This window comes from Taurulus bubalis (assembly GCF_910589615.1).
Source record: "Taurulus bubalis genome assembly, chromosome: 6".
NCBI classification, from domain to species: domain Eukaryota; kingdom Metazoa; phylum Chordata; class Actinopteri; order Perciformes; family Cottidae; genus Taurulus; species Taurulus bubalis.
The window spans coordinates 14,345,562-14,489,740 of NC_136594.1; the positions used below are offsets into that span (position 1 = coordinate 14,345,562).

Consider the following 144,179-nt stretch of genomic DNA (forward strand, 5'->3'; position numbering starts at 1 on the left):
TTTCTGGTACCTCTACTGGAGAAGAGTGCTACTGGAGTCTACAAGAAGCATACGATAGCATACCTTTGACAGCCGATACAATATCATTGTAAATGATCATTGAAATAACTACACTGCATGAAGACTCTCACAAACACTGACTCTTCTCATTAAGTGCACTGATGATTCAGTTTTAAACCATTCTTCCCTATTGATTTCCATTAATAACCACCACAAAAAAGAAAGAGATGCAGATAAGAAAAGAGGCAGCCATGTGTAATATGTATTTTTAAGGTTTTGAGACATCGGAGATTGTTTAATATTCAATGCACATCCTTTGCTTTATTGCTAAGTTTTTACATTTGACAGTAAGGTTATTCTCACACATATGTAAACAAACTGGTCTTCAGTTTATATTAAAATGTGTCCTTATAGCAGGGTGTTACTATGTGATTGCAACATCAGTTTAAGGCCATCAGTCTGTCACCTGCTGAAGAGTTTACCTTGTGTGTCATCATTGCCGTCAGAAGCACAAAGTAGAGATGCACTATGGAAATCCTATCTTCATTGCAAGTTTCCAAACAAACAAAGCACTTTCACTGAGACTTGGACCCAAAATTAAACCTTTGGACTTGTTCAGCTGTCACAAAGCAGTGTTGTGCCGGCTGGACTGCAGTTGAGTTTTGTTTGGCTGCACTGAAGTATTGTCTAGTAATTTGTCATAAAGAGAACTTCTGCAATACCAAACGAGGTAGAATCCAGCACGTGGCACATTTGAGGGTTGGTTAGCAGAAATATGTTAAGATAAATTTGAAGGTCTTGTCTTACCAGGCTAATTACAATGTTCTTGTTGGATTAAATCCTTTCCCCCACAGCAGCAACAGCTTAAGCGGTTTAAGGAGGTTTGCTAAAAGCCTTAGACTGCCTTTTGTGGCATGAGACAAAATGTTTCCCATCTGATAAATCCACTTTCCTTTCATAAAGACGACTGACTTTCAAAGGTTATGATTTTAATCACTTTCAGATAAGATCTACTTTATAGAGTCCATGGAAACAGTTTGCCAAAAGTACCCACAGCTCTTTTATTATCAGTAACACTTCTACAGATTACAAGAATGTTGTCTATTTAACCACAAACATGGAAAGGGAATTTTCTGTTATTTAATTATGATTAAATACAAAAGACGAAGACTAAAACCCTTTCTCTATGTCATAGTACCATACACCGCAAAAGAATGATCACAAAATGATTTACTGACCATCTTGATTTTTTTATGTATTGAAAAGCTAGCACTCAATTACAGTACAGCTTTTTTTTCCACATAAAGTAAAATATAATAAACAAATATACCATAAAAAAATTTATAAGGAATTCAATTCTATTTCCATCACTACACTGTGCAGGCACTGTTTGCTCCGCCACACCATCCACCTGCCACGGTGCATGAGATCACCAGCACAATACCGCTTTACAAATCCACAGCTGCTTTTAGGAGGTACGATTGCTTGGCCCTGAAAACTCTGGGGAATTCAATATTTTTTCAAAAGGTATAATACACACCAGTATCGAGCAATAAAAGAACAAATAACAAAAGTGTCCATTTTCACTAGAAAAGAGCAAAGCAGGAAGAATATGAGAGAATTGGTCAGAGAGAGAGAGAGAGAGAGAGAGAGAGAGAGGGAGAGAGAGAGAGAGAGAGAGGAGAGGGAGTGAGTGTGTGGGATAATTCTGTGCTTTAATATAATGACACCAGTCTGACCAGGGCCATTACCAGCCTTGTAGACTGCTCCCAACACCGGCAGAGACAGAAAGAAAATGCACCCCCACTTTAATAAAAGGGGCCCTTTTCTGTTGTCTGATTAGAAATATCATTTCCTGGTGCCTGTCCTTTTCCCTCCAGTAAATTGGTCGGCGCTGAGCAGGGATAGACTGTATATAATAAGCTGAAGGGAAGGAGGACTGTACAATAACTGAGCTGATGGACAGGGAAGGGCTGCAGTGCACACACACACACACACACGTGTACACACCGCCACGCACTTGCTAAACCTGGCGAGGTGCAGGCGCTTTAATCTAAATCGTCTGCCTCTGCTTTGATTTGCTTCCATAAGTTTAATCTCCTGCCTCTTCAGCCTGTCCCTCAAAAAAAAGACGAGACGGGACGACACACACACGCACACACACAAACACACACACCAGGTGACCTACATAACAATCCTGATCACCATCATTAACTGCAGTATCTGCTGGTTTTGTGCTTCAGCGTAAATCACAACATTCTTCACACTGTTAATGAGACAATTGTCCTCTCTTCCAGTGTGACATCAAGCAGTTTTCTGTCATTGCCATTCGTGTGATTATTACTATCAATTAGTCTCATCATTATTATAATCATGATTATTCACAAGGCTAATTATCATGTAATTTTTTTCCACATGCATATGTTGGCATCACTGCCCCAGCAAATAAATAACGATTACTATTATTAAACGGTGCGTCTCTGTATATGTGTCTTTGCCCGATTACATTATCATCACAAGGTGAAATGGTCGGTTTGGAATGAAACAGACACTTCTTCCCGGCTGAGTGGGGGAGATGGCCTGATAAGTGGGGAGGTAATAAATAGCCCGATCCTGCCGAGAACAGTATGCAACACCCCCCCACCCCCGCCGCCACACACACACACACACACACACACACACACACACACACAAACACACACACACACTTTCTCTCTCTCGCTCTGTTCGGCCCCTGTGGCCAAAAAGGCATCTGCTGCTCATGCTGATGTCATCTGGAGATAATAACCAGGCCCAGTGTGGCACCGGGCCCAGCTAGCATCTCAGAGCCCCTCCACACTGCATGGGCTTACTACGATCTGGCAACCCGCATCTGGAGGGACTGAGAATCTGGCAACCCGCACCCAGGGAGGGGGTTGGGAGGCTGGGGTTGATGGGCTGGAGGGCACTCTGAGGTACTCTGGGTGTGTTCAGAGTCACAACTGGAGCAGACATACCGTTTTCTCCCCCGCTACGAGCCCGACGGCCTCAGTAACCGTACAGCTGAGGGAACAGCACCGCCTGCAGCTGAGGGGGATACTTTACAAACAACGACTGTAAACCGTTGACAAAGCCAACATGGAAGCAAAGTGCTCCAATGAACACAACATGGGTTGTTGCTCTAGGGAGCAGAATGTGTGCCATGTTGTGGGAGTGTGTTGAGGTGTTGTGTTGGGTAGGCACAGGAGAGGTGATGGTGTGGATATTGCTTTACATTTTCAAATGCTTTAATGGCATGGTGCGGTAATTTAATACACTGCCAAAGATAACAACAACGTCTCAATCAATGTAGAATATAAAAAATATATGAACAAGTCAAAGTGCTGCAGGTATGAGTCCTAGAACTATCAAAAGAGTTTTGTTTCGCATTTCCGGTTCCCTCATCTCAAAGTCAATCTTTTAAAAATAAAAGTTGTTTTGGTGCCTGAAATACTGTGGTTAACACCAGCGATATGATACTAATAACAGTGTGTTCTACGATATAAAATACCGCATTAATGTTTCAAAAACCATAAAGCCCATTTTTCCGAAAAGTAAAAGGTGTTTTTTAAGTAAAAGTATACCCATACTAAAACTGGTTTAACTCCTCAACCTCAAGGGTTATTTCAATAATTTAAAGTGATATAATACAGTAACCCTAGTCAGATTATGTGTATATGTGTAAAAACAAGTGCTATGTGCTACCAAACAAAGCCATGTGGGACATCGTTTTCAGCAAAAAACAAGTCATATTTATTTCTTTCCGCTGGGAAAAAATTGTTTTGATGGATGAAAAATGGCAGGGAAGGAATTTGGTGATATTGGCAGATTCCGTAGGTCGTAATCTATCTAGAAAGGTGTGCTAATTGCGTGTAGCATCAAGCTAATGCTACAAAAATTTATATTTTCTATAACTTGGGAAGTTCTCTCGGAGTCTTTTTTGATACTTATGGTTTGTGCTCATACTTAGTCGAATTATGTTAAACACATGAATAATGTACTGATATGATATTGTAAGCCAAGGACATGCTGGTTAATTAGAGATAAAAAAAATAATAGGTCTGGGATTCATTCACGGTACTTATGACCAGCAGAACACATGTTCAGAGCTCATAAAGAAGCACTCTGAACCCATAGGGGTGCTGGTGCTCAAGAGCTTTTAAAGTGGTATCAATTTAAGAAGATTATCTTGCTGAATAAAATGTGTAAGTATTATAAACAGTTGTTTGCCACAAATCTTATTTTCTGCAATAATCCAAAATGGAAAAATACAACTGGCTTTTTGTTGAGGGAACTTCCAGACTTGGCCGACAAAAATACGTCATCCCTGCAGCACTCTATGTAGATCATTCTGATGAATGATTATGTTCGCGCTCTGTATGCACGCTACGGGACACCGTACTCGGGGAAGTGCACATGCGCAGTGGGGTTCGGGTGCAGTGCGTGCACCTTCCGTCAAGTTAGAATGTTAGCCTGTTGTACTCGGTTGTATTCAAGTTCCCATAGTTTCAACAAGTATACGAAATAAACAACCGGCTTGGATTTAAAGTAAGGACTACTCACTCATTTCAACATGGTGTCAGAAGAGGGCTAAATCTATCGATTTTTTTTCGTGCGGAGCGGACAACTAAGCTAACGTCTCGACGTACGGAAAACATGGCAGACGGATTTCGCAGACCAGACCTCCTTGTTTTTGACGGGAACATCGCCGAGAATTGGCGGATTTTTGAACAAGAGTATGATATCTTCATAGCAGCGGCGCACTCAGACAAGACTGCTCGGACAAATGCATACATCCTCCTCAATCTCGCAGGAGCGGAGGCCATCGAACGGGAGCGTTCATTTGTTTACGCAGCGGAGGTGAGAGCGCCTGGTGAAGATGGAGCCGTCATCGCTCCGGCTGAATCCAGAGAAAACCCAGAGTGCTTGAAACGGAAATTTCGGGAAGTATGCAACCCTCAACACAACAAAACTATGGAGAGACACAAATTCCATTCAAGACATCAAAAACAAGGTGAGACTATTGAATCCTACATCACTGACGTGAGGATCAAAGCTAGAAGTTGTCACTTTGGAGACCTGACAGATGAACTGATTTGTGACAGAATAGTGTGTGGCATCAGAAATGACAGTATAAGAAAGGCTTTGCTACGTGACAGTGAATTAACCCTGAATAAAGCCATTACAATCTGCCGCATCTATGAAATGACTGAGGAGAGTAATAAGGCTCTAGCCCAGCCCCAAACAGCTACTACTGTTGACGCAATTCAGCCAAACTCCAGTGGTTGGTACAACAAGACAAGACCTAAACCTCAAGCAGGCCAACGTGAGGCAAGATCCATTGCAAACTGCAATAACTGTGGAGGCAGCCATGCCGCACAGAGAGACAAATGTCCTGCCTCCGGGCAGCAATGCCATATCTGCAGGAAATTTAACAAGGCTATGAAAAGAAAGTCTACGTAAAGAGAGGGGACTGCGGAAGATCAGTGCACCAGTTAGAGCTACAAGAGCCCGATGACAGTGTCAGTGACGACACTTTCTATGTGGATGGTCTCATAGTGGACACTATCAATCCTCAAACAGAAGGACAAGATGAAGGATTTGTTACACTACATATACACGACCGGCCAATCGAGATGAAGGTTGACACGGGCGCAAGGTGCAATGTAGTGTCAATAGACACTTTCCGACAGCTGGAGAATGGCAAGCGACCAGTGGAACAAAGTAAAGATATCAACCTCGTGGCTTATGGAGGCAGCAAAATAGAGACTATAGGCATAGCCACACTGCTTTGTTGCTTAGATGAACAGCAACACACACTACCTTTTTTCATAGTGGACAGAGACGTAGTGCCACTATTGGGATTTCGCGCGTGTGTGCGACTCGGAATTGTCGCAATGAGCCCACACATTCATCAGGTCAGCACCGAGAGCAATGCTGAATTCACCAAACAGGTCCATGAACAATACAAAGACGTGTTCAGTGACGAGCTTGGAGAACTCCCTATCACATACTCTATGACACTGAATCCAGCTGCACAATCAGTGGTTCGTCCAGCACACCGCATCCCGGTGGCAATGCAAGCACGAGTCAAAGCTGAGCTCAACAGCATGCAGAACAAAGGTGTCATAACCAGAGTCGCTGAACCTACAGACTGGGTTTCGTCCATGGTTGCAGCACATAAAAAGGACAAACAGGAAATCAGACTGTGCATCAATCCAAAGGACCTCAACACAGCCCTGAAGAGACCTCACTATCCAATGCGCAGCGTCGAGGAAGTTGCTACCCAGATGTCAGGTGCTACAGTGTTCTCCGTTCTAGATGCAAAGAGCTCATTCTGGCAAATACGGCTCGACCACAAGTCATCAATGCTGACCACATTCAGTACGCCTTTCGGGCGCTACAGATTCCTCCGCATGCCATTCGGCATAAGCTCAGCAAGCGAGGTGTTCCAGCGCTCAATGGAACAGCTGTTTGCAGGATATCCGTGTGCTATCATAGTCGATGACATCATCATAGGAGGCTGTGATACCGCAGAACACGATGCCAACCTAAAAAAAGTGCTCGACCGGGCACGAGAGATAAACCTTATGCTAAACCCTCTCAAGTGCAAGTTCCTGCTGGAACATGTCTGTTATGTTGGTCACATATTCACAAATGAGGGCCTCAAGGCCGACCCCGCAAAAAAAGTGGCGATCACAAACATGCGAGTCCCTCAGGACGTCCTAGCCATGCAGCGATTCCTTGGCATGGTGAATTACCTTGGGAAGTTTATCCCAAACCTCAGCGATATTGCAGCACCTCTGAGACAGCTCACACACAAAGACGCTGCGTGGTGTTGGTTTCCACAGTATCAGCAGGTGTTCGATCATCTCAAGTCATGCTTATCCAGTTCACCGATTCTATCTTACTACGACGTAAGAAAACCAGTCACACTGACCTGTGATGCGTCATGTTACGGACTTGGTGCTGCATGTCTACAGGATGGGAGGCCAGTTGCCTACGCGTCTCGCACGCTCACGGACACAGAAACACGATATGCCCAAATCGAAAAGGAGCTTTTGGCAGTGGTGTTTGCATGCATCAAATTCAAGGATTACGTGTATGGGAAGCCCACGGTCGTTGAAATTGACCACCAACCCCTTGTCACAATCCTAAAGAAGCCCATCCACACTGCTCCTGCCCGACTGCAAAGAATGTTACTACAGTTACAAGCCTATGACATCACACTGGTTTACAAGAAGGGTAAGCACATGTACCTAGCTGATACCCTATCACGAGCTCCAAACAAAACCATCTCACAGAGTCCAGCTGTAGACGACACGTTTGAGGTGATGTCTGTTAGCTACATCTCGACTAACCGACTGGAGGAGCTCCGGACCCACACAGCACAGGATCAAGTGCTACAGACTCTTAGCACAGTCATCCACCGCGGTTGGCCTGGCAAAGAACACAACGTCCACCCTTCAATTCGTCCATTCTTCCCTCACAGAGACGAGTTGGTAGTGGAAGACGGGATAGTTATTAAGGGCCACAGAACCGTGATTCCAAGTTCTCTACACCGAGAATACATTAACATCATACACAGGGGTCATCCAGGTTTTGAGTCGACCAAGCCGCAGAGCCAGGAGCAGTCTTTTGGCCGACAATGAACAATGACATTGCGGAGGAGCTGCTGTCATGCTCCGTCTGCAATAGCACCAGACCACACCAGCAAAAGGAACCTCTACAACTTCATCCGGTTCCAGTCTTGCCATGGTCCACAGTGGCTGCTGATATGTTCGAGTGGCACGGACAACAATACCAGGTGCTGGTAGACTCTTACCCAGGATGGTATGAAATGGACCTCCTCCGTGACGCAACTTCAGCAGCTGTGGTCACAAAGCTGAAAAGACACTTTTCGGTTCACGGTGCGCCTCACACCCTCATCACAAACAATGCAAGGCAGTACACAAGCCAACGTTTCAAAGATTTCGCCATACAGTGGGACTTTATCCATGTCGCCAGCAGCCCGGAGTATCCACAGTCGAACGGATTGGCAGAAAGGGCGGTCCGCAGTGCCAAACAATCAATGGAGAAATCTCACAGAGACGGGACCGACGTCTTCCTCAATCTGCTGAACATCAGAAATATTCCCCGCGACCAAGCATTGGGCTCACCCGCAGAACGTCTGATGTCACGACAAACGCGCTCAGCTCTTCCTGTCAGCACCAGACCGTGAGAGCCAGCCCCAAAAATCACAAAGCAGATTACTGCCCAACTCCAGAATAAAAGACTCACCCAAAAGCGATACTATGATGCGTCAAGCCGCCCACTACAGCCACTCGCAGAGGGACAAGTCGTCAGGATGCGGACTACCAAGGGACACGACCGTCTGGGCACTGTGAAAGGACGGTGCAAGGAACCACGCTCCTACATCATCGAGTCCGATGGAGGGACCTACAGGAGAAATCGCCGTCATATCCTTCTTGTCGCTGAGCCACCACCAAGACAGGTCGACCCTGCAGACCTCGATCGTCGATATGCCGACTCAGCTGTACCGGACAGTCTCCCCTCCACGCCGCAGACATCTCAACTGACTCCGGTAACACCTCAGTAATCCACCAGTGATCAGCGGAGGCCTGCAGCTCACTCTCCTACAGAGGTCACACTGGATAACTCACTATATGTGACGCGCTCAGGTCGCATTTGCAGGCCAAACCCAAAGTATGAACAATGAACATTGAGTTATTATAAGCTGAGGACGTTAAAAAAAAAAAAAAGAGCTGAATCCGCACTGTACTCTATGGGACGTTTATGTCTAGTTGAAGGGCGATGAATGCTGGAATGTTTTGCAATATGAATGTATAAGTTTGTTAATTACCGTTCAAGTATATTTAAAGATGGTTGTTTGAAACTGTTACTGATTTCTACTCTATATAACAATATCGCAAAATTAAAAACAACAGCTATGTTATTATCTTGTTAGTTAATGCCCAGCCTTCCATTTGTTCTCTATGGAAGGCACGAACTAAAGAAAGGGGATGTAGATCATTCTGATGAATGACTATGTTCGCGCTCTGTATGCACGCTACGGGACACTCGGGGAAGTGCACATGCGCAGTGGGGTTCGGGTGCAGTGCGTGCATCTTTCGTCAAGTTAGAATGTTAGCCTGTTGTACTCGGTTGTATTCAAGTTCCCATAGTTTCAACAAGTATACGAAATAAACAACCGGCTTGGATTTAAAATAAGGACTCCTCACTCATTTCGACACTCTATATACATACTCATTCAATGTACATTTTCTTTAAGTTAAGACAACCGTATATATTTTATCACTGATAATATGTAGACAATACACATATATTTTTAGTACAAGTACATATTGAACGTTTTCATATCAAGGTAACAAATCTGACCTATTTACGGTGCATCTTGCTTTACTTTTCAAAATGTATCTTAATAAGTGTCATATTCATTGATTGTTCCTTATTGACAAAAATATAGTATTTTAATATTGTGTGTTAGAAAGGATTGAAGAAGCCGTGAAATAGAATAGAAGGTAAAAAATACAGTTATTTGATGTATATGCAAAAGTCAGACTATTGCTTAACTACTGTCTAAACTAAACTTTAATCAAGTGTTTATGACTGTGACCACTGCGTAATAAACAAAGGTCTCCTCACCATAAAGTGATAATCTCAAAGATTCAGAACAACACTCAACCACCACTGGAATCTACAAATAGTATAATACTGGTAACATAAAGTGTAGCCTGATCTCTATCGGCAACTGTGCAGAAATACTGGGTTTAAAGAGAATATTCAAATTCATTTAAAAAAGCGTGCAACATTGGAATTGATTTTTAGTTCCATTGTCAATGTTATGAATGAAGCCTCAACCTAAGTCACTATTGCACATGGAATGACATAATAACGGGGATTGAACCTACGGCCCCATGTATTACAAACTGGGTGACATGTGCTCTCTGTTCTCGGTCTCAGGTTGGCTGACGTGATCATTCTTTATCATAATGGCGCCATGGAGAAAAGCATCACAGACAACTGGGTTAGGGGAACATCTCTTAGTGACAGAGAATCTGTAGAACAAAAACTGGCGCTTTGCTCCCGGCTCCAATCAGGAAGTCAATGCTCACACTAATGAAGCAAAAGAAAGAATACATCTTTTATAAATGTCATGATTCTTAACCCCGACGTTACACTGGCAATGTGTACACAATGTGGTTTCATGAATACATTATCTCACACTAACCAGGTTGTTTGTGTGCAGAAAACCAACCAAACTTCAACCACAGCAATGTCACATCATGATTATTTTCATGATTTATCATGGTTTTAGGGAGCCACAAACAAAATAAAGTCACCCTGTCGATGATTTCAGATCATTTCACTAGGATTTAAAATACAGTTCTGTGAATGATGTTTGGCTGCCGAGCACATGTTTGTAATGACCAGTCTGAGGCTTCAGTATGAGCATTCTAATGATGTCAATTAGGCTGGTGGGAGTACGAGTATAGACTTATAAAGATTCACAAATATAATATTAGAAAAGGTTTTTCCTACGCTGTATTGTAATCAGCATAGTGAACCGGCTGGTGCTGTCAAAACTGCGAGGAAGCACGGTTGGTTTTTCGCAGGGCGGCAGCAAAGCAGGAACCAGTCCAATAAACAAGAACCACTGAGTGAGTGATTGATGAAATCGTGCTTTCAAAATGCGCTAGTGTTTTGGCTGGTAAATTTTTTTGCCACCAGAGGAAAAAATGTAAATAAAAAATGTAAGAAAACAAAACATTCCATAATCAATGATACGAAACATAGAAAGTCAATGAGGTCAATATCAGTCTCCTAATCCAATGTTTGAATATAGTTTTATATCGCCAGCTGGGGAGTTTATGTGTGCCCGACAGCGTCTTGTACTGCGACTACAACACGAGTGTGTGACTGTTTACACTGGTGAAATATAAGAAAATAATATTATTTTTTTAATCTTTTTATTTTAAATCAACTTTCACTCTACTTTATCAAATACAAAAGTTCAAACAGACATCTGTAAATCATGATCTTAGTTACATTACATCTGGTAACATGACAAATAAACCTATTAAAACAAATAGTTGATTAAAAAAAAGTAAATAGGCCTCATTTAAATTAGTAAGTAAAATAATCAAAATATTGTATAAAAAAAATTAAGGGCCGTCTTATAAAAGTGTTAAATTACAGTTATCATTTAAATTAAACTTCATAATGCTTCAAATTCAAAGATATTTAGGAAATCAATATTTGTGGTCAAATTATATAGAATCCAATTTTACTGGAGCCACAACAGAAACTTGTACATGTAATATACAGGGATTCGCAGACACTACAATGTAGCACTGACCAGGACCATGAGTACATGTGTGTACATTACCAGGATGTTACCACCTCCGCCTCTTTTTGAGCCAGAAGAAGAATAAATTCCCCTGAAGCAAAGCACACACACACACACACACACACACACACACACACACACACACACACACACACACACACACACACACACACACGGCATCAAATGTATACTGTACACAAACAAACATGGACCTACCTGAAGGCAGACATGCACAAAGCCACATAAACACACCAATCAGGTTTTATTCTTGGCCGTCAACTGTCATCTAGTGTGCGTAGACTTTTGAGTGTGGTTCTATGTCCCTCTGCTTCTCCAACCCCAGAGATGGTGATTTCTTTAGATGCAGAGAAGGCGTTTGACCGCGTTGAGTGGCAGTATCTGTTTACGGTACTACACAAATTTGGTTTTGGCTCCAAACTCATCTCCTGGATTCGCCTATTATACTCTGCACCTGTAGCTAGCGTTAAAACTAACTCTGGAATTTCTTCTCCCTTCTCTCTCACACGTGGCACACGTCAGGGATGCCCCCGGTCACCTTCACTATTTGCATTGGCCATTGAACCCCTGTCCATAGCCCTTAAAAGCTCTTTAGCATTCTCAGGTATAGTCAGAGGAGGCATGGAGCACAGAGTGTCATTGCATGCGGATGACCTATTGCTCTATGTGCAAGATCCTGTGAACTGTGTTGATGAAATAGTGAATCTGCTGAAGATGTTTGGTACTTTTTCAGGGTACAAACTGAATATTGCAAAGAGTCTCTGTTCCCCAATTAATCAACCAGCCAAATTCATTACCCCAGGGACTTTGCCCTTTCACTTTTCCCCCAACGGTTTTAAGTATCTAGGTGTCAATATTTCCCACTCTCTCAAGTACCTGCATAAAGATAATTTCATAAAGCTGACTGAAAATATCAAATCAGACCTTCAAAGATGGCACAAATTACCCCTTTCACTTGTTGGCCGAATTGAAACCATCAAAATGAACGTGTTACCTCGAATCCTATTTCTTTTTCAGACCCTCCCTCTTTTTCTTCCCAAATAATTTTTTAAGTCATTGGACACCGTTATACTGTCTTTCATTTGGACTGGCAAGATCCCAAGAATTCAGAAAAGAAATTTAGAAAGACCCAAAGTAGCAGGGGGTTTTGCCTTACCCAATATGCTGTCGTATTACTGGGCCGCTAACATTCAAATGCTGAAAAAATGGTGCCATCGTCCAAATATTGTCTGGTGTGTCTTGGAAGCTAACTCTTGTAATTCCACCTCACTCTCTGCACTACTCTTTGCACCCCTCCCTCTGCGGCCCTCCCAATACACTAAAAATCCTGTTGTTCTCTCCTCACTAAAAATTTGGAAACAGTTCAGGTACCATTATGGGCTAAAATCCCCCACTGCCCTTACTCCCATATGCAATAATCACCTCTGTTTCTACCGTCAAGCATAGACAAAACCTTTGCACACTGGAAAAATATGGGCCTTGTCTCTTTTAATGACCTTTATGTAGGTGGGACCTTCGGAAACTTCACTGCCCTAACCACAAAATTTGGTATTTCTAATTTCTAATTTTCAGATATTTTCAGTTGCGCAATTTTGCCAAAACACAATTCACTTCATTCCCTGTTTTGCCTGAAAAAACTTTGTTAGAAGACATCATGTCCTCCCCAGATTCACAAAACAGTATCTCTTCAATCCATGGTCTTCTCTCATCTCAAATTCCTCCTCTTGTAGGGCTGATGAATATTTGGGAAAATGAACTAGGTGTTACACTAGATGAATTCTGGTTGAGTGATGTTTTGCTCAGAATTAATTCTACTTGTATTTGTGCACGTATGCGTCTCATCCAATTCAAGGTTGTCTTCAGAATTCACTACACTAGGGCCAGGCTGAAAAAGCTGTTTTCTGAAACAGATGAACTCGGTGTTAGGTGCTCTCAATCTCCAGCAGATCACACACACACTTTTTTCTCCTGCCCTAAACTACACTCTTTCTGGACATCCTTTTTTGATACCCTTTCTGCAGTCTTTAATATTCGTATGTCTCCATGCCCTTTAATTGCTATATTTGGTGTGTCTCCTGTTGTAGGAAGGTTTACTAGTCGTCAGGCTGATGTTATTGCATTTGCTGCTCTGATAGCCAAGCGTCAGATACTGCTACATTGGAAGAACCCAAAGCCGCCTAGCACATACTCCTGGTATGAAGAGGTAATGTCATTTTTACACCTTGAAAAAATCAAACATACTGTCAGAGGATCTCTGAAGAAATTTCATAAAACCTGGGACCCTTTCCTTTCTTATGTAACTAACCAGCCCTCTGCCAACAGCTACTCCCCCCCCCCCTCTCCTTTTCATTTGTTTGCTTGTTGTTTTTGTTATGTTCATTCTATTATTTTGTATAATTTGTTTTATTTTACTATGTAGTTTTATTTCCCTCTGTCTGCCATTTCCTTTGAATTTGTGGGTTTAAAAAAAAAAAAAAGCCTGTCAAACCCTCTTAAATACAATCACAGCTTGTATCACTTTTTTCTGAGGTTTGATCAATAAACATATTAAAAAAAAAAAAAGCCACATAAACACACACAGATAAGACACATCTCCAGTATGTGGTCATCATGACCATAATGCACAAGACCCACAGACACGCACACAACTCAAACTGACATTACGCTACGCTGAGGTCGGCCACTCTCGCCATAATTCACCTTGCCAGAGTCCTCTGTGGGTTAGTAAATCTATCTGTGTGCACGATCATGGCGAGGTAAGAGCACAGTATCTGCTCTCCGCCCTGATGGGCTGAAAGTGGCTGAAACAAGAGAACCGAACCGAGCACCTAAACTGAGGTCCATTACAGGAGCTCTTAAAGGAGCTAACAGGCGTCAATCTGCCCATTTGGACAGCAGCGAGTGGGCGGACTATTAAGTGGCTGCCTGGATGGCTTCTATTGTCTTCCTCCTTTTCGCTCTCCCACTGACAAACTCAACCTTTCCCCTGCGCAGCTTTTTTCTTCTCTGATTTCTTCTTTTCATTGTTATTCCTTTGTTGCGTGAATCTTAATTACCTGCTCCTTCATTTCTTTTGCATTTCTAACTGCCCTCTTTAATTCTACCTCTGTTTTGCCTCTCCAATTCCATTCCATCTTTATCCCGCTTTACCTTCCGCTTCTCTCTCTGTCTGTTTCTATCTGTGTCTCCTTCTCCTCTCAGACTTGCTTGTCTGCTATATGTGAGCATCAAAACCTCGGTGCTGCCTGTGTCGGTGGATGAGTAGGAAGCCTTGAAGACGAGGAAATCAAATTGTCTGCCAGCATCTAATTCTCCTCGACATCCACTTCAACGTGGCTGTCTTTACCCCCTTCCTGGGGGAGGAGAGGGGAGGAGAGGGGAGGAATGGAGGAATCAGGAGGCTGTGGCTGTATAGCAGAGCAGGGAGCAGGGGTGAATGTGTGAATGTATGTTTGTGCGCGTGTAAAAGAGAAAGTGTGTGTGGGGGGCGATTGGCTGGAGGCTGATTCTGACCGCCTGTGCTTCTTGTCAAATCGACCGTGGATCAACCTGAGGCTCAGACCTCACCTCAGCATGAATTTACGACACACACACACGCACACACACACACACACACACACACACACACACACACACACACACACACACACACACACACACACACACACACACACAGTGCATTTCCTCTGTCTTGGTCTGGAAAGCCTTATAAACAAGCACTCAAAGTAAAATCTACTGGAGAAAGATAAGACAGTATTTTTTAACCTAGAAGAATACAATGTTGGAAAAGAAGAAAAGAACCTTTACATTATTTAAAAGACATGCTTTGAGGGTCTGAGTGGAAGTGAATGGGATCATTCTTTTATGTGTAACAAAACATCAGTCTTGTCTGAAGCATTGCTTAACTTTGAAATGAACAGGAAAATTCCAGAAGCCCTTCGACAATTCACTTCTTGAATGATTTCAATGTTAATAATAGTGTGTTTGTAAAAAATGTGTAGCTATGTGTAAACGGGTTTGTGTGGCGGGTGATCCCTGCATTGAAACAAAACCCATGAAATGAGGTAATAACAGGAGACCTCCAGTCTCGTCATTATCTGAGCTTTACTGTGAGTAAATGACATCATTATCAGAGTGTATTGATTGTCTGCTGGCTGGGTGACAGCGGGTCAGCTAATAGACAGTGGTTATTCCAGCCGAGGTTACGTTTATAGACTGGAAGGAGATCAAGACCAACACATTAGCGCTTCAGTGGAGGTACGCAGTAAACTACAAGATGTGATTATTGAACGCAACACTATAGGCCTCATATTTATAAGAAGACTTTCTGAAGGAATGACAACATCTCTGTATGCATCACAGAGAGATCTTTCTGGAACAGCTACAGATTGCATTTGCTCACAAACAAAGACACACTTGTCCTCATGCACACGCTGACTCTGCACTACAGACATATTGTACATACCATACACACAGTACATTTACATGTGGGCCTTCTCTCCCATACATCAGGCTGCTCTAACACAACTCACCTTCCTGTGGCTCCTGCTTGGTGTTGCTGAAGTGGTAAACTGCAACTGTAAATGTACACAACAAGTAATCTATATAAATGACATAATACCAAAAAAAAATTACGTCCTGAAAGTCTCCATGAGATGTGTGTACACATGACATTTGTTTGGATTTCATTCTATCTAAAACAACATTTTCAAAGTCAAGCACACAATCACACGCTATTTTTATAATCCATGAATTGTGCATGTGTTGCATGACCAGCGGATGCATTTCTTCTCAACTGTCCACCTATTATAATATTCCACCTCCTGCTACATACTGTACTTTATTATTCACAAACCTCTCCGCACCTCCTCTCTCATCGTATGTTTAGAAGAGACTTCCACTGAAATTGTATTTCTGCACAACTTCTGTGTTGGTTTGCTTTCTTTTCCCAACTGTGTTTCATCTGGCTGAGCAGGACAGAGCTGCCAAGTGGCCGGGCCATCGCCGCAGTGACTCTGACCCTGGCATTGTGTATCTCTGACTCTTTCTGACCTCGGGGCACAATGGCTCCACTCACTGCCTTCCAGCCAGCCTCAACCCTCACTGTCAGCCAGAGAATAGAGTTGGAGAAAAAAAAATCAGGTGATGTTGGGTGGAGGAGGGGAGAGAGGGACTGGGAGTGTGTGCCTGAGCGTTTGTGTGAACATTTATGATAAGCCAACAAGGTTTGGTGGCAGCATGTTCTATTGCTTCTATTGTAAAATGTACCTCACATGTGATAAATGATCTGTCGGTTAACTATAAGTGGTGTTGAGGAACAGACAACAAACAATCCTGCATCTGTATGTTCTCATTCTCTGTCATTTTATTTTGTTATTTTATTGACCATTGATTCTAAAAGTCTGAGTTGATGAATGAGAGTTGTTTTCTTTCCAAACACACCAATACAATTACAATTTTGTTTGGTAACTACGAAAAGCTGATGGCCTTGTCACGGCATGTCCGAGGTGAAGATGCCAATAAATTATTAACCAAAGGTGCAACACAAACCTGCCGTCTTTGCTGTCAACTTCTCCCGACAGAGGAGATTTTCCATGGGAGTAAATTCAACCTGAAACACTGGCTATATTCACATAACTGCACAAAATGCCCTGAAGTATGCATCATGTTTATGCTCTACGTGTTTTGACCTTACTAAATGAGTATGAGACGGATTCATGTTATACATACATGTAACTGGTTTCCTAATACATTAACTAATTAGTTATTGAAAACAATCTGCAGTCCACTAACTTGTGTCTCTCACTACCAATATTTGTTTGATCAATGCTGGGTTGGAAAATGTTTTGCAGCAGGCTGAAATTCAAACATGGTGTCAGCTTGGCTAATTCATCTGGCTTAAAATACCAAGTGAAAACCTTATTTCTGTAGATTGCATGTAATGCACTGCAGAAGGATTCATATTTTGATTTTGTAATGTTAATTTACTGAGGTGAGTCACACAGATACTGGTATTTCAGATAAAGCTTAATATATTATATCTGACTGTTTATATTGATTAAAAAGTAGCCATGTGCAGTAACCTGTGATGCTAGTTCAGTCTGCTTTTGTTTTTTTTCTTACTGTCATGTCATCTCTCTTCTTTATATTGCTGTTGCTTCTATTGTTTGTCTTTTACCATGTCAAGTGCCTTGAGTACCTTTTAAAGCGCTATACAAATGAAATGTATTATCATTATTAAAAGAGAAACTTTAGGATGCAATACATTGAGATGCATTAAGGATAATTTGACATTCATATCGTTGGTAAATTGTAATCAAATTAAATTGTGAAGCCAGTGGTGATTTACACTGGATTGAAATAATGTGTTTGGAGTCAGGTATCGGTCACTGTAATATTACATTTGACTTTGATCATGTATTAGGGTGAATATAAAATTAGATGCTATCTATCTCATTTATAGCATTCATGCAACGTGAGGAGAGGCTACGTGCGTGTCCTCAGGGTTCATAGCTGTTGATTCTGCAGTTGTGCTGTGAGAACTGTTAAACTGTTGACATAGCAGAGTTCCCATGAGAACTTTAATCTATGCTGGTACACAGAGAGGCAGGGCTGCCCTCAAGGTGAGCTCTGAGTCTGCGTGTGAGCCGGAGACGCATGGTTGCCTGGACAGACTCACACATGGATTTGCAGCTTCTCCTATGTGGTGTGTTCACAACATGCTGGGTCATCGAAGGGTCAGCACTCTGCAAGGGGAGAGACGGAGAAGAAATATATGTATATTTCAATTCTGAGTAAAATTGCTTCAACAAAAACCTTTAAAGCTGCACTAATTCATAGTTTTTAACAATTGAGCAAATTACTTTGTGTGTAGGTCTCTCTCTCGGTGTAAACACCCTAGCATTACTACAAACCCTGCAGTCTCAATTAGATCTTCTGTTTTTTTGGCCTCCTTTGAATCATTGTTTTGGTTCTTCAGCTTATCCAGTGTTTCTGCACACTGTTTTCAATGAAACATATCAGATGGACAAAGTAAGTAAAGTAAGTAAGTAGCTTGAAAAGAAAAAGCCGGAGACCAAAACAGCTAAAAGGAGCGTGAATAGCCAACTGGACTTTTGTCAGGTGGACAGAAAGATAACATTGTTCTTTGTCGGCTGGATGTGGAAATAGGCAATCGTAAAAAACTGAGCAGAGACTTGCACAACTGTAATTTTCACATTTAGAAATTGCACTGAATTGGGAGATTGTTAGAAGACGTGTACGTGTTGTAGAGGTGGTTTGTTCCATTGTGGGAATTTGAGAACGAGGGAGTGACATGAACACAGCATGGGGCCTGTCTCTCAAACTCAGTCTGAACGTAATTAGGCTTAATAAGTGAAAACACCTGCGTAGGTTGACTTTGTGGGCGTGTGTTTAATTAGCATGCACTTTGTCATCATAATTGCAGCGCATTCACTCTCTTGCAGGTTTATTAACGTTACAATGTTCAGTTTCTGATGAAACGGTTTTAGAGAGGTGTCACTTTTTTAGGCTGTAGTTTGTTTTGCTGTAGAACTGTGTTTTATTATTTTTTAGAGGTGTTTCTATTATTCAGTCTACCCTCATTGATCTAAATGAAGTCAATTGTCTTTTTTTGCGACACTGCACATGTACAATTCTACAAGAAAACACATGATAAAATACTCCCCCTCAAACATGAGCACTGCAGAGCAGAGCACTACTGTTTTTAATTAATGTGACAGTTTTACTTTCACGTCAAGGAAGAAGGAATTTGGCAGCGAAAGGCGTTTCTGACCGTAGTATGAAGTCCATCACACCTACAGTACACAAAGACACGACTACCGGCTGTAAATCTCACACAGACAGACAGGAACACCAAAAACACACACTCACATGGACACAGACAGATATGCACACGCCCACACACGCACACACACAGTGATTTAGGGTAATTGAAAATAACAAGCCTACCGCTCTGACATCCAACCTCTATCAATTAAACATCAAATATTCTCCCCAACAGTTTTTCTGCCAAACACATTCTTCATTCCTTTCATCCCAAAAGCTGAAACTCAACCCAGTTAAAATGCCAGTGGAGAGCGAGCAAGCGAGAGGGAGAGAGCGAGAGACAGGGGAATCAAAGCATGTTAATCAAGCCCTAGAGTGCCGTATGCCGTCTGTATGTGTGTGTATGTGTGTTTGAAGGAGACAGTACAAGGAAGCAAAAGAGAGCCGGAGTAGATGTACATGTAATCATTTATATTCTTGAGCCCCCCACCTCTTTATTTCCCCTCTTCCAGCCAAGGTTTCTCCCTCTCCATGTCAGTGTCTATAATGCACTGCGACAACACAGAAATCACTGGAGAGGTTTCCCAGCAACAGGAGGGAGGGTTTAGGGTTTTGGACCCTGATGGAGCCAGAAACGTCTTCCAGGAGAGGAAATTGATTCAGTGGAAGACTTAAAAAAAAAAATCCTTCAGATCCAGTCAATAATCACCACCAGATAAAAAGGGGAAGACAGGGTGTGGGGGTTGGGGGGAGCATTGATTATCCTTGTTTTCTGCCAGCCAGCACACACAGTCAGTAAAATCAAGATCTGGTAAACAGCCAACAACACAGCACGACAGTCGGATTAAAGACAGTGGTGCTTTGGGCTTGTAGTCAGAAATCAAAGTGCCCTCTCATCTCCCCCTGCTCTTCCCTTTCCCAGTAGGAACCATGTTTTCCTCCCCCAACCACTCCGTCCAACCCTCATTCATTCCTCTCTACCTCCCCCCTGTGGCCACGAATGGCCATAGCAGGGTTTATGTTATATTGATTTAAGTGATGACTTGCTGTTAGTTAGTAGTATTCATCTTCATATCAAACAGTACAGTAAGAAGGCTACATGCAAACCGCCCGGCCATTAAACTACATGTACATAATACAGCAGGCTATAATGCAGATATGCTTCAGTTAATTTTACATTCAATGTTGATATTATAAGCTTTCCACCTTTAGCAAACTCAGTGTGAGCCTGTAGCACTTATCAGTTTACACACATGGAAGTGATGCTGCCGTTGTATGTTTGCTGACGGCCGGAGGACAAACTGTCAATCACCCGTCGAGCTGGAGGCGAAACTAAAGGTGTCGGAGGGAAAACGCACTCACATTTTACTGTCAACCAGTTACTGTTAGCTTACACTTTTTATTGTATTTCTTCCTCAAATATACTGGAAACACGTTCGGCCAGTTTACAGAACTAACACCCTAATTAAGCCAGCAAAAGTACCTTTTACCTGCCGCTCTTTTTTAGGCCACGAAGCTCTATCTGCAGCTCCAAATGTCTCAGTGTCCTTTGAATTTATATATATATATATATATATATATATATATATATATATATATATATATATATATATATATACACAAATACTAACTAATATTAACTTAAATTAACATAAATTCAATTAAATTTTTTTAATGTGTACAATGAGACAAATTGGAAACAAATGAACAACAAACAAAACGTTACATAATCTGCCAACAAAACTTCACAGAAAGCCAGAGGGACTTGAAAACCTGACTGAACATTTGGCAGCACCATAAAAAAATTAATGACTGCATTATGAATGAACCCGACACACGCCATACATATCTCTAGCCTCTCAACTGACTATAATCAAAAGCCTTGCAGTTGAGTTAAACTCTGTAACGGTGCAAACTATTGTGCAAGAACATATATGGGACTGATGTCTGCTGACCACTTATTTTCCTCATAAGAATCCTGTTCACACTCAATAAAATCAAATAAAAGCATTCTGATTAAGCACAAGAGACGACACATCCAGAGCTAAAAAAAAATCCTTGATCTACAACAGATTGTATGTATATATATATATATATATATATATATATATATATATATATATATATATATATATATATATATACACAGACAAGTCATTATAGTATATTTTAACGATAAATACTTGTGTTTTTAAGGGATACCTCACACTAGTGTTTGCTTTAAAAAGTATTTGCTTTTGCACAAATGCTTTAAAAAGGGAGGCAACACAGAGAAGAACAAGTTTTCATGTCAGGTTAATGTAAATAATGTTACAGCTTCATCCAATTTGAAAAAATACAATATATATAGCACTTTATAAGAGTTCTATCACCCAGTTACTTATAAGTATCATAGATACATACTCGTGTTTACAAAAGTATTAATTGTAAAGCTACATTTATTCTCAAGATCAGGTTATCAAAAAGCCCTTACAGCAATTCTTATTATTTTAATATTGTATGTGTTTCTTTTCTGCTCCGTCCTCTGCTCTACCACATTTCAGGCTCCATCCAGACAATCTTCTTCTGCTCCTCCCAGATGATGGTGCGCAGGTTGGTCAGCAGGGAGGTCTGGTCGCACCAGGAGTCCGGAGCCACGCTGTGAAACAGGCAGGGCAGCTTGTCCAGCAGCGGCTCCTCGCTCCTCGAGCACGCCAACAGCTGGTCCTCCGACTGGCTGTGGCGCTGCAGCTTTGACCTGAGAGTGGAGGAGGGAGGAACGGAATACATGAAGATAAGATAACGATGATTTCCTGTCTATTTTTTGTTGTTGTCATTTGTTGTTCATAACTGTCCAAATGTGACATCATATGAATATATTTCTTAACAGCTACAGTTACATTCTCCAAAACATCAACATTGAAAACGAGGTTATGATGTCATTCCCTCAGAATGAGAGCGAACAGGTTTCGATGGCAACATAGTGTGAGGTGTCAACTACGGGAAATCCTAATTGAAGAGGTAGACATACCAGTTCTTCCAGAGACAGAACACATAAACATTTTTCTGCTTCTGTATAAAACTAAAAGCTGGTCACAAGAAGTTCACGCCTGTTTGTTCAGAGAGTTAAACATCATCAGGTAAACGTAGTATTGAAATCAATGACAATATAGCTCCTGGAAGACCCTGATATCAAACAGGGCATTCCAAGGCTATGGCAGATGTCAACTCAAGTTGACTCAACATCAAGTTTCACCCAAGGAAACAGTTTTGTGCTTATCGTGATTATCTGAATGTGATATATGAGTCATGAGCAACAAGGTGAGCTCTGTCAGCTTTTGTATGAAGAAGAACAACAACAACAAAAAGAAGGATGGTTTACTTCAGTTTCCGTGCACTACGTGCAGACTGGCCAATGAAGATGATGATAGGGAAGATCTCGGCCCGGTGCAGCCGGCGCACACAGTCCAGCCCCAACGGCAGCACACAATGAATCCCCTGTAGGATGAGGAGAGCAATGCATGTTTAACGCTTGTGTCTCACAGTTCACACAGTTTTTGTGAGAAAAAAAAAAGACTTTCACTGAACAAAAACTATGGTTCTTTGTCAACTAACAAATATTCATTGATTTTCTGAATTTTAACCCTTTAGATGCCAGTTTGTATCTATAAAACCACTGCACGCTTTTCTGTTCAGCACCTAGTATTTATCATCTGGATCTGCGCTGCTGTGAATACTTTTCTACCGTTTTTAAGTCTTGAGTTTGGAATTTTTGCCTTTGCCAGCTTTTTTATTAGCAACCAGAAGTGATGCAGGAAGGTGGAGAGCAAACTGTTACAATTGACCTTCGAGGACCTTAATTTACTAAATGAACAACATGCTGTATTGCAGAAGATGTTTTTGCCTTATGAGTTTGTTGCTGCAGACTTATGAAAGTCATGGATTACAGTCTAAACTAAATTGGTGAAACATTGTGCTTAAAATTACTTCATCCTCATTCTTTCCTTTTTTGAGTTACCAACCTCAAATGAAACTATCCAAATATAACATCACTTTGTGTGTTTCGTGTTCTGACCTTCTTCATGACTTTCTCGACACTCTGCAGGGTGTAGCAGCAGCTTCTCTCCTGCTCACACTCCTCCAGGATCTCGGATCTCTGCTGCCGGGCTGCATGCTCGCTGAAGCTCAGCACCTCTGTAGAGCAGATGGGGAGGGGGTCAGAGAGGTAATGCATAAAGTGATGAGATCTGTCATATGATAAGATCATGAAAGAACTATGTATATTTTGATCAATACATTTCAAACTTTACATGGAGATATCTATTTACCTTTAGAAGTGCCATTATCTGTAAGTCATATTGTACATTATCTGAAATCTTTATCTTTTTCCTCTGCATGTCGTGTCTTTTTGTTCTTTTCAATACACTAGACCTTTTACTGATCATTACATTTTCATTTCACCACATCATTGCAGGAAATACTGGCCTCCGTCTTTTGTATTACGTACTATTTATTCACAAAGTTTATTTCTTTCCGGATTCGCAGTAACGGACGGACAAACATGCGATCTGTCAAGTCAAACAGACCTATCTGTCAGTACAGGAAAGTGCTTCCCTCCTCTGTAGCTACAATCTTCAATGAAAAATGTTCCAGTGGAAACAGATTCTAAAATATAAATGCAGGTTTTGGCATACAACAACACTGCATTTCTTACCAGGCTCACAGAGCTGGAAACCCTGCCAGTCTGCTATCTTCTTGTTTAGGATGTTTCCTAGGATGGTGGGCAGCAGCAGGACCGGCCTGCAGACGGGTGGGAAGTATGGAGTGACCAGGCTGTAAGGCATGAGGGTCAGACAACTTTTGGGTGCAGATGTATCACCTATATACGAAAGAATATAAATAAAAAGGTTAAATGTTTTCATTAAACAATATTTAAAAATGTTCAGCAAAAAGCAGATTCAAGAAGCAGTAAAGCAAGATATTGTACTTTTGTGTCTTTGCTGCTTTTGCAGGCTATTTTACCTGATTCTGCGCTCTTGGTATTTTCATTCTCCACACTGACCCACAGTGGGTTCCTGCCCTGGCGCCTGGTGCCAACAATCCTCACTGCCTTCTGCTTATTTGGGGCAACCATACGCCAAACCTGGTGAGTGAGAGGAATATTCACAAAAGTAAGCACACTGGGAAATTTTGGATGGGAATGCTGGGTGGTAGTATTTGAGATCATTTTTACCTTTGGAGACTTCTTTGTTTGAAAGCTCATGTCTTCAATTGCTCTAATCAGAAGTCGCTGTGCCCTGTGCCATCAGAAAATCATTAAAATGTATTGTTGAAAGCACTGTGAGTGGGAAGTATTCTGATGATTCTGATTCTCTCCCTCCTGCATGTTGACTGACAATAAACTGATCTGATACCGCACCCCTCATTCCCATATTCCACATCAGCGTACCGACCTGTAATAGTTGGGTACGCTTCCACCCTGGAGGTCCAGTAGCTGACAGGGGTGAACTTGGCTGGCGTGCCATGAGTCCTCAGTGCCAGCGGGCCGTGTGTTGGTGACATGAAGGATGTCGTTGCAGCACACAGACAGGGTCCAGTTGGGGCCAGCAGGGAGAGACAGGTTGACACGCACGTAGAAGGAGTCTCCGGATGATGTCTCACTGCTCTGCAGCTGCTGCAGCAGCGCCTCATAGTCTGGACAGGCAGAGGAAAACACTTTAATGAAAGCCACTGTAAATTTGTATACATTATTTACTTTTTATATAATCTATAAAGTTTTTACTTGCTGTACAGTGTGACTTTACACGTAGTGATTTTAGCTCCACTGTCCAACTCAGGATTTAACAATTTACCATGCTGTGACCTTATGTTCCTGTATTGGTTTATTCCAGGCGATTAGTTTTTGATAACAGAGAGGCTCTATTCAAATCAAATGAATGGAGAATACCCCGTTTGGCACTAATGTGAGTTCAGTGACCTAATGACACGTCCTTCATTTCTAGGTTCCTTGGTGGAAACCAGGAAAATAGCATGTATTCAATCCTCAGGCCAAACAAGAGAAAATGTCTCAATCTGGTGGAAAATACAATACTTTTAAAGCCAGGGATCTATATTGAAAGCCTGATATAATGGAATGCATCATTATGATTATTATGATGCAAAAACAAAGACACCCTCATAAATACAGCAGGTTGATCAACAATATATCTGTTTGCTATTTAAACAAGTCACAGCTATGTGTTGCCTCATGTGGCAGCTGGCCGTCTCCTTCCTGAAGGCGTCATAACAGCTGAAGCCATACACTTTTATTTCCAGCTGATCCCAAGATACAGACACTGTGATTTGTTATAAAACAGTCCGGCCTTTTTACTGTGCTCTTGCATGTGTTTACATATGTTTGTGTGCGTGGGAATTTTTTTATTTTTTATTGAAAATTAAAAGTTCAAAGTGAACTTTTGTTGCTGTTTTTATTACGTAATTTCATGATCCTGGAATCACAACATGAACATTAATTGTCACAATGCAAAATGACAATCTTGCTTATTGAGGATTAATTTGTTTGAAGAAAGTCTTCCGTCATGTGAAATCATGGTAAATGTAATCTGATATTAATTATCAGATTAATTAATTATTATATATCCTTTTTTTATTTAATTTTTTATTCAGTCTGTATATTTAATATTCTTCTTTACTGTTTTATTTATTTGTATTACTATTTTACTGTTTATTTATATTACTTGATTTTTATCTTCTATTTACTTGTGAGCAATGCTGCTGTAATCCTGTAATTTCCCCGCTGCGGGACTAATAAAGGATTATTTTATTTTATTATCTTTTGATGAAAAAGTACTATTTTGGCTTAAAGAATGGAGATTGGTGGAATGTGGGACATACCATCTTGCCTGGGCCGGAGGGAGAGGTGACAGAGGCCTGTGACCTGGCCAAGAGCCCACATAGCTTCCTCTAAGGTGGAATCTTCAAGCACCATTCTCAGGGCCTTCTGGTTCTGCTCGTACTCCACCTGCAGACCAACAATATAATGAGAAACGCCTTCACAGCAGGCAGAATGATTAGAATCAGTGTTCAGAAACACATTCGACCCACCTCCACTATCTGTGACCCGGGGCTGATGCCGACAGTATGGGCAGCAGTCCCTTCTGTCACCTGGTGCACAAACACTCCGGTCTTATTGCCTCCCACCACTGCCAGCTGTCCGAGTAATGCCTCCCCCTGGAGGGAGATGCTGAGGACACGGCCGTTGACACGAATTGCTTTCTGACGAGAGCGCATCAGGAATGGAGGCACTGAGGTTCTTGACATGCTGGGGAGAGAGACATGAAGAGAGGAGAAAAGAATAGAATGCTTGATCAAACATTTTGATTCAAAATGGAAAAATGTTGCCTCTCACTGAGAACAAAGAAAATATGTTCACACTATACAGCTTGATCAATGTGGTCTGCATATTAGGCTCATCTAACTTCTCTCTTTTCAAATATTGTTACATCATAAATGAGGAAAATAATTATTATATTCTCATATTTTAAGAGTGAGATCCCACCGCAGCAGAAATAAGATGTGTCTCTTTGATAAACTGTGAGCAATTATACATGAGGCACAGCAGCGTAACTATTAAAAATATATCAAAATCAAGTATTTAAAAAACCCACATGTAGGGGAGCTTTATTCACTTATTTGTCATGAGAATTCATTGCATCCTGTTAGTGACTGCATCTCACAATAGATGAGTATGAACTTATACACGTGGTGTGTAACACTTTTGTGAATTTGCCCCTGATTGCATGGAAGTCTCTACGAAAATGACCCTACTTCTCACATGATTTATTACCTCGTTACACATTGTGAACATGAGCGAATGGTCTCAATCGCTAGTTTCACATCTCCGCTATATATGCACTAGATTAGCTTTTACAGTATATCTCAAATTATAATTGACTATTAAATTTAAGTTTTTAAATGGAGATGTTGTGTTTGATAAATCAGTGCTGATTAATGATTATAAATCTTGAATATCTTCATTGTTAAATCGTCTACTACCTTAAAGGCATGCAAGGGCTTCAATTGACAAAATATTAATTATAGTCAGGCAGAGTCATGTGTCATATTTATAGCTGTGTTGTGGATTGTCTCACCCATCAATGCTGGAACCATTCGAAGAGGAAAGCCTGGGCTTGTGCTCGTCTTCACCCTCCACTGAACAAAAGAGAGGCTGTTTCATGATTTGGCATCAGGGCTGTGAGTTAACGTGTCACCTTACAGCCCTGGCAAAGGTTCAACATTGAACAATAGCTAATGAAAGTACAGCCAAACTACAGAAAACCTCAAACCCCTCCGCCCAAACACACAGGCACTTTGTATCTTTTCTACACACACCACAGGGGATAAACACAAAGTCGTCCAACAGAAATTCAGTCTCCACTGCTTCCAAGCTGCAAAAGAAAAGAAAGACAAACAATACATGAACGCCGCGATCAGATTACTCTGTCTGTTACTTTCTTTCACATACAAAACATGTACATCTACACTGATAATGTTGACTTATGGCCTGCATACTGAGCTTACTTTAATGCTAATGTGAGATGCGTATCTGCTGGTTGGTAGGAATAATTAAAGCCTCATGATGACGAAATTAAATCTTTTGGCAGCACTTTGAACACATAAATACCCAAATACCATGAGCAGAAATAAAAAAATTGAGGAATGTGAGTCTGTACAAAAACGATAAAGTCTATTAACAGTGTGTTCTCCCTGTGCTCCCAACACAGCCTGCAGCTTTTATTTTCTCTAATTATTGATCACATATCTTTCTTGATCTCATAAAATCCTAGTTAAGCCTCTCATTCCTGTTAATTGATAATCCACTTGAAGCTGAATGCCTCCTCGTTAACAGAAAGGAATGCAGAGGTCAATAACACCTTGAAGTCTTCCTTTCTGGGAGGTGTTCTGCCAACAACCTCGGCAGTTGGCACTAATGATGTGAAAAGCATGAACACAACACACAGTAACATCTACTGTGGATGAACAGGGGAACACACACCTGCGGTCTTCATACAGAGCTTTCTTCCTTCTGCGGAGAGACTCTGGACTGGGGGGCTCCACGTTTCGGGATCGGATACTACTTGCATCTTCACACTGTACACATACAGGCAGATTGAGACACATTGCATATCTAAACACAAATATTAATTATTCACTGTGTAAACATTTACAAGTAAAATTTGTCAAAAATGTATTGAATGTCAAAAGCAGATAGAAAATCTAGGCTTGGATATCATTTAAGAAATGTAAATACAACAGCGACATTATATACACCAAAATTATTTTAATAACTTCTATTTTTTATATGAATATTTCTAACTTGTTATTATAATACCGATTAATATTGCTTTAAAGGATTAGACAGGCTTCATTCCATATTTTTCCTTTTCTCAACAAATCTCACAAATAGACCAAATATAAATTTGTACTCTCAATAGTTTTGAACAACTATACTCTGTCTGTCTCACTCAACTCCAAGTCCATTGGTTCCTACTGCAAATGTTAATCTTTAAAAAGGTGTCATAATATATAGTTTGAAAAAGACTAATTATATTTGGTAAAACAGCTTTGTAGCAATTGTTATTCAAACAGGAATAAACAGTTCACAAAGGAATTGTTCAATACCCAGTCCATGTAAAATAAATACGGCAATCACACACACACACACACACACACACACACACACACACACACACACACACACACACACACACACACACACACACACACACACCTCTGAATTGAAGGAACTGAGCATTGATATTGGATTGACTGCATCCATGCGGCAAAGTCTTCGTCTATTGGGCACTTTGGGTGGGGATATCGATGATTCTTCAAAGCTGGAAGTCGGGCTCTCCCAGTCCACCTCCGACTCCTTTGATAAAAACACAAAATAACATTATTATTTCTGTACGTGTTGTGTTCATGCGTATGCTGACATGTGCTTTTGTGACTCACCCCATCACAACTCTGCCGTTGCTCTCTGCTGGAGCTGCGTTTGGCCTGCACGCTGAAGACACGCTCTTGGAGCTCAACCAGCTGGCACCTCAGGGTGTCCTTCTCAGCCAAGATGCGGGCGATCATGGTCTGCGCCTCGTCTCTGGACAGGTACGCCTAGAAAATCATTCATATTTACGTTACATACCTTTTTTACACAAAAAGAACTGCGCACAGTCACACCTTGTTTCTCATGCACGCAGATAAACACAATCAGGCCGAGTTTATGCCTCATGTAGAAATCACAACGTCATGATAACCACAATGGCTTCACTCGACACGCACCACCTGTAACTCAAAACGTGGGTATGTCCATGTCTCATGAAGAAGAATGAATGTATGTGCCAGCTTCACTGCCACAAAGGCATGTGATATGCAGGATGTTGTCAACGTGACGCCTGTCGTTGGTCTGTTTCTATTGTTTCACACATTCTTGTTAGGACAAAAACATAGAACATAGAAACCATGAAGCAGCAACCATGTAGGCCTCTCACTCGCTTGTGTTGTTGGTTACTCACAAGGGATAAAGTGGGTGTTAAAACATTCAGGTGCAAGACAAAAAGTCCTTGTCTGCAGGGGACAAAGGAGGTTTATACATTAGTATGGTCAAAATAAAAAGTTTGTGCATGAGAGAAAATCAGGTATTTCTTGTATAGAGGCAGGAATCATATCAGATTACCTGCTGGCCAACAAACAGCAGGGGAAAACACAACCATATAAGATGGCAATCACAGTAGAAAATAGAAAATCAGGAAATAAAATACAATGTTGAAGGAGCAGTGTGTACAAATCTAGTGGTGAGGTGCAGATTGCAACCAACTAAACACCCCTCCGATCAATTCCCCCCTTCCCAAGAGTATCAAAGAACCAGGGTGGCCTTGAGGTGACGTAAAAACACAAAATGCCCTTACGAGAGCCAGTGTTTTGTTTTATCTCTTCTGACACGGTGAAGAGGACAAGCTCCTGATTTAGACATGAACAGCTTATTCTAAAGGTAGGGAAAACACAATGACTCTTAGTTTCAGGTGATTAAACACTAATGCAAATATAGTTATGCATATTGTATTCCAGTTCAGCTCATGGAGCCCCCTAAATCCTAAAAACTGGTGATTTAATGTGACAGAACATGTAATTACAAGGTGATCATTTGGTCAAAAAGGTTGTAAAAACGTGTCTAGTTGTCAACACATGGATGCAACAGAAGCTTAAATACAAATGTAAATGCAAATCGTCGGCTAATCACAAAACTCCCATCCCATTAGGGAAAAAAGTGTATATATATATATATATATATATATATATATATATATATATATATATATATATCCGAAAATGTACCAGATTCATTACAAATATGCGTAACCTATTGCTAAAATCGGAATTGTCATTTATAGTTTAAACATGGTAGTCACATGGTAAACTCAATCTATCAGAAGAAATGTTTCAAACCAAACATCAAGTGTATACATGTAAAAAGCCTCTATCCTAAAAAGGACACCATCATTTTCACCGTCTTGTCTAGGTGAAGACACATGTTGTTGGTTACTGCACAGCTCCAGTGGAGCAGCTGGCAGCTGTGTGGCCACCTGACAGTTGTCAGGGTGTGGGTGGATTGTTAATTTAATTCCTCTCGGAGGAAAAGCCTCAACGATGTTCAGAAGACAAGTACGAAACATGCTTTAAGTTTAATCATTGCAGCATTGTATCATCGACAGGTTTGTCAGTGTAAAAGGTGTTTATTTTTACTTCAATACCGTTTAATGACAGTAAGAATAATGATTTGAGTAAAGGAGAGATTAATCAATGTCTAAGAAGAGACATACATAGCTACACACCTACACAGGGACAATAAGTGCCAAGAGAACTGGTTGCATTGTTGACACTCTCTACAACAACATTGCTGACACCTGACTGCTTGACATTTCGACAGGAAAAACAAAACACATGATGTGATGGAAGATCAGCTACAAACAAGGCATACAAATATAACCTGAAATAGAAAATGCTGCCTAGAAAACTGAATTAATGTTTTTATGGAAGACAGGAAGGTTTGAGTGGCAATATTTCTCCTTACTTGGTCTCTCTCTGCCTGCAGCTCTTTCATCTGGTTCTGGATCACAGTGCTCTTCTGCTGGTGCATCTTACAGTCCAGGGTCAGCTGCTGCACCTGGAGGCTCAGGCACTCCTTTTGATCCAGGAGCTGAACGCAAAATTACACAAATGTGGCCTCAAATGTTTTAGAGATATATAATAGATGTCCACGGAAACATCTGTGTTGTCTGAAATAGATAAGGGTGCCATATAGTGTTGCCATTTCATAATGTATCTTATCACATTTTACTGTAAAACTGTTCATTTCTTTTTGATTAATAAAATGCACAGATAGTATTTAATTAGAGGTTCTCCTCTGTCTAAAGGCTTGTGTTTTTATCATTTGTAGCAGTGGGTTAAACACAATGAATGACATTTCCTGATCCATGATGACACACACACACACACACACACACACACACACACAAACACACACACACACACACACACACACACACACACACACACACACACATACCGCTTGCTTCTCTCTCAGCAGCTGTTCATTCTCCTCTCTGTAACACCTGAGCTGCTCTGCAAGCTCCACCTGGCTGTCTACGGCCTCGGCCAGGTCTTGGGCCAGGATGTCCTGACGAGCCTGTCAGAAACACAACAGTGACAGCAAATTATATTCAAACCGGAAGACACAACTGGCTACTGACTCTTTCACTCTCTATGTGTTGAAGCTGTTACTATCAGTGAATATCACATAATAATTAAGGGATTATTCTCACTGGGTTCAGTTTTTCCGCCTTCACCAGCTGGCAGCGCAGATTCCTGACTTCTTCTTGCAGCTGCGGAGTCTCAGCAGCGTAGGCACACCTGAGCGAGCGCCGCTTTTGGAACTCATTCTCTGTTTGTGCCTTCTGCAGCTCAGTCTGCAGCTGATAGATCTGCAACAACACAAGAACAGCAGTGTCGATCGGGCTGCAACTATGATTATTTAAACTATCTTTTAGTTTTCTGAATTCATCAGTTGAAAAATACAGTTTTGTCTGTAAAACATTAAACTAATTGTGACCAGAACCCCAAATAATTGTATTGTCTCACCAACTGTCCCAGAATCCCCAGAGGTATCTAACTTATCTCTGCTTGATAAAGTACTTTTAAGTGAGATAATTAATTATAAAAATTCAGTTCTTTAAGCCTGATGTTCCCTTAAGATCCCAGCTTTGTGTTTCAGGAAAGAAACACTGATTCTATGTATTTCTGAGTGTTTGAGTGAGAAGGATCACTGACCTGCAGGTTGAGTTCATGGAGACGCATGCTCACAGCTGATTTCTCCTCGATGGCTGCTGTGTAGCGCATATACAAGTCACACTTCTCATCCTTTAGCTTGGTGACGTCATGTTGCAAAGAACACACGTGTCTCTGCATGCGTTCATTTTCAGACTGAAGACAATTGGACTTATCCGCCACTTCCATTATCTCCCTAATCTCCAACTCCAGGGAAGCACAGCGTGCACTCTTTCTGCTAGCTTCGCAACGCGCCTCCTGGAGCTCCTTCTGCATCCCTGTTACTGCTCTGACCAGATACTCTGTCAGCTCTGAGTATTTTATTAGGCCTGCGAGGAAAATAACGAAAGTTTGACATAAAGCAAGTGACACAAACAGACAATTATTCCCTTAAAATACCTCATCAAAGCCACTGACCACTGAATCTTGAAGGCTCAGTGCTGGGTTTGCATCCAGTGACTTGGGTGTACAGGGTGGGGTAGTGGATCATCAGGCTCTCCAGCAAGGCCACAGCACCATTCCTCGCCTGGGTCCTCAGCAGATCCAGCATATAGCCTGTAAATGGAAGATGGTCATGTAATGTTGTCATCCAAAGAATTCCTCTAGAAAGGTTATTTGGTATTTCAGAAAAAAACAAAACTTTCATTTCCCCAGAGAGAAAGCAAGCTCAAAATAATAACATCCAATAAACACAATATTTACAGTAATTAATAAAGTCATTTGAAAAAATAAAATATATAGGACTAAAAACATATAGCATGCCAATACAGTCTTAAACTCTTTAAAGTAGCATAACATGTTGGTTTTACTTTACATATTAGTTTTTATTACTGTTGCTGTAATTTCCTCTGTCTCTTGGCAATACACTCAACAGTCAAACAAATCTGGTGCCGTAAAAGAGAAGACAGACTTCATCCTCCACAACACCATGGAAATCCAAGAAGCAACAAGTCAAGTCAGAAATCTCACTGGTTCTCATGCTGCGGTTGGTGAGGTTGTGGCAGGAGAGGATCTCATCCTCGTCCATCTCGGTGAGCACCCGGACCTGCCTCAGGTACGGGATCAAGATGCCTGGCCGCACACCCAAAGAGATCCGGTGGCGGTTGTCGTTTATCAGTTCCCACAAATCCTCCTCTCCCATATCTCCAAGTTTTGGACTCTCAGAAACACACTCCCCTGCCATCCTGAGGGTGTTACGTGCGTTGGAAAGAGAGATGGATGTGCGACTAGAGCAAACGGAGTGAGCACACAGCCTTTGCTGCGAAGACACTTGTCACTGACTCATCCCTGGAAGCACACAGAACAGCAGTCTGACTGGAAATGCATTCGAGAACTATAAAAGGGCCAGGATTTCCACGCCCAATTGTTATGTCAAAATATGTGTGTGTGTGTGTGTGTGTGTGTGTGTGTGTGTGTGTGTGTGTGTGTGTGTGTGTGTGTGTGTTTATGTGTGTAGGAAAACCTGTCAGACAAGACCTCTGTGATGCAGCGCAACAAGGGACTGACTCGATTAGTGTTAGCACAAACACACAATGGTTCAAACCAATTTTGAAACACAGGCTTTTACACACTAAAACATTAGTTAACATAGCTCTATTCCATTAACACTCTTGATGTCTTTCTCAGATGTGTTTGCTTTCACCAGCTAATTCAATATCTAATCACATCATAAACCTCTGCCTCATTTCATCAATGAGCAAAGCCAGATTTGTTTGTTGAATGCAGTCAAGCCATAGCATATGGGAAAACGAACAAAGCCTCTCGTCAACACAGAAACATTAGATGAGAGGGGAGTTTGGCTTAATAATTTCTAATCACAGTAAAGTAAACACACATACCTCACCGCCGACAGGAACACTGAGCTATGAAGTGCAAAGTCCTCCGTTGAAGAAGGCTGGGGGCGTAGCTGGAATGGGTTGTCAGCGCAAGGTCAAACGCTTTCTCACACTGTTAGCTAACTTACGCCAACTGTTTACTGTACTGTTAAGGGTTTATGCAAACAAATGAAAGCAGTTAAGGCAACCTACAGTAAATTATATAGCGTTACTGGCACACAGGTGTGCTAGAGGATGTACGTAATCTAATAGATACTCAGGACATATGGACATAAAATAATATGATTTAACTATAGAAATGAGAGGAAATAATACATTTTAAACGCATTTGTTTGAACTTGAACAATCAAAGGACACAAATAATCTCTCTGTCATAGAGCTATTCCTGTATTTCCAACTCATGGTGTGGTTTAAGATCAAAGGAAGTTATTAAAGGAGATTAAGATGCACGTGCCAGTAAAATGCAATAGTCAAAAGTGTGAATAATGAATGAATAATGAATAAATAATGTGTGAGCTCATTAAGACTGTATGTGTAAATGTATGAAACCTACAAACAGCATGACTCTGGTGCTCAGTGCTGCAATGCAGAGCATGTTCCACCAAATTGTTATTAACAACAAAGAGGATTAATAGAATAGGGAGAAAGGAAAGAATCGTTCTTTTCCACCCTGACAGAAAAAGAATGTGAAGAAAGAGAGGAGATAAATGAGAAACACCTGTGAGCTGGGGGAGAATCAACTAACAGAAGCGAACAGAAGAGAGGAGAAGAACAGAGAGAGGAGTAAGATGGGCTAAAGGAGGAGATAATTTAAGTATTATTCAGTGTGTCGAAAAGAAAACAGTTGATGTATTCAAAACTAAACAAAGCAGCAAGTGATCCAAGAACCGGCTGGTGGACTTGCTCGGATGCAACTGTGGGCCTCCTTGCCTTCGTTTGGCCGTTAAGATAAGTTCCCTCTCCTGCAACTCTCCGGGCTTCTCCTTCTTTTTCCTCAAAAACACCTTCATACACTGAACTGAACTGGATTGACATTAACTGCTCTTATTGACACAAACATTGGGTTTGAAATTAATTGCCTTCCTTCAGACCCACAAACCACTAACTAGGCGTTACTGAGATATTGCATTAACGAGAATAGTAAGGCTGCTCCCTCTGAGTTGGTTGGTCAATCAGTTGCTCTGGTCTTGGTTTAAAAAAATATATATTTAGTGTTTTTATTTTTTGGGTCCTTTTGGAGTAATGTTGCAAATGTTTTGCTTTTCACATGCATGCCGCTGCAATTAACACTGAGAGCAAGTGCTCCAGAACTCAGGTGATGCAATAGCAAGATCCAGAAAATACCCTTAAGGTGAATGGAAGGGTCATTTCTGTAACAAACGTCCTCACCCAAATCATATTTTCCCAAACCTAACCAAGTATTTCTGTTTGAACTCACAGTGTGTTTAAAGTTGGGAATGGCAATAAATGACAAAAAAAAGCTTAAGATACAACGAGAACAGGGTGTTAAACAAACATGGCACAAGCTTAAAATGTGCGACATGCAAAATGTCATTAAAATGTCATTATATATACTGCATATATGTGTGTCTTCCCATGGGATCGTGATGGCTGTTAACCTGGCAGTGCAATAAATGTTTTGCTGCTGCATCACTGTACTGGACACTTCACAATTAAGGAGTTCTCCTGCTTTCAACATACGTCATCTGTTATATGAGTAAGAAAGGGATAGTTATGTATTTGTATTGGCTGCTTGTTTGGCCGTACTTCAAGGTCTGTGCTCCCGCGATGCCAGTTCTCGTGACTGTAGGGTGCCTCAGGTGCTGGGGAAAAGCCTACCAGGCACAAGAAAAGATGGCGCTCACAGAGAGCATGCAATCTGAGGAACCGGTTCCACTGCATTGCACGGATAAGGCTTAGTGGCAACCCGCTGCCCTCACATTTGTAAGTGTTGAATTCACTTGACAGTTCCTTTCGCAAAAGCAGCTGATTGGCAAGTGACCAGTTATTGGAAGAGTGGCATATAATGTTGATTTCAATGATTGACAATGCAGACATGGAGTGAAATGTGCAAACACAGTGCCGGTCTATTGTCAACAAACTTAAGTGCCACTGTCAACTAGGACAGGCGTGGTCCGTTTATTTCAATAGCAGAGTATGAAGATACATCTCCACCCATGTTAATTGTACAGGTGCTGTGTTTTACGATAGATTGCCACACAGATGAATAACACTAATTAAAACATATTAGAGATTCCACAAGGAATTGCTTCCTCATTCATAATATTGCCCTACAAGTTAAGCTTACTGTTTGCTCAGAGCAAAATCTTTATCTGCGGCATGCCCATGAGATGTTTGCTCTAGCTTCTGTATACCAACAATAAATTAAAGCTTTGCAGCGGCCACCATAAATAGCTTATGACACTATGACCAAAAGGAAGAAATGCAGAATACCTCAAAATCCCCTTGCTGAGCATGTTCTGAAATTGACTTCAAATGGTGCAGTTACTCCAACAATAACCATAAACACACGAGCCGTGGCATCTAAAATGACACAGAAGCCGCTTCTGAGGCAGAGAGAAATATAATCTTGCCTCGACACAGTGCAGACAGGCTGCACCCAGTTCTTTATGTATAGAATGCACATGCTGTTGCTTATACAAGAGCTCGATTACATTTTTTCAACGGGTGTCACTTCAACACTGTCAGGTGAGACAACTTGTTGATCCTGGTTAGCAAAATGCATCATAGTTAAAAAAAAAATAACAACTAATAAACTTAAGAGAAAGCACAACATATTTCCAAAGATTTTATAATTTTTTGGGGTTTGTAAGATCTTGCTGGAGATGTCACACGACCACCCTCATGTTTGAATGTAATATTTCCTTTGTGCATTTGGCACTTTAGGACATTGGTGTATATCACCATCAGCACACTTAAAAATCAGATGTTTTCAGACGGGGGTATTACAAGACCTTCTTAGAATTTGTGTGGTTTTGAATTGGGATGCAGCAAATAGTACTTTTATTGACCATAACAAATTGTATAAAGTATGTCATGAAGAATCTGTTTCATAACAGTGCATTTTCAGTAATTGTGTTGAATGTTTGTGCACATTAGGATCTTTACTTGGAATTAAGAAGAAAGTAGAAGAGAAGAGAAGAAAATAAGTAATTAAGTGATGGAGATCACACATCTTTGAGCTACAAGGTGCTGTTTCAGCAGCCAGGGCTGTTTATGTAATTATGCAGGCTACAAGCTTTCAGGATTTATAGGAAGTGAAACCTCACAGACCTCAAGACTGTTTCAAATTGCCAAATGAGGCAATGGTTAGGGAATAACGGCATCTGAAATATCATCACATTGAGGTGGCACAAGATATAAATAGCTTTTTAGTAACTGAACAAACAAAAGGTGGATGAGTTAAAAACATGATTATACTGAATGATTAAGAACGGAAGATGTCTTTGGTTGCCTTAATTGTTGGGACAATGTCACTAGAAACAACCGTTATATATGTTACTAACCTTTCATCGTTCAAATATATTTAGTACCAATGAACCACAAATCAAACTGGATTGAGAAAAGCAGTAATGTGTACTACTGTTTCATAAATCTTTATTTTAGAACACTGTGTCACACTAAAGTATTATTGTATTTCAATCAAAGCATGCAATCAGTAAAATAAAATGAGCTCCCATGCTCCGGTCGCCACTTATCTAATCTTTCTCTCTTCTCTTTTACTCCCTTCACATCCTCTGCACTTCCTCCCCTATACTCACTGTCATGTCCATGTCCTTCCCTCACTCTCAGGGATTCCCCTGATGTGGGGACTGAGTGCGTGCTTCCAGCACTAGCGACAGCCTGTGCAGCGCCCTCTGGTGTTGAGGGAACTCCTCACACACGCGGTGCAAGATGGTGCTGGTAGCGTGCATGCGCTCCATCTGGCTCTGCAAAGCGGCGTCAACCGATTCACTGGTGGACAAAGCTTTGTAGTTGCCCTCAAACACCGCCTGCAGCTTCTTGCTGCGACTCTGTAGAGCAACCAGGTGGGCTAGGTTCTAGAGGGTTGGGGGGGAGGGGGGGGGGGGGGGGTACAAATGAGTGTGGATTTGTTTTTGTGCTTTCCCTTGTAAGAACATTTACAACACTGAGCACAGAAGGTGGAAAACCCAGGAGTTGTTATTTCAGGTGTTTATTACTTAGCTAAACTTATATAAACTTATATATATAATACAATATATAGACAGTGTCAAAGCCCATTTACAGTATATTTACATGGTAGCATGTATTCCTGTGTTGTAAGGCAGTACACCGTGCAGTATGTGCCCTTACCCCGTCTTTTGTGTCATGGAGATTTCCAAAGTCGGGATCGAGGACGTAGCTGGTGCCGCAGAGTTCTATCAGCTGCTGCTTCTGCTCTGCTAGCATGTTGCTCAGACTGTCCTGGCTCTTCTGTAGCTCCCTGATCACCTGCTCACACTCTACCACATGCTAGAGACGTACATACTGCGCATGAGATAATTGTGCTACATGCTTTAGGCATACTGTATTTGCAGATATGGAACAATGCACGTCCCCTACCTTGTGTGTGTCCTGGATCTTGCGCTGCAGGCCCTGTGTGATACGGTTCAGCTCACCCTTCATGGTTTGTCTGTTGGAGCTGTGGATGATGGCCTCCCTGCGCAGGACAATGGTCTCCCTTCGGTCCACGGTTGCTTCACTCTCCCTCAACAGTCGCTCCTGCTGCTTCATCAGCTGGTTGAGTCGCACCTGCAGACATGCACGTTTAATGAATTGAGTCCACAGGTATAAACAAGCTGTACACATATGAATAGAAGCATACAAATCATTACCAAGGCTAAGATACCTTATTTATTTTAACTTTTAAGTTACTTAAGAGGCCAACCATTCATTTTTGCTGACTTCACCCAAACCACATACTATGGTATTGTTTGGGATGCGGTTTTACCTTATATGTTGGACAGAAGAGAAACATTTTTTCGACTCCTCTGTATGTTTGTCACACAAATTGACAATAAAGCTGACTTTGACTTTTTGACTTGACCTTAAATACATTGTAATACCTTTAAGATGAGGAAGGTCCTAAAAACAGTGGTGATGAATGAAATAAAAAGATGAATGTATTTTGACATATCTGATATGTTTGCTCTAATTCAACAGTCAGCATTATAACATAAAAAACGTGCTGTAGATTAAAATGGAATACTAACATTACAACCAACTTATTCCTAACTTTCCGAGAGTCAACGAGCAATGAGCAGTTATGAGACCACTTCTGGGGGCCAAACAATTGGCCCAGTCCGAAAAGGCCTTAGGTTCTGAACAGCCTCACGCTAAAAGAGCCTCTCGACAGCGCTGCAACAAGCAATACTGGGAGCTAAGGAATTGCTTCCGAATGGCCACAACCCAAAAGGGCACTGCACTAGTACAGGACAATTGGTCCCAAGACCCAGATCATCTGCTTCCACGGCCACAAAGGCTAAAAAGGTGAATTAGTGATATTTCCATGACATATTTTTATTTTTTTTTAGGTAACATTCCGCTATACCTTTCCTCATCACTTCCTTTCATAAACCCAACAAAGAGATGCTGATTTATATCTAAAGCATGCCATTACTACAGCAGGTAATCAATCTGTAACTTAGCTACTTGATCTGTGTGTGCTGTGTTCCCATTGCTGTTTAATTAACTAGCAAAGCTGCATGATTGGGGAAAACACTAAGATTTTTAAGGAGCTTGAGTCTTTTGTGTATGAAAGGTATACATGTGTGGTATAATATGCAAATGCTTCACCTATAGCATAGAGCCTTTTTCTTTCGGTCAAGACACCCCCCTCTGTCAATAAGCCAGCCCTGAGATTTTACTGCCCTAATATACGTACAATGCGTGTATACTAAGGCAAGCAGCAGACGACAACTCAATATCTCTGTTTACTTTGTGTGCTTATATTGTGTGTAATGGCTTTACCTCCATACGGTGTATCTCAGCCTTCATCATCTGAATGTCTCCCTGGCCCACCTCCGAGGCTACAGTTGAACGGGTCTCTTTTATAAGCTGGGTCTTCTTCTCCCATAGCATAATCTGGCGCCTGATACACGCACGCACGCACACACACGCACACACACACACACACACACACACACACACACACACACACACACACACACACACACACACACACACACACACACACACACACACACACACACACACAGACAAAACAAATCCCCACAACAAAGGATGCATGTAAAAAACAGTACCCAATTTGCATGTTTGGATTTTTGAAGTGCCCCCGTCCACATCAGCACATTTCTTTCTTTCTTGCTCCTGTGCCAGTACGTTTATCTGCATCTCCAAACTGCCATCTACTGTAGGTAATACACTGACTATGAATAACTACCTCAAACAACCCTCCTTAAAAAAACTCCAAACTATGTCTTTAATGTAGAGTGGAATATTACAAAACCAGACTCATGTGAAATGTCATTAACTGAGTAAGTTCATTCCCATACATATTAGGTATTAACTATTGGAAAACATTTGTCGTAATATTTATGAATATACTCAAATACTTGAGGTTTTTATAAGCAGTAATAACAAATGTGCTGCTAACCATAAAAATACACTATCATTTTTCTCTTGCCTAAATCCAATAAGGGGGGAATGCAATTCATCAAGCTGTTTGCCATACAGACATATAAAACAACTCATCAAACAAACACAAAATTAATACGTGACTGACTCAGCCTCCACCAGACTATTGAGGAGTCTCTCTTTTTCCTCCTGGGTGTTCTCGTGTTTCATATGCATCTCGATAGCCTCTCGCTCTGCCTCCTAAACACATGATATCATGGTTAATTATCATTTACGAATACAAATTGAAAAAAATTACGAATTAAAGAATCAATGTCGTGCCTTAAGTCTGTGGAGGAACTCTGCCTCCATCATTGAATGGTTCTGCTGTAGCGCCAGGCTGAGCTCTCCGTTCTTGCTCAGCAGGGTATTGAGCTTCAGCAGGTCTCCTCTCAGTATCTTCACGTTCTTGTCCAGCTCCGTCTCCTCACGGTGCTCTACTTCAATCTGACCTGGTGGGGTTTGAAGTTGGTTTAATAGCAGCTCACGTCCTAGTGCACGGGGAAAGTTACACACACTGTGTATTGTTTTACTATTAAAAAAAAAAGTTTAGTTAGAGATGTCAGTCTGATGTTGTTATATACAGAACACTTCACAAATAGTTACATTATTTCCTGACAACTGACTTTGACTGACTGATAAGGACATGTGTACCTATTTGTTCATGTATGTGCTTCTTTCTAAATATATGACATACTCTCCAAGCATATTTTCTTCTGCTGCATGCCAGTGTACTTTATCTGCAGCTTGAGCATGTCCCTGCTGTTGGTCTCTATCTCCTGGGTGAGTTCGACTAGAGTCCCCTGCCGTTTCATCCAAAGCTGCTGGTCACTCTTGATATTTGCTGCCAGCTCCTGGATCTGAGTCATTAATGCCTCCATCTGGATTTGTAGAGGGCTCAGGTCCTCATGCTAGGAATGAAGACACACAAATCACAAAGGCAGCATGTGATTTTCATACAGTATCTGATTGTTGAGATAGTTTCTGATGAATTTATATTCCACATAAACAACAGAGAACCAGGTATTACTGCTTCCCTCAAAACCTCTCACCCCAGTTCTCGCTGTTATTTGATAGATCTTTCCGTTATAGTTGGCGATGGTAGCATGTTTCTGGCCAATGAGTGTACCAAAGGAAGAAATCTTAGTCTGGTGCGATGTCATTAACTCGTTGTACTTTGCAATCTCCTCATTGAGAGCCTCCTGGTCGAGTGTCAGGCTGTCCAGATGTTGGCTGACTCCGATGCTCTCCAGTTCCACCGTCACTACATCATTCTCCAACTGCCACAACTGAGAGAGCTAAAAGAAGATGAGCAGGTCAAAAATGTAATATCTTTATATATCTTTATTCTTAGCATATTTAATAAAATGTAATATTATTAACGAATTGTTCTATCCTGAGCGCATTATACTTTTTGCATTTTTGTCATCTTCTTTGCCATTCACTTTAGTTCTCTAACTGTATAGAAGTGCATTAATAAATCGCTGGACTCATCCTTTATCAAAGACATGCTCCATTTGAAAAGGAAGATGTAAAATATACTACATATTAAATTATTAATGAAAACATAATTGCGTATGTGTATATGGAAAGACTCTATAAGGGACTTTGATAGAAAGATCTTTGCTGTCAGAGTGTTGTGAACCTGCACCTTTGGATTGAATGATCAACTTTCCTACATGGCTTTCCCATGGCCTTTTTGATATGCTGCGTTAAAAGGCAACATGCACCACAACATTTTCTAAAATCCTTTATCTCGCATAAACAGGATATATACTGTATATGAGATGATATATATGAGAGCACTTTACAGGAAGGCTGGCATCCTTATGAAAGCGTCCACATCTGAGTTGAAATCATTAACCCTACCACCTTCCAATCTTGTTCATCAGTAATAAACGTATCAAATTCAGTGGATCTCATCTTTACCTTCTGCTTCTTGAGTGTGGCTATCCTGCAGGTGAGCCGTTTGGAGTACTTGGCAGCTTTGTTGTGGGTGAGCTCCTGCTGGATGTGGGTTATGATCTTCTCCTCCAACTCCAGATGCAAAGCGCTCTCTTTCTCCAACTGTTTCCTCTGATCATTCACTTCAACATGGTGGTTGCTGATGTCCTAGATGCAGGAAAATAAATGGTGAGCCGAATTGAAAAGTAGATAGAAGGTAGGAAGACATTGTGACGAAACACCTTTCTGAAAATAATCCGGTGAAGAGAAGACTCTCGCTACCTTAGACAGCCTGGCGAGGGTGCGCTCCGTCTCCCTCAGACTGCGGAGGCAGCAGCTGTAGTGGGCCTGCAGAGCCTCTTGCTGGGCCTGCTTCTGACTGATCAGCTTTTTGGATGTGGCACCCTCCATCTGGGACCAGTTCAGCTGCATAGTTAGTGTCTCATTTCGCTCCTGCTCTTCAGTGATGGATCTCTTGAAACCTTCAATCTCGCTGTCCAGCAAAATCACCTGGTGCTCAACGATGCTGATGGAAACAAAAGCAGCAGTAAGGAATGAATAGATGCATGCTTTCATTTTAATGCTGTCCGTTTTAATCTCAGGTTAATACTGTGTGTCCTACAAATATTGAGCTTCATGCAGGAAGTGATATGAGAACAGATGTTCTCTTATTTTTGTTTGTATCATTGATCATATTTTGTTCGTACATATTCATTTTTAGAATCCATCAATGTTTTCTTATTTTCTGCTCTTCTCTTAGGCGAGAGAACAGTTTATGAGAGCATCCTTACAGAGATAAAATAAAAACATCTTGTTTTTGCACAGTCTACAAATTGTTTGTGCAACGTAAGGAAACATAAGTTTTAAATTTAGGAAGAACTCAAAAGAAGAATTCAGGAGGAACATAAAAAAGCACATCAATAGTATATATTCAAATTCAGAGAAAAGCAATTATAGAGATTGAATTTAGATTCTTGGGCTCCAGAATACGAAACTATTGGTCCACTGATCTCAATTACGACTTAAAAACCCTTGTATGATATTGTGTCCAAATGGTTTACAGGCTGCTTTTTGATATTTTTTGATTTACCTGTAACACCAGTACTGACAATCAAAAGAAAAAAGTTTACTATAAGTGTTTGCAATATTTTAAGTATCTCAATGTAACTATTGCTGAGTTTCTTCTTCTTCTTACAACCATCTTTGGGTGGAATCTCTCCAATTCTAGGGCATGGGCATGAATATTTTCACACTGCCCTTTGTTTCGCCGGTGTTACCTAACCTATGCTGATAAAGGCACACGCCTCCATGTTACGATCAAGTGGGACTCATCGTTCAGCACACCTGGGTAATAGGCGATTTGGATGGTAAGTGACTTTTCAATTATTTTCTCTTCACCCAAAATTAAGAGAAAACACAATGAAAATTCAAGAGAATGTTTGCTGCATGAGGCCCATTGTGATTTATTTTCTTCACACATGTGCATATATTCTTGATTTCGCCTGAAAAGCAGATGCTTAGCAGCAGACTGACACCCTCCCCAAGATGCTGTCCATAAAGCATGTCATCTGCAGGGAGTTGTTACTTACATGTATGTTTGGAATGCATTCAGACATCAGTAGTATTTTCATATTCAGCCTTTCTTTGCCCTCATTCTCACCGCATGGCCTCTTGCATCGCGCTGAAGGCCTCATCTCGTCTCTTCATGCCTATGAGGCTGCTGCTCCACTGCTGCAGCAGCTGTTTACGCGCCAACACCAGAGACTCCATTTCCATCTCAGCCTGCACACAAACATGAGTTGTGACTAATATTGTAACTATACTTATATAGATCGACAACACTCACAATATGAAAATATGCATAGTATATCACATTATCTAATTCAACAAATGTAAAAGATTTTCATTTGAAGGGAATTAATATATGGAGACCATATACCCTGCAAATGTTTTTTTGTTGCTTAAATTTCGTTTTGTGAGACGAAGAGGCTTGAGTCCATCAAATCAGGTCAATAAGGCACTGTCATAATAATCACAGATGCTGTGTTGTCTTTGTTGGAATTTTGTATTTTTAAAATGTTTTATAGCTGCACTGTTGGTTCTTCAGACAAAAAGCAGCTCTCTAGCTAACTCTGGCACATTTACATTGAGCTGGAAACTGAAATGTTGATTAACTTTCACTTTCCTTGATAAATACACATCTTAGCTATAACAGATTAAGTAACTATGTGTAATGTGAAAGGTGTGATGATCACAGAAAATGATCAACTGAAATCGCAGCGTACAGAGAATTTCAGCATATTTTAGTTTGGTTTAGACAGTACAACCGAGGTTGTGGCTGGGGTGGGTTTTGTCTTTTAATGTCCCTTTATCTCTTCTCAGGCTCCTGTTCTGACCAATATTACTGATGCTCAGTAGATGGGTGCCAATGATGCTTTGGGCGGATTGTAGAGCCCTCCTGTCCTGGGCCGTGCACATCCCATGCCAGTTTGTAATGTTTGCACTCCGGATGCTTTCTATTGCTCCTCTGTAAAAGCTGACAAGAACTTGGGAATTTTGCCTTCTTAAGTTTCCTTATTAAGAAACACAGACATTTAAGAGCTTTCTTCACCAGGATGTAGATGTGTGATGACCATGTCAGGTTGTTTGTGATACTGAGTCCCAGGAACTTAAAGCTGCTAACTTGCTCCATCCCAGCTCCATTGATGTAGACAGGGTTGTGCGTCTTTGCCTTCCCTTTCCTAAAATTGACAATCAGCTCCTTGGTTTTACTGATGTTGAGCATCAGTACTCTTTATATGAAGTCTCGTTGTTAGTAATCTGGACGATGATGGTAGTTTCATCTGCAAGCTTTACAAGAGAGCTCTCTTCATGTTTGGGGGAGCAGTCGTGGGTGTACAGCGTGAACAGGAGGGGGCTGAGCAAACAACCCTGGGGGCACCGGTGTTCAACACTAGAGTGGAGGAGCTTTGGCTGCCAATCCGAACTGCCTGGGGTCTGTTTGTGAGGAAGTCTAATGACCAGTTGCAGAATGAGGTATTCATGCCCAGAGTGCTAAATTTACCAATCAGTTTCATGGTGGAGATTGTGTTGGAGGCTGAGCTGAAATCAACAATCAGCATTCTGACGTAGGTGTTATTTTCCAGACGAGTGATGGCTGAGTGCAGAGCAGTGGATCTGTTGGCTCTGTATGCAAACTGGTGAGGGTCCAGGCTGGCTGGGATGATGTGTTTGATGTGCTGGAGAACCAGTTTCTCAAAGCACTTCATCAGAATGGGGGTGAGTGCCACAGGGCGATCGTCATTTATACTGCAGACGTTTTAGGTACATAACTGATGGTGGCTGTCTTGAAGCAGGTGGGAACACTCACCAACGTTCAGTCTGTACATGCAAAACAGTCTTGTAAAGCAGCTTGAGCTTCATTTGGCCACACTTTAAAAAACATTTTCTGATGGTTTAGCCCGTTTAATTAAATGGGCTTACGTAGGCAGGAGGTACAGGAAAATATGATCCGATTGTCCAAAGAGGGGACGGGAAGCGCTTTGTAGCTGCCAGGAATATTTGTGTAGACATGGTCCAGTGTATTATCTCCTCTGGTGGATATGTGGACATGCTGGGAGTTGGTAAAACAGATCTCAGGTTTGTTTGATTAAAATCCCCAGCTAAAATAAAAATATCATCTGGTTGTTTTGTCATGTGTCTGCTAATGACCTCATACAACTTCTGTAACACTTACCGTTATCCATTTCTTCAGTGGACTACATTTACTATCAGCTTTGACATCCATACAAAGGGGGACAAGTATTTGTTTTGACCTTTGATGCTTTATTTTTACCATCTTTTCAAACAGGCTTGGACTGTGCTGTGGTTGTAATGTATACATACATTAGGTTATGGGTTATGCTGTGGGTTAGAGGCAAGGAGGGGTTTTTTATTAAAGGGCATTAACATTCCTATATTTCATGTGGTAGATTAGTCCCAAACAGTCGACTGTATCACAGTATTGGCCTTGCAAGATTAGAAGTAATTTAAAACAGTAGATGGCTTTTGGAGTCATTTTCAACCATGAAATACCATTTTTTATAAATTTGGTAAGAAATGTCAATATTAACTGCTGTGTTTCATCACAGTACAGTCATATCATTGTAGTGTATACCTTATGACATAATATGATTACCTCAGAGTGAGCCTCTTTGGCTGCCTGTGTCTCCTCTGCTTGAGCATTGGCCTGGGCCTCATACATGGCTATCTGCTGTGTCAGTCTCTCCATGTCCTTTGTTAGACACTCCACATAGAAATCCTGGTGACACAGGAGTATGTTCAATCATAACAGCAACTTCATCAATGATACTGCTTAATACAGTCAAGGCATTGGAACATATGCAGGAGCCTGCCCACCTGCTTCAATTTCAGATGTTCAGCCTGGTTCTTCTCAACTCCCGCTTTGGATCTGGTATTCTTCATGACTTTGACATTTGAGCGCAGATCTTCACTGACTCCTTGTGTGAAAGTGAGATGCAGCATCAGGTTGTCCGTCTCCGCTTGTAACTGGGACACTATGGAGAAGATACACAGGAGTCAACTATAACACAATGGAGACCTGTACTGAGACTGATGCTGTCTTGCTGTTGAACCAAACTAGAGGCTGCTTTCAATACAAACTGTACAGCTCTACCACTTTAAAAAACAGATTTTCTTTCTTTATATTTTCTATTGTACATTTTACTATTTTTATTATGTCACTTCAATTTTGCATCGGTGATGTTAATGCACCAAATTGACAAGACAAATTTGGTGCATTAGGAACTGACAAATCTTTTGCAAAAAAATATCAATTTCAAATCTAGACCTAATTTGATTTAAGATAGTTAATAGTTTAAGACCATCAGTCTCACCATTGGCTTTGGCTTTGCTGTTTTGGCTGCTAATCCTGGAATACTGGCTCTTCATTGCCTCCAGCTGATCTTGCACCTGTTGATGTTTGGCTTCAGCCTGTGCCTTAGTATGATGATGGTCATCCAGTTTGGTCTGGAGTCGGGCCAGCTGCTCCTGAACCCTGAACATCTCAACACCTATCTCCTGCTTGTCGTTGGCAGCTGCCTTCTGCATTGCCAGCTGGAACAGAGGGAGAAAGCACAGACAGGTATATTTCTATTTGACTCTGATTCCCTTAGTCATGCACACACTCTTGGACAAAGATTTTTGCTCCACTTATCGATATTTGGTGATTTCATTAGGCTATTATTGTCCGTCATTTTTATGCTGGATATATATATTTTTTTTTTACTTAATTTATACACAAGTCAACAGCACCATCTTCTAGACATATTGAGATCATATAGATGTTAAGTTGTTTGTGTAAATGAACCACATGTTCAATACCAGCAATGTTGGTTTTGTTTTTTTGGGTGTGTCATCTTGGCCAAAAAAGTCCTGAAGACACCTACTGTAGCGGTATCTACCACAGAAGAGGTTTTGAGTACTTTGCCAGATGTTTATACTTTTATGGACAGATTTAGTCACAGCGATAACGTAACAATGGTGCATGTAGCAGTCACAACCATTACAGGGGTGTATTTGACCTCCAAATAAAGGCTGGGTTGGAAGATGGGTGTGGTCCGAGCAAGGGGGCCGGATGTATTGGGGGGATAGGAAGTATATACTGATAGAAACATAGCCAACCTTTTCCTTCAGTCCCAGGTCGAGCCTTTCCAGCTGCTTGCTGAGCTGGCTGCTCAGAGCAGCTTGTTGCCTTCTGACCAGGGGCTGCCAGAAGATAAAACATGGCGTCAATGACATGACAGTGGGCTAGGCATATTCAACTCTGGGCAACATTAACATAGCTTTAGAAGCTGCTGCTGATACGTGAGTACACTGTATATTTATTGGAAATCACAAGCTAGCTGTGTGTAATGTACTGATTTCACTCACAGGTTAGACACCATTGAGGCACCACTATTCTCTTTTAGGAGCATTGAGGCAAAATCTATTAATTTAATAAATAGTGATTGGATACATATTGAAGGAGAATCAACAGACATGTTCAGAGTCGAGAACAATGAACTCTTCCTCCTCTTCCTCCTCGTCCGGCAGTGCCTCTTGATCCTCCATTTCTTCTGATATGTTACGGTTTGAGAGGTGAAGTGTGAACGGCGCTTGAGTTGCATTTTCTTGCACTAAAACACAGAAAATACATTCTTTAAAGGTTAATCACTGTTTCAATCTCTTTGATGGTACCTTAGCCTATAAAAGGGTGTGTTTTTGCATTTCACTTCAGAGATATCTAAACAGTGTCGCTGCCAAGTGCCAACCTCCGGTGCCGAGAAATGAAATCATCGTAAAATCACCAAAAACTGCTGTTCTTCAAATGGCCACTTGAGGATGGCTCCAAAAGCAAGTCAATCTCCAGACACCTCTATGTTAAAATGCATACGTTTACAGCAGATGTAATACACATGTTTACAGCTTGGTACAAAAAAACGTTTTGGCTAATTTCTCAGTTTATGACAACTGGTGAATTTATATATAACTCACTAGTTTCAATACACATCTAGGGATTGATCATTGAGATGATGAAATATACTTGAGTGTTTGCCTGAACAACAAACTGGACTGGACAGACAAAAGAAATGTACTCTACAAAAAAGAACAGAGCGGATTCCATCAGCTGAGGAGAGTCTTTTGGAGTGCAGGGAGCAATCCTGAGGACCTTTTTTGACTCTGTGGTGGCTCAGCTATCTTCTATGTTGTGCTCTGATGTGGCAGCAGAATCTCGACCGCTGACACGAGGAGAGAGACTGGTTGAAAAGGAAAGAGCTGTCGTGAGATGATATCATCCCTGATGGAGAACAAGTTCCATCCCATGCAGGACACTCTAATAGCACTGGACAGGCAGCTTTCTCCACAGTGTATGAAGGAGGGATACCTCATGCTGTCAAACTGCACAATTAACACTGCTCCAAATAGACTACACATACCAACAAATGACAAATTATGAATTCATTAATGAATGTACAATATCAATATTTACATCGATACAATATCCTATGCAAAAATCAACATTTCATATCTTCTCTTTCATATGTACAATAAAATGAACTCAACCATTCAGTCTGTCTGTCGTATAATGTTATTTGACAATTTGTTTCTTACTGTTTACTTATTTGTTATAACTTTACTGTTTACTTGAATGTAATATACTTGCTTTGTTTTGTATCTCTTGTTGCACTGTGCCCTTGTTACTGTAATACTGCTAATTATAGTCACCCACTTTGAGCGTCACAGCAGCTCCTCAGAAACCTGGGGGTAGCGATGTCACAGAAACTACGGTCATATTTTACATGGACTCTGATGTAATTGAAAAAAAAACAACCTCTGATACGGAAAAGTGCAATGGAGCGGTCATTCAAGTCGGAATGCTGACATAAACACACCTGACATCACAGTAACATGGTGGCGCACATAGTGAATTACCTTTTCATGTAGTGTTTCTGTTGTGAAACATTATCATTTCCATTCAGTTGATTTGAGCTTCTTTGTGAGCTTGCAGGATTAGCCTACTCCTCCAGTCTCTTTTAACCGGATTACTGTTGATCCTTGAAATATCTTCAATAAGATTTTCAGAATTTTTTCTGCCACTGTGGGAATTAATGTCGATCCACTGAAGATTCTTGTGAAGCTCAGAGACTTAGAAACATCAGTTTGCTGTAGGAGTCCATGTTTTCCTGATCAGATGCACTGGGACACATTTAGATTGGAAGTAGGGAATACCGACCCAGAATTATCGACATCCATTTTAAATGGATTGCAGCATATTTTTGCGATTTTTCAATTGAATGTCAACACAGACATCCAGTTTGTAATGCTGCACTGCAAATGCAAGGGCTTTCATCAGTGGGCCACAGGCTCAATCTCCATTGTTTTACCTCATTCAGTGATAGTGATTTAACAGACATTTATGAAAATTATAATCTTTTGAGATTATTACTTTAACCAATTGAAAAATGTAAATGTGAAAATATATAAATATTGCTCAGTAATATATAACTTGTACATATGTTCTTGGAAGTATTTTTTGTCCATCTTCAACTGTCTTTTAAATATCATTTCTGTTTTTTCTCCATATTCTGACCCACAGATTAATCTTCTTTTAAATTACAAACAGGTAAAGGGACTAACCTGAATTTGTGGATGGAGATAACTCGTCATCTGCACCACTGTGGTGAGGGTGAAGTTGGAGGGACAGGTCATCGTGCTCTGGTCCCGGCTGATTCTGTGAGCCAAAGTTGGACGCAGACAGAAAGCACATATAAAGGTCCTTGTAACAATGATGATTTAGTAGTATTAGACATACATTACATGGACACATTTTAGAATTTACAGGAACTGCCAATTGCTGTCCCATAGGATTAACACTGCATGCAACAGTATAATAGGCGTGAGCTCATTGTTAACTCATATTATATGCACCCAAAAAGAAGACTGCACGAAGTGCATGAAGTGCACACCAAAGATGAAATAAATACCTCCATGTCTCCACAATAAGTTGATAAAGGAGAAAGAAGTGCAAAATGAAACTCTAAAACAAAAAGCAGCTCGACTCTTGTTTCTTCCTGACAGAAATACCTCTGGAGCAGGTGGAACAGTCGCCTCAGAGTCCTCTGCTGCTTTCTCGCTTCCAGTCTCAGTTTGGCCTGGGCTTTCTTCCTCCTCCTCCTCGCCTCGCTCAACCCCAGCGCTCTGCATGCTGAACACCTGCGAGGACGAAGAAGAGGTCTGAAGATGGCGACTTTAGAAGACCGTTTAAACATTTTGTGCTCGATGTTTTTTCTTCACTCACACGCTAAATGTTACAACTTGACGTAAATTAGCTAGGTTTTACGTCAATTAACGTGTGCTATTTTTTTATTTTCGATGTTTCACTCTCACACAGTAGAAAACTCGCATTCCATAGCTGACGTTATGTGGTACATACAATACCAAACCCTCAAAACGAATAGCACACATTAAAGTGAACCAATGCTAGCGAGACGGTAGCTTGTATCTAATTAGTCTTCTAGCTAGTTAACTCTAAACCCTGAACCACGTTAGCTAACGCTAGTAGCGCAGACGTTGAGGAAAACATCAGCTAATCTTAACTTACATCAGTCAACGGTTAACCGGAGCTACTTAACAAATACAATAAATGCGTCGTATATCTGAATACACTCGAAACAATAATTCTCTTTAATTTTGACAATACTTACCACTCTTTTGCTGATAAACCAGCGCACTAGGCAACCGTTGCTCGGCAACCGTAAACATCCGTATGAGTAGGAGGAGAAGCAGTTGCGTGCTTATCGTCCCACGTGCTTTAACGTTACCTCTAGTGCGCGTGTCTGGTCCATCGTCTGTATTGTATCAACCTTTTGAATCTTGTGTAACGTTATTGGGTTGCTAGTGTGTGTTAAACTCAAAAAGCATTTAAGACAGAACTGGGAGGTTTATTGTCTGTACTTTACCGCACTAAGTACATTCAAGTAGTGCACCACTTTTAAATTACAGAGATAATTACAAGCAACTCTAAATACAGTTTTTATAATACTTTACTATACTTGATGTGTTGTTATAACACTTTATCAATGTAGTAGTGATCAAAATACAATACGGCATGATAATGTAACACTGACAAGGCCATTCTGCTGTGAACTAGTTTCCCTTTAATTAACACAATAGGAAAAATATTTGACTCTGGAGTGTACAAAGTATGTGAGATTTGCCTCTCAGAATACAACATTTGGAAATAAAAACAAACAAAAGGATTTTCATCAACTTTTGCTTTTATTTTGCTCTATAAATAAGGCAGTTACACATCGGCTAATCACTGAATTTGGCCTTATGATTTCATAATCTTAAAAAGTCATTAATAATTCACAGATACAAATCCTGACATTATCTTCATAAATCCTCAAAAATCTTATTTCATTTTCTTTATTCCAAAGATGTAAACAAAAAAAATATCCATAACCCACATTGTGTAGTCATTCAAAAACAAATACTTAACAAAAAGTAGACAAAGCATAGAGGGAAAGACAATCATACAGAAACAAATCCATCTCGTGTTACAGTGCTTTAGTATCCTTAGAGAGCAAAAGACGACAACAAGGTAAAAATTTCTGTAAACAATGTTAATGCAGGTATTGGAGCGCATTTGTAAATATGACCTCACAATGCTATATCAATACAGGATGTGTACCTTTGAGCAGCGAGAAATCTGGCACTTTAGGCCTAATCAAAGGACTTTGGTTTAATTAGAAATATGACACTATAGAAAGATGTTTTCAGAAAGGGAACCTGCAGATAAGGCTACATTCTTGGCAATAGATGCTCTACTATACAGTACGTACCTTAACTTCATCAAATTGTTGTACATACAGTATAGCTGGTAGAGGTTTTTTAAAGCACTGTTACATATCACAGTTGGTCATGTTAATGAACTTCCAACAATATCATCATAGTCATTAACATTAACACAATTAAGTAGAAATGATGTATAAATAAATACACTGCTTGGTACTTTTATACGATTGAATGACACATCTGGAAAAAGATATGCAAGATGATATAGCGTTTATCAAAAGAAAACAAAAAGATTGTGCAATAATTTGCATACCACAGTCAAAATGTGACTGGGTAAAAATTATCGTCATACAATAACAATAGGAACCAAAACTATCCACTCATACATTCAATAGACATGTTAGAGGTCTCGAACTTCTCGTTAGACAAGCTTTTATAGAATATTTACAGTGTACAAGATCCTACAATAGTGATTTCATCCTTGTACTTATTGTGTATGTGTATTGTGTATTGGTAATTAGGATGGAATTTACACAGTGCATGACACTTTTCCTAGATAATGTATGTTTGTTGCTCTTGAGCATTATTTCCATGAAGACATGGATAAGGGCAACATTGGCATAAAAATTGTGTCTCGGCAAATGAAGGGAGGTGTTCAGGGTGTGGTCACAGCACAAATTAATACTGTTAACTGTTAACACCTGATGAAAAACTGCTGACATAAAGCCACTTAAAGGTGTAATGTTTATATGTTAAATTAATCAAACATCAAGCATTTGAGCTTCTCTAATGTACTTTTCTTAACCTGCTTACACTTCATGTTCACCAATGGAAATGACAACTCCATCACACACTAATCATTCAAAATGAAACCCCTCTAAATTCAACATGCTATCATATTGTGAAAATCCAGTTACTGTATTTCTATAATAAAAGGGTCTACCAAGCTCTATCTCACTCCCTATAGCAGACATGTGTCACCAGCCAGCTGTGAGTTGTCTGGTAAAGCTTCCACATCATCATGTTCAGAGGACATTATGTAATTATGTATCCCTATGTAATCACTCCCCTTATTAACTTTTACCAACCCAAATTCTGAGCCAAACGTGACTCTCTTCACATATCGGGCCCTATTCAATAGAGTTCCTTACAGTTCTATAAATCCTTCAAAGTCAAATCACCTTTTTCTTCTGGCAGCACGCAACAGTTTGTCTTTAGTGTTTCCTTGGTCGACTCTACCTTGTTCTTCGTAAATTCATACGGTTTCCTCTACGGGAATGGCTTTGCAATAGCATCTGATGCTATCTTTTTGACTGTGGCTCCAGTCACAGACAAGCTCTCGGAAATACTGTAAACAATCTTCATGTTTGGCTGGTGCTGTCGTTCTCTGGAGGGGCAGGCTCTGGGTCCACTGTGAGGCCAACGGAGGGTCCGCCGGCTGTGCGCGGGTCCATGGCAGAATGCATGACGGTCAACCATAAATCGTCCATATTTGGCATTACAAAGATTTTCTAGAAGTGGAGAGTAAAAGATGGAAGGACAGTGGGTGGTCTTTCAATAGTAAGCACATAATAAATAGGTTATATGCAGTTGTTTATTTAAAATGTTTTAAAGAGATTTGGCAGCATCTAGTGGTGATGTTGCAGATTGCAACCAACTGAATACCTCGCTGCTCACTCCTCTCGTTCCAAAACTGCGGTAGCATGAGCCGCCGGTGCAAAACTGTGGTTTGCCATTTGCCTTTCTCATGCCGTGTTCACACCGGACGCGACGCGAATTTGCGGCGCGACCAGTTTACATGTAAAGTCAATCCACAGACGCGCTGCGGCGCGAATTTGCGAATGTGCGGCGAGATAGACGCGTTGGAGGCGGCGCGAACAGAACGTTTGACCTGGGGCGAACAAAGCGAAGGACGCGGCGCGAATTCGTGTGAGTTGAATTATCCCAACTCTGGCGGAGAAATCGCGTGACGCAAAGTTGCGGCAGCCAATCAGCGTTGAGAATCAGCGTTGAGAAGCTCCGCCCGTCACCACCGCCGTCTCCCCGTTTCTGAATGAAACTGCTGCTGCTCCGCCTGAACCAGCGCTGAGAGCGGCTTCATTGAGACGCTGTTGTGGGACTACGGATAATATTATGAACCCAGACACCATGGAGTTTGATGTTCCGACATATGTGGAGTTTACACAAAAAGTATAAAGCAGAACTGGTGGTTATTTCCATGGTGGATGGCATAATCGGTATCGTTTTACGGAGATACGCGAGACGCAGTTCCTGGAGGAGTCGGTGAAATTCACCGACCTGTGTGCGGCTACGGATGATGTTATGAACCCAAATACGAGGGCGTTTCATGTTCCGACATGTTTGGGACTTCCACAACAAATATAAAGCAGAACTAATGGTTATTTATTCCATGGTCGATAGCGGAAATGAAAGCTTCGTCGCTTGTCTCTCACAGAGGCAAGCAACAGAGCTAAGCCACGCCCCTTTGGTCGCGCCGCAAATTCGCGTTTGGTGTGAACACCCTCTTTCTACTCGCGCGAGTAAACTTCTGCGGTGGACGCGGCGCCGCAAATTCGCGTCGCGTCCGGTGTGAACACGGCATCACAGGTTATCCTTACCATAATGACACTACTTTAGGAGCAACAGGGAGTAAGATGGCAGCTGGCAGTACCACCGTTTTGCACTCTGACTCATGTTGACGTAGTTTCACAAGTGTGTCAGAGAACTACAGTGGCCTACATGTAATTAAGAGCCATTGTTTGGATTGTCTGTTCTGCGCTACTGTAGAAATAAGCCGGTGAACTCTGTGAAGAGGACCTGCTTCCTATGTTGATATAAAGGGCTCATTCTTACCTTACAACAATTCTTAGTTTCGGGAGATTATACACTAAACAGAGTTATGACTATTACATCCCATTTCTGCTAATAGATCACCCCAATTACTACACACTGGCTGTTAATGTTTCACCCTAACCCTGTCGTCTGTGTTCAAGTGTCGAAAAGGGGCCTACAAAAAAAAAAAAAGAGTCACATTTATCAATACCTGGAATTCCTGGTCCAATTTTTTCTCTATCCAGTCTGTCACATGAGCGAGAGTCACTACTCTTTCCCCCAGTTTAGGTCGAGCCTTCAGTTCCAGGTGAGGCGGCTTCCTGAAGCCATACCTACAACAGAAAGTCAAAACAATTAAGGATTACCTTATAAGAGTTGGCAAATGAACAAATTACATTTTTTCACAGCACACATTTTGGCTTGTCCTCGCAGGAAAATCACAAGCGTGATTTATAACATTTAAAACCACTGTATTCCATCAGGTGAGCCAGTTGCAGGTGCCCTGGTCAAGGGGCAACCTCCAGGTCTGTAAAGTGAAGCTAATGCGGAAGTGCCTTAAACCTGCATTCTTTCTAATGACCAGCAGGGGGAGACTCCAATTGTATAGAAGTCTATGAGAAACTGAGCTTACTTCTAACTTGAATTATAAACCATAAGGTTTATGGTCTCAATCGCTAGTTCCTGTTGATGTCTTCTATACAGTCTATGGTCCTGGTAATGTGCATGCTGGCTCATTGTCATTGCTTACTCTGATACTGGATGGAAATGGGTCATTGTTAATTACATTTGTTTCATCTTTGCTTTTCCTGTTAGGACAAGTCAAAATGTCTCCTTTGAAAAAGTCTATTAGCAGAGGGCATTGATATTTTAAATTAGTGCTACATTTCAATCAAACATGCAGGTGTGGGGTAGAAAGAATTCTCAGAATCTGAGAGCAGATATCCTTAGGGAGTATGTTTGACATGAATCGGAAATATGTAAATGTTGACACGAGGGAGGAAATTGGCTCAGCTGTGTTTTCCTTCTTTGGGAAAGTGAGGAAGATTATTTGTCAGTCTGAAAGACATGGAAATGCACAGCATTCCACACGTTACTTTGTAAAAAAACATAATTTCCTTCACGTACCATATTCTGTCAGTAGGTGGAGGCGGTATGTTGACAGCCAGTGTTCCTCTGAGTTCCTGCACCTCCACTGTCAGCAGGAGGGGTGTGTTAGACACTTCCTCCATCTTCTTTTTGATGAACTCTGTTTCTGTGGCCTTCAGGAAGTATTTGGACTTGGTGATCTTGTCCACAAAGCGCATGATCTTGCTGGGTTTGTGGCCTCCAACCAAACTGTATTCAATAAAAGGTTAAGTTACATTCACATATTACATTTAGTAAGGCTGGGCATCTATGAAATCTAATACAAAAAAATGACTATTAGATACATGTAACATAAACTTGTGATTATAAAAACTGGATTAAGTGAGCACAGAGAATGTATATAAACTCATTCTCACCCCTCTGCTCCAGTTGAGTCATTTGAGAGATCTGAGGAATCTTCCTCATCGGATGAGCCAGCGCTGGACGACTCTTCATCACTATCAGCCAGGCAGTAAGTCCGTGGCCTGTATCTGGAAACACAAACAAAAGGATTAGGGGGGTGGGAGGGGCACACAAGCACACACATCTGCATGCATGCAGTAAAACATGCACATGCAGCTACTAGGTCTTTTTTGTTTTGTTGTGCAGTACCAACAAAACAATGAACTGTTTTGAGAAATAATTCAGTAAGTTGGCCTAAAAAAAATACAATTAAATAATAATTTTAAAAAAAAAAGCTCAGTATGTCTTCTGCAGTGTTTCCACCGCTTTCAGGTGTCATTTGATGTGAAACTGAAACTTGACTTGTTTCCTGGACACCGGTAAAAATAAACTCAGTTCTCATTTACTGGCAATCAATCTAGTCCTGAGAGGTACATACTTTACATGCATGCACACTGTATTTTATGAATGCGCCAATCCAATACACTAGATAGGTATTGCTAGCAGGAGGGGAAAAGTTGGATTGGTGCATCTTGTAAATTTAGCCTAACATATTCAACTTTTCCGTTTGTTGCTGAGAATCGATTTGGGTGTTGTACATCGTCAGAAACACAGATGAAGGCAATAAAAGCACTAAGAAAAGTAATACCTAATTAGGGTGGTAACATGAAATGAGACGACCGCAAAACTAGAGACATACAAAACGAGAGAATGAGAGTTAAACAGAAGAGATCATTGTTGAAAGTCAAGCCGCACTCACCAAGAGCAGAAACACATCCGATTAACAGGTGGGATCCAGAAGGTAGAGAGAGAATAGCAAAGAAAAGAAAGGAGAAGACATAAAAGACAGAAAATATATAGATTACTGAGTGAGAGCCAGACAGAATGTGGCAGACACCTGACGGAGACACATATACCTTTTTAGTGTCAAGTGTCTTGAAGCTTCTCAAATCTGTGTGTTTAACTGTCTCACCCGTCTTTGCCAAATTCCCCAAAGCGGACACTTTCTTCTTCCTTGCCCAGGCGAATGAGGTTCATCTTGGTTTCCAGGGTCATAAGAAATGAGCCACTGTAGGACATCTCCAGGTCAAACCACAGACCTAAAAAGGGACAGAGGTTATTAGAAATGTTGATCTGAGAGTAATTTGAAGAAGTGAAACTGTAAAGTAGAAGATTGGGTGATATATATGCAGTAAAATAGATGACTCTACTGACATGTTACTATAGATACATGCAAGCATTGTCACGATACGTTCGTAAAAAAAGTCTCTCTCTCTCTCTCTCTCTCTCTCCTATTAACTCTAAGACTTTTCTCTGGCACCTCTCTGAGACACTGAAAGTCTCTCTCTGTAACACATGATCACATGTTCCTGTGTATAAAGAGCCACATCTAAATCATGAACTTGGGTGTGGTTTCTCTTTGTACCAGTGGGAGGCAGCAAAGTATGAACATTGACACAGGAAGCTGAATGAGGTGAGTGAGTCAGAGGATGCCAGCCAGTCTAAACCCAAACATTGCACTTTGCTGCAACTAAAACACGTCTCCATATATGCAATGTAAAGTGGATTACATACAAATGGTGTGACATTTAATGCACAGCAACCCTTTTAAAATCAGATTTAAATAGCTTTCCTGATAAACATGTTCATTGCCCAGAAGTCATTAGATAGGAACAAGAAATGTAATACTGGACGGCAAAAAGAAGAAAAACAGCAGAGACTAGGTGCCCTCTCCTTACTCCTGGAGTGACGCCCAAACACCAGCTGGTTGTGCCAAATAATGTGATAATGCAATGAGTCAGAAATAAACACATTCAGAGTGAGTCAAACAAAAACAAACTGAAGAAAAAAGGCAGTATAAAAAATTTAAAAAAAAGCAGGGAAGAAAGTCAGAGGAGGTTTGAGGAAGCACTCAAAGAAAAATAGTCAGGCAGTCAGACACGGGGAACAGGCTTGGTCTGCTGAAACCCAGTGCGCCTTACCCGCCTTTCCTGGGGGGTGTGGTGGATAATAAGACCACATCTGGCTGGTTCTGGCTTCATGCAGGAGACATGCGTGTTAGTTTGGTGAGAGGAGAGCCTCAGTGCAAGCTGCTTGTCACAGGGAAGTGCTTCATAAAGCTGTACAGCGAAGAGTTCGGAGTGCGTGTTACACATAATGCCAATAATTGCTATCAAAGCAGAGTAAGTGCAAACACAAATAAGCATTGAACAAAACTGCACAGGCATGCAGAGACACTTTTGTGTGAAGATATGTGCACATACACAGCTGGAAAGGTTCATTGATCCATTGCACTCAGCAAGGAAAGAGCTGGGTCAGACAAGGTGAAGCCAGAACTTGAGACAAAAGAGGATAAAGCCACGGCAACACCCGTGGACATCTCAAAAGGGAAACTAAACTGACTGGTTCCACTCAAAGTTGTCAAACTACCACCTCAAGGTAAAAGGCTACTGATCATGGAAACGGATCAGAAATTTGGAATGAAACATTGATTTTCTCTGCAGAGGTATAGCTGTAGAAACATGCACATGGCTCATCAAAATACCTTCATTTATCATTTGTTTGGAGCATGTGCTTCTTTCCTGCTTTTTTTCAGTTCCAAAAAAATGGTATAACACTTAAGCTCTTGTATGTTTAAGATTGACTTGGTAATATATTGCAGTTTTTGAATGAAAGTGCAATTAAAGCTGACGACCGATCCACAACATCAACTAAATGATGGCCTATAAACACAGATTGTGTTTGGAGTGGCTGTTGAGGTGGGTTTTGCCTAAAAGGTTTCTATACCATTGCCTTCTCAGTTGGAGATGCAATCAATTGTTGCTCTCATTATCGGATTATTATGGGAACGCTGCAGTGATATAAATGAGGCAGTGATTCATGATAGGAGGGCAGAAGAGAACTGAAATGAATGTGCGAGTAGGGACACAAAGAGGAGTGAAAGGGTACGCAAGAGGATGAGAAGTATTTGGAGACCGTACATGTGAAATAGCTGAAGAGACAGATTTGTCACTGAATGGAAAGGAGATGAGAGAGGCAATGTGGGACAAAGTGAAACTAAAAAAAAATCTCCTTCTGATCAAAACAAGGCTACTTGAGTCAACATAGTTGTGCAATTGCAGCAGGCAAAAAATGTATAGTCCCTCACAAAGCTAAGACCTCATATAACTAAGGCTCCATTTATCCAATCCACGGATGCCCGGACCAGAAGACCTGCAATAGTGCTTAGGAATTGTACTCAGCTAAGACGTCATTAACCCATCAAATTCTATTATGTAAGCCTTTAATTATCAAGTGTTTCCCAGGATATATGGTACATAACACCAGATTTCTTCATACCTCCTTGGTCACACTTGCAACTTTCCAGTAAACAATACCCAATTGAACTGCGAGCAGTGTTGCTGCTGGTCAGACTGTCTGGCAGCAGCTATAGAGTAGAGGAAAGGTTTGTACTTTACCTCCCGCTTTGGAGCAAGTATAAACTACTTTTATTGGAAAAGAGCAACACTGCACAGGACACAACTCATTTTGTTTACCACAGGTCCTTCGGCTGTCCTACCGTCCACCATTTCCGCATCCAGATGATAATAACTGCAAAGAGCTTACATTGATCGATAGATAGATCTTCTGGTGATATTCCGAATCCATGGGGCCCATAGAGCAAGCGTACTAGCGTTTCCTTTATAATATGTACTTTTTCCTTGACTAAGGTAGGACTTAAATGCCCAGACTTTTAGTCAACTAAAACATGACTAAAGAAACAGGATGAGGTTGAATAAAACTAACGAGGACATTTGACACAGGACTAAGACGAAGCCTATATAGTGAACAAAATGAACACTCGTCTTCACAGTGATGGAAGTCCTCCCAGAATACAGCGCATAGAGCTAAGAGTACCACACAGTTAGCGTTACTGGCCAGTATCTCTTTACAGAAACCACTGAATGTGAGTGTTTGTGTGTGTTTGTCATAGATTTCTCTCTTGCCTCTGTAGTCAATGGAGGGTTTGGATGCCCCAAGGATTCTGGGAGTGGCCGAGCCCATGTCCAGTTCTGTCAGGGTTAGCTCATTCATGAAGTAAGGCAACTGAAAAAGACAAAAAGCATGCAACTGAGCCGAGCACATTGTACATGAATAACTCATTTGAAGATTATGCTTTAATCAAATTAGAAAGAAAAAGAAAAAAAACATAATTTCATAACCATATATCTTATGTAGAGTATACAGTATGTCAGCTTGAAAAAAATATGCACATATACAAATTTAGGCTGCATTCACACCAAATCAGGTGGTTGGGCAAAATCCAAGTCCTTGCATTCATTTGACTGTAGTGTGTTTGAACTGTGGTTGTGGGGAAATAAAGTTGAAAGATAATACATTTTTGGAGAAACTGAACTCGTGAACCAGAGCTTTATAACCAAGCACACAGTGAATAAAAGACAGTATCAGCCAAGCAGGAACACGGTGCTAATAGGCCATTAAGTGACACTCCCACACTGCTGCAACGCCTGATTTGGTGTAAATGCAGCCTTATGCATGGGTGACACACACTGCCCTCCGCCACACCTTAGAATTAACTTTCTCTACGTGTCAGTCCCTTGTGGGCTGAACTGTGCTCAGTCTCTTTTCGCCATTGTATCGAAACTACACTATTACCTGCAGCTATTGCCAGAGTACATTGTGGATAGTCATGCAGACCAATACACATTTACAAGATAGCAAAGTAGGCTTTTCTTGGGGGGGAAGGATCAGAAGTTAAGGATGAGGTGTTTATGTCTGTGTTGAGTTGCTAGGGGATTTAAAGAGCTGCACAGAGATACAAAATTACATTTGGAGAACCTATCTTATATATTTATGCTCTGTAGGCTTGATGTTGTTTTGCATCATTGCTACTCTTTACTTTAACTCTTTCTGTTGTCCGTCTGTTTACATTTCAAAGTTTGAGGTTGTTAGGGCAGGCCTTGCTCTACTCACCCGTATCTTGCTGAGCTTCATCTGAATCTTCTTGGAGACCAGTTCAGCCCAGTAGGGCTCACCCAAGAAGTCCCATAGGACCCGGCCAAGAGCCGCATTAACCCAGGCAACAGTATCCTCTTCCTCCTCCTCCTTCTCCTCATCCTTGGGTTGTACCTGAGCTGAAGTTGCGCTCTGAAGCTTAAGACACAGAAGGCAAGTAAACAAGGAGGAGAAAAGAAAATGTATCTCCTCTCTGTATAGGACTTTAAAACATTTAACCCCCTAATATACCACATATTCTACTCCTGTGAGAATACGCTAAAATATTAGATACTTGTTGTTGTTGTTTGTAATTACACATCATGTAAAACTGTAAGGTTACATTGGAATTAGAAAGCAAAAGGTGTTAATAGTATATGGAAGATAAATGTGTGTGCTACCTTCTTATCAGCCCCTGGGCTGCTCTGAGGACTCTGAAGAGTAGGGCTGGCCGCTGCAGGGCTGACTACCGCCTGCTTTGGCAGTAAGGAGGCCATATATACATTGTAGTCTAACCGAGGTTTGGTTTTGGCACTGCCTGCTGACACTGAGGTGTCCTTTGACCTGGGCTGAGATGCCAGTGCCTCGTCCAGACTGCCACGGCTGCTGCTGCGACTGTGAGAGCTGAGAGCTGTGGGCCACAGCAAATATAAGAAAAGGGTGAGGCATTAGATGAAAACGTTTTGTTGTTTCTAAACAAGAACATTACAATTAAATAAAAGGACAAATAAAGAAAAGGTTGCAGAAGGAGACACATTTCTTGAGGTAAATGAATATCAGTTTTGCTCACCACTCTTAGTCCCAGCAAAACTTGAAGCTTTCTTCAAGTCCACCTTTAGCTCGGAAGCTGATAGAAACCGCTGGAACCATTCTTCCTTCTCCCTTCCAGTCCTTCCAAACAGATAGAGGGTCAGCTCTCTACTGGACGAAGACGACGCCCCTCGCTCCTCTCCTCTGTCCCTCGTGTTAACGCTCTCACTGGCCTCCACCCTTTCCCCCTCGGCCTTTGACATGAAGTCATCCTGTTTGCCAAGTTCAATGCATATGGGGTATTTTTTATTCCATACACGTTTCCTGGCCAGGCTCTGAGGCGCTATATATACCTGTGGGAGGGTTACGGAAGACAGAACTCAAGAGTCAAACAAGAGCCAAACAAGGTTAGGTTTCAAAACATCAAGCAGATTTCCATAGCTCTTAAAAGATACTGGACTCTATTTCTCCTTATCTATCTAGAATGAAACATTGTTTTGTGAACAGCATTCTAATGAGCTAGTTTGGGACTAAACTAGACTTACATATTTGTAAATTGACGTGGATTATCCTTTACAAGATCTACAGAAGTAGTTAAACAGTTAACTACGATTGATATATATATATATATATTAGTCATTATGCTAACGACATACTTTGCTGTTGGTAAGGTCATAGATCTTCTGACTGATGAAGGTGACTTCGGGTTTTGGTTCATTGTGTGTGGCTCGTCGAGCAACATTATGGTTAGGTTTACTCAAACGAATGATGGAGCCCTCCAACCGGACATACACAGAGTGTGTCAAAGTGGCATGGTATGTCTCTGGGTCATAGTTCGATATCTCATTCATCCAGCCCTGGAGGGAAGACAATATACATGTTGATTACTTTTTAAGAATTTAGTTCCAAAACAGTTTTTTAAACAACTGCAAACATAGAAGATAAATGACAATCGAAAACTGGGCCTGGGAAATGAGGACACTGTAAATATCTGCACTCATGTATCCATGTCTCTATAAACTTCACACGGATAGAGAGTCTCTTGTAACCGCTGTCTATTGACATTCAGAAACTGTTTGTTGTCATCTGCTTTCTGTGGTAGACTTTGAAGTTCATCTGGCTAAATTCAGATCAGGATCTACATTTACTTTATTACTTACTTGGCATTTCAATGCAAAAACAGACATTTGCATTTTTAAATTGCATGTTTGCCATTAATCACAAGACCCCTTAGATATACAAAGAAGACAAATTCTCTTTTATTCTAAAAGTTGTATGAGATGCATTTTTATGGACAAAGTTGAACTGATTTTTGTGGTCAAAGGCCAGTGTGACCTCACAAAACACGCTTTGGGTCATAACTCTAGAATGCATCATTGTCTAACAATGCATATGCTATTCAAGACATGTACGTAAACTGCAACATGACGGAGGCACACAACTAGAAAGCAGGATTTTTTTAGTTTTTTTTCCTGTTTTCCACATTTTTGTGATATGTGGCTTACATTTGGGGTGGTAGATTAGTGCAGAATGGAGGACGCAACATGCCTACATAAGTACAAAAAAAGGATACGTTTGATAGCATCAACACATATGTCAAAGGATGATTTAGCCTCAAGGGGGCAACTGGCAATATGTCTGGTGCTAATGTGTAGCCAAGAAGCCAGTTTACTCGGGTAACAATTTTTTTGACAAAAAAAAGGATAAATCAATGTCAGATGACAGCAAATGTGTTCCAAGGCCTTTGCAGCATTACAAAACGAATTCAAGGAAATTTGAAATGTTCACTGACCTTCTGGATTTCTGGTTCCTTTATGTCTAACCTGGTCAGATTCCACCGCTTCCCATGCTGTCTGGACTGTCTAAAAGTGCTGCCAGAGGGTTTTGGTCCCGTCAGCCACACAACACCAATGGCCAAAAGAAATCCCAGTCCAATCCCAAGCAGCATTCCTCCTACGTAACTTGGTAGAGGTAATACAAAATACCCATAGACCAGAACAGTAAGGATGATGAGAGTATAGTGTGGAACACTAGGTGCTGGCTCTTCACTTTCAGATTCATCTTCACTGAATGGTTCAGTACTACCACTTAGTGGCACTTTAGTTTGACTCCCAGTTCCAGTATCATCAGTTATATTGCCACCATCAGCGTCTGTGTCAGTACAAGTCTCAAAGTCCTCACTGTACAGGATGCAAAAGTCGTCATACTCTTGTTTCGCAAGAGCGGACATAGAGCATGTATCTAATGACATGGAAAGTAAAGATTTGTTGGGGTTCTTAGTGTCAACAGATGGGACAACAGGCGATTCAGTTGTACCAGAAGCCCTGCTGTTGGGTCTCTCAGCCTCTAGGTCACCTCCTTCCTCCTTGATGCAGTAATTGTTGTTGCTCTCCGAGTGACCATTGATAGAAGTAATGTTGGAGGGTTCTGAGGCACTTGTAGAGAGGGCTTTGGGCCGGTAAATACTGCTGCTTACTAAGCTGCTACTCTTTTCATCCATCATCTTACTCAGCAGTTGGAGGGGCTCGGAGATGGCCTCAGAGAAACGCCGCTTAGTGTCTTCAATCCTTGCCTCAACTTCTGAGACGTTAAAGAAGCTGCGGTTATCTTGTGAAGTTAATGGAGAGGAAGGGGCAGTTTTAGAATCACCAGTGGACGACGTGGTAGCAGATGGCATCCTGGACTGTGTGAATTGCTTGAAGAGTTGCAGGTTGAGGCGGGATTCTGGAAGACGGTAGGATGTGGAGGAAGAGGACGAGTCCTGGGATGTATCTGAAGATAGAGATTTCACAAGGCTCTTCATCAGGTGCCTATGCCTTACTGTTGGAGCAACAACAGGAGGGATCCCATCACGAGACTCATTGTCAGAGGAAAAAGACTTCAGCAAGCTGAGGAAGGGTTTTTCACTGGAGGGAAAGCTCAAAGATTTTGTGGGAGAGGAGTTAGAGGTTGAGCTTTTTTGCTCAGCATTTTGCGATGGCAAAGTTTGGGTGGGAGAACAGTTAGTGTGACAATTAGAACCTGGAGAAAGTCTGGATGATTCAGGCATGACTCCAGCCTTGGCTGCAGATGTCAATGACATGTCTTCAAACATCTCCTCACTTGCTTCTAAGGCTGTCACAATGTTTAAGTCATCCTGATCAGCTGAGGTAGGGGGGACACTTGTCCTGTACAGATTTTCTTCCTCCTCCTCCTCCTCCTCCTCCTCCTTCCCAAGAGCTGAGAAGTGGATGGTGATAGTCTCCGTTGATGGAGATCGCTGGACATGGAGCTTGGGGGACAAGACAGATGGCTGTTTTTCTGTGGAGTGAGCGCTCTCTGCATGGCTAGGATGCTTGCTAGTCATTGCAGTACCCCCGAGTCAGTCTGCAAAGAAGGAAAAGGGATGACACGACATTAGTTCATTGACTATAGTAGATCTTAAAGAATAATTAGCTATGAACAATTTTGATATTTAAAAAAAGTTTCAGTTGATTTTCAAACAAAAATGCTAAAAGATTCATTGATTCCAGCAACTCCAATATGTGGATGTACAGCTATTACCTCGTTTAATGGTAAACTGAATATTTTGTGGTTTTGAACCTTAGTTTTACTATTTGACATTTTCAAATACCCTGGACATGCACTGTTTGCTCCCCTTCCATCTGGAAGGAGATACAGGACAATTAAAACACGCACAAACAGACTACAAATCAGCTTATACCCACAGGCTGTCAAATGTATAGACCCCCCCCCCCCCCCCAAAAAAAAAAACTGAGCACACCAGCACTAGCACTAACTGCTGAACAATATTCAATGGCACATGCACTTTATGATGATCCACTTATTTAGCTGTCTACTTGTGATGTGAATGTTTCTATGGTTGTTTTCAATGTTTGTCTTTACTGTAAGAGCTGCTAAACTGTTTTTTGTTGTTTTCGTGACAATGACAATAAAGTATTCTATTCTATTCAAGACAAAGCAATTTATCGATTACTGGAGACAATATTTGGCAGATAATTGCAGCCCAATGCTACATTCAGTTTACCATTGACTGTAGTCTCCTACAATTCAAAGCTTTCTGATCATATTACTATTCATGAAAGACATGGTTTGTTGAAATTTTCAAAATGTAAGGAAGAATCTCAATACTTAAATACAAATTAAATATAACACTTTAAACATTTAAAATATGGAGTTCAAATGTTTGGAGGCGATACATTATTAGCAAGTAATGGAAGCAAATTCAGCCTTTTGTTTTATGCGTTACAGGCCTAGTACAAGGCAACTAGCCAGTATGCAACAGTTGCCGATACAGTTTTAACCACTGAGATGCTTTTGAAAGTAGACATTTGAACCAACAAATTCACGACAAAGTCAATCCACGACTAAAAACTCGTGGATTGTTCAAAGGATTGTTCGTAGATTGCAGGCTACGAACATAAACATATTTTGAGTATTAGTTAAGGAAGTCATCCCTTCACATTATTTGAATTGTTTTTCATATTCAAATATATGCTATGTGAAAACTGTTGCTTAATTTTCACACCACATTAAACATTTGTGTATTTTGTAACCCACTCAAAATGTGGGCGACAGGGCGACCTGATAGCTGAGGGATTTGGGCGCATTCCAGATGGGCTCAAATTCCCTGAATAGTGAGTCCCAGGTTAGATTTCAGCCTTCAATTTCCCCAGCCCATAAATAATGAGGGGAGACACTGCTGGTCAAAGTATTTGTGCTAACTATAAACAACATTTACCAATCTCTACATCTTGAAAAACAGGAAATGTCTGTCTGTCTGTCTGCACCCTCCCCAGGCAGTGACAAAAGGACTGAGAGCACAATTAATGAAAATAAAAAAGGAGATAATGCATCATATACTTGGATAACAATGCATTACTGAGTCACTAACCATCTATCTGGAAAGGCCAACAACTGTAAAGTATGTTAGTGATGTTCATTTACACACACACACACACACACACACACACATACACATACACAAAAAGGGACAAAGAAAAGGATTCAACTTAATAAAAGATACATTATTAAAAAAGGAGCAAGGTGAATAGGCTGATGGACAGATATTTATCAACATAGAGCATTCACAGAACCAATTCAGAAATGTTTTAGAAGAAGATAGCCAACCCTATATTTAAGAAAAAACTAACCAGTATAATCAAAAAGGGAGACCTGTACAATTTTAGACACCATTCTGTTTACAGGTCTTGGGGAGTACTACTGCCTATGAGAAAAGTTGTAAAAAGCCATTTGTGGCATTGGTTGTGTCTGAAGACTAGAATAGGGATGTGGAGTTAGAAAAAGAAAGCAAACCAGACCTCAGTTTGAGGCTAGTAGCTCGAGGATACATTAGACGCTATTAGCACAGCACCAGAATCTCTGACCACTTTTGGTTTAGTTGCACTGTGGGTAATGTAGACATAAGGTTTTGACAAGGAACAACAAAGTGTGGAATACAAAAGACGAGACTGTGTTGATCGCATTGATTTTGACAACAATGTTATGGGAGTCAATGTTAACTTGCATTGTACTCCTTAGAATGATTACACTTCCAGTGTATTCTACAAGCTTAGGGCTGTCTCTAGTGTAACAGCTTTATTATGCCGAGCAAGTTTACAACCAAACCATTGGAAACATCATTACACAGCAAGTAAAGTACCAAAGTTGAGACTGTAATTAAAAAGAAAAGCCATGGGTCAAAGAAAGAAGGAAGTGCACTATTTATCTGGAATTGTTGTGCAAAAGTAAGCTATCGTCTGCTTCTAAGCTGTCCAGTGTAATGCAGAGCAATGACCATAATGGAAAGGAATTCATTCTTAAGCCGTTCTTTTCCTAAACTAAAATACCTCCCACTCAAAACTTGGTATCAGACATTTTGTAATGTCATCCTTTGGTAGTCAAAACAGAATTATGGTTGTATTAACATTGGTAATAGCTTTCTCGTGTCTTGTCCGGACAACAGAGGTGGCATGAGCGCATGCTGGCTCACCCATAAACAGACTCAATTTAGTCACTCATTGTCACATTGGTCACGAGTGAGCTTGTTACCCAGCCGGGCAGTCTGCCAGCCACCTCTGTCCCTCGCTAGCTAGCCAGCCTTCAGTCAGCAGCAAAACAATGAAGTCATTCTAATGGATCCTCAGTTGGACATGGACTTAATTTCAACATGTAGGACTCAAAGGACCTAGCAGTATTTGCGAACAGCATATTAGGATTAGTGATTAAGTGGGGAAGTATGCATGTGCGTGTGGTCTGTAAGCCGATTCCATCTTCCAATTTAACACTATGGAAACGGAACACACAATCATTGCAACATACTGGGCATGTACATTATGTCTCCATGTATTTGGCTGTCCATCAACACACCGACAATTAAGTCTTAATTTGTCTTGTGTTCCCGATGTCTTTCCCTGAGCCAATGAACAGCCGACAATGAAGAACAAAATCTTGTCATTGATGGTGATGAAGGCAATTACAGAAGAAGACCAGCCTCACCCTAATGTTTTTGCACTCATTAGAGAGACATGTTCACACACACACACACACACACACACACACACACACACACACACACACACACACACACACACACACACACACACACACACACACACACACACACACACACACACACACACACACACACACACACACACACACACACAGGTCACTTTTTCTGGAGCAAGCAGCACACACTAGTAATGAGAAAAGGCTCACCGAGCTATTAAACATACTGAATGTATCCATGCAAATTAAGTCAGTAGTTATACATGGCTTTGTGTGTTTAGCTCCTGGACGTATTGTTCAAAAGGGACCTGAGAAACATGTTGTGAAGTGAGAATAAAGCAGTTGCAATAAAAAAAAACTGCCATCTGCTATTTTTACACAGGGATGTCTAATAATGTGGATTAGCCTAAACAAGATTCATCCAATGTCTGAAGGGGTAAATTCAATCTCTAAATGTAATCTTACAAGTGATTATGAATCAAATATGTGGTAATTTATAGCAGTGTCACAGCAGAAAAAAAGAGATGAAGGGATTTTCTATAAAATACATATGCATAAAAAAGGCCCTCCCAGTATAATCTCTCTACATAACACCTGTATGAAGGCTTTAGAGTGTTCTTCTAAAACAAACTAATGTTATTTAGTGTTCCCCAAAACACATTGTGTATCCTTGAGGTCTAACTAACCTGTTGAATACATTTTCTTTCAAAATTGAACATTTGCAGAAGTTGTTTAAATCTAGTATTTAAAATTAAGCCTGGTTTATGTCCATGTATACTTGCTAGCAGTCTTTAAAATTCACATAAGCAATAAAGAGCAGAAAATTAAAATAAGATGGATGTTGCAACTTTATTAGTGAATATGCTTACACAACAATGGCAATAGAAAATGACAAGAAGTGAAAAGTACAGATCATGGGTTAGAACCTTTATAAATCAAGGCCGGGATCTGAACCAATACTCCTGATGTGCTTCTTAACTGTCATGCTGCAAATAATGAGTTTCTGTGAGGGAACAGCAGACTGGCTTAATCTGTTCTCTCAGTATCGTTTCCCGAGAACATGACCTCTGACCCCCAGAATGTACGCAGAAGTCTTCTACTAGTTAGTCTTGGACGCAGTGTCAACGGTCTTGTTTTTTTACAATGACCAAAAAAGTTACTAAAGTACAGGTTTTTTTTAACTAAAGTTAAGAGATTACAAGAATACTCAGCAGAGTATTAGGAAAATTGGATATGTTGGAATTTACATTCTGTGTTCTGTAGTTAGATAAAATTCCATGCTAAAAGGTCTTTTACAAATTGGCAAGTATTTATGCTCCTGCAATTGTGTTATCGAGGTGTAATTTAGCTATTCCTCCCAATATCTGGCCCAAAATGAATAGTTCAAGCAGAGATAAATTTTTAATCAACATCCTCAATAATGATGTTGTTAGAAAAACTTAGTCCTGGTCTCATATTTTGTCTAATCCATTGCCAAAAAAAAAAGGTTCAGACATCATTTGTTGTGGTGTAGTGCAACGCAACTTAAAGTCTGGATAAATTACCTCACATGAATATCTTGAGGAAAATGTTAGTGTTCTGCCATTTGTGATCTAATAATACTGATTAATCCTTGACAGTAAATGCATCATACTTCAACAATAATGGGATACATTATTTGTGGAGGACATCTTTTGACAGAGCCATATTTGAAAATGAAAATCAATGTAGCCACGAGACATGTTGTCTTATGAGTGAGCAGTGCCACTGTCATTTTCACAATTTAATAATAGGATATGGAGGAAGTCCCTAACTGAAGCAAAAACAGCTAAATAGTAGTCAGATGAGGAAAAGTAGGTTCTCCAAAAGAAGAACCAGGAATTTACAAACTAAATGGAATATTTGTACCATCATTGACTGATGACCTATTTTCTTTGAGGGAGGCTTCATGTTTGAGAAGCTTTGGGTTCCCTAAATAACCACAGCTTTATGGGTTGCATGAATCAGTGTTTAACAATGGGACCAACTCCTGCATAACCTCTTTAGAGGCTTCAAATCACACTAAGGATATGACCGTTTGGAAGGAAAGAACCTCCCTCTTGAGTGCCCTTCCAGTGTAGAAAACATGAAGCGCTTTCATTGAAGGCCCCACAGTGAGATAAAACATGATAGTGCCCGAGGGTACCCTTCCAGTGCAGAAAATGAGATCCAGTGCACCAATGGGGGCCCTTAAATGTCGATAATGTGATGTAGTGCTGTATAGGCTGCCCTACATGCTAGAAAACCTTCTCTGCCCTTTTTAAAAATTGTTTTTCACCCCTGCCCCTCGCCCCACCTGAGTCTGCTTCCTCATTTGAGGTTTTGCCCAAGACACAAACAATTGGTCACTTTTCCTGAACCCCTTAATTCTGCCTAACTATATCCACTGATCAGTAAGGAAGCAAATATCAGTCTCTCTCTTTGAACTCTCTTTGAACTCTTTGAAGCTTACTTAGGAGTGAATCTGAATCATAATATACAGGAATGAAATTGCTATATGCACTCTCCTATTGTTTGTTATCGTTTGTTTATTTACACCTCACACACTTAATATACACATACATACTTGCACTTTTATTGTTTAAGTTTAATTTCTAAATTAATACTCTGTTTTTTTTTTCTTTTCTCTCATCCCAACTATTTTAATTATTATTTTCATTAGTATATGAAATGAAAATTTCATATACAAATTGTAATACAAACATAAACATACATATACACTCTGAGACATCAATCAGTTTGTAGTTTTGTACCCCAATACATCTCCCCATCTCCTAAATGCATGTGGCTCTAAAAAAAAAAAGAATAATAATATATATATTTTTTTAAACGGTAGAATTGTCTGACAGTGTTTCCTGTGTGAAGCTCAGTAACCGCACTGCAAGGGTATTTTTGCAAGTCATTCTGCCTGTTGCTTTCTGCCAATTTAAAACCACATGCCAGCCCCATCGGAGCATCTCAAATGTCATACACCACTGTTTCAGATGACATCAGTGGCATTAAGAGGAGGCTTGCCAAGGGACTGAGATTAAACTACAAGAGAAAAATACCTTGTAAAAGACTTGAAAACATGCTCACACATTCCCCCATGGAAGACTTAATGAAATCCCAGATCACTATGCTTTATCCAGGTTGCCTAGGAGGGGATTAGAAGAAGTCCCACTTCAAATCCTGCTGTTTATTTGCAGTACTAATGGTTTTCCCTGCGCTTACACTGTCAGTTTAGCTAATGACTTGCATCGTGTCTCACAGCCCAGTGCTCGCATTAATGCTACTGCCAACATTTCAGCTACAGTAGCTAACAGTTAACTGCCGGGTTGGCAATGACAATTTACAGATAGCTGATGAAGGATTATATGCCCTATTGTTGTTTATTCAAAAGCAAATGTTGAGGTGGGAGAAAGCTCAACATGATTTAAGACTCATTATGTGAACATGTCAAGGCCCTAATGTGGTTTAACTGGATGATAAATATAAAAGAGAGGGCGATAACCTTCATCAGTTATGTGGATGCAAGTCTTGCATGTAATGTGCCTTTATGTTTCTCATTCATGGATTGTTCTTTGTTTCTGTAAGTGTAAAAATATACTCATTGTGGACAGATAAGTAAGCAGAGCAGTATGATAGCACTCAAAGTGGCTGACTGCATTAGCTGGGACAAAGGTGTGGGTGGGCCTTGGTATGTTTGAGTAACTGAGTGTCTAAGAGGCAGAGGTAAACTGGTTAATGCATTTCACAGTTTCATTTCAGATTCCAGATTCTGGAGACAAATAAACAATAGAACTTAAACTGCTCTTAAGAATGCAGACAAACTGGTGGGACAGGAAGGGATTGAAATGTTAGGCAGTGAGAACACTACGTCTCTAGCCTTCCTCTGGCAACTAAAGCACATTTTTCCATTGAAACCTGATAGACCAACATAGTGTTTTGACAAGATATGATAATAGTATTGCTTTTAGAAAGTCAATGAACCGCTGTTTTCCTGCACAGCCACAGTAAAAACACACATTAGCAGTATTGTGTTTTGGCCAGGCAACACTCACTTAAAAAAAAAAAAAAAAAAACAGTGTTAATTAGTCTCATGATACCCATTAAAACTAATAAATAGATGTGCAGTGAATCGCAAAAATTTTTGTAAGCATGTTTGAGACCTACTAACCTTTAACCCTACCCAGTTTTTCTATAATGTGTGTCAAGGGTGTCGTTAGTCCATAATTGTTAATAAGTTGATCAAGCAAATAAGTTACTTGTTGGATTCAAGTTGTATCCTCTTTTTGCTAATATTCAAACAATCTGAGGACAAAGCCACTATGATAGATTTGTCAGAGCTTAACACTTGCTCTCAAATGGCGATCAGGATAGTTGCATTGCTCAATGGCTCAGCTTTTGTGGATCACAACAATAAGGAACACACTGGCTCGAGGAGAGCATGTGACAGAGCGTCCAGACGCAAGGAAGTAAAAAAAAAGTCCTGTATTAAGAAACAAAGTGGGAGAATAAGAAAGACAGCATGTAACAGTAGGCTTTCATAGAAAAGTGACCCTGTCTTTACACAATCACTCCTCCCCAGACCATAAAGCACTACCTTCTTTTACAGTAAATGCAGTTAATACCCAGATTCAACTTATTTTAAACCATGTCGGCTCACTGACCCAGGTGTTGTTAGTGTTAAATTATTCACTCCTCACTTAACTGCTTAACCTCGTCAACAAGCCCTCATTACTTTTAGATGAACTCCTTGGCTGCAGCGGTGACAAAACTGTGACATGGTTCAAGCACACGAATCTGTCCCTCTGCTCCGGTTACAGATACTGCCTCAGTCAGTCAGGCATTAGCTCCCACAAGAGATGCATCTCTTTTGATTTTAAACTAAAGAATTGTGTTGAATGTTTTAAACAGCACTTTTCAAAGCAGACATTTTAGCTTTTGTGGTTTGCTTTACACTCTTTTAATTAGAAAGTTCTTGCATTGGTACTTTAACTACCAGCCTCTCACTTTAATTACTATTCCATAACAGCCAGCTAGTCACGTGTATCATTTTAAAAATAAGCCACTCACTAAAAAACAAGACACTGGTTTAAAGGAAAAAAAAAGAAGAGTTAAGATCACTGTTTTAATTGAGTGCAACCATGTAATCGTGTTTTGCAGATAGGCCATCAAGACAAGCCAGTGCTCTTTTCTTAAGGCAAGAGCCAACTGCTTGACTTTAGTCATGGTTTCTATTTCTGAGAAAACTGATAGAGTAATTATGGGATAAAATAGTTTGTTACGCACAGCTACAGCGTAAATTGAAATTGTTAAAAAAAAAAAAAAACATTTCTGTCAGCCTAAGAGGTTTATCATTACCAACCAATATTTATCCAAAGTTTTCACCAAAAGTCACAGTGAAACCAAGACTTCCAGCAAACACAAGCACATGGGAATGGTGCAGTAAGCCAAGCCACAGTCTGCATCTAGGGCTCTGAGGCAGCCTTCTACCCAGATGGCCACTACTGGTTGAAATCCGGAGAGGACTGGAGCAACTTCCTTCTTTGTCTCCACAAAGATTCTTCTGTTGCCCTAAACAGTTCCCAGTACATGCTGAATGTCAACATACTAGAGTCCTTCATTTCCAAAAATACAGACAATGACAGGTTCCCCTGACTGTCTCAATGAAAATGTTTACATTTTCTCTGTTTACTTTAGGTTGTGTCTGTTTATGTCTCTGATGGCACACCTGAGACTGGCTGCTTGCATCCGTCTAATAGGCGGACCGTGATCCGGGCCCGGACGTTGTTCTAGTCAGACATGAACAGCCTATATTTTAACTGGCGCAGCTTTCCTAGCCTTTTACGGCACTAGTTCAGCGGCACAGGAAACACACCGACCAATTACATGCGTTGTAAATCATCTTACGCGATGCTACTCAGCCAATGAAAAATGTGAATCGCGGCATGGAAAAGTCATATTTAAAAAATGAAGTACTTTATTTAAGATAAACATTTTTCAGAAGAGTTCCGTTATGTAGCTTATTTTATTTTTTAATGCATCCCTTATTTGACATGAAATGAGAATATTTATTTAATATTAGAATATATATTAGTCATACAGTTCAATTTGAAAACTGACATTGAGATATTATTCAATTGAACTTTCTTTATTTTATTTGACAGTCAGTAGTTGACTACATACAGATCATAGCACCAGTTACACATTATCTTGATGTACCAGACCTTTGCATAAGCAAATTCTCTCTAACTTTGAATTTTAATTGAATACCCCTGCTCAAGAGTAATTTAATTTTCCTGCAACCCAATACTGTTTCACAACAGCAGGCTTTGAGGCACACTGATAAGAATAACAGATTGTGTGCTGCACACTTAATTATTAGAATAAATCAAATGATTTCACATACTTAAGTACTACATTCAATTTAAATGATCTGATGTAATACAAATAAAAATGTTGCTTAAAAATTATTCTTCATATCAGATTTTCTCATATAGATCTCTATATGAAACAATCAGGATTATCCTTTAGTAATAATTGTACCCTCCTGGCCAACAAACAAACGAGAAACTCAACTAAGAGAGTAGAATGCAGTAGTCATACATTTATTGTTGTCACAGTTGGACAAAGTGAAAGCATTTGCCAGCCAAACTGTAATGACAATAGATTACATTGTCAATGAGTATGAGAGCAGCTCATGGGAGACTGAAATGATCTGTGTTATGTGAATTTATTCCAGACTAATTTGTAGATCATGGTGAATGACTGCTTGGAATTCAAAAAAGGAGTGGCTAAATCGTATTTAAAAAAAATAGATGTACTATTCCTCAGGGCTCAAAGTAAAAAAGCAAATGAATTCACTGATGTGCAGACATCTCAATTTCTTTCCTAGCCGTTTGCTCACACAAAATACTTCCTGTGAAAGTACTGCAGCTTTGTGAATAATGTCTCAGTTTCTAGTGAGAAACTAAAGCAGTATTTATAGACGGCTATATTTGTACATCTTCCCACCTCGCCTCTGTCTCTTTCCTCTGGTAATAAGTGATTATAATGACGATGGCGAGATGAATGGTACTGTCAGCGTACAATAGAAGCAGCACCTGAAACCACCCTGTAAACGTTGCTAGCTGGCAGGTTGACACATTCCCCTGATGCAGAAGTAATGGTCATTATTTCCCTGGTTGGTTAGGCAAGGGAGAAGAATGAGGAGGAAACTCAGCAGAAGCAGCTCTAGCTACATAACCAACGGCTTTCAAGCATCTTCAACTTGAATGACAGATTGTATTTTCTCTTATCATAGACAAGGGAAACTAATAATGTCACATTTGTATTACGAGTATATTACCGATAGGCTTCACAGTTTTTGATAGAGCTCTGTGAAGGGTTCTACAGAAATCAACAAAGACACAGGTTTATGTGGTATTCTGGAAATATCACATGTCCAAGAAAGCCCTGGACATTGCACCAAAAAGACTAAAGGTGGTGCCTAAACAAGAACATTTTAGTTTTACAAAAATAGGCCAGACCTATTGATAACTTGGAAGGCCACAACGTGAGTCAAAGCTGAGCAGGTGCACAGTCAACAGGGGTGTAGCCCAGTTTCTACACAGGGTATGATAAGCAGCACATGTTCCTTGTCTCAGTGTGAAAGATGAATATGGCACACTCCAGTTGAGGAAAATAAGACTGGTGAAAGGCACCTGCTGCTCAAACCCTAAACCTCCTCCTGTTTCTCACAGGTGTGAGAATCCTGTTGTTGTTTTCCCTTTCTCTGATAAACTGACACCTTGCTCTCTAACTCACACTTTCTAACATGACAGTGAAGCACACACAGCATACTGGTGTCGTGTCCCATCTGTGACAGATGTCAGGAAATGGATAACTTTGGCATAATTTTATATTTTTATTATCAACACATATCCCTCTCAACTCATTGCCGTTGTATATCTTCCATCTCAAATGACACTGTGCATGTGGGTTCACCATATCCAACCCTTCTTTGATGAAAGTATTACTATATTTTCAGCAAAAACGTATCTAAAGTTGTTTCTCCTTGATATTTCACAGCATCTCCACCCTAAAAAACCTGTATTAAAAAAGGCATTTAAAATAGTTACTCAGACAAAAGTATGAAGGTGTTGTGTTGAAGAAAGTTCTCAGTATGGACAATAGTGTGTTCACACTATACAAGATCTAATAACTTCATGCAGATCTGAAAGTCCAACCACCATTTACTGTGAATTATTGACTCAACAAAACAACTGATCTGAAATCAGCAAGACTTTACAATCTGCTATAAGGCTAAACAAAGAAATTAAGGGAATATTGCAAGATGATTGTAAGAGAACACTAAAGGAGTGCAAGGGTCAGTATCATACAAGTGTATCAATATACTGGAGACATGAAAATGAACGTGTGACAAATTACAACAACGAAAAGGGGAGAATTAAAAAGGTAATTCTAGAAATCAAATGGCAGCAGCATGAAAAAAGCATGGTCTGGTGTGTAAGGCTAGGTCATGGCCTGGAGGTATGTTCGTACAGATCCCTTTAGCAGATTTTGTGATGAATAAATCATCATTACATGTTGACTTTGCCCGCAAGGTATCAAGGCCTGTGTATAGGTCCAAAACAATTGGCCCAATATAAGCATTATGGGGCAGCAGTCTTGTCACCTGTAACACTAATGTTGACATGTTGAAATTCCCTCATGGGACACTGGACTCCAACCAGCATGCAACGTTGATGTTTTTTTCTATAGAAGTGCAGCAGCTACATGCCAAATCTAAGATAACAAGAACTTGAGAGACCACTGTCAGTTAGTGAACTGGTTAAATAGGAGGAGGATAGTATGCATAGAAACCTTGCAGAGCAAGTTACTTAACATTTCAAGTATACCTTGAGGTCACTGTGTGCAAAAAAACCTGTAAAACACCTTGTTGCTATTGACTTTCACATCCATATTTCAGGGCCTTTAGTTGCAGGCCCTGAATGTCTGTCTGTGGTGTTTCTAAAAGTTGTTGGATAGTCATTCATCTACGCCAGGTTTGTTGAGATATATCTATACAGCTACATCAAAGATGGCAAACCTGCTCTTTGCCGTTATTATTCCCACAACGAACACAATATTTTGTAATCTCCACATCTCTGTGTTCCTTTAGGTTAGGAATATAACTAGATATGGACTTTGCATTTCCTCAAAGTTTCCTTTGATCTAGGCACTGATGCATCAGTCCTGATAACGATACCTTTGGGTATCAACTGATACCCAGTACTGATCCGATACCAGTGTTTAATTAAAAAACTGCATCTCTCAGTGACTGGGATCAAGCTTGAATTTTCTAACAAAATGTAAAAAAAGAATACATACATATACAACAAATGTACTACTCTTCTTTCTCCGAAGCTACGTTTGTTTTTCCTCTCTTCCTTCTCTCCCGGTCTATCTGGACTTTACCCTCACCGAGGTCGTTTGTAGCTCAAGATCTCGATCAATAAAGAGTTCAAATTTACTGGCAAAGTGCTCACCTTGTATCCTCAGTGCCATTCAATCCAACCTGGGACTTGCATCTGCCTACTGCAGAGTCAAGTTTCACGTGTCCATGATGCTCAGGGGGCTTCTGAGAAATACATTATCAGCCAGAGAAACGCTAAATCATTACAGAAGTAGGTTAGAAACACAAACACATAAAGACTGGCAATATACAGTGGGTGTGTATGCTTCATGGTGAGTAGGTAGTAACATTGGTAGCCTTTGCGTACAATGTTTGTATACTGCGACATAATCATAGGGCCAACAATAACGATCATTCCTAGTGGCATTTGACATATGGGTGTTGCTGGAAGGAGTTAATTCGGCTAATACACTTGCTAAAGTGGTCTAAATCGAGACTGGTTGAGCTTTAATAGCAAACCTAACGACGACTAGAGAAAGCAGCCTGTCTTGTGATGTCAAATAACAGGCGAACGACAGACTTGTTCTGCCATTATTAGCTTAAATATGACTACATGTTTAACTATGTAGACGCACTGAAAACCTAGCTTGCTACAAACTGAATCAATAAATAGTTTTAAAGTCCATGTTGCTCGAGGTCACGTCACCAAACTCTCGCAGAATGTCGCAAAATATAAAAAGGGAGAAGTCAAAGATAGCCTACCGCGTCGAGGGGACTTCATTTTTATCTGGATACCGCGAACAAAATGAACTTCCCAAATGAGGGTTTCCTCCACACGGTAACGGGGCAGCAGCGTCTCAGATCCACGTACCAAGTTGTGTCAACGGCTCGTTTCTCGCTCAGCCTGTTGACAACTGACAAGCTGGACTCAGTTCCTTAAAGGAAACTCGCAGCAGTCGATCCAGGAAAGAGTAGTCGAGAGCCGAGCAGCGGGATGCGATAACTGGCTCGCTGTGCAGGTCGGTTTCCAATCGATTGCTTTGTTTATCGTCTTTTCTGGCCTGGAGCAGATGAGGCAGATGTGAAAAAGGTAAACTGTGTGAAATGTAAACAAGCTGGTAAAAATGTCGCACAATGCTGGCTTATCAATGCAGGAAACAAGAACAGTGCAAAACAAAAAACGTTTAATAGACTCCTCTTTAAGTCCAGCCCTGTGATTTAAATGGGCGTGCATGCTCGAGTCAATAGAGTGATGCCACCCAGTGTTCGTGAATTGCAACTGTTCTCATAAAATTGAGGATAATGTAACGTTTGGTTTGTTTGCTTTAACGTGTGTCTGGTCTGTTTAGTCTACGCCTTCTGGTGTCACTTTTCAGTTTTGAAGAAAAAAAAACCTCTTAAATGTCAACAGTGAACAGTTTTTATTTAAATTTTATTTTAAGCTTTGTCAGACTGATTTCCTACTATATATATATATATATATATATATATATATATATATATATATATATATATATATATATATATATATATATATCTACAAAGTTAGGATATCAACAAAGTATGCCGTGTTAGTTAAATTATATTACGGTTTCATACATTTGATTAATTTGATTAAACATCCACTCAGTTTAACTTTTACACACACTTGCCAAATACACGATTTTCTCCTAAACATTTCAGGACTACGAACTTCACATGCAATGCATTTAATGTGTCAGTTCATGTGTGACTCCTGTCACACAACAGTTTGATGGAGAAGGCAAGGTCTACTGTATAAGCCAACAGTGTAATACTGGCAACCACTGTTTCCATGATAACCAGTTCTGCACTTTTGTGTGGGATTCTTTGTCCGAGATCTCTCTGCTGCAGTATCTTGATAAAACAAATCACTGTGGCCACCATGTAGAGCAACACCCCAATCAGACTGAAGCCTGCTAATAACTTGTCAAAAGGTAGAAAACATCGCCCAGCTAAGTCTCCTAATATTACCACAAGTGTGACTAAAGACATGAGAACACAGACGCCGTACGATACACCGGAAACCCACAGCTGCCAGCTGTGTACAAAAGTAGGGAGTCTACAAATCCCCTCCACAACCAGGGGAATCATATGACAACCTCCCCAAAATTGGAGTATCTTAAGGAGACCAGGCATGCTGCCCATGTAGCCTCTTTGTTCATGGGCTTGGGTGCGAAGAACGTAGGACTCTGAGGTGTAGCCAAGGAAGGTGATGCATGAGGCCACAACAGCCGCCACCAGTCGCGGCGTTGCCCGTTGATGATCCATGACGATCCAAGGAAAAACCACAGAGCCAGTGAGCCACATCAGTGCCCCTAAGACTGCCACTGTCATAGTCAGGTTCTTCCAGGATATTGGGATAAGGCTGTGGAACTGGAGGATGCTGAGAATGTGGATAATGAGTGTAAGTGTGAAGAAGAAGCACCAGGAAAACATGCAGAAAATCCTCAATGTGTTGGCCTGTTGGTGGTTGGACACATTTTTGTGTAACTCTGAAGGTTCCAGCGAGGCCACAAGGCTGAAGGTGGTGCAACCGGATAAGACTTCCCATGTCCGCACCAGGAAAAGGGAACTGGTGAAGTCTCTGGCCTCCAGTACAATCACAGGCATTGTCACAGTGTTGAATCGCAGTGAACCAGTATCCAAGAGACAAGATATCCAAGACGTGTGTCAAATGATACTTCAGTCTGAGTTCCACAGGATTGATTTTAAAAATAAATCTTGTTATATAAAAGCTTCATCAACCAGCTAATTGTATTTCCAAAATATCGGCCTAATGTTGAGTTCTGAAGAATAGTCCAGTACAGTCCATGGAAACAGTCACCTCCAACAAATCTTCACTTGAGCCGTCAGGTATCATACAAAAACCAAATGTCTACCTTCCTTCTGTTCTGTTCACCAATGCTTCATCGTTTTTTTTTTGAGTCAAACTTCAAAATAGTATCTCTTGGAACATATATTGCAGTACCGTCTCTGTAAAAATATGCCTCGCCTACTTCCTTTTTGAGGTTGCAGCAGTGCTTTCAGTCTCACCGGGGGTAGGTGCAAATGACCACAATAAAAAACATATGCAAACAAGGTTATCTTCCTCCTACTCTTGATTCTCATGAAATGGTTCCCTTTTTTCTGAGACAATAAACTACTGTGTGTACAGGTTCTCCTGACTCAATATGCATTACCTTGCCACCACTTTGACCTCACTGTTGGAGGCATAACATATGGTCACAGGTAGCTGTCTGAATAGTTGTTTCCATGGTATTTGTAGATGCCTGTGGCATTTACATTTTTTTCCTATTAAAATACACTTGTCACTTTGACAATACACTTGTTTTAACGTACAGTATTTGTTTGTTTACCATATTGTATTGTGGATTTTAATATTTTAAATTATGTAGTAAAATTCCTTGTAACGTTCTTGGCAATAAAAAGTTCTGATTCTGATTGTATTATGGCAAGATGAGTTGATGTGTTGAGTTCTGTGGATCATTTGAGAAGAAGCTCTTTTTTTCAAAACACTTGAACATATGTTAGAGTTGCTTGGATGGAAATGAATGTTTGGATGTCTGTGAGATAAATATTGTATTGTCTGAACATCTGCATGCAGATGAATGCCCATGTCTGGCTACATCTGGGCATGCATGTGTGTACCTATACTGACAAATGTTTCATATTGATCAATGTATGTTTGTATGTTTTCATCTTTGCATATGTTCCTCGTGTGTGTGTATTTACACAAGCACAAAGAGTTATCTGAAGATCCCAACCAATCACTTTGCCTCTGTGTATTTTGCACACCTGCGCTCTATGTTATAAATAGACGGTGGATACACCAATTCCCTCGTGTCACACAGCTCAAGTTCAGAAACTTGTGTTTAGACTGAAGGGAGAAGACACACTCCACAAAGACAGACGATAGCTGATAACCAGTGTAACCACAGAATCATGCTGTGTATATCTGTATTCATTTATAGACTGCTTTATACAAGTTAAGATGTCACTTCATCAGTTTACGGTTCAGACTTAGTTGTGCAGTTTATTTCATGCCTAATTGTTTTTTTCTAAATGAATTCAACAATATGGATATTATAATAAATTCAAAGTTAAACACCAAAGGTTTTTGATATTCATCATAAGCTTGAAGATTTGCTGACACGTACAGCTGTTGTAAATATGTCCATTTTCATTTCATGTCATTTCTGCATGGAACTAGTGCCCCTCTGTGGTAATAATATAGATGCCAGATTATACAGCTGTGATGGGAGGCAGCCTGTAGTACTGTATGAGCAGCAGCAGAGGGTGAACATCTTCATCTTATCAACCAAGATACAGTGGGAGAAAAACCTGTCTGTAACTGGACCTCTTGCAGAAAACAATGTAATGTAACCATCTTCCGATGCTGTCAAAAATCCTCATATTACATGAGTATGCATATATGATATATAGTTGTGGACATTAACTCAAGTACTGTACCTAAGTATTATTCTGAGGTACTTTTTCTTTACTTGAGTATTTCCATTGTATGCTATACTTGTACCTCTACTCCACTAGATTTTAATGGGGAATATTGCAATCTTCACTTTTCTATATTTATTTGATAAGTATAAATTGCAGCTACAGATTTATTTATACAATATGTAATCAAACAGCAAATTATGATGTGTTATTACAGGTCAAGAGAAGACTTCATTGATTAGCGGGGAGAAATTCACAAGCCAAGCAGCAGTTCCATTCCATTCTCCAAACCGTTTATCTTATTCAGGGTCGTGGGATGCAGAAGCCGATCCCAGCTCTGACATTGGGCGGAGGCAGCGTTCACCCTGGAGAGGTCGCCTGTTCATCTCAGGGCACAAATAGAGACAGACAACCATTCACAGCCACATTCACATCTACAGGCAATTCAGAATCTCCAATTGACCTAAGCTGCATGTCTTTGGACTGTGGGAGGAACGGAGAACCCGAAGGGAACCCACGCTGCCACGGGGAGAACGTGCAAACTCCACACAGAAGGATCGGAGATCGAACCCAGGGCCCTCTTGCTGTGGGAACCATGCAGCCCGTCATGCAGCAGTATATCAAGTAATTCAATTTAGCTTCCCGTTTATCAGCTGTAACATTAAAGAAATAAACACATTAATACTTTTACGTTTGGTACTTTAAATATATTGTGATGCTAATACTTGTACTTAAGTCAAATTCTGAATGCAGGACTTTTATGTATAACTTGCAGTACTTCTCCACTGTCGTTTTGCTACTTAAGTAAATTATCTGAGTACTTCTTTCACCACTGGTTATATATATATATATCATTGCTGACTGTTGAACATCACATCCTAATAAGCTGTAACTGTGGAATGCCTAAAAGTGTGTGTTAAAAGAGCTACATGTGCTAAATGTGACTTTTAATCACCACATTTACTGACTGTACCTTAAATACCTAGTTGTTCTCTGCATCATGTGTTTTAATTTGTTTCTAAAATGTGACACTACTACAAATAGTATTACAAATTAAAAACAATTTAGTTATATAGCACCCTTCAAAAACAAGTCACAAAGAGCTTAAAACAAATAACAGAACCAACAGATGGACAGAGCCAAAAAACACAAACAATTAAGATCAAAATCAGGAGAAATGTAATAAAAAATGTTTTTTTTTACAGTAGTTCTCTTTTTAACCCCCCCAAAAAATTCACTTGAAAACTAAGCTTCCTCATTACAGTTAATTACTGCAACCACACGAGATAAAGTGTGAAACACGTCAGATGATAAAAAAAACGTGACATTTTTGTTCATGTGCTCAGGCTGCTATGATTGAGTTATGTACATCTATATAGCAAAAGGAGGAATTGTCTTTTAATTAAGGCTGTAATGCTATGATTAATCTGACACAAAGCAGAGTTGACAAACTTTATGAAACAAGAGTTTGTGATTTCAGAGATTGCTTTGTTGTGTTTTAAAGTGGGATGCATCTGCAAACTTGCAGCACAGGAAGTGTTGTAAGCATCTCTTGAGATGACTGTCACTGTTTTAAAGTTACAAGTTAGATTTTTACTTTAAATGCTAAATGTGCTATTGAAGGACATTTATTCAACCACCATGTATTTACAGTGAAAAACACTCTCTGCACTTTGAATATATATATATATATATTAAGAGAACCTTTGAACTTTTAAAATTCCGTGCATTAATATAGCAGCAAACAACTATTTGCTATATAAAGATATAGTGGAGAAATGTCTAACTGAGCAGAGAATTCGGTCCCTCTCCCTCTTGTGTGTGATGTAATGCAAGCTTCTATGTGCTTAGTTTACATAGCCGAGCCGGCCGCATGGCACCTTTTCGTGTATGCCAGTGCATGTGAGCGTGCTCCACTGGCTAGCTCGTGGCCGCTGCTCAACACGGCGCTCAGCAGAGGATAACCCCGTCGTGGAAACATAGCATCCCACGGCCCAGGAAAACAGATCTCATTAGATTGATCTTAAAAAGTACAAACATAAACTGAGAGATGTAACATAGCTTAGTATTAGCATATTCACCACACAATCATCACTGGTTGAGTACTTTTTCTAGATGTCACATATTTATAGTCTGCTGTGAGGATGAACCATCCAAACAGTAAAAAGAAATAATTGTACAACTAACACATTTAGCATCTATTGATGCTTTTTGTAATCACAGTTCATGATTGCACATATTATGCAATATATAGATTTAGAGACAGTTTTGTAGTGTTTTAAAGTGGGATGCATCTGCAAGCTTGCAGCACCAATAGAGCACAGTGTTACACATTTGTATGCATGTGTGGAGAAGTCACTGTTCTTTATTCATAACCAGTCTTTCTACTGCATGTTCCAGTGTTTAAACACTATCATCCAATATGAATTTTGTCGAATCACTGAGTAGTCGAATCACTGAGTAGTTACAGAAATCATTCAACCCCCATGGATTTCATGTTATGTGGTTTTGCACGGAATCAGTAGACAAAACTAGTATTTTCTTTTTGAGAAAATCTGGAAAAGACAAGATTATAAGACATTTCTGAAAATGCATTAACATGAAATACAAGTATATTACACAGCATTAGCATAATGAAACAAACAGTCACTGGTGCAGCCACTTTTTTGCGGAAATCACAAAATAATTTGAATGTACTGTGTGACCAAGGTTAAAATCCAACAGCTGGTGAGTCAACTTCCTACTTTCCTGGCAAAATCACAGATATAACTTATTGGCACACATGAGAGCGAAGAGTGTTCGCCATTGTGCCGTCGGAAATGTACACTAATTGCTTTTTGCAAGTCTTTTGGCTTCATTGGATCCTGACCTCCAACATGCGCTGGGGCCAAAAGTCCGGGACAAGAGTCAGCACCTCCAAGTCTGAGTCTTTAGTACTGTGTTTTGTACTGTGAATTTCTCCCTTTTGGATTGGAGTGAGTCAGATGCAGGAGAACCCTTGTGTGGTGTTTGGGTCTGTGGGACCTGTTTTCATTTTTTATCAAAAGAAAAATTATACGATTAATATTTTTTCCCAAACTCAGACTCATTGGCCTTGGCTCATTTCCCGTAAAGAACATAAATCAGAACACATTTCCAATGACCACATACTGTACACCTCCCTGCACATTTATATTACATACAGGAAGTTAGGGTCAACTGGGCCCGTGGCTAATAAGAGTGGAAATTGAAGGTCCTGTGTCCCTTCACTCTGACCTCCTGTCTGGGCCTGCTTATAGAGTGTGTGTGTGTCTGAGTGTGTGTTATGTTGCGTGAGAGTTTTGTTTCTTTGCCCCTGCCGTTCCCGCACAAGGTTGCAACATTGTTGATAAATTCAAGAACCGACACCTGTCTGCTCTCACATTCTCGCACATTTTAGCTTCTGTCTTGCGGGAAACAATCTTTATTTGCTCATATCTATCCCAGCTGCAAATTGGTAACGGGACACAATACATATAGCTTTGCCCTCAAGGTGCTATGCTCTGACCTCAGGGTTCTATGCTCTGACCTCAGGGTTCTATGCTCTAACCTCAAGGTTCTATGCTCTGACCTCAAGGTTCTATGCTCTGACCTCAGGGTTCTATGCTCTGACCTCAGGGTTCTATGCTCTGACCTCAAGGTTCTATAATCTGACCTCAAGGTTCTATGCTCTGACCTCAAGGTTCTATGCTCTCTGACCTCAGCTAGTTCCAAAATGAAGACGAGCCCCAGGACCAGCCCGCCAGCAGCCAGCAAGTGAAGAAATATGGATGTAAAAAAATTTAATGGTCTTCTTGCATAAAGATCTGGGCTGCCTGTGATGCCACTTCCTCATATGCTTGGAACTTACAAGTATACACAGGGACGCCTGATGGAGGAGCCACTCAGAAAAAATAAGGATTGAGAGTTGTCCTGGACATGACTCAGGGACTCAGTGGACACAACATCACATGCAACAATTGTTTTGGGTGGGAACGATACGGAAAAACAAGTCTGAGCTCCCCCCAACTGCTGACAACACAGAACAGGCCTGTCAACTCTTCCAAGTTTGTGTATCCTATGTTCCAAAGAAAGGCCAGAATGGGGTACACATGAGTACACTACACAGGGATGGGAGAATATGTGGCCAGGAGCATCACTCATATCTTGACTATAATTGATTTTCTTTTTTATTCCATTTTATAAATAAAATGGTAAAGGGCAAATACTAACCATATTTGCTGATTATATTGCTTGTAATTGGGATGAAGTAAACATCTGTTGAGTGTTTTAACATCAAATTGTCTCATTGTGTTGAATTAAAAACTTCAAAATGCATCGGGTCCATCAGACCCACGAACACTGGCTGAATAACAAAAATATGAACGCCACACAAGAGTTAAGTACTTTGGTGTCATGCTCACCGAGCAGATTGATGAGACATTGATAGTGATGCAGGCGTTGTGCCAGAATGCTGTGATGAGGAGGTAGACACACTTTTTTAAGTTGAATTAAAATCAATTTCTTTATAACGGATGACTGTAAATGTAAGAGTATGTTGCCGGATCTTACACATTGCACGTTTAAGGGCTAGTATTTTTCTCACAATTTGCAACTCTTGCCTGTATAGGTAGAAAGCTTATCATTTTAAGTTTACTTATGATTAATGTCAGACATATTTTTATTCGCCTGTTCATCTTAGGGCACTTATCGAGACAGACAACCATTCACAGCCACATTCACATCTACAGACAATTTAGAATCTCCAATTAACCTAAGCTGCATGTCTTTGGACTGTGGGAGGAAGCCGGAGAACCCGGAGGAAACCCACACTGCCACGGGGAGAACGTGCAAACTCCACACAGAAGGACCGGGGATCGAACCCGGGGCCCTCTTGCTGTCGGAACCATGCAGCCCGTCATGCAGCAGTCAAATAATTCAATTTAGCTTCACGTTTGTCAGCTGTAACATTAAAGAAATAAACACATTAATACTTTAACGTTTGATCCTTTAAATATATTTTGATGCTAATACGTTTACTTAAGTAAAATTCTGAATGCAGGACTTTTATATATAACTTGCAGTACTTCTCCACTGTTGTATTGCTACTTAAGTAAATTATCTGAGTACTTCTTTCACCACTGGTTATATATATATCATTGCTGACTGTTGAACATCACATCCTTATAAGTTGTAACTGTGACATACCTAAAATACTTATTCCCACTGCACTAATGTTGTGATTGTAGAGGCTAAATAGGGAAATGAGATATGTCAGATGTTTTTTGTCATGACAACACTATGGCATTAGAGTGCTGCCTGGTAGTTTCTTGATTTAAAATACACCCTTTCATAATGTTGCTAATCTAGTTTTGATTAATCTGTTAGACAAATCTGGGGAGGGAAGGTAGTGCTTTCAAACGCAAAAGGAACAAGAGCTCGATGTCATCAAAAGTGGAGGCGCAATCCTTCCAAATAAAGTGTGTGTTAAAAGAGCTACATGTGCTACTTGTGACTTTTAATCACCACATTTACTGACTGCACTTTAAATACCTAGTTGTTCTCTGCACCATAATGTGTTTGGATTTGTTTCTAAAATGTCACACTACTACTACTACTACCACTACTACAAATAGTATTACAAATAAGAAAAGATTTAGTTATAGAACCCTTCAAAAATAAGTCACAAAGAGCTTAAAACAAATAACAGAATCAACAGTTGCACAGAGCCAAAAAACACAAATAATTAAGATTAAAATCAGGAGAAATGTAATTAAAAAAAACAATTTACAGTAGTTCTCTTTTTAACCCCCCCAAAAAATCCACTTGAAAACTGGGTTCCTCATTACAGTTAAATACTGCAACCACACGAGATAAAGTGTGAAACACGTCAGATGGCTAAAAAAAAAGACCAAACGTGTGACATTTTTGTTCTTGTGCTCAGGCTGCTATGATTGAGTTATGTACATCTATATAGCAAAATGAGTAATTGTCTTTTAATTAAGGCTGTAATGCTATGATTAATCTGACACAAAGCAGAGTTGACAAACTTTATAAAACAAGAGTTTGTGATTTCAGAGATTGCTTTGTTGTGTTTTAAAGTGGGATGCATCTGCAAACTTGCAGCACAGGAAGTGTTGTAAGCATCTCTTGAGATGACTGTCACTGTTTTAAAGTTACAAGTTAGATTTTTACTTTAAATGCTAAATGCGCTATTGAAGGACATTTATTCAACCACCATGTATTTACAGTGAAAAACACTCTCTGCACTTTGAATATATATATATATATATATATATATATATATATATATATATATATATATATATATATATTAAGAGAACCTTTGAACTTTTAAAATTCCGTGCATTAATATAGCAGCAAACAACTATTTGCTATATAAAGATATAGTGGAGAAATGTCTAACTGAGCAGAGAATTCGGTCCCTCTCCCTCTTGTGTGTGATGTAATGCAAGCTTCTATGTGCTTAGTTTACATAGCCGAGCCGGCCGCATGGCACCTTTTCGTGTATGCCAGTGCATGTGAGCGTGCTCCACTGGCTAGCTCGTGGCCGCTGCTCAACACGGCGCTCAGCAGAGGATAACCCCGTCGTGGAAACATAGCATCCCACGGCCCAGAAAAACAGATCTCATTAGATTGATCTTAAAAAGTACAAACATAAACTGATAGATAACATAGCTTAGTATTAGCATATTCACCACACAATCATCACTGGTTAAGTACTTTTTCTAGATGTCACATATGTATAGTCAACGTGTTGAAGGTCCAATGCCCAACTGCAAATATGTTTAAGTAGTTTGTAATTAAAGAGTTAAACCTTCAAAGATGGCATGGTTCTTTACAGTAACTTGATGACTGACTCATCTAAATACTTGCATGGCCTATCAAATATGGTGCCATTGTTATTCTTTTTTCAAGCAGATACGATAAAGCTACTTTTACCGCAGCTTCCACATTCAAGTAATTGAGCTCGATCACTCAAGAAATGTGTCAGATAAACAAAACTGAACCAACACCAAATGTGTGACATGGTTCATGTAGTATGGGAACCGAACACACACTTCTGCTGTGAGGATGAACCATCCAAACAGTAAAAAGAAAGAATTGTACAGCTAACACATGTAGCACCTTTTGATGCTTTTTGTAATCACAGTTCATGATTGCACATATTATGCAATATATAGATTTAGAGACAGTTTTGTAGTGTTTTAAAGTGGCATGCATTTGCAAGCTTGCAGCACCAATAGAGCACAGTGTTACACGTTTGTATGCATGTGTGGAGAAGTCACTGTTCTTTATTCATAACCAGTATTTCTACTGCATGTTCCAGTGTTTAAACGCTATCATCCAATATGAATTGTGTCGAATCACCGAGTAGTTATTGTGCCTACAGAAATCATTCAACCGCCATGGATTTCATGTTTTGTGGTTTTGCACAGAATCAGTAGACAAAACTAGTATTTTATTTTTTAGAAAAAGACATTTCTGAAAATGCATTAACATGAAATACAAATATAATACACAGCATTAGCATAATAACACAAACAGTCAATAGTCCAGCCACCTTTTTGGTGAAATCACAAAATAATTTGAATGTACTGCGTGACCAAGGTTAAAATACAACAGCTGGTGAGTCAACTTCCTACTTTCCTGGCAAAATCACAGATATAACTTCTTGGCACACATGAGAGCGAAGAGTGTTCGGCATTGTGCCATCGGAAATGCACACTAGTTGCTTTTTGCAAGTCTTTTGGCTTCATTGGATCCTGACCTCCAGCATGCGCTGGGGCCAAAAGTCCGGGACAAGAGTCAGCACCTCCAAGTCTGAGTCTTTAGTACTGTGTTTTGTACTGTGAATTTCTCCCTTTTGGGTTGGAGTGAGTCAGATGCAGGAGAACCCTTGTGTGGTGTTTGGGTCTGTGGGACCTGTTTTCATTTTTTATCAAAAGAAAAATTATATGATTAATATTTTTTTCAAACTCAGACTCATTGGCCTTGGCTCATTTCCCGTAAAGAACATACATCAGAACACATTTCCAATGACCACATACTGTACACCCCCCTAGGGTCAACTGGGCCCAGGGCTAATAAGAATGGAAATTGAAGGTCCTGTGTACCTTCACTCTGTCCTCCTGTCTGGGCCTGCTTATAGAGTGTGTGTGTGTGTGTGTGTGTGTGTGTGTGTGTGTGTGTGTGTGTGTGTGTGTGTGTGTGTGTGTGTGTGTGTGTGTGTGTGTGTGTGTGTGTGTGTGTGTGTGTGTCTGGGTGTGTGTTGTGTTGTGTGAGAGTTTTGTTTGTATGCCCCTGCCGTTCCCGCACAAGGTTGCAACATTGTTGATCAATTCAAGAACCGACACCTGTCTGCTCTCACAGTCTCACATATTTTCGCCTCGGTCTTGCGGGAACCAATCTTTATTTGCTCATATCTATCCCAGCTGCAAATTGGTAATACATATAGCTTTGCCCTCAAGGTTCTATGCTCTCTGACCTCAGCTAGTTCCAAAATGAAGACGAGCCCCAGGACCAGCCCGCCAGCAACCATCAAGTGAAGAAATATCGATGTAAAAAAATGTAATGGTCTTCTTGCATAAAGATCTGGACTGCCTATGATGCCATTTGGAACTTACAAGTATACACAGGGACGCCTGATGGAGGAGCCACTCAGAAAAAATAAGGAATGAGAGTTATCTCACAATTTGCAACTCTTGCCTGTATGGGTAGAAAGCTTATCATTTTAAGTTTACTTATGATTAATGTCAGACATATTTCTCTCTATTACAAAATGCAGTTAAGCGTCTATGTACTTGCTCTAATGTCATGGCAGCCTGCCGTAGACTTTATCAGGAAAGGGTGTTAAATTCAGTAATACCATGCCCTACCTTCCATCAGTAAAAAACAAACTTTACTCGACTGCGCTTAATGATATTGTATTCTTTTCTTGGGTTAATCACAACTTAAATTATAGTATTCATGGTCAACTAAATGTGGTCAACTAAATGTGCCTTAAAGTGCTAACAAGGAAGATGTAAATTTATCAAAAACAGAACAAACAACACTGCCAACCACACACAGTCCAAAAAACATTGACAAACCACATAGACATGCAGATGGATAAAAAAAGATATGTGTGAATCACATACAAAGGCAATCAAGACTCCGCCTCTCCATCAATACTATAACATGGGTCAGATAATGTAAGTTACTGAACAGAGCTTGCTGTCAACAGTCCCGGTAAGACCTTCAGAGTTTTGAGTTGAGTTATCTGGCACATTAAAAAAACATTGATTAACTTATTCTGTGTCCATGACTTTTACCATCTGTCACTTTTTGTTTCTTCCATACAGATGGCCAGGCTGTGGCATCTCATGCTCCTGAGCTGGGCATGGAGTCCTCCGTGTCTGTCAGCCAGTGTGGGCTTCTATGGTTCACCTCAGGAGTGTGAAAAGACTCACTTTGTCCCTGGTCACAACCTGGGTGGAGAAGGCTTCAACATTGTCACAATGGAGCGGAAGGGTGCCTATGTCATCGACACGGAAACATGGAACATCGGCAACAAAACTTGCAAGATGTTCAGCAACAGCTACATGAAGAGAGAGCGTCAGAAGATCCCGGCTGCCGTGGTGGACTGGAGGATCCTCCCAAAGTGCAGTTTAAAGGTCTCCAGTATAGTCTACAATTCTGTTGAATGTCTTGTCAACGACTCCACCTCAGCTGTTTCCAATGATTGGAAAATTGGCCTCAAAATCCCTGTAGACCCGTCTGCTACTCTTGGTGTTGGCTTTGGAGGTTCCCACTCCAAAGAATCTAACTTTGCCATGAAAAAGTCCAAACAAGACCGCTACACCTTCCTTCGCCATTCTGTCTACTGTAGCTTCTATCGGTGAGTATGTGGATATATATATATATATATATATATATATATATATATATATATATATATATATATATTTATACATACATTTATACTTATATATATATATATATATATATATACTTATATACTTATATATATATATATATATATATATATATATATATATATATATATATATATATATATATATATATATATATATATATACTTATATATATATATATATATATATATATATATGTGTGTGTCTTCTTGGCATTATCTATGAATTTATTTGGTCAGTTCACTGAGAAATGCTTTGTTTCACTGTGTCCTGGATAGACAAATTTGCAAACAACATTAACAGTGAATAAAATGGGGCCGTGATAGACTGTAACTGATTAATATACTTCCTGCTTCACAGCTACAGATTGGCTACACATCCTCCACTGAGTCGTGAGTTTGAATCAGCCGTGAACTCCCTTCCATCCTATTCATACAAAACATTATCATTGTATCGCAGTCTGATTGACACATATGGTACACATTATATTACACAAGTGTTTCTAGGTGGGCAAATAAAAGCAATCACTGCTGTCAAGACCTGCAAGGCAACCATGAGTGGACTGTTGGCAACAGACGTCAATGACTGTTTGTCAGTCGAAGCCTCTGCTAGCTTTGGAAGCACTGCCAGCATTGAGGCAATGACAAAAAACTGTCAGAGTAAGATGAAGAAGTTAGGCTCTGAGCACAAATTCAGCAATGTGTTTAGTGGGCGCAGCACAGACGTCATCGGTGGAAACATTGGCGGTGCTGACATCCTCTTTAATAGCCAATCAAACCCCTCTGCCTATAACGCATGGCTTGACTCACTGAAGTACACACCTGATGTGGTCCGATACAGCATACGCCCTCTTCACACCATACTGCCAAGCAGCCATTCTGCCAGGGATGGACTGAAGCAAGAGGTGGAGAAGTACATTATGGAAAACGCAGTGTTGAAAAAATGCTCAGAAAGCTGTAAGATTGGTCACAGATCCAGCAGAAGAGATCCTTGTGCTTGTGTTTGCAACAGTAATCCGAATATCAATTCAAACTGCTGTCCTGCTGGGAGAGGTCGTGCAACATTAAAGGTCTTCAAGCTCTATGCAGAAGGGTTATATGGTGATAAGTGGACTCAGACAGATGGTTCAGTGGAGGTGAAATATGGAAATCAGAATAAACGCACTGTCATCGTTAGTAACAATGACAATCCTAGATGGCCGGAGACCTTTCAGTTTGGACCCATTGTCATTAGCATGCAAAACAGACTTGAGTTCAATGTTTATGACGAGGACACTTACTGGGATAGTGATCCGTTAGGCCAGTGCTCATTTCGTCTGCGTAGAGGGAAAGTGAGGGACTCTTGCATGTTGAATCATGGCACCCTCTTCTTCTCGTACATAGTCGAGTGTGCACCAAGTCTCAGCGGTGACCAATGTCAGGAATACATGCCATCCCCCATGAGTCTCTCTCTGGCCAAGGTCTTCCACACCAGAAATGGGGTCCTTCTTGGGACGGGTCAGAGCTAGTCAGTCTGGTTGAGGTCAGCAGTTGACTATTTGATTTGACGATGAGCTTGAATGTAGTTAATAGCATCTTTCACTCTGTTGCTTTTTCTTTGTTTGACTTGTGTTTTCAAAACACAAATTTTATCCCAAAATGTTTTTGTGAAAAATTGTATTTGATAATCTACCTTTTCTTCTGCTTCTTTGTTAGTTACACAATCCGCCAATAAAGCATCAGCAAAGACAACACCGGTGTCCGTCTCATTTTATGTCTTAAAAGAATGTTGATTTTGCGGTTTACATGTAAATGCATACTCATAAATGCAGAAGCTACAATAGACTGTCTAAACCTTTCTGGCGAGAGTGCTCAAATTGACCTAATATATGAACCGTGAAGAAATTTTGTTTAATACAAACTTATATAGCATGTACCTACAAATGAGGGGTGTTGAGTTGGAGTTGTTGTCCTAAAGAAGATCTTTCTTCTCCAGAAACATTTGTCACTATTATTTTCCGACTACAATTAAATCTGAGAGGCTTTCCTGTTCAAGGCTGGGAGAAGATAAAACACATTTAAGTATAAATTGCTCACTTGAACTTTACCCATACTCACTGATATCTGTTACTCCCTTGAAGGTCACTTTCCTGGCATTTTTTTGTTATGAATGAGAAATATACATGGGTCTATTTTCATCATATCACAGCTGTTTTAATTAATTAAGCTTTAAATCACTCAAATCACTTGGCAATTTATAACGTTTATTTTTATGGCTCCATTTTCCAATATAGCTACATTTTTCATCAATTCATTTTTGTTACTTCCATCTCTCGTAGGGTGCAATGCTGCCTTCTTTTATTGTCTGAACAAATGCATGCATGGGAATGCCTTTGTCTTGAATATGCTACATATGGGCATGCATCTATGCATAAAAAACGGTTCATATCGATCAATGTATGTGTGTATGTTTTCATCTTTGCATGTGTTCCTTGTGTGTGTGTGTGTGTGTGTGTGTGTGTGTGTGTTTGTGTGTGTGTATTTACACAAGCACAAAGAGTCCTCTGAAGATCCCAACCAATCACTTTGCCTCTGTGTATCGGCACACCTGCGCTCTAAGTTATAAATAGACGGTGGATACACCAATTCCCTCGTGTCACATAGCTCAAATTCAGAAACTTGTGTTTAGACTGAAGGGAGAAGACACACTCCACAAAGACAGACAGTAGCTGATAACCAGTGTAACCAGAATCCTGGCTGTGTGTATCTGTATTCATTTGTAGTTAAGATGTCACTTCATCAGTTTAAGGTTCAGACTTAGTTGTGCTGTTGAATTTGTTAGTAAATTAATAGATGGAAATACAATAGTGTCACCACCAGAAAATAACAATAATACAAGTTAATTAGAAATTCTTTCACATGAAAATTGTATCTGAAAATATAACCATTTAAGGTTTCTAAATCATATGTCAGTAGATTTGCATTTTGGCATAATAGTGCTGATAGTCTCAACAGCAGTATAGCAAAGTCTGCATGGAACTAGTGCCCCGCTGTGGTAACTATATGAGCTGCAACTACTCAGAGGTCCAAGATGATCGGAGGAGAGAGGAGAGGGAGGCTGCCTGTCGTACTGGATGAGTAGCAGCAGAGGGTGAACACAAGCAAATGCAAAGAAACCATTTATATGTGGTATATAAATAACGTTATTATTATGAGCAGAGGTGTCAAACGTATTCACATTCATTACTCAAGTAGAAGTATAGATACGAGGGTTTAAAAATAATTCTGTAAAAGTTGAAGTATCAACTCAAACTTTTTACTTAAGTAAAAGTGTAAAAGCACTGGTTTAAAAACTACTTAAAAGTATAAAAGTAAAAGTAATGTAAGGGGAATGTTTTTTTTTTCCATTACGGACAAACTCTTAAACCGCGTCTCAGGGACCTATAGTGCACTACCCCACCTCCCCCAAAACAATCATTTTTATAAAGGCCATAATGACTATAATGTTTTAAAATGTTATGTTGAAAAATGTGGGATGCACTAGGCTACCCGTTTCAGCTGCATACATGCCCATTTAAAATGGTCACATTTTATTACAATGCAAATACATTAAAGTACCATATGTGTACTACTGAGCATTAACATGCGTTTCAAGGAGCGGAAGACATGATAACTAGTTGCCTATAAGTATTGTAATAGTGCAAAATAGGCAGCGGCGGCGACTCCGACACAAATACTTAAAGCTGTGGTTCTCAAACCTTTTCTGTAAATAACATAATTGTGAGACTCATCTGTGCTTTTATAAATAACAGAATAAAGAAAATTGCAATCACTTTCAAGTAAATCAGATTGCCCCATCAGACAATGTTTTGTGTAAGTTCTATCTGTGCAAAAATTACTCATATTTAGCTACTACTAAATAGCTCATTGTGGAAAACAATAAGCTTTTATTTTTTTTTGCCAAACAAAACAGAATGAGTGCAGATATGTGAACCATCACGTTGTATCAGTATTAGTGGCTGCAGTGAGCTGCATTCCTCGACACATATGTTATAAATGTAGATTTGATACGGCCTCTCTCAATTCATGCTCAATATTGAGCTTAGATCTGTTTTTTTATTTTGAGAAACGCAACAGCAGGAAAAGACAAGCTCACGGAGTTCACGGCGTCGCGTCAAATCGCGCATGCGCAAGCGTAACCTGTTAATGGCGTACCGTAACCATTTACCCGAAAGTACAGGCATTTGTCCATGTATTTATTAATGACTTAGTTTTATATCCGTGTACTTTGTACTTTTGTAATATGTGAAGCCAGCAGCTCATTGTTGGTAGAAGACACGAGCACCGTGGCTCGTTTCACCTGGAGCAGGAGAGCTGCTCCGGGTTCAGAGAGCTGCTCCGGTGCGAGGAGAACTCCGGTGCTCCTCACATGAGAGCTGCTGTTGCATCTTCACCTTGGGAGCGTTTAAAACGCAGACATAGCGGTCTACTTTTCACGCGACATATTTTTCGACGCTCTCTGTCCGCTGGTGTGTGTGCTCAGCGCTCACCTGTGTGCGCGCGCACGTATCTGTGGGCAACGGGGCGGAGAGGTTTTGTGTGTGTGTGTGTGTGTGTTTTTGAACGATGACAAGCCGGAGTGAAAACAAACCAAAATGAAATAGCAACGAGGCTATTTTTAAAATGTAGGGAGTAGAAAGTACAGATATTTGCGTGAAAATGTAAGGAGTAGAAGTAAAAAGTCGTCTGAAAAATAAATACTCCAGTAAAGTATAGATACCCAAAATGTCTAAGTAAGGTAACGAAGTATTTGTACTTCGTTACTTGACACCTCTGATTATGAGTATTATAATATGTGCAGTATGATGCAGAACCCTCTCAAATAAATTAACCAATTAATGTGATTCATTGAAATGGCAGCAGCAATTTAACATTATAACTTGTTGAGGTTTAGCATATTATACAAACTTTGTTGAGTAGTTTTATTTATGAAACCTTGATCCTATGTTTTGTATCTAAAACCATAATGTGCAGAGTAATTTGATGTGACTACAACTGGGAAATACATTTAGTGTATTAAAAAGTACAATATCTTTCTTTTACATGTAGTGAAGTAGAAGTAGCATATAATGGAAATATAAAGTAAGTACTTCATAATTACTTATATACCGTACTTCCTCAGTATTTGCTTTTCCCCACCAAATACAATGTAGTTTGTACTAATGCTATGCTAGATCTAACATATATGATAAAACTGTAGATATTAACAAAGCTTCACTGTCACTATAATATTTACTCATAGTTTTGAAGATGTTCTGGTCAGAGCATAAGAGATAATTATGAAATCATGGGGATGGACTTAAAATCAGCTTGACTGTCACGCTAAAGACGAGGCCACACCGTTTACTTCCTGATAACTATATTTTGGAAAGGATAATGATGTTGTGATTGTGAAGGCTGCTTCAGTGGGAGAAATAAACATTAGTTATGTGCAATTCATCCTCGGTGGCCGACAGCAGGCCTGTTTATGTACTTATACTAGAACTTAAAGATATTGTATTTTAGACTATAAAGCAAAGACTACTAAAGTGACAACGTAGTCAATTCTTACAAATAACCTAATTATATTTTATCTTTATACACTGAATCCCAGTGGATGTATTTAGAGGTTTTGAAAGTGCAACAATATTATACAAATACATCTCTACAATATGATCTAAATTAAGGCATAATCACAACACAAAAGTCAATAATGTATGTGACACGTGATCTGGTTAAAGGCCTGCCGCTGGTTCATGTACTTTACTTGCCTTACTTTACCTACACCACAACAGCATATGATTCAAGTTTTAATGGAATGAAGTGAGCTGTTAAAGTTATATAGGAATTAGGAAGTCGCTGGTTGGGCTGGTTGGATGGTCACACAGAAGGAGCAAACAAACCTGCAGCAAGATTATTGAAAAGGGCCTGAGGAAAGATACAAGAAAAGTGCATATGAAGAATTTTCCTCAGAGTTTACTACATTTTGGGTATGGATCATCTCGGCACCAGCAACTATAGCTCTTAAATGACGTGTGAAGAATTTTGCAAAGCTGTGAATCTGTCCAGTGAAGTCTGTGTGATTTGGACACTAATGAGTAAAACCACAAAAAAAACACACCTGTGGCAACTTTGAACTGTACGTACAACATGCATGTTATTTGTCTGTCCATGGCAGGATGAGAAAAAGAAAAAAAGTCAGAAACAAATTGGTGGAAGCTTGCAGGGTGTAATGAGAGCTTTCTGGATGTACAGCGCACCCTGCATGGTCAGTGTGGATCCTTTTAAGTTGGGCTTAAGCATTACATGAATACAGCAACAAATTAAACAATTCTGGAGAAAAATGTTGCAGAGTGCATGATAACAACCCCAAACATACATGTTAAGTTACGGCTCCATTGTTGCTGATCACTTAATCAGAGTTACAGCAGCTTTGCTGAGGAGAATAGGAGAAATTAGCCTGGACCAAATACACATTCACATCATAGACTCAGATCTGTAACTTATGGCTACTAAATGATCAGGTGAGCAAAGGAAAGTCCTAATTACTTCTAAAACTTCTATGGGAAAAAAAGTCCTGGTGGCTAGAAACCTTTTTTGTACACACAGATATCAGGAACCCTCATGGTCAAGGATCTTCAGTTGAGCAAACTCACTTCAACTCTTTGGTTCTTGGACGCAGGACCAGCATCCTGACACACATATTAATGTTTATACTGCATGGACATTAATGCTATTCCATCAACAGATGAGCAGCTGTGCAACACGTGTGTCACAGTATCACATTGCACTCTGTGGTCACAAACAGGGTGGTGGTTGTGAACCTGTGAGGGTGAGGCAGGTGTTATCAGGGTGAACTCTTACTCCTGTTGCATCGCATCACAGTGTGTGTGTGTGTGTGTGTGTGTGTGTGTGTGTGTGTGACACGATGTGCAAGAAAACGTGATGAAGTGCCATGCATGATGACTGAGGGAGGGCCCAACACCCTTTTGCTGCCAACACATTTTGTTAATTATTAGAATTTCAATAATAATGTTGAAAACAAAATCATTGGATCCCGCATTTACCAAAATGCTTAACCCAGTAGTGCCCTTCAATTCACATTAGATATCATAATAATAATAATAATAATAATGCATGTGATAGACCACACAAGAGTTAAGTACTTTGGTGTCATGCTCACCAAGCAGATTGATGAGACATTGACAGTGATGCAGGTGTTGTGCCAGACTGCTGTGATGAGGAGGTAGACACACTTTTTTAAGTTGAATTAAAATCAATTTCTTGTAAATGTAAGAGTATGTTGCGGGATCTTACACATTGCACGTTTCAAGGCTAGTATATTTCTCACAATTTGCAACTCTTGCCTGTATGGGTAGAAAGCTTATCATTTTAAGTTTACTTTTGATTAATGTCAGACATATTTCTCTCCATTATAAAATGCAGTTAAGCGTCTATGTACTTGCTCTAATGTCATGGCAGCTTGCCGTAGACTTTATCAGGAAAGGGTGTTAAATTCAGTAATACCATGCCCTACCTTCCATCAGTAAGAAGCAAAGTTTACTCGACTGTGCTTAATGATATTGTATTCTTTTCTTGAGTTAATCATAACTTAAATTATAGTATTCATGGTCAACTAAATGTGGTCAACTAAATGTGCCTTAAAGTGCTAACAAGTAAGATGTAAATTGATCAAAAACAGAACAAACAACACTGCCAACCACACACAGTCCAAAAAACATTGACAAACCACATAGACATGCAGATGGATAAAAAAAGATATGTGTGAATCACATACAAAGGCAATCAAGACTCCGCCTCTCCATCAATACTATAACATGGGTCAGATAATGTAAGTTACTGAACAGAGCTTGCTGTCAACAGTCCCGGTAAGACCTTCAGAGTTTTGAGTTGAGTTATCTGGCACATTAAAATAACATTGATTAACTTATTCTGTGTCCATGACTTTTACCATCTGTCACTTTTTGTTTCTTCCATACAGATGGCCAGGCTGTGGCATCTCATGCTCCTGAGCTGGGCATGGAGTCCTCCGTGTCTGTCAGCCAGTGTGGGCTTCTATGGTTCACCTCAGGAGTGTGAAAAGACTCACTTTGTCCCTGGTCACAACCTGGGTGGAGAAGGCTTCAACATTGTCACAATGGAGCGGAAGGGTGCCTATGTCATCGACACGGAAACATGGAACATCGGCAACAAAACTTGCAAGATGTTCAGCAACAGCTACATGAAGAGAGAGCGTCAGAAGATCCCGGCTGCCGTGGTGGACTGGAGGATCCTCCCAAAGTGCAGTTTAAAGGTCTCCAGTATAGTCTACAATTCTGTTGAATGTCTTGTCAACGACTCCACCTCAGCTGTTTCCAATGATTGGAAAATTGGCCTCAAAATCCCTGTAGACCCGTCTGCTACTCTTGGTGTTGGCTTTGGAGGTTCCCACTCCAAAGAATCTAACTTTGCCATGAAAAAGTCCAAACAAGACCGCTACACCTTCCTTCGCCATTCTGTCTACTGTAGCTTCTATCGGTGAGTATGTGGATATATATATATATATATATATATATATATATATATATATATATATATATATTTGTCTTCTTGGCATTATCTATGAATTTATTTGGTCAGTTCACTGAGAAATGCTTTGTTTCACTGTGTCCTGGATAGACAAATTTGCAAACAACATTAACAGTGAATAAAATGGGGCCGTGATAGACTGTAACTGATTAATATATTTCCTGCTTCACAGCTACAGATTGGCTACACATCCTCCACTGAGTCGTGAGTTTGAATCAGCCGTGAACTCCCTTCCATCCTATTCATACAAAACATTATCATTGTATCGCAGTCTGATTGACACATATGGTACACATTATATTACACAAGTGTTTCTAGGTGGGCAAATAAAAGCAATCACTGCTGTCAAGACCTGCAAGGCAACCATGAGTGGACTGTTGGCAACAGACGTCAATGACTGTTTGTCAGTCGAAGCCTCTGCTAGCTTTGGAAGCACTGCCAGCATTGAGGCAATGACAAAAAACTGTCAGAGTAAGATGAAGAAGTTAGGCTCTGAGCACAAATTCAGCAATGTGTTTAGTGAGCGCAGCACAGACGTCATCGGTGGAAACATTGGCGGTGCTGACATCCTCTTTAATGGCCAATCAAACCCCTCTGCCTATAACGCATGGCTTGACTCACTGAAGTACACACCTGATGTGGTCCGATACAGCATACGCCCTCTTCACACCATACTGCCAAGCAGCCATTCTGCCAGGGATGGACTGAAGCAAGAGGTGGAGAAGTACATTATGGAAAACGCAGTGTTGAAAAAATGCTCAGAAAGCTGTAAGATTGGTCACAGATCCAGCAGAAGAGATCCTTGTGCTTGTGTTTGCAACAGTAATCCGAATATCAATTCAAACTGCTGTCCTGCTGGGAGAGGTCGTGCAACATTAAAGGTCTTCAAGCTCTATGCAGAAGGGTTATATGGTGATAAGTGGACTCAGACAGATGGTTCAGTGGAGGTGAAATATGGAAATCAGAATAAACGCACTGTCATCGTTAGTAACAATGACAATCCTAGATGGCCGGAGACCTTTCAGTTTGGACCCATTGTCATTAGCATGCAAAACAGACTTGAGTTCAATGTTTATGACGAGGACACTTACTGGGATAGTGATCCGTTAGGCCAGTGCTCATTTCGTCTGCGTAGAGGGAAAGTGAGGGACTCTTGCATGTTGAATCATGGCACCCTCTTTTTCTCGTACATAGTCGAGTGTGCACCAAGTCTCAGCGGTGACCAATGTCAGGAATACATGCCATCCTCCATGAGTCTCTCTCTGGCCAAGGTCTTCCACACCAGAAACGGGGTCCTTCTTGGGACGGGTCAGAGCTAGTCAGTCAGGTTGAGGTCAGCAGTTGACTATTTGATTTGACGATGAGCTTGAATGTAGTTAATAGCATCTTTCACTCTGTTGCTTTTTCTTTGTTTGACTTGTGCTTTCAAAACACAAATTTTATCCCAAAATGTTTTTGTGAAAAATTGTATTTGATAATCTACCTTTTCTTCTGCTTCTTTGTTAGTTACACAATCCGCCAATAAAGCATCAGCAAAGACAACACCGGTGTCCGTCTCATTTTATGTCTTAAAAGAATGTTGATTTTGTGGTTTACATGTAAATAAATGCAGAAGCTACAACAGACTGTCTAAACCTTTCTGGCGAGAGTGCTCAAATTGACCTAATATATGAACCGTAAAGAAATTTTGTTTAATACAAACTTGTATAGCATGTACCTACAAATGAGGGGTGTTGAGTTGGAGTTGTTGTCCTAAAGAAGATCTTTCTTCTCCAGAAACATTTGTCACTATTATTTTCCGACTACAATTAAATCTGAGAGGCTTTCCTGTTCAAGGCTGGGACAAGATGAAACACATAAGTATAAATTGCTCACTTGAACTTTACCCATACTCACTGATATCTGCTACTCCCTTGAAGGTCACTTTCCTGGCATTTTTTTGTTATGAATGACAAATATACATGGGTCTATTTTCATCATATCACAGCTGTTTTAATTAATTAAGCTTTAAATCACTCAAATCACTTGGCAATTTAAAACGTTTATTTTTATGGCTCCATTTTCCAATATAGCTACATTTTTCATCAATTCATTTTTGTTACTTCCATCCCTCGTAGAGTACAATGCTGCCTTCTTTTATTGTCTGAACAAATGCATGCATGGGAATGCTTTTGTCTTGAATATGCTACATATGGGCATGCATCTATGCATAAAAAAGGGTTCATATCGATGTGTGTATGTTTTCATCTTTGCATGTGTTCCTTGTGTGTGTGTGACACAATGTGCAAAAAACGTGATGAAGTGCCATGCATGATGACTGAGGGAGGGCCCAACACCCTTTTGCTGCCAACACATTTTGTTAATTATTAGAATTTCAATAATAATGTTGAAAACAAAATCATTGGGCTTAACCCAATAGTGCCCTTCAATTCACATTAGATATCATAATAATAATAATAATAATAATAATGATGTATGTAATAGATATATGAACTACATAAACAGAGAGAGAGAGAGACAGAAGGTCCCAGCTGGTGGACTGGTGAACCCACCTCAAGTCAAGGTCTCCAAAGTACTAATGATGAATGATGGTAAATAGATGATGATTTGAATGCTGCTTATCTCTGTGACAGTAAAGTGGTCCCAGATTAATACTGTGATACAGTGATACACTCCAAGGTGTCCTGGACAAAAACAAAATGGACCCGTCAGAGAAAGTGCAGCATTTACAGTATAGATAGATAGATACTGTAAACAGATGGATCTTTATACTCTAATCTACTGTGACACAAAATAACAGAAAGCAGAAGGAGCCACATGAAAGTACTGAGATCCACCCTTTTATCCTCACTTTCCTCTCGCTATCAAACAATGACCCCTTTACCAGCGTCCATTACTCAGTCTCACCCGCCCATCCAAAACAGGTCATCGTAGTTTCTCAACTTGACAATCTCCTGCTGGCCAGGTTTATCCACACCCCATTCCTTTCTCCTTCCCTTGCCTCCCAGAAGAAAAGAGACAGAGGCGAGGGGATTTGCCTCACGGTAGGTAGCTGTTTTATGTGAAGCATATGAGAGAAAAGAGAAGAAAGGTTTTTTGGCGAGGCTTGGTAAAGAGAGCCAGGATCCCACTTGAGGAGCAGTGGGTCTTAGGGCTGGATGATTTGTTTGGAGAAGCCCTCTCCAGCCAAAAGGAGGATTAGCTGCACACAGGTTCCCATGAAACCAAGGTGAATAGGGGAGGACTTTTAGAGGTTACCACACCGCTCATCTGATCCACTTCAAACTTGTATCGCCGGTGTATTGATGGAGACCCCATATGCAGTCCAGGGCAGCTCGCGGAGGGTGTAGGATAAGAGTCTAAAATATAAACTAATGTATAATGACAGAGAAGTCAAGGTTACCGTGGATGCAAAGCAGGTGCAATTTCACACTTTCAACTCCATTTATTGTCTGCAAGAAGGCCCTATGAGCATGCCATGATGAGGTCAGAGTGACACAAACCACACCTTCTATGTGATGAATACAATCTCAAATGTTCAAAAGACGGCGCAGGCAACCGCACAGTTATCAAACTTGACTTCCGCTAATTTCTATTCATTTATTTGTTTAGACACTGAGGGAAACACAACAAGCTGTGAAGACAACATTTACAAATTATCACCTTATAAAGTTGATGCAGTGGATTATTTACACAAAGACGTGTCAACATGTTTCTGGTGTCTCTCTCTCTCTCTCTCTCTCTCTCTCTCTCTCCCTCTCTCTCTCTCCCTCTCTCTCTCTCCCTCTCTCCCTCTCTCTCTCTCCCTCTCTCTCTCTCTCCCTCCCCCCCCCCACCCCCCTGCAATGAATCCTCCTTTCGTGAAGGTCACAATATTCGTTTTTTAGTTCATTTTTAAGGTTTTCAGCTTATGAATTGTATTGCATGATAGATGTTTCTATTATTTTGTCTCCCTCACATAAATCAATGAGGGCTGACTAAAAAATAGAAACAACTCTCTGTATAATCATTATATGCAACTGAATGCATTATGGGAAATGTCACCTCTGCAACCTTGGCTGAATGGGCAATGCCTACATGCATCATGGGTCTACATTTTCAGAACCTGTTTACGGTGGGAGGATGAAGACACTGAAGGTCCATGAAGAGTGTCTGCTGCCATCTTCTGGACCTGCCAAAGAATTACATAACCAGCCACGTTAGAGGAATTCACTATGAGTTCACGATGTCTCATTAGGAAGACTTGATATGCTGGATCACTTCACAAATTTAAGACAACATCTTTGCTGCAATGTGCCATATAAGTAAAGATGTATCAATATGAAAATACAATTTGCCTTGATCAGAACTTTTATTGATTGAACACGTTTGAACACAATTTGAAAGTGTTTCAGTTGTTGTTGATGTTTGTTGGGTTTGAGGTCTGAGTGTAAAGAAAATAATAAACTACGCTCTCCTTTCATTTTATTGAGCCATCAGTCAGTGCTGCGATTTAAGGCAAGAAGGAATATTTCATGCCTCTGTGGGAGAGAGTTGTGCATCTCTTTGGTCCATGATCAAGTGCAAGTCATATTTCCCCATTCATGTTTGACCGTGGGATTAAGTGTTGTCTTCTAACCCTAAAGTGTGTCTCCTTGCATAAGATTTATAAAAATAAATAATAAATTCAAGCTTTGATTTCAATTTTCTTCAAATGTTTTAGTTTTTGGTGTCATCTGGTCTGAGAAAACAAGATATTAGATATTAGCAACGTTTCACAGGCCTGTCTCAAGTACAAGAGCAATCTCAGAATTCATGCTTTTTATTATCTCTTCAAGGATTATGTCACTTCTTCGTGAGTGTGGACAAGGATAAGACTCGTCTGACACACGTGGCCTACTCGGAAACATGTGGGTGTCCGACCGTGTCCCATGTGATCGCCTTTAAAAACAGCTGCCTTGACCACTGCCCATCCCGCCACTGGCTCACCCAGTTGCTGTTGCTGTCCACGCCAACCTGGAAAATCTCTGTCCTCCTTTCATCTCCCAGTACCACCCCAGTGGAGGATTGAACAACTGATAGCACTACTGTCAACACCTCCCTGTGCATGCCACGGACGGCTCAGCTTAGCCTTGTGGCAAACATAGCGCAGATTAGCATGCCAGCAGTTCTCTTCCCAAACATGTCTGACAGCATTAGCACATGCTAACTCAAGGGCGTACGCGAGGGCCAGCTGTCAAGTGGAGGGAATTCCTCGCGCTTCACTCAAGGTCGCTCCCACCATTCAAAGCAACGGCGCCCTGTCATGGCTCCCACGCAAGGTGTTAACTCAGTATCGCTAACAGTTTAACTTGGATGTCCCGGCATGTTGGAAAGAGGGTCTTAACTGGTGCTTTACTGTCACACAGCAGGGCTGTGGCGTGTGATCGTCAGCTGCCACACATGATGAGAAGTCACGGGGAAGGCAACTGGGAGAGAGAAATATCGAAACTAAACTAAACAGTTTAAAGGACACAGATTCCTCAGTTTTAAACACTACTTCATCATAGTGCTAATAGCGGCGGACCGGCGGTATAATCAGACCTGATGGGATAAACATAAAGGTAAGTATAGTTTAAAAGTCTGTATCATGCTGATACGCTAATATTTACAACTTCTAAGGAAAACAATTGCATTTTGAAACTTTGTTTGCATTGCTTTAAGTCCTTAATGAATGCTGGTGATATTCTATATTGTGTAAAATTTAAATATGATCCAAAAATCTTCCAGTCACATCACCAATCCACAGAATAAAAGCCCCCAACAAATGCAGTTTACTCTTGCTTAAGAAACTTCAGCAACAAGTAGCATTGCTCATCTGTCAGTCTTTTTTTTTTTTTTCTGCATTTGTATTGTGCTTTTAAAGATTAACACCCTCAGTAGGAACACATGTGCTTGTTAACATAGACAGGGTAGACAAGGTGCAAATAATTGATAAATGGATGGAGGCATTGCCATTTTTAGAGAATATGTTTTTATTTTTGTTATTTAAATATGTTCTATGTGTAGCGTGATGGGCTAACTTACATTTGACTTGTTCATTGTGTTGTAAAGTGATATAACATGAAATAAATAAACATGTTACATGTCAGAAGAAAAATATACATATAACATATCTTGAGCCTTATCCTTTAAACCTCAAAATCACTTATTTAGTATTTAAATATGTATAAGATATATATCTATATATATATATATATATATATAGATATATATCTCTATATAGATATATATCTATATAGAGATATATATCTATATAGAGATATATATATAGATATATATATCTCTATATATAGATATATATCTCTATATAGATATATATATATATATATATATATATATATATATATATATATATATATATATATATATATATATATATATATATATATCTTATACATATTTAACATATCTTGAGCCTTATCCTTTAAACCTCAAAATCACTTATTTAGTATTTAAATATGTATAAGATATATATATATATATATATATATATATATATATATATATATATATATATATATATATATATATATATATATATGTGTGTTTATCTATTTGCATCATAGGTTGTGTGAGTGTTATGTACTTACAGTACAGATGTACTCGTATATTCAGTTTCCACATGGACTCTGACAGGGACTCACACATGAAGAAATACCGTCGCAGGCCTTTTACATTCTTTTCTAACGGAGGTGTGTATCTGGATTCCATCTCCTCTCACTCTGTCTCTTTTTTTTCAAAATCTTCATCTTTTTCCCTTCACTTCCAATACGCGGATGAGCACAATCTTACTACCATGAACTGAATTCTAACTAAAGATATTCAAATGGCCGATATCTGTATTCCAAACGGGGACATTTCTCACTCGGCATGATAGTGGAAACATAAAGCTTGAACAGTAAGTCGGGCCTGAATAGAATGGGTTGGCTTTAGACAGATTCAACAATTCATGCTGATTTTAATTACAGCCAACAGGGCAGTGCATGCAACATTAAAGGCACAGAATACACAGGGCTACGTTTCAGACAAGTCGTCCTCTCTCTATTTTCCTCCTTTGTCACTCTTTCTAGTCCTCCCACCCTCGGCTGCCCCCTCCTTCACTTTAATCCAGTGGCGGAATTTCACTCGACAAGTGATCAAAGACGAGTCGTGAGATGCCAGGTGCGGCTGCAGCTTCAACCGTTGACAACCACCTAGCAATTTTTCCTCCCTTCTTGTTCTCTTCTCTGGAAAAACAGAAGAAACCTAAACAAAGCTGGGCGAACTGCTGCGTGTGTTTGAGACGGTGAAAAACAGTTTCTTTCCCCACCTCCATTATTTTTAAGACTTTATTTTTTTTTCCCCAGAAGGGGAAGTAGGGATGTTTTTTTTCCTTCTTTTTGACACTGATCTGTGTTACCTAGTCTCCCGTCCCCCTCAGCGCTCGGTGTGGTGGCCGGTTTGAGGAGTTCTGTGACAGTAAATTACGACACTCTTGAGACAGACAACCAGCAGGAGTTGTGGAACAGAGAGAGGATGCACAACAGGGATTAGGCTTTATTAAGACTCAGCCACCACAGATGGGCAAAACAACACAGCGTGCGAGTGTGTGTCAGTGGATAAGTGAAGGATACAGCACAATGTATCTTTCTCAACCTATAGGTGGTCCCCCACTGAAGTAAGATACACATCAACTCTAATGGCTATCTTGTGTCTAAAAGTGTCGCTTCACTTGTTGAGAGAACGTCACCACACTGTGCTGCCGCTGTCTACTGCCGGCATGTAAGGAAGCAGGGATCAATCAGGTTGAGATGATGGGTTTTTGTTATTTGTTAGTAATTTCTAGACTTTTTTTTTTTCTTGAAGTCACACATAATGTTTTAAATCTTTTGTACAATATGCCTTGTATACTTTTTATTGTCGATGTTTCCTAAAACAGACAACTCAGTGCACATCATAACATTCATTGACTATCTATAAGTGGACGTAGTCACCGTGACATAAGCCATTAGTTTTGGTTTAGAAGCCTCCAGTGCGACATTTTGTCCGTTACCATTTAGTATTTTTGGTAACAAGAGGCTGAAGCTAAGTACATCCAATGCCCGAATAATAACTTTTAAACTGTCATCTTGGCCAGGAACCCTTGTCTAAATTAAGGAATCTTCATATTGCCCCCCCCCCACAATATGGAGATTTATTAATGTTGTGTGGGGAGGGGGGAAAGCAAGTGACGTGCAGTTAGTCTCCAGCTGTCGTGGACCCCCTCTCAAACACTGCTCAAACCAGCACCCCTCTTCATTCAACCGATGCTGCGTCGAGCTGGAACACACATATACACAAATCCCTGTGCTGGAGTGGGTCCATTACTGATAATTTCCTATCGATGGGTCATAAGAGGAAATGTACAGTGGCACTAAATACAACACAGCGTTGCCATTGCTGTTGTAAGGGCTGTTACCTGCTTCATGTCATGTGGTAGTTACTGTAATTACTGGTTTCATAAATACTGTACACTAAAGGGAAGAAACAATAACAGGATTTACTGTACTTCATTGTCAAACAGTTTCTCAAATGTGAGTATATGCTTTTCTCGTAAGTCGTGAAATTACTTACAAAACAAGTCATTTGAAGAGGTCACCATGGGCTCTATATAATGGAGGGCATTTTCACTGTTTTGTGGCATTTTATAGACTAATCAACAATTAAACAATTAAATAGATTATTTTTGGTCTGTAACAATATCTTCTTGCTGTTTCTAGAAATGTACCTTTTTCTTAACTCTCTTCCCTCTGCTGCACTGGAGGATGACTAACTGACCGCATTATGTGTTCTGATGTGCATCATACATCCCGTAGAAAAATTTATTACTGTGAAACTAGCTCACTTTGGACACTGTAGCTCAGTTAACAAGAACAAAATTTAACCGCAAAAAAACGTTTTCTACCCGAATAACATATTTTTCATAAAAGATTGAGAATTTCGTTGGTAAGTGACAACCTGTACGTTCTGCCTTGCTACATAAAAAGTCAAATTATTCATTTATACTCTGACATTGGCATCGGACATAAATCATGAGGTGCAGCGTCATCCAATATGAACCTATGTGAGTAAATCCTACAGATACTGGGCTGATGGTTTACCACAACACAGACATTGATCCTTACATTGTCCTCAACTTTGCCTGAGACAGACAATCTAATGTGGACCATTTATACCACTGATAGACTCAGTAAAACCACTAATCTGGTGCTTCAAGAGGGTTCAAAGAAACACCTATAACTGTTTTAAAATGCTGGAATTCAGAGCAGGTAAAGGGGACATGTGTCACGAATAAAAGGAAAGGTTAAAACAGCCAGTTTAAAGTGAGTGCGGAGGCTATACACAAGGATTGCACAAGTTGTTGTACGCTTGAGAAATTGCTTGTTTCCCCTCCTTTGAAGAATTGGTTATGAGAGTAAATCTGACAGAAAATTACCTTACTAAAAGAATATAACTTCAACACGTTGAGCGACTGAAACAGAGATGATCACATTAAAGAAAATCAAGCAAAAATATTCAGCCAGTTCCTTTCAAGCTGATATGAAAATGGATTGTTGCGAGAAAAAAAGAGAAAAGGGGGCCAAAGAAGTCTTTTCTGGCTGTTAAATTGGATGTGCATATGACAAATTTCAAAGGCTGTCAAAATAAAAAAAGGGGTGGGGGGGAGAAGAAGAAAGGGTTGGAAAAAAATACATTTACATCATAAATGCACAGGTTTCCTTTCAATAGGCCTCTTCAAAACTCTGTCAGGCTTTTAATGGTAGGCAAGTTCAAAGTGGCACTAGACTCCCACTGCTTCCAGAGATAGAAGTGTGTGTGTGTGTGTGTGTGTGTGTGTGTGTGTGTGTGTGTGTGTGTGTGTGTGTGTCCGCATCCAAATCCGATTGCGGTCACACACACACACACACACACACACACACACACACACACACACACACACACACACACACACACAGTAGCATGTGAACTATAATACCGTCTCCGTCTGTCCCAGATCCTCAACCCCCTTTTGCTACTTGTGCTATTGTGTCTGTGTTTGTACATGTATCTGATTGAAGGGTGTATACGGAGAACTGATAGCAGGCCCTTTTTTATCACTCTCATTGTTCCCCTCCTCTACCTCTTCCCCTTATCCACTCGGTGCCGCTTTCTCCGGTTCCATCCACTTTTTTTCTTTTTCTTCATGTGATTTCTCCGCTTCTGCTTCTCCTTCTCCTTCCGCTTCTCTCCCTCCTTCCTCACAGTTTGTCCTGGACTGTTGGCGAGGGATTGCTCGAAATGGTGTCTTGGGGAACGTTGCAAACATTGTGAAAGCGCTCCGGATCCCAGTACAAGCCAGCACCAGCCAACCAGCCATGCCCCACGGTCATATCCCTGCATCAAAGCCACAAATCTTCCCCTTTTTCTTTGCCTCCCTCCCTTTTCTCTTCTGTCTCTTTTTCCACGGTGGCACTTCCAGCAGCTCCGAATGTTTAAACTTCATATATCAGCCTCATTACGGAGCCTCAAAGCCTTCCATCGATTCTAAAGGCGCTCATTTGAATTTTTAATCACACGTATGTACGAATGCTGTGCTCAGCAACTTTCCGACGCAAGCGTGCACACATACATACACACACCCTCGCGCTCTCATCTCCGCTCCTTCAGCTCTTTCAAAGTGCTCTGCCTCTCAAGTTTGGGAGTTCAAACTTCCACTTTAAAAAAAAAAGTCCCAGCTAATATTGCTGCGATGCGTTTGAATTTGGAGTGATAAGCACCGGCACACGGTTCAGACTCCATTGTGAGCACAGTGGCATCGCTCGTGGGCGACAGAGTGCTTGACTCGAGTTAACAGTAGCATTTGATTGCCTAGCCGAGGTGTTACTTTAGCGTTACTGTTCTCTTTGATGTCAAATTCTTAGTTTGAGCGTAGAAAATATTATATATAAAATATACACTTATACATCACTCAATCCCCTTGGTGGATGTACTGTAGCTATGTAGGGCCTACTCACGCTCAGTTACCATGTGCATACAAAGTCTTGGCTAAGCTACAGAGAGACTTTGTCACTCAAGCAATAACAGGGAGAGGGAGAAAGAATCCTTTAGATCTTCCTGCAAGAAGTACACCTTTGAATCTGAATTTCCTTGCAGAAAAAAGTGCTTTGAAAATCTAATGCATAAACATTATCTTCTTTCCCCCACCCTTCTACATCTTGCTCCCTCCGTTCCCTCCCTTCACCTATAAAGCGCACAAGCTTCTGAGCGACTTTGGAAGAACTTCCCTTTTTTAGAGTCCTCAGTAACTTAAATAAGAGGCGGTCGGGGATTTGGATATTGTTATGTCTCATCAAAGGCAAAGATCCTCAGCTATCCTCCCTTGCCTGTTCTCCTGCTGTCTGTCAACGCCCAGTATTCAAGAAAGATGCCTCTGCTCAAGACTGATGTACTGTAATTTGATATATTCCCTGCTCCATCTCCCCTACTCTGGGGTTTTTTGCGAAATCTTTGTTAGGGTACAGGCTAGCTCAGGGGAGTGCAGGCGCAGATGTTAGCACTGGTTCAGACGGTTAGTTATCCCATTTTACGCCTTAGTACAACACAGTACCCAATGAAAAAGGTTGCACTTTCTGCAGGCTTTTCACATGAAAATACACCCACTTGTATTTGTCATGAAAACACAAGTACACCACTGTTAAAAGATGTAATGCATAGCTTTTTTTTAACCATGATTTCAAGGTTTTAAGACCAAGTTTTCTCTATCACCAAACTATTACGTTTGGTGCTTGCAGAACTGGGTGTGACCCTCAGCCTGCAGAAAGGAGCAAGCAGGCAGAAAGTAGACACATGGATCACATATTTCCAATAGCATGAAAGAATTACAGCATGCTATTTTGAAAATGCTGCACTCACAGTCTTCCACCCGGTCAAAAGATATTTCTTGATGTGTCTTTGCAATCGACAGCGACTCGCTGCTGTCTCCGCTTCTCTTCTTTTTACCTTTGCACAGAGGGCAGCAGAGAGTTAAGTGTGTGCCTTCCTGCTGTTGTTGGTGTTAGCTTTACTGCCTCTCACAGTCCAGAGCGTCATCAGAGCGCCTCAAGTTCAATGGATCGTAATGAAAAGCCTTGTGGTAGCGAGCAGGGAACCCATGCAGGGACGTCATCTCATTGGCTTATAGCACTGAGTTTGATTCAGTGAATGCTACCCATATGTTAGCCCCCCACCCCTCACATGCTCTTTTTCTCCTTTCCACCCCCCCTTTCCCTTTGCACCTGCTGCTGTGAACAGCAGGATCCCAGTGTGTGTTTCTGTTCATCTCTTGCTTTTCTCCCTGCTCTCACCACTCCATCCCTCCATCCCTTTCTTTCATGTGTGCTCTGCTGTCAAGCCCAGCTGGATCAGGCCTGCCAGTCTAGTCACATGCCGTCTTTGTTGGTGTGGATACAAGCAGTTCAAGTGCAGTGTAAAACATTAGCATTTATTCTAGAATGATGTTGAAAGAGTGCATAGTGACTCACAAAGTAAAACTTTCTTTGTCATTGTGCTGCAGCAATAGTGTTAATGCACAACCTTTTTCTAGAGAATCAATCTTTTAGCCTCTCGCCACATCATTAACATAACATAACTGCTTTTTCATTTGAAAAAGGGTGACATTTTGTGCGATATTTCAAGCTAATATATCTTTGGAAACCCGAAGTTGCTATTATCATGATTTAAAGAAGTTTTGTGCCAACTGTATCCATGGAGACCTAGACTCACTAGACCTAGATGGCACTGTCTCAACAATCATAGTAATTGTTAAGTAGATTTCTTTATACCGTTTGCATTTGTTTAATTTAGTTAACTTAAATTAATATCCCATCCCCTCTTTGATCTCGTAGGTCACCTGGCTCGCTCGGGGCCTCCGGTTGTTCCTCACACTAAAGTTGATGTTATATATATTGCAAATCAATATATGCAAATCAATATACATATATAAATATACACACTCAAAAATATCTTGTTTTCTTGACCACAATCGAGAAAAAAAGAATATAATTGAAATTTAAATTGAAAAATGCATGACAGCGTATGTATATCTTTTTTGAAAGTCTGTCTTTGTCATTGTGCTGCAGCTGCAGCAATAGTCTCAATTGTTTATGTACAACCTTTATAGTTTTTCGTTTTTAGCCTCTCGCTTCCTGGAAAGTACCACACCGGTCAGAAATCTGGTCTTTCGAAACTTAATATCTGGGGCTATTAATATCATCATCATCATCTTCATCTTCATCATTAACACAACAAAACTGCTGTCTGAAAGTCTGTGTTTGAATCATGTCAATGTTTTTCCTCCCTGATTTCAGCAATAGTCCTTTTTTAAACCGGACATTTTGAAAAACAAAGGTGACATTTTTTTTAACAATGACTCAGTTCTATTAAGTTTCCAATAAACCATGACATTGACACCAGCATGCACGATAACAACCTGGGAACTTACTCACCGAAATCATCAATTACACCTGTGCTTTTCCTATACTTTTCCTGATGAAAAGCCCAAATGTCTGCTGTGAAAAAGGTCAATTACTTTGGTGAATGTAATAATGTCATAACCGATAGAACCAATGGTCAAGTACAAGTTTCTGCCGATGGATATTTCTTATTTGTCAGGGAATGATTTGACCTGAATGATGTGTATTGGTATTGGATCTGTATACTATTGCAGTAAGCCAAGCGGGCTTTTGCCTGAGTGGTTCAGCTTTCTTCTTTAATACACAGAGTTATTTTTATGTGGCCGCTCCTCATACAGCATGCCCACTGGTACGTACGTACACACACACACACACACACACACACACACACACACACACACACACACACACACACACACACACACACACACACACACACACACACAAATGCAAAGTATCCTCCTTCAAACTCCAACTTCCTCCTAATTTCTGGCAAAACATCCGGCACTTTCTTGATGTTTCATTTACATGCCCAGAAAAAAGAGAAAAACATCAAAGATGAACACTTCAACAATCAGCTATCACTCAATTAGTGCTCGACAATTTCTCTCTCATGCACTCCAGAAGGAACGCGTGGAGGGTGTTGAAGAGGAGCGGCAAAGTCTTTGAAAAATCATACTTTTCCCTTTATCACTTCATCTCATAGCAAAACAATTTCTTCCTATTATCCTCCCAGCAGGAGGTCCACTGTCCTGTAAAGGTGTACCGTAACGCTTGATAGGCAGAGAGAAGAAGAGTCTTTCATTCTTCGCACCTTGTACCCCGGATATATTAAACAGAATCAAAGACGACATTTACATACCATTTGCGTTTCATGTTTGAGGAGTTGAGACAGAAACAGCATTCATCCTGTGTGAAAGTAGGGATGCTTTGACTTTCTGAACTTCTGCAGAAAGAGAGACAGGAGGGAGGGATGTTTGGAGGATGGAGAGGGAGAGAGGGAGACGAGGAGGGAAATTACTCTCAAAGTTTTTCAACGCAGTTTTCTTTTGTCATCTTGTCACCACTTCTCCTCCTTCTTACCCAACTTTACCGGGAACATGTCATCAATTAGTGACAAAAGTCTTTGAATGAGATTTCCATTTTTCCTGTAATCATTGTCTGTAATCCTTCAGCGGTAAACAGTCTTCATGTCTGGAGTAATTCATGATATACTTGACTTGCTACAAGACACATTAGCTCACTAATGTATAAGATGACCTTAAAGAGAATGAGATCAACGTGCATAACGTATCGCTTTGTTTCAGCTGCTGAACTTCTCTCTGGTACCATACCTATATCCACTCTGTGTGTCTGGGTGGAAAACGTGTTCATTGTCATCACCATTTCCTCTCAATAACCCTATGAAAGGGTTGTGCTGCTCATGAAGCTTTTCCCTCACAATCAAATCCAGCTACACATTTTACAGCAGGAGATGTCTCTGTCTCCTCATAGATCACGAGTTGTGTTCGATCGCGCTCAGCACTGCGATGCTCCCAAGTGGTCTTGGTGTTATTTTAAAACCTGTCATTTATGAGCTGATGCTCCACATTCTCCATACGGAGGGCACCACTATGTTTACATCCCTCCACCTGTTTGTGAATGGACGTTCAAAATCGGACGTTTGCACAGTTCAGTCCTTCATTTGCCTTATATAAATACAGCCTTTCAATAGGTGGTGCTGCAATGTCTCGTTAAAGCTTCACTCGACAGATGAGGTGGTGGGATGTGTTTAGGACTTAAACGGGGTTGAAAGCAGTCGGCTTTTCAGTCTCATCCGATACGTTTATGGTTTCAGTTTTACATTACACTCAAGTATGTCAAATTTTCAAGATAATATTTGTTTTAGTTAGGTACACTAATACAATCCAAAGCAATCCTATGCAACCACTCATAGTAATGGTCCATTTTTGTTCACATTTTTTGGGAAAGCACAGGTTTATGGGAAATTAGGTGCGACCAAGAAGAATGGTGCATTGATGCTTGAAAAACTAATTCCCCATTGGAGCATAGCAATACAAATGTTCATGATAATTGTAATGAATGCTTAGCTTATTGTCCAAGTTTATATTTCCATCAAAACAGACAGTGAACACCGCACGCTTTGAGCCACAAGACTCAAATCAAGCTGCGGTTTCAACTGCAAGCACAATGAAGAAGCAAGTTTATTGTAATAAACCTTTTCACTGCAGATATTTTGATATATTTGGGGGAAAAAAGCAGGCGTAACTAATTGTTATTTATTGGTTATGATGTGTTTTTTGACATTCTAGTAGTTGACCACTGACCTCTAAGAAGTCAAAAAGATTAGTGACATGATTTGTTTTGAGTAAAACCTTAAAAAGTTACTTTGTTCTTTTACTTTATCAATTTCCACTTATTTCATGTTAGTTATTAAGCTGCTGTAAGTCCCTATTGCTGCTCACAGATGTTACTGATTAGTTAAATTACTGCACTGTAATCAGCAGTTTATATATATATATATATATATATATATATATATATATATATACACACACAGTATATAATTATATGATATTATTATATTTAACTTCAGAGTTCTGATAAAATGCATCTCTTTTTATAGGTAAACCTAAATTGACATGACACAAATATGAATTAAGCGTACAATGTAGTTTGGTTGAGTTGATTTGCAGCAACAACAAAAAGAACATGGAGGCGAAAATGGTTGAGGAGATGTGCAGGCAGCAATGACCATCTGTTCTACAAAGAGAGTTTGGTCCAAACTTGCCGGTTTACAAGATGATCACACTGCAAGACCTTTCCCTTATAGTGACAACCCCGTAAGGAATTATCATCCAACTCTACACCATAGAACGTTTTAGTATATTTTAACTCATTGTTTTGACACATCTTGATTTATTAATTCAGTCTTACTGGAGCACAAATGAGCATTTAGCAGCTGAAGAGCAATTTATGTCCTTCAGGGTTTGGTGTAAAGAGACAGAGAGAGAGAGAGAGAGAGAGAGAGAGAGAGAGAGAGAGAGAGAGCGACACCAGAAACATGTTGACACGTCTTTGTGTAAATAATCCACTGCATCAACTTTATAAGGTGATAATTTGTAAATGTTGTCTTCACAGCTTGTTGTGTTTCCCTCAGTGTCTAAACAAATAAATGAATAGAAATTAGCGGAAGTCAAGTTTGATAACTGTGCGGTTGCCTGCGCCGTCTTTTGAACATTTGAGATTGTATTCATCACATAGAAGGTGTGGTTTGTGTCACTCTGACCTCATCATGGCATGCTCATAGGGCCTTCTTGCAGACAATAAATGGAGTTGGAGTGTGAAATTGCACCTGCTTTGCATCCACGGTAACCTTGACTTCTCTGTCATTATATATTAGTTTATATTTTAGACTCTTATCCTACACCCTCCGTTTCCATTTTCCTCGACCCCCCCCCCCCCCCTCCCACTCCTCCTGGTATTTAGCCTCCCTATCTGTCCCTCCATGTTGCTCTCTCCTTCCATCCTTCCCTCTACGTTCCTGCACCTTATTTTTTTGTATCCCTCCCTCCCTTCCTCCCTCCCTCCCTCTCTCTCCGTTACCCCCTCAGGTTTAATGAAGTCTGCTCTTGTGTAATCTTCCTGCGATCAGGCCCTCTCACCTCCCCTCTCTGACTCAGGTGTGTACTCCAACAGAGAGCCATTGTTCTCCGGATCCTCCGCTGAAGCCTGCCTGGCACAAGCACACACCTGCAACCAACAAAGATGCCTTTATTCACCTTACACACACACACACACACACGCACGTGAACTCTCACTCGACACGGCGACACGCAGAGGAACAATCTCTCCGGGCAGCATCTGAATACAGAGGGATCGAAATCACCTCTCGTTATCTCCCGTGCAAGAATGAAAAAAAGAGAAAGTAGCCGAGTGAAGGAGGAAAAGGAGGGAGATGAGGGGAGGAAAACGGCACAGATAACATGGCCAAGTTGTTTGCACAAGCTGGTGTCAAATTTGATTACATCGGACAGAGGATCCGCTCGGTCGGTGCACAGAGGAGGGAGGGAGGAGCAGTGGTGCACTCTGGTACAACGAGCTATTACACCACTGGCGACTTACGGTTAATGTTTAGTACGTATCCGTGACAGAGACATAACTCTATTTGCATTCTCTTGCTCATAGTTTGACTTCACATGCTCTCAGGCGATGCGTCTCAAAAATCAAAGCTGATCTCTGCTACATACAAGAAAGACGGGGGGGATTTCCAATACACCTGCTGCAGTTTATGTTGAGGGAAATAGCCAACTAATCCTCCTTTTCCTGTGTCTGCCACTGAAACCTGAAGTCAATGTGCCCCTTAGGGCAGAATGGGGGAAAGGGACGATGACAACAGGGGCAGAAGGGAAAGAAAAGAGGGGACAGAATGAAGGAAAAAGCAAAAGAGAGACAGGGGGGGGAGCACAAGGCAGAGGAGCTACGACAAGATAAAGGGAAAAATAAGGGGTAATAGAAGAAGAGAAAGGAGAGTAAAGGAAGGAGCCCTGTCTCCTGTTGCTGAGATGTCACATCGGCATCACCTGTTAGCGGGCGCAGGCCTGCAGGCAGGCTTTTCAAGGTCTTAGATATCAGCGCATGTGTGTGTGTGCATGTGTGAGAGAAACGTGGAGTCAGCTCTCGTTGTGATAGGATTTCACCTCACCGTGTAAAGTAAACACACCGTCTTGCCGGAGGATGACACGCAGACACCAGGTTGAATCTCTCCACCCATCCTTCAGGTTAGATGGTGAGTGAGTGAGGTGTGTTTTTCATGTTACAGCTGCACTGATCTTCTTATTTTTACATTAACTTACTCAAAGGCGGAGAGTTCAAGACATGGCAAGTCCCGTAACACTGTTAGGGTGTGTCCACAGTGTGTGGTACAGTGTAGCTACAGTACAATGGAGTGTTATCGTTTTCTGTATAAGGGAGTGACTGGGGTAAAATTAGGAGATCTGTTTTTTTTTTGCATTGCACCAAAAGAAGTTCACAACCTCAGCTTTCCAGTTCCAGTTCTTTGCCTGAACTCCAATTTGCGGTGGGAACAATGTAAAGTTTTGAAGTATTTTGAGAATAATCTAAGTGGGTTATATCCCTCTCTGACGTTGGAACATGGGGAAATGGGGTGGGATATGAGTGAAGAGGAGGGGTATGGATGTGGGGAGAGGGGGTATAGGAGGCCTTTTGTAATTTTACATGTGACAGGAGCGAAGCGAGGGATGGAAATAGAACAATGGAAGAAATGCTGAGCTTCTGAGGAGGCCCTCAAAGACTTCCAACTCAGAGGCTGATAAAAGCCCTACTTCATATCCCAGCACCCCCTCTTCTGTCTCTCTCACACACACACACACACACACACACACACACACACCCCCACCCCCACACACAAACGCACACGCAGCTCTCTAAAGAGAATATCTTCAAGCTTTGTGCGCGTGCTGCTGAGCGACAGATCGCCAGGGTGTGACAACGATGATGGTTTCAAGCTGAGGAGACGTCTTGAAACGGAGTCACGGCAGTGTCACATCCTGATCGTGGTGTGATGAAAGTAGAGTAAACATGGTAAACATGCCAGGAAATTTTGGTCAAAACTCTGAAAGTGAGCAATACAATAGGAGGATGCGAGTGTCTGAAAAGTGAAACAGTCTCTATCCACAGTTGGGTTGACAGTGGACTAACTGTAAACTGAAAGGCTCAGCCATTTGGGAATATGATTCCTTTGTGTTCTAATAAGGTGAAACAAAAAATCTGTAATTAATGCAGAGCAAGCATAAACTAAAAAAAAGAAAAGAAGACTACTCTCTTCATATATATAAATCTATAGAAGTAAAACAATTGAGACACTCTTTATTTTGTCCTTATATCTCCTACTTGCAAAACTAGAAAAAACAAGAAAACTACTTTTATACACCATGGTTTAAAAGACAATGACACAATTAGAAAAGTAGGTTGACATGAAAATGATTTATTTTTAAATAAGGGGCACGTGAACACATTTGTCTTTTTGTTGCTTTTCTTCGGACCAACACAATACTGTTTTGTTGCATTACCTTATACAATATAATGTATACTATATTACTGTACTAATTCATCAACATAGGTAATTTATTACTGCAATCACTCAATTACTGCCGAAGTGAAGTTGTTTACACATTACATCCTCTGTGTTTGAGTTTATACAAGCAGTGAGCCTAAGAAACTTGAGGAGTAACCAGAGGAGTCGCCCCCTGCTGGCTATGAGGTTTAAGACACCGCAGTATTGGCTTCACTTTTCAGACCCAGAGGCTAGATCTGGGGAGAACTCACACACCCTCTGAACAAAATTGTCTAGCTGGCGACCTACGAAGACACACCTCGTATATCAGACAATTTAGGATTAACCAGGATGAGGACTTCTTCTGTTTAAGCAGCGGCTAGCCGCTTCCCCAACCTAAAATGTCCATCATCTGATTGAACAAAAGGCTTTCACAGGGGCTCCCTTTTGTCTGAAAACACCTGATTGTGTGATAGTGCGATTGTGTTTCCTGTGCCTGTGAGTTTATTTAGTGCCTGCACTTCATGCTGTTGCTGAAAAAGTTTCTCCCTTCATATCTTTCTTGGTCCCTTTCTTCTGAGCCATGTTGAGAAAGGGAAGCTAATTAGAGTTGCGCAGCTTTGTACGTTGAGGAGTAGGGGGGATAGTTACCTTGCTCCCTGTGACATGATTGATTTGGACTGTCACAGCGCTCAGCTGGGTGTCATTGCATGGCGACAAATAAAGGATTACATCGTCTCGCGGTAACTCCCCCCGCCAACGCCACCGCCATTGTTCGTCCCACATCAAAGCACAAAGAAGGCACATTAGCATTTTTAATCAAAGGCAAGGCTGGGCGCTGTGCAGGCAGCCAGCGCTGGATTGTTACTTTAATCTCTGGGTGCCCCCACTTCTCTATTTAAAATGATCTCACCCAAAACACTGGGTGCACACACACACACACACACACACACACACACACACAGACACACACACACACACACACACACTTAGACAAACACACATTCACTCATAAAAGGGCCATGCCGGGGGTTACAGTGTGACCCGTTGGTAGAAAATTAACGAGACCCATCTTCAGTCAGACTTCAATTAGTACTTGAGAGTTTGCCCTCATTTCGCTGGACAAAAGTCTATGCTTTTTTTTCGAAATCTTTTTTTTTTTAGCTCAGCAAATGAGGGCCAGCAGAGGGGCCAGAATGCAATTGTCCTCCCCTGCCTTGTGTATGGCCTCCTCTAAAACATGCAGATGGATAATTAGGGCTATACTCCTGGTGAGAGGACAAAGATGATGCTAATTCCATTCATAAAGGGGTCTTCCGCTAATTACACACAGAGTTGCTCTATCGGCTCTGCTGAGTGAACAATTGCACAGCTGAGTGGTTAAGGTTAAAGGGAGCAGCGTTCATGTTTGGAATCAAACGAGATTAGCTCTGATTGGTGTGTCCCTTCAGCCCTCTCAGGAATAATTTACCTAATAAAGTACCTGAACTACCTTGTTTTTGGAGTCAGCCTTAAAGGGAAAAAAATAAGTAGAAGTCTCTGTTGACAATTTTCATGTTCGGGCACAATCTCTTTTTTAAGCAAAATAGCACAAAGTAAAAGATTTTAGTTTTATTTTAGTGCACACAAAATGGCTCACAGCCTCTCTTTTGTCTGTGTCTGGGTCTAAATAACGAGTGACTCATTAATCATAAGATGGAAGAATGAAAGAGATGAAAACACAGCAGAAGAGAGATTGGAAACAAAAAGGAGGGGGACATGTTTTAAGGCAGCTTGAATAACATTTCTCATTCTTAAACTGTTTCCATTAACTACAAATCATGTACTCTCAATTTTAATGGCGACCAGTTTCCAGGACATATCATAACTTCATAGACTGATTTCCTACAATGGAGGGGCAACAATACATTAATTTAACAGTGTGGAAATTAAATGCAAAAGCAACTTGTTTGAGATAAGTAATACAGCACAAACTATTGCTGTGTGATAATACGACCGCAAACTTCAAAACTCTTCTTGGTGATGCATTCAAGGACACGCTGACACACTCCAATAATTACTAGTCTGCATGTACAATCACTGGATTCATTAATGATGTCAGAAAATCAAAGGCAAACAATAAGCCAACATGGAAGATATCCAAAATATACAAAGAATTTCATCAATTATTCTAGTCTGAAGTTTGCTGTTTGGCAGCTGACTTTCAAATAGTGTCCTTGAAGGCAAAATGTTTTAAAAAAACCCTGCATTACACAGTAAAACAAAAGAAATGTAAGGAATTCATGAGTAATGAATTCAATTCATTTTATTTAACCATGTGATCACTTAAGATATATTATCGCTTTTAGATGAAGGAGTTGGCCACATAATCAACATAAAATAGTTGACACATAGTCACACACACACATGGTCACTTCTCAACATCAAATATAACACAATGAAATAGGAGCTGAAAGGACATATCCATGTCTATCTGAAACAATTCCTCATGAAATGAGGATGTGTTGTTTCAATGTGTGATACAAAGGCAGCATTTACCAATGAACTTCATCTTGTTGATTATTCCCAGGGTGCATAATATAAAAAGGCAGTTTTGCTTCGAAACAGACTCTGGGGACGTACACAATTATCCATCTAGATCATCTGGTATGAGAGCTGTTCAAAACAACAACAACGCAGACTGTGATTGATTACCCATCTCAAGGAAGTTTCGAATGACGAAGTGTCAGTTGATTTTATCTTAGAAAGAGGGAAATGAAAACAATGGCATCCTGGAAGGAAGGACATCTTTCATCAAAAATCATGATAACTTGTGTAAAATATTTGTGACTTGCAGAACATTAATAGGCAAATAAATCATATTTAAGATCACAAAGCAAGCTAATACCATCAGCGCAAAGTCATGTGTGACTGACAAACACACCAGGTGGACGATACGCAGTCACAAAAATTACCCAGGACTGCACACCTTGTGTATATGCAGTTTTAAATATTGCTTAACTTATTGATGCATTTCTACCTAATGACCGACAGGGTCAACCTTCCTTTTTTTGGCGCAACACTTGTATGAAAGGCAAAAATGAACACTCAAAAGCAATAAAAGCAAAAGAGTTTAGTGGGGCGGCTGGAAGAAACAGGCCTAATCTGCATGATCATCACTATGGCACACGCTAGTGATCAAATACGGAGGGGGCTAAATAATAGATCACAATGGGGCTGTCACTGCCTTTTGTGTTGATGTGTGCACTGTGATGAGGCAGAGAATGTGCCTTGCAGTTTAACTTACAGACTACTGCTCATCTACAGTAGCGTGGCACATTTGCCCTGTCACCCCACCGCACATGACTGGATTTGGGAAGAGAAAGGAGCGGGATAAGAGAGAGCTGTCACACACAGAGAGCGACGAGATGATCGCTACTAAAATTAGATGGCGATAACATTTTCTGGAGAGCGACCGAATGAAAGTGAACAAACTGAGGCAAAGGTTGTCTAACCCCACCGCAACTGGTAAGACGACTTTGAAACATTTGAAACAGTAGCTATGATGTACGCGGAAATGAAAGAGACAAAAATACAGGAGGGAGCAAACGGGTGCTGATACAATGTTGAGGAAGAAAGAGAGGAGAGGGGGAGGGGAGAAAACAAACTCTAGTCATCATCGCTAATCGTGTTATCGTACTTTGATGTGTCAGTGGCATACACAATGTATTTCTATCATTTATGACTTAAAGTGAACACATGATGGCAGAGGATTACATTTGTCAGTGGGGTGGGGGCTTTGAAAGAGATATGCTAATTTAGCCAAGGAGCAAAAGAACAACATCAAATATGTACCAGTGAATAGCCAAGGGACTTTCAAGTCGTAATATTCTTCAGAAGTGCTTTATCTTCGCGCCACAACCTGCATTTACAGCACAAACAGGAAAAGAGCCAGTCGTAGCTTCAAAGCACCGCTGGTCCATGAGTTTAATTCCACATCAGGCTCAATAAAGGTTATCAGCTGGACCGCTAATGAAACAAAGGCGAGTGCACATATGCAAACGTTGCTAGCATGTTTTACGCCGCCCCCTCTTTCTCTTCTCCTTTTCCTCCCTCTTTCTTTCATGGCAGACTTTTGATTTTTTTGCCAGCATTTTAAGTTCTGCATCAAAGTGACTGGAAACAATACCGACCCGCCTGACTCTGACTCTCTTCTCTCTCTCTCCCGCAGTCAGCGTTTGGAATCATAGCAGGGTGGTGCTTGTTTGATAGCTTGATAGTCATTTGTTTTGATCTGCGACTCCTTTGTCTCCGTTTGGGTCTGAAACAATAAGAGATTAGAACCCTAGACTGAGGGTGCAAGCGCGAGAAAGAACAAATGCGTTCTTTGTTGTTTTCCTTTCAAGTTTGCTTCTTTTTCGCCACGATTCTTGCAATCTTTTATTTGCCTCCGAGTGACTTGCTGTGCTCTTAAAGCCCCCCAAAAAGCCTCTCTCAGAGGGTTTTTCTGAGCTGGAGCAGTAATGATTTTGAACTGTTGCTTACACAAAAGGTTGCCTCGCTAACTTTCTAGCACACACGATGACAACAGGCAAAATTGGGTCCTGCAGTTCAGTGATGGTACCCCAATTATGAAACCATGAACACAGGGAGAAGGAATGCATGATGTGAGCCTCACAGTGAGGAGAGCGGTAATCGAATAGGGACCATATTAAAGATCTTTTTCTCCGTCTTCACCATCAAACATCAAGGCAAGAGACAAAGAAGAACAAGAAGAGAGAAAGTGCAGTCTACCAGTAGAGACCTTGACTGAAGATGAAAGCTTTCTAGGAATCAAAGAAGCCCCATCACTCATTATACCTTGGTGGGATGCCTCAATCCCCATTCGCCACAGTCACAGCGCCACACTAAAGGTGGACAGAGGATTTAAAGTGAAGGTCAAAAGTTACCTCAATACTTTCTTGGAATGATAGTGGTCAAATCCAAAGCCTGGGCATCTCAGATATTGTCCTCCACCCCCCCGTAAAATACCAAGAATAGTAGGATGGGAATAGTCAAAATGGGAATTACAGTGTCTTAAAGTGGAGGAAAACATTTGATCTATAGACAATATGGCTGAGACTGGTAGCTGCAGTAAGGCTCAAGCAGCACCTTCCCCCAAATATGAAAGAATTCAGACACAGATATCTCTGTCTCTTTACTCAGAAAGCCCAAAGATAAGACTGTACGGAAAGACAGAGAGCTACAGTGAAGAGAGCTATGGCGGGGTTGGCAGGGAGGTCAGCGATTTTAATAAGCAGGACACACAATCTGATAAGGATGTAACTCCACATTGACACACTTTGTCTCTCTGGCAATGTGAGGCTCATCCCGGACAGTCACCTACCCTGCCTCATTTCCTCCCATCAAGCCTTCTCCACCTCCCCTCCCATCCCTCTGTTGTTTCGTTTTATCTCTGTGAAAAATAATGAAAGCAAGCACTTGCAACCGCGTCTCCATTGATGTTGGAATACACAACCAGCAGATTCAAAAAAACATTCTGGGATCAAAGTAAAAAGGGGAGGGAGGGGGGTCTTCTTCTTTCCAATGAAATTATGAGCGCAGGAGTCTGGGGTGCAGAGCTCATTTGCTAAGACTGTGAGGCAAATAGTCGTTAAAGAATGGCCTATAAGTAGGCATTAAATGGAAATGCCTGCGATTCCTGTGGATTAGCATAAGAACCTTTTCTTGCCAGGCCAGCTAATAATATTCATTTAAAATAAATACATGGGAAACGAATCTGTTTGAAAAGTGGGGCGATTGCACATATTTACTGAAGGGGCCGTCGAAATGAAAGAATGGAGATTCACGGACTGCTCGGAGGGATGTGGACTTGCGAATTGTCAGTTCTTTGAAGTTCCACAGACTAGAAAATTAAAGTCTTTACAAAAAATTAGAGGAGGAGAACGGTTTTATGATTTAGTCAGCTTGTGAGGGAACACAAGTGGCTGAAGATGTCAAGTGCTTATAGTTATAAAGCATGAATTTATCAATCTTGTCTATCATAATCGTGTCACACAGCAGATGGTTCCCTTTGATCTTTTACCAATGTGACTTCCTGTCGAACTATGAGTCGAACTGTACAGCCATGACTTTTTGTCCCTGATTGAGCATGTAACGCTAACAAGAGATGTGAAAGTTTTCTTTTGTTAGCAAAGAAAAAAAAAAGTGAGTTCTCAGTAGTCCAAACACATCAGGCCTCTGTTGCTTGTAAGTTCGTAGGCCATGCCAATTAAAATGACCCCCCTACCCCCCTAAAAACAAACACACCCGCACATACAGACTTCCACAGGGCCTTGTTTATATACCCTGTGTCAGCAAATGTGTCAATGTGTGTCCTGTGTGCGCCGGCTTCTAATGATGCTGGCCCATCACGATGGCCCAGTCAGACACTGACAGCCGAGCGCTAAAGTGGAGGAACTCCAGCCGTTTCTATAGCTACTGTGGAGTTCAAAGGCGGCCATCTTTTTCCAAGCATAACAAGAGAAGAAAGAGGCCATCACAGCGCAAGAGACCAAAGACGACCTCCAGGGTTACACGTCAAGCCTAGCCCCCTCGACCCACAGAGCCTTGCAGCCCCCCTTACCCCATGGGGTGAAGGCATGGTCCCAGGATCTGTGGCTGGACTGTCAGAAGCCTCAGACGAGGTCAGCAGAGCCAGGTAAAGATTCTTCTATCAGTACTATATTAGCCCACTTTCTTAAAGTCAAAGCTTTGAAGTGACACCAAAGTCTGTTGCAAGTATCTCTCATCTTATGTCCTTTTTTCTAAAACACTGCAGTGTCGACATTTCAAGCTTCTTTCAGCGTTTAATGTTGAGCCTTTGATTTTTTTTTTAAGACACTAATTTTAACATCTTCAAGGGAGAACTGAAGTCTCTGCATTTGGGTTCTTTTGTCTGCTGTCTTCTGCCCTTTCTCTCTCTTTATGATATGAAAAGATCTTAAAAGGAGAACTTGTTCAAAGGCGAATCTCCATCAAAAGTAATGCAGAATGTGCTTTTTGGTGACATTTTTGCTACTTGGCCATTTTAACATGATGCCTGTCGTCCTAGGGCTACTTCTTCTGCTCTTAAAAAGAGATTTTACAAAGCACATAGACAAAGACTGCATTTCAAGAGGCAAACAAACTCAGATTGGGAAACCTTTGATATTGTATCATACCACAGAAACCAGCTCAGGCCAAAAATTGTGTTGTGAAATATCAGATATTCAGAATTGAGTGTTAACATCCGCCACACATCTGGTAGAGAAATCTTGAACTGAACTGAAGACATATGGATTTACAAATGGGAGAAGTGGATGTTGAAATAGGGAAACTTTCATAGTGAAGTTTCCATTGCTCTATCCAACTACAATGTGAAGACTGGACACTTAAAGGATAGACCACTACATTACTATAGACATACGTACATATATGTATGCTGAAAGAGTCATTTGTCAGTGTATTTCTTCCTTTTGCTCACATGTGAAAATATCCTAATGCAGAGCTGCCAACTTTTCAAAAAACCTTGGAGTGAGATTTTGTCGGGGGTGACCAAAATGTTGTCGCGCACGCAGCCACACACGTTGGTGGCTCAAGTATCAGGAAATTTGAATTATTTTGGCGTTGTCCCCATGTTGTACCCTGCATCCTGGTGGTTTGTGGGGCCCAAAGTCGTTGATAGGGGCGGCCTACTGGAGATGGACAACATTGGTTACATTCTGTGAAGCAAAGACATAGCTGATGGTCCACCCCCAGGACATTTTGGTTTAAGTAGATGTTATTTCATGCATTCTAGTGGATTTTTGGGTGGTATGCTAAAGATGTAGCCTGGTACCAGCCGAAATTAGCCCCGCCCACAACATTTGAGGTCTGGAAGTTGTTGGGGAGAAATTATCCAAAATCAAAAATTGTTCGGACCAATCAAATTGTCAAGGCGGGCTTTATACGATGATGGACAGATGACAGCAACGTAATCAACCACGTCACCAAAGAGCGTTTGGGAACACATGTCATTAACATACCTTAGTCCAGGGGTGGGCAATTAATTTTCCCAAGGGGCCAGATGAGAAATTTGAACCGTTGTGGAGGGCCGAACCAATAGTCTGAACTTAATTCAATTAACTCAATATGAAAGTTATTACTTTATTAAAAAAACTGTAAATTATATTGTTTTGAGCTGCTACTGGTAAGAATACATGTTACAATAAGGCTATGAAAATAAGTAAAAAAAAAATGTAAACCGTACCTTAAATATGTATGTTAAAGACCAGCAATTTGTTAACTTTAAACAAAAGCAATCAGCGCTTTTGATGTTTTCCAGTTCAGTTGTTCTTACTCGGTGAGAAAAGTCCAGTCTGTGTTGCTTGAACAAAAGCATGAAGTCTGGTTGAATGAGGTGGAGATGTGACAGCTGCCAGGTATCAGTGAGAGAGGATCTGATCTGTTGAACTTCATCACTAGAATGTTTGTTCTCATGTAGGTAGATCCAAAGAGAACCAACATCTTCTGAGCATCTTTCCTCATGTGAGGAACGTTCTCCTCTTTGAGAGAAGAGTAAAGAAGATCCTGACTTAAAGTGCTCTGCCATAGTGGATCAGACCGCAGGTCAGATCCACTATGGCAGAGCACGGTTACTAGTAGTGAGGCGGGGGTCTCGCGACAGAAACTGCAGAACAATACGCTTTCACTTCAGTCTCCAAGTCGGCAACACTGCCCGTAGTGGGGCTGCATAAGCGCGCGCGCGCGTGCGCGCACACATGAATAAATCGCCTTCAAAGTAAAAGCAGTGCCGTTTGTATTGCATTCATGGCGTGCACCTTATTTATTTATTTTTCATTTTTGATTGACCTTACGCGGGCCGTAAGATGCCCAGGTCTGCCTTAGTCTCTGCTCCTCCTGAGTTTCTCCCGCGGTTGTGTCTGTTTGAAAATCTTCTTCTGTTGCTAACTTCGGGACTCTTTGGGGTAAATAGGATGTCTATGCAGCGAATAGGTTTACAGATGCGCTCCTTAGCGCCATCTATCGTCGGGGAGTTTGAAAAGGAACGAACGCGCCTCGGCCCAAAATCAGATTTTTTTTTTGCAGTGAGAAATTGGTTGTGTGGCGTGAGTGGGTGTGAAAACATGCAAAAGTGTGTGTCACACGGCGAAACCGTGAGAGTTGGTAGCTCTGCTAATGCATCAACAATGACGTATTCAGACAGTACATGCAGGGGTTTTTAGAGATGGCATTTTAGCATACAAAGTCAATTGTAAAGATGTCAACAGATGCAAATCCGCTTTACGTGGCACAAATAGAGCGAACGATGCATTCACACAAGTCCAGAGGGACACATCTGCCCTGATTCAGGATGCTTTATGAATCTACTTCATAACACCGACACAAGAGAACTAAGACGGACCGTAGAAAATAGGTTAGTTCTGAGATCAGTCAGAGCTGACAAAAAAACAAAGAAACGCTATGAGTGCTTGACTATCTAGCTACAACTAACACATGTACAGTTTATGGACACACATAAGGACAGCTATCAGTCAAATATGTGCGAACAAGGCAAGGCAAACATTAAAAGCTTTTGGTCTATAGATGAGGGACAACATTCAGTCTTCAAAAGTTCAGAGCACAGCTAGCATAAGGCTCCAGGAGTCCAGAGCAAGGCAGCCTCCAAAATATTTTTAATGGGACATGTTCAGTGACGCATTAGAGCTGCCAATGCAAAGATCACCGGCAAGAAACAGAAGGCGTTATGATCGAGGAGTGAGGACGTAAATGCAGAACTCTGAGAAGAGGTAGGTGAAAGTAAGCAGGTTTATTTATTGAAACAAGGAGGACGGTGGTGGAGTGCAAACCGGGCTGGACGAGGGCGAGCTCGCATGGGGAAGCAGGAGACAGAGACCTGACACTAGATGTGTGAACCGCTGCAGGGAGGATGAGTTGATGAATTGCAGGTGTGTTGCTAAGAGCAGGTGAAACAGCTTGGCAGCAATCAGGGAGCCAGGAACTGTGAGAGTGAATAGAGAAGCCACGCCCACACAGACACAGACAGAGGGGGCTTTTCAACAAGCTAACGTGTCTCCTCAATCCTTTTGTCTTATTGCTTGAAGCGCTAACACTGTTTGTATGAAAAGTATGATACAAATGAAAAAGTGACACACTTATAAGATTGAGTGATATATAAAATATACACACAAAAACACACTTATTTCTATGTGACAACATGAAATACAGCAAATTAGTGCTGAAAGTAAAAATTCTTATTGATATCTGTCCAATAATTGGATGTCAGAATATGTTTGCACTTGTTAACACAATGTGACATGAGGGAAACATGAGTAATATCAAGGGGAAATGCCATTAAGGAACGTTGTTCGGGCAGTGCCTTACGAGGTGCTACATGTATACATTTAAGTGCGGAAAGTTTGATGGTGCATTTGATCATCTTAAATAACTTAATTTGTCCTGATTCTTATTGTGCAGTCGCGTTAGATAATAATTGTTTCAAGGCCATCATCAAGGATCAATTACCGCGACCATAACACACTTTCTCTCTTGGCTACACCTCAATAACACACTCTAACAGGTGTGATGCAGCTCCGTTAATCTTCCTTTCCCCTCTCTGCTCCTATTCTCACTCTTTTCCAGCCAAGGATACCAGTTTGTATCTATGTATGGAATCATCAAACAAAAGTGGGCTTCACATCCCATCAGGTAAAGAAGGCATGCCCGGGCACTTCTAACAGCCTCCCAAAGATGCCTGTTTCAAGTCCTCACAAGAAGGCTGCCTCTCATTGAAGTTCAAATGGATAGCTCTTGGGCACAAGCTTTCCAGGGGGGAGGGAGGGAAGCTTGCTCACCTCTGTACCAAACTCACACATCCTACCAGGGAGCTACGTGAGGGGAAAAAAAAGAACCTAAAAGTGCAGCTCATGGGCAAAGCAACTGATTCTTTCTTTTTTCTGTCTCTCAAGTAGCCCTTTAGCCTTTTATCACCCAACTGCCTCTCACCCCCACCCCCTCGAGCCACTATTGCAATGTCAACAAAATTGGGGCTGGGAATGTGGCTGTCTGATGAAAATCAGCTTGCTCAATGGGTTCCTCACATGAAAAGAACAGCGCCTCAGCCCAGATTTCCGTATCTATCATTATGAGTCCCATCCATAGTGAAAATGAACTAATCATCTAGTTATTGGTGCCTTGTTATCCACAGTATGCCCCAGCTAAATGGTCTTTCGCCACAAGGACCTGTCATTGAATGAACACAATTAAACTACAAAGGGCTCGATTACAACTCTGCCACTTTGATGAGGGAACAATAATTCCACCAATACCAATCCTTATGAGTTCCTCAGGGTTATACATTTGAGGGAAAACAGTGTTAAGCTGAATCAAATTAAGTCAGAAGGGGGACGTTCATTTAATAGCTTGGAATTTCCAATCTCAGACTAAATATCTTTTCCCATGAGCCCTTGCCTGCTGCGCCCCTCCTCCTTCCCTGCAGTGAGGCCTAATTTTCCTGTTTTCTCCGAGAAGATTTCACGGTTCACAAGATCAAAAGCTTGCATAAGCTCTGCGTTTGTTTATATCAGCCTACATCCAAAAAAATAATGTATTGTTGACTATCTTCTTCTTTCGTTTTCCTGGTTACACTTGTCCGCCATCACACATGACCTCCCACCTCCACTCACTGCTCATTCTCTGCTTATTTTTTCCTTTCAACACTCCCAGGTGGCTAGCAGGATAATTCCTCTCCCTCACATGCTCCATATTCATGAGGAGATTCCACAGACTTTACAGCTAAAGCTATTGCTAAACTTGGATCCTCTGAAACTGCCATCTCAATCTGTGAGAGCAGACACAACGTCATCTCTGTCTCCACGTGGTGCATTTTGACACAACCCAAATGAGGTCCTTTGACATTTGAAATGGAAGTGTGACAAGAGGGACAAAAACAACCACCAAATCAACACATGAATAAATAATCTGTTTGCCTTTTCAATGTCCCATTTCGACAAACCAAAGGCCATCCTTCCTGAAAGATGTCTGTGACTAATTTGGTGCTGCACTGTTTTGAATGAACACATCTCTTTGATGTTTGGCTGAATTCTGACATGTCTTATAGTTCTATAGTTTTCTAATTTTCCACTGATTGTAGTCCCTTAAACAGTAAAAATCAAATATCATTCAAGCAGACATCTTGAACAAACGGCTTGAATATTACATGTTGCAATAATTACTTTGTGTTCAAATCTGTGCCTTTCTGCTCATTATTGCTACGTCTATGTTGACAGTAACCGTGGTGGAGTTGTTGTGTAAGGTTGTAGAGAGGCCACACATACCAGGTTTGTGTTTTTTTCCTCCAAAATTGAGTAATGCCTTTTAATGCAATCCAATTGAAAGTTACAAAGTTATGAAGACACATTTAGGCCATCACAGTTGCCAAAATGTATTGTGCAAACACAACAATTACAGAAAATCAAAGGCGCTGTTCAGACCTGGTTTGAACGTGCGTCCAGGCTGATCAAATCCCATGTGGACACATAAAGATGTAAATGCACCGATGAAGCATTGATATCTGATCTGACCACATACGTATCATACATGTGTATCAGTCCTGGGCCACATTGAAGTGCTGACATACCCTGCCTTCATTCGACGTTTGTGCTTCCTACTCTCTCCCTTGATCTCTGGCCCTCGTGGGCCGGGTGTTTCAGTTTAACGAGTCACCGTGTTAACTCGTGACCTTCAGCCAAATGTGTCTGTGGTTGCTAGTAAGATGAGTATGTATTCTAATTGAGGAAGAACAATTAAAAGCTGAGGACAACTACATGCTCCTGTTTGTGTTTTCAACAGCTCCCATCGGCAACCAGTCAGTCACCAGCTATCATGGTCACTTGTTAAATCAATACACAGGTGGACACCATCAGATTGAGGGGACGAGACTTGCCCTCCTCTACAGCGGTGTGAGGTGTCTTCCAGAAGCTGTGAGCGGGGCCGTCAGATCTGCATTCTAATGCCAGGTGTGAACGCGCATACAAGTGCTGTCTGCTAGTGATCAGATCAAACAGGAGGCATGTTAATATCAGGTATGGGCCAAAGACTCCAGGCTGCAGGAGTAAATGTCCCCTGCTTACACAGCGCAAAAAAAGTATGTCTGTGTCCCCTCCTAATCTAAAGGAACATCAATGCACTACATATTCATAAGAACTGCAGCAGCCAGCTGCGACGGAATTGCTGAAAAATATATCAGTTACCCTCATTTGTCTCTCGGCCCCCAGCCCATCATGGCTGACCTTAGAGTTCAGACAACTCATTTATTCAAGACAAGACATAGGTCGGCTGTCCCCGTCTACCATCAGCCCTCGCTCAGTGTATTGCTGTTTCCTTTAGTCAAATTTGAAATAAATTTGCCACATTTCATTTGTCACATGTTTTTCAAACTGTTTGCTTCAAAATCACATAACATAATGAAAATGAACATTTTCTTTGACATGAATTTAATAACATTTAATCCGAACAAAGGAAATAATGGATCTGGGAGCATTGTTGAGGTCACATATTGTCAGTGGAAAGTTCATGATCCAGATTTTCTCAACTGTTGGTATTACATCTGTTCCACATTCATCTGTCATCACTCACTGTGGTTCTTTGTCCTCACTAGCATCCCTCCTGCTCCATATACCAGATGCCGAAAAACAAATATTCATACAAAAACCCAGTCAGGTGCACATTTCACGAAAGTGATTTGCTAGCATTGCTTACGCACAGATATTGTGGCAGCATCATGTTTTCCATTTGAGCTCCAGGCTGTTTGCAAATTAGAAACAAAACAAAAATCTGTAACATGTCAAAACTATTGCACATTAGAGTTTTTTTTTAAATTATTGATAGTAAATTGTTCAAAGGGTTAAATCTGTAGGCCTATACTGTAATTATGGTTTATGATAATTATAGGATAGTTATTGATCTGAATATAGCTTTCAAATAAAGCTTTACAATAATTTCAAACACTGATCCATTCTGAATAAAAAAGACACAACTATTTTACATTTGAATAGTAAGCAGAAAGACAAGGTGTGACAGAAAATACTGCCATATGCAATATCCTTGCTGGGAAGGCTGTCGTTTATTTCAATGAAATGCAAAACCTGGAACCAGATAGCAGACCTAAAATTACCATCGGATTCAGGACATGTGCACACTTGCCAAATTTGTTCTTAACACCATGTTATGTTAGTGAATCAGAATAATTCTAAATTGACAGGCGTGTACCCGCTATCAGCATATCACGCCCCCATATATGAAATACTTTCACCCAGAGGTTTATCACAGAGAAAGTGGTGAAGTTGTTGTAAAAGAGAGGCGTGGCCCCTAAATAAAATTTAAAAAAAACAACCACTGAAGAAATAGAGACAATAGTGTCCGAAATGGAAGTTCTGAAGTGTTCTGAGTGACAATGATACAAAAAGAGGCTCGGGCTGCAATAACCAAGGCGGTGAATGTTGTTTCCCTGGAGAGCTCAGGTAATAACAGAAAAGGTTTGATCTTAAATTTGATGTGATAAAAAGAATTACAGCATAAGAAAATGTGAAAATAGGTGAAGGAGGAGGACATTGTCAGCCTGAGATGACAAACTGGCCTTAATTATTGGACAAACATCCATAAGTGGAATACGTCCAAGAAATGAGGGCGAAGGTAATAATATCCAGGAAGAACATTCCTTAATATAGGTGTGGTGGCGGGGGCGTGGTTGGGTTCAGCTGCAAAGGGAGGTGTGGTAAGTGGCTCAAAAACAGTCCCGGGAAGAGGCCTTATTGGCCTCAGCTTGATGAAATTCCCTGATAAGCAGGTGGAGGAACGAAGGCGTGAAAAAGGTTGGAGTCACAGTTGTAAGATCGTGCGAGTTAGAGCCGGAGTCACAGGCATTTGGTGTTCAATAAAGCATTTGAGAACCTACCATACAGTTGTGTGCTGGTCAATGTGCGAGGGGAAACACCACAGGGGTAACGGGAGCACGTTACAGTAGGTTGTTTAATAATTGTATGAAGGCTGTACCGAATAGTTTAAAGCTTCATCCCACAACGCTGACATAAATATTATAAAACCCCTTTTTTTTCAGTGGTGACTTCCGACAAACATTTCCAATAACTCCAGAGCGTTGTAAAGTCCAAAAGTCAAAATGTATAGAAAGAAAGAAGATCCAAAACATGTTTTTATTTAGTCAAATATTCTGCTTCAATCCATATTTGTTGGCATTGAGCCTTTCAAAAACAACACAATGCTGTATTATTGGGCATTATAGCAAAAATAAAGGAGATTTATGTAACCAAAATAACACCAAATCATAATTTTCTTTGTGTAGGCGGATGATGGCGTTATAAAATATGACGATAGAACGGCAAAGCTTCATTTTAAACCTCAATAGAAGAATATTTCAAATTCAGGTAAGAAAATATGGATGAATCACAGATATGTGTAGAAAACTTGTGTGAATGAGGCATTGTTCCTCCACCACACCGATAGATATATTGATTTGTTGAGTATCAACAGTCCTTTGATGTTCAACAGTCACACAGGGAAAAATCTATTAAAATAGATAGATGTTTACATTGTAACTCACAGGTGTGGTGTGGTTAAAGGTTCTTGAAAGTTAAATCATTACCCAAACTACTGCAGATGGAAGTACAGTATGGTGAAGGGAAAGTGTCGAAACCCAAAACTGCTGTTGCATCACAAAATAACACCTGGAATTACTGATTGACGATATTTTACAGTCTGTATCGAAGGGTAGAAATCCTCCTATATAAAACAAGGCCAACAGGTCCAATAAATTTACAGAAAACCTCCCACAAACTGTGGAAATTACAAGGATTTCAGGCGATACTTCCCACAGTGTATGTAAAGTCTGGTGTTGAGCAGATTACAAGCCAAAGGTGTGCAAAGGAGAATGGAATGCCCCCCCACCCTAACTCCCACTCCCACCCCTACAAGGCAATTGGACAACCACCGACTCATGTGCGTCGGGGCTGGCACACCTCAGAGACAGAAGAGGAAGAAGGGGGAGCAAAGTACCTGGTTCTGGTTCTCATGAAGGCTTTATAGTGGCAAGACCAGTGCCAGCAGTGGAGGCGCCCGAGGCGTACAGAGAGTAAGAGTTACAGGAGGGGAGTGTGCCCCGTTGAGCCTCGGCCAGGGAGAGAAACGGTGTGAAAGAGGAAGAGTTTGAATTTAATAAGCAAATGTTGCGAATGTCCTTCTGAAGATCAAAATGAAAGCTTTTCTGCTTCTAACGAGAGAAAGTTAGTTTTTGTGTGTATGTACAGTAGCGTGTGTGTAATGTATTGTTTATGATGTAAATATCTTATTTCAAGGAAGGTCTAACCACTGGGAGGAGTCAAATTTGAAGATGATTACGAGAACGTATTTCCTTCTGCTCATTGCAGGAAACAAACAGGCTGACTCTGAATTTAACTCGGCAAACAAGAACCATATGCCTGTCTTTCCTCTCCCGTCATCCCCTTCCACCACCCTCTTTTCCATGAGAAACATGTAAATACAAAGACCCAAAACACATGTGGTTAGTCATAAAACTGCAAATGTGACCCCCCCTCGTTTTTCTTCGTCTCTCTGTTCCGCCCCCAGCCTCGACCTCCTCACCCAAGAAACAAACCCGCAAGAAGGAGGGAGAACAAATAAGGAACAGGAAAACAACAAAAACACAAGTACAAAGTATGTTGGAGGAGATCACAGAATTGGGAAACTGACTTAATTGCCTGTGTGTGAAAAGCAAAGGAGAAGAGGGACAAGCTGGCGACAGGGAGCCAGTCGAACAAAACAAAAAACGGAGCTGCTGTTGGCTCCTGCAGACTGGGAAGCCATTTCCTCACAATGGTGGCCTCTCGTTGTGCCAGGGGGGCCATGCTGGCCCATCAGTAAGTGGCATTTGAGAACACAAACAAGGAAGGACAGTGTTACTACAGTCCTCATTAAGACGGCTGAATTGTGCAGTTGTCCATTACCTTGTTTGGAGGCTGCCATTCTGTGCCCGCAGCTTTCTACCTTGTCATCCAACTTCGTCCCATCCCATCATCGAGGCAGATTAGCCTAATGTTTGTGCTTCAGGGGTAGTTATCTTCTTGGGTGTTGGATGAAGATGGCTTGCAGCTGGGTTGTGTACAGCTCAATCTCTAACAGGTGCTGGGCTCTGTGGGTAAAGAGTAAACAATGGCAGCTAAGCCCCGAGCTTTGCCAGGCAGAGTGTCTTCAATGGGAAACAGTCAGTCTTGAGGGCTCACACACCCACAACCCAGGTGGTTTTCTGATCTTCATTTAGGCATGTGTAAACTCTGGGGTGTATTATAACTTATTTTCGATGTTGGAAATCTGTGAAAAAAAATGAAAGGAAGGTTTAGACCATTTTAACCACAAATGATGATCTGGTTTCCATCTTGAATGCAAAACAAAAGACACAAAATAGAAGATGGTACCGTTATGGAATCACTATATGAAATACTGAATGCAAACTGGATTAACTCCTATATCATTATATTGGCCGAATTGATGAAATTATTTTGTTCCCCCTTTCCTCTTCACAGAACTCTAGTTCCGCGAGAGTCACATGACCGCGTCATATGACAGAGTCTACTTTTCATCCCTGTGGTGACTGGGAGGCCTCCAAACCCAGAGTGGCCTCACCACATTTCCCACAGCCGTCTGGGGAAAGGACTGCAGACCTGAAGGTATGTGTGAGGCACAACACTGAAGCCTTATGGCTGTCTTAGGATAAAAGCGAAGCGAAATTCCCCAGTTTCTAAAAGAGAGCTCAATTCAATACTGTCTGTGGCAGCCACACCCAAGCAAGACACCATGTATAGATGACAATGTCTGGACGCTGCCGCAGGTTCTTTGTGGTCCACGTTGGGGTTTGGAACATAAACTGCTCTTTTTATCAGCTTGAGCTGTAATTTGCGACATATCATGTATACATTAAAATGTTTCTTTATGATGCTAAATGTGTGCAACTTATCAATACATGCTGGACATCTTAACCTGCTAAGCAAAATACAAACAGGGTAATTTGCAGCATCAGAACGTGTAGGTGTACATGTGCACAGCAACACAGTACTGAAACAATCTCATCTTGCACTTCTGCAATTTGGGCTGAATCAAGATAAACAGAAGTGATAATATGACATTAATAAAACTAAATCAGCCACACCCAACAAAAGAAAGACCAACTGCAAAAAAACTGTTTCTAGCAACAACAATGCGACCATCATTTTCATGGATTTCTCTCTTTGACGCCTGAACGAGAATTGTGTTCTGTCTTCATCAGTTATTTATTTTATTTATTATAAAAGCTTTTGCACTACTGAAAGCCAAATAATATATTTAAAAGGAACTGCTTGGCTACACAAAAAGGCAACCAAAATCGCAGAAGCAGCCTTTATCTGTAGTGAATTTTAGTTTTCCCACTTGCCTATGCCTCCAACTCATGACTGGACTTCAAGGGCTTCAGTGTGGAGCTGGTTTATTGGTCTCATCTGCCCCAGATATAACTTTATGACAGAAGTATGTTTAGCTTCAAAGCCTTTTCTGACCCCAAACTCCAAACCAGTTCTCTGTTTGCATACCAAGCTGCCCGCAATGTAATGTGGGCCAACGTGTTAACAAGACTCAAAGTTGCCATATCTTGACACATTAACGTACTTTGTGTGTATTCAAAGGCCCAAAGGGAGTTTGGTCGGAGCATTCACGTGAAAAACCACAACGCTTTAATCACCGTATTTTTAGAAATGCCGCTCCCAATATTCAGGATTGCAAAAAAAAAAAGTCTGATGGATTCAAAATACACCACACGTTCTCCAAACTGAGGCCACAGGCGAAGCCTTTCGACGGACTGCATTCCGTTGGGTCACAGAGGAATGTGGACCGAGAAGCTTGCCACAACAAACTTGTGTTATCGGATCATTTGGCCGTTCTGAAGTTCTAAACAATGGCGGTCCGAGGGGTGGTCGGCATAGACCAACTTTAGTACGCATGGTATGATTCTATCTGTATTCCTCCTCTTGAGATCTGAGAAAGATACCGTCCTGCGGTGTTTACTGACGAAACAACAGTGCTAAATGGAGCTGTGGTTCACCGATCTGTAAATATGGCCCTTGCCAGCCAAATTGTTCCCCTTGTTGACAGTGGTTTAGGCCCAAATCACTATCTTGCCCAAAGAACACAGGCTTCCCTTGGGGGTGGTTTGAGACCCGACAGGGGGGTAGTTAGACAAAATAGATAATGCCTATCCACTGTTGACACTGAGTTGGCAGAGGGAGAGAGAAAGGGAACGAGATGGATGGATGCTCCCAAAATAAGTGAAAAAATAGTCAAAGCAGAGAAAGCCAGCTATGTACTTTTTCGCGTCTCAGTTTGTGTGGACAGCCATGAAATAATTAAGATTATCCAAAATGTTTAAAAAAATCTGCTCATAATTTAATTATTTTTTTTATTTGCAAAGGGACACTGTGCATTAGTTAACATTCAAATAAATGGAAATATCCCGGGGTCATCGGCAGACTTTGCCTGATTCATTATCTAAGAGAGAAAGTGAATTCTTGACCTTGACCCCAAAGTCCCATACTAAGGCCATGTGATGACAACTGAGACACTTCCATCTGTTGATGAAGACTGTCAGATGCATTCAAAGCTCCAGAACAAGTAGCTAAGTAGGCTTCTTTTTGTAAAAATGTATCATCATGTGTTGTATTAGTCGGTCTTGGTGCATAATTCAATTTTAGATCCAAAGGTGAGTATTTTCTGAACAACAAATTTACAACAAAATATCTTGTTATCACCACAGACCAACAGTTTAGAGCAGCTTGTATCCATCTTGTTTAAAGTCTTCTTTATTTCCCCAGAAATGTTTATTTTTGTAGTTGCTTAATTGCTAGTCACTCAATATCCAGATGTAATTTGGCTGTAAATTTACAATGTTTGCATCCCGAAAAATAAGTTGTTTTGATAGTTGATAGAAAATGCCCCCTTTATTTATAATTCATATCTTGTGCACGTAATCTCAGTGAATGACAGTGAAAGGAGCAGAGTGATGTACGTTCTCAAAAGACATGCATGCTAGTCAAGGTTATGTTGAATCTAGATATTCCCTCCAGATAACAGACACCCCCACAACACCCTCTCACCCACATACACATCACCCGCACAACAGAATGACAGAGAAACAAGATAGTTCAGGGAAGCTGGAGCGATAAGTAAAAATGACAACACAAGAGAAGGCGTGAGTGAGTGAGTGAGACAGACAGCCAGACTTCAGGAGAGAGAGAGAGAGACAGAGACAGAGACAGAGAGAGAGAAAGAGAGAGAGAAACAGAGAGAGAGAGAGAGAGAGAGAGAGAGAGAGAGAGAGAGAGAGAGAGAGCTCTCTCCAGCAGTGCCAGCCGAAAAGAGGATCAAGGTGATTTTGGATGAGTTTCAGAGGTAAGCTGTAGTTAAAGCCCCTAGCTTGGACGGTTCACACGCAAATGCCAAGCCCCACCGCACACACCATGAAACGGGAGACAACGCTCAGGTGTTTGGTGACAGGAGAGAGGACAGCATCCACTGTTTAGGGTTCGGTTCAAGAATGCAAATGGGGCGTCACATGCAGAATCCTTCCATCCTGTGGAGGAAATTATCATATCAGCTTTTTTCTCTTTTCCATCGAGTGAATACTAAAACTACAAACTGACTCCTGTGCATAGCAACAGATGCTTTCCATTGCATTCATGTTCCTATGAGTTGCCAGTGGTGACAAAATGTTCCTATAGGAAGAATGTAATGGTTATATGTATGAAGAGACATGGTTGGTATTGTTTGGACTGGGTATGCTGGGTATGACGTTTTTGTGTATCTTCAAGTACATTTATATGTGTAGTACACTAATAAAACAGGATGAAAACATCATGACACAATAAATTAAACCCCAAGTCTTCTGCGCTTCCTTTTTCTATGATCCTCCATTTTACCATTACAGCAAAAAATAAATAGTTAGCTACACATTAGGGGAACAATATATCCAAGCAATTCACGCTGCTAGCCATATTTGCGTGGGCATTTACATGAACGCACATCGATAAACCCAGGCTTGGCTAAGACGAAGCTAAAGTTTGTCTTGAAGTGCCCAATAGGCCTCTATCGAAGTTTGCACAACATTTCCTACATGTGAAGTATCGCAAAATCAGTACATGCTAATAGTTTTGGTTTTGAGAATGACATACAACCGAATGTATTGCTCTTTGATGTCCTTCAGATGAGATAACGGACATTGATTGGAATCTTCTGGTCTTTAAACCTAAATGTTTCACATGGCGATAGACTCGTAATCACTGCCAGCCTCCAATCGGGCCATTTGACCCATCTTCTGTCTGTTACTCACCCTTCAGTCATTACAGGAAATGAAAGTGAACAATCCAACTAGCTTCTCTTGCTCTCACTTTCGTTCTCTCTGCTCAACCCCTCTATCTGGCACTGGGTTCCAATGTTTATGCATTTACTGAGATTGCTGGCGGGATTGTCAGAAAAAAAGGAGGATTTATATTTTTTTTCTCTCTTTCTTTTTTTCTGTGCAATCTCTTGCCTTCAGAAACCATTAATGCCCATTCAACATCAACATCAAGGCACAGCTTTGATGTCTATTCTGGCAACAGACCTCTTTCTTTCTCTGCTGCCTGCTGCTCTCTCTCTCTGTCTCTCTTCTTCTCTCTACCCCCGTTTATCCCTTCCTCTTCCTTGCGCTCACTCTTTACGGTTACTGTACAATCAAATAATTAAACGGATTGTCGACAAAATGATTTTACCTGGCAATTAAATATGCAAAGCGAGTCGGCAAGCGGTGTATGAGAAGGCGATTAAAAAGGGGGCCCACTGCAAATCTACAAAGGCTTCACCAGCACAATAGGCAGCAGCCCCTGCCTGCCTTGCACACTAGCTTAGCCTGGGGAGTGACTGGTGCCTCTTTTATACCAGTCTCACACAGTCGTGTTTACAATAGCTCAAACCATGCTATGCCAATTAAGACAATGCAAGGAAAAATGAATGCCACTGTTTGGAGAGCAAAGACATGGATGAAGGTAGCGGTGTATGGGACGCAAGGGCTGCATGGGAGAAGAAAAGTGTATGCTGCCAATGAAAGCAAAGTTACACCACATAAATGTTCAACATTGATGAGAAGACCCAGTGAAAAAAATGGTGTGCTTCAAAGTCAAAAGTCATGTTTCCGTGAAAGCAGGAACTTCA

General features: G+C 40.7%; 6 protein-coding genes across 7 annotated transcripts; 2 read left to right on the plus strand and 4 right to left on the minus strand.

Annotated features, from left to right (window-relative positions):
- Window positions 1-21,358: 21,358 nt before the first annotated feature.
- Window positions 21,359-33,737, minus strand: card14 (caspase recruitment domain family, member 14; the record flags this gene model as incomplete). The annotated part of the gene is made up of 20 exons (XM_079219308.1): window positions 21,359-21,932; window positions 22,557-22,672; window positions 23,250-23,368; window positions 23,889-24,053; window positions 24,197-24,317; window positions 24,408-24,471; window positions 24,628-24,868; window positions 26,069-26,195; window positions 26,279-26,495; window positions 27,325-27,385; window positions 27,566-27,621; window positions 28,230-28,324; window positions 28,965-29,105; window positions 29,189-29,344; window positions 31,302-31,427; window positions 31,797-31,916; window positions 32,053-32,211; window positions 32,558-32,883; window positions 32,972-33,109; window positions 33,524-33,737. The coding sequence occupies 20 exons, from the start codon at window positions 33,735-33,737 to the stop codon at window positions 21,725-21,727; spliced, it is 2,970 nt and encodes a 989-aa protein (XP_079075434.1). The 3' UTR covers window positions 21,359-21,724.
- A 4,461-nt stretch (window positions 33,738-38,198) lies between these two features.
- On the minus strand, window positions 38,199-51,298 carry ccdc40 (coiled-coil domain 40 molecular ruler complex subunit; the record flags this gene model as incomplete). The annotated part of the gene is made up of 17 exons (XM_079219164.1): window positions 38,199-38,450; window positions 38,725-38,883; window positions 38,974-39,162; window positions 40,381-40,501; window positions 41,156-41,247; window positions 41,329-41,498; window positions 41,744-41,957; window positions 42,099-42,344; window positions 42,976-43,158; window positions 43,273-43,516; window positions 44,651-44,772; window positions 47,168-47,290; window positions 47,389-47,546; window positions 47,886-48,105; window positions 48,673-48,756; window positions 49,030-49,160; window positions 51,169-51,298. The coding sequence occupies 17 exons, from the start codon at window positions 51,296-51,298 to the stop codon at window positions 38,199-38,201; spliced, it is 2,838 nt and encodes a 945-aa protein (XP_079075290.1).
- A 1,498-nt stretch (window positions 51,299-52,796) lies between these two features.
- Window positions 52,797-80,246, minus strand: LOC306738388 (testis-expressed protein 2-like). 2 transcript variants are annotated; one of them, XM_079220234.1, is made up of 13 exons: window positions 80,105-80,246; window positions 79,476-79,567; window positions 65,225-66,798; window positions 64,089-64,289; window positions 63,473-63,785; window positions 63,084-63,313; window positions 62,662-62,841; window positions 61,674-61,773; window positions 58,661-58,787; window positions 57,663-57,770; window positions 57,286-57,495; window positions 56,372-56,492; window positions 52,797-54,839 (listed from the first exon to the last, which is right to left on the minus strand). In XM_079220234.1, exons 3-13 carry the CDS (start codon window positions 66,776-66,778, stop codon window positions 54,690-54,692), a joined length of 3,294 nt encoding a protein of 1,097 aa, XP_079076360.1. In that variant the 5' UTR covers window positions 66,779-66,798; window positions 79,476-79,567; window positions 80,105-80,246; the 3' UTR covers window positions 52,797-54,689. The 2 variants fall into 2 exon arrangements, with proteins under 2 accessions (XP_079076360.1, XP_079076359.1); XM_079220233.1 differs by having other exon boundaries at window positions 57,663-57,776.
- An 818-nt stretch (window positions 80,247-81,064) lies between these two features.
- LOC306737616 (myeloid-associated differentiation marker homolog) lies at window positions 81,065-81,973 on the minus strand (the record flags this gene model as incomplete). Its single annotated transcript, XM_079219363.1, has 1 exon — window positions 81,065-81,973. One exon carries the CDS (start codon window positions 81,971-81,973, stop codon window positions 81,065-81,067), a length of 909 nt encoding a protein of 302 aa, XP_079075489.1.
- Window positions 81,974-93,177: 11,204 nt separating this feature from the next.
- On the plus strand, window positions 93,178-95,257 carry LOC306737431 (perforin-1-like; the record flags this gene model as incomplete). The annotated part of the gene is made up of 2 exons (XM_079219165.1): window positions 93,178-93,713; window positions 94,111-95,257. 2 exons carry the CDS (start codon window positions 93,178-93,180, stop codon window positions 95,255-95,257), a joined length of 1,683 nt encoding a protein of 560 aa, XP_079075291.1.
- Window positions 95,258-101,769: 6,512 nt separating this feature from the next.
- On the plus strand, window positions 101,770-103,675 carry LOC306737432 (perforin-1-like; the record flags this gene model as incomplete). The annotated part of the gene is made up of 2 exons (XM_079219166.1): window positions 101,770-102,305; window positions 102,529-103,675. The coding sequence occupies 2 exons, from the start codon at window positions 101,770-101,772 to the stop codon at window positions 103,673-103,675; spliced, it is 1,683 nt and encodes a 560-aa protein (XP_079075292.1).
- Between the last annotated feature and the right edge of the window lie 40,504 nt (window positions 103,676-144,179).

What these genes read in the sequence shown, in the direction of transcription:
- LOC306738388 (XM_079220233.1), bottom strand. Translation starts at nt 66,778, where the DNA reads ATGACTAGCAAGCATCCTAGCCATGCAGAGAGCGCTCACTCCACAGAA. An exon ending in GGGGAATTTGGCAAAGACGG is followed by an intron (nt 57,777 to 58,660) that starts GTGAGACAGTTA and finishes TTGTGTTTCCAG; the next exon opens with ATACAGGCCACGGACTTACT. An exon ending in AATTGGACCAGGAATTCCAG is followed by an intron (nt 54,840 to 56,371) that starts GTATTGATAAAT and finishes CTCCACTTCTAG; the next exon opens with AAAATCTTTGTAATGCCAAA.